This window comes from Diadema antillarum, unplaced genomic scaffold (assembly GCF_040938485.1).
Source record: "Diadema antillarum isolate AM-2024a unplaced genomic scaffold, OU_Dant_1.0 seq00000973_RagTag, whole genome shotgun sequence".
Taxonomy (NCBI): domain Eukaryota; kingdom Metazoa; phylum Echinodermata; class Echinoidea; order Diadematoida; family Diadematidae; genus Diadema; species Diadema antillarum.
In genome coordinates this window covers 1,086,893-1,231,071 of record NW_027271815.1, presented here as the reverse complement: position 1 = coordinate 1,231,071, position 144,179 = coordinate 1,086,893, and the positions used below count along the sequence as shown (strand labels likewise).

The following is a 144,179-nucleotide window of genomic DNA, read 5'->3' as shown; positions in this document are numbered from 1 at the left end:
AAAAGGGGAAAATCCCACCGCCAGGGTCTGATCATAGAGCTAGCTAACTCTTGTAGCTCTATGGTCTAATGAAGCCATGATAATCCGGGAGACAAGTGGGCCCCCTCCTCCCCCCCCCCCCCATCTCCCGTTTCCATTCTCCAATTTATTTGTCACCCAAATGTCTCACTTCTTTAATCCACACCAAAAGAATAATGTACTCCGCTTTTTCGATTACTCATGTTTATATTCATTAGCTTTCATTCACATTGTGCGTATATGTTATTGACTATGTTGAGAAAGAGAACAATTAAACTTAAAGTTGAACTTGAACTTCACGATGGAAAGAGCGGGGGAGGGGTGGGGGTGGGGGAACGTAAGGGGAAGCCTCTGCTTATGCCCAAAACTTCTTACATTCCAAATCAAGATTTTTTCTTCTCATGACTTTCTCCCCACCCCCCCCCCCCATCTAGTCTGCAACATCAGTGATCAGTACTGACTTGTAATCCGCATTCTATTCTTTATAGATATGGTGATGTAAAGCGGTTACAGCTAGTTATTCCGAAGGTTCGTTATTCCGAATTTCATTTTCGGATTAACGAATCTCCGGAATAACGACCTTCGGAATAAAGCCACAAATGTTCGGATTAACAAACACTTTTTCATTTTCGGATTAACGAACCTCTAGGTATAGGGAATTTGCGTGTTTCGGATTAACGAACCTTCGGAATAACGAACCTTCGCCATAGCGAACCTTCGGAATTACGAACAGCACCAATGTAGAGCATGTTACAAACAAAACGAGAGTAGAAATATACTGAAATTAGTTAGGTTACTTTTATATGATACTCTGCATTCGTTTATCACCTAGTTATTAAAAAGAAAAAAAATAAGTTTGACATAATCATGATTATCTTCGACTTATCATATGTTTTGTCGAAAAATGAATTAAACTTTGACTTGAATTGAATTGAATCAAGACACACAGTATGCAATAGTTGTAAATTTAGGCATTTTCCTGGTGTTATGACATGCCTTATGCATTTTGACAATGAAGGGAAAAGACTAGATAAGTATATCATTTACTGAAAAGGAAGTAGTTCTAGTCTGCGGAGATTGATTCATTTTCGTTCCTTGTAAAGGTCGATTAGTTGACATGTGGTAGACCCGTCTTTCAAGAAAATCCAAAGCTCGACGAAGAAAGGGGTATCCCCGTATTCTGTCGTGCCCTTTGACCTCAGATAATATCAACTTCTCGGGGGCGTGAACATCGAGTGTCGTCAAGTCTCACTAATGGTTCTTAGAAAAAGAATACCAACAGTGCTTGAAAATGAAAGCAGCGACATGGTGATAACCTGGAAAAGTCAATTTCTTCAATACCCAGCGAATATAGAGATTGATTATTTACGTGTATTTAATAGAATTTGCATGACAGTTAGTTTGATATGAAACGATTTATTAAGCTCGAAAGAAAAGTACAATTTTGCTTTGTTTATTTGTGTGTCTTATGTTATTTGGGTGTACTTTACGTGTGCGTTGTTATTGTTATTTTTGTGTGTGTTTGTTTGTTTGGGTGTACGTGTGTGTTGTTATTGTTTGTGTGTGTGTGTGTGTGTGTGTGTGTGTGTGTTTGTCTTTAATATGCAATGGCTTTATCACGTAAAGATTAATTGTTTGTTAAGGTGGTACCAATTCCCGTTGCACACACCAATCTGTCGAATCGTTAAGGGTACAGTTTACCATTGGGAACAGTGATTTAAAAAGTTTTCGAGATATCACATTTGATGCATATGTGTAGATCAGTTGTATCATAAAACATCCTACCATGTAAAAATTTTGCAAGCAAGCCTAAGATATAAGGAGATATCATTATTTTTTCAATAATCCGTAACTATATAGACGGTTTAGTCTAGAAACATTTTTATTATAATTATTGTTGACATTCTGCATATTTAACAATACTTAACATGATTATGCTAATTCAAATTTTTACATTGGTTGTTTCTATCCCTAACTCACATTTTAGAACTATTTTGAAGCGTGACTATAGCTGGATTTTTGTTTCATCTGTAAATGGTAAACTATGCCTTCAAATTATGACACGTATGATGTCAGAAAAGAAAAATTTATACCTGTCCCGAGCCGCTGTGTCACTACGGAGATTTATAAATATAAAACATGCAGAACATGCATGATCACATTATATCATTCACATCTCTAAAATTTGACCATTATATAACCCTCTGTCTGTCTATCTGTATACCTTTCTCTATTTATATAATAAAATTATCTTCATGCATGCCACATACATACCATACGTACATGTATATATACATACAATTGTATATGCAGCCTACATTTTCCCCAATTATTAATATCTATTAACTTCCATTCAGATAATACCGAGAACAACAATTCAATTTTGCATTATTGTATAACGTTACAAAATAGTTTCTTTAGTGTGCAACATGTCTGCGTTTGGAAATAAAATCAACAATGGTCATAACTGAGACACAAATTGATATTTTGGGGTTGTGTGTGTATGTGTGTATTAGCAAGGGGAATTAAAATAGTACAGCAAATTCGTCAAAAAAAAAAGGGGAGGAAATATACATGACTACGTACATGCATACACACACTCACACCCACACATACGTTCATACACATCAGGCTAACGTGATCTAAGGGTTTAAAAAAGAATACCTAATCAATATTTCACCGTTCCCCCTGGATAGGCGCGTGACAAATTCTGAGGCACATGACAATTCTATACAGCACAATATGGAGCACCATGCACCCACATAGTGACATTACGCCAAGCCTCAGAAATAGTGGTTGGAATCAAGCAATTTAATATCTTGCAGTTCGTTGCTGCTCATCAAATAGCAATATTAATCCTTGCTCTAGATAGAATTAAAACTGCTGCTTTAGTCGAATGGATGCGCCTTCATTTTCCTTCGACGGGCTGAGTTTTACTCCTTTACTTTCATGAGGAGTCCCATATACAAGTAGACATAAAACCAAAAGCAAAAACGCACGCAAGAATGACACATGAATAATAACTATAGCAATTGCATTGTACAAAAATCTCATTTTTCCTGTAAAAGGTGTTTGGCTATTTGATAATTACCAAAAATTGTGACCTCGGTTTCCTTTTATTTCATGCGCAATGACATTCGATGTTTAATGTAGCTTGAATAGATTTAACATACAGAGTGAATAAAATTCACAACCGCTCAGAATGGTATAGGTATTCTATAATTAAAGGTACTGTTTACCATTGGGAGCAGTGATTTGAAAAATGTTCGATTTATCACATTTGACGCATAATGTGTGTAGGTCAGTTGTATCACAAAACATCCTACCATATAAAAATTTTGCAATAAAGCCTAAAATATAAGGAGATATCACTGTTTTTCTTACTAAACCATAACTGTAGACGGTTTAGTCTAGAAACAGTTTCATTATAACTATCATTCACATTTTGTATATTCAACAATATTTAACTATCATTCACACTTTGTATATTCAACAATATTTAACATGGGTTATAATGATTACATTCTTTAGATTGGTTGTTTCTATCCCTAACTCACATTTTAGAACTATTCTGAAGGGCTAAATCTGGGTTTTTGTTTTATGTGCAAATGGTAAATAATGCCTTTAAGATCGGACATGAACAGAAAGTTATGAAAGTCATGGGATTCTAAAAGTCACATGTTTTCACAGACATGGCAGAGAGGAAGAGTCGACTGTGCCAACGTAATATTTTTAGCTGAAGCCGTACCGATTTCATCAAAATTCAAGTACCCTTTCCTGCTGTCTCGTGCAGTTGTCTTTCGTGGAAACAAGACGTCAGATAATAATGAGTTAGGAATTGCACCTTCGATGGGCATGGGAAGGGAGTGGGGTGGCAGTACTGTAGACAAGAGTTCTTGGAGAACGGGCTACTTTGAAATGTTCCTCACCATGTCTTGACCAGCAAGGTCACTGGGAGGTATCGTAACAGCGTAGCGGAGCAGAATATGTCACACGACCGTATATGTCAGAATATGTCACACGACGAATGCGACCCAACACCCCTAAAATGTCGGCATTGCTGGGTAACTGAAACACAACGCACATTTTGAGTAAAGGCATATTACTCTTTTCATTTTATTGACATCATGTTAAAAAGTAGATTTAGTGATGATTTGAATCTAGGTCAAAGGGAGACGTACATGTATTATAGTGTCTTGTGAGGTCATGCAATCATCAGCTCATTTCCGATGAACTAAGTTGTGCAATAATGATATAGATTTTCACACGTTGCGAAACTATACAAATAGCAAAATCAGTACAATCCAATAAGTTTGTCGTTTGCACTAATACAATGTATTGCTGTTTCGCGAAAACGTGCAGAAATCTTTATTTCGTAACTCAGTGTATATATGCTAATGTATATATATATATATATACATGCTCATGTACAATGATGATACAGGAACCAATAAATCAAATAATATGGCTAATTTCGATGGAACTTGTACCTCATTTTGTTGGTTAATTTCACTCTCCTATAACATCAACAATTATAGTGTGTATAGAATTGCACTTCTAGACAATCTATAGTCTGCAAATCAAAAGCTGCTGTGATTATCATCATATTATGCAGTCTTTGGATGTGAAAAGAAAAATTATCAGTGATTCTAAGAATTAATGAGGCCTGCAAGTTTCATAGAAAACATGTGGGTGTCATTTACAGGATGAAATAACCAAATGAAGGGAGTTCCCTCACAGTCAATAGTCACGCCACTGACAGGGTCGAATTTCGTATCTCCTTCCTGCGGTCGTTTAAAACAATTTTCCGCGTAATAAACTCAAGCATTTATCTCAGTTTTTGTTTTCTTTTCTTTTTCTTCTTCTTCTTCTTCTTCTTCTTCTTGATCGCCCGTCCAATGTGCTTTCGTATCCATCGCTTCCTATATATGATATTATTTGCGACCGTGCATCACAAAACAAACAAAAAGTCGCACCCCTTGATTTGACGTGAGGACTCAAGAAAGGTGAAATGGGTTAACCAAGTCAATTTTGAGTTTTCCAAATTTTCTGAAAGAGCTATTTTTCTTCTACATTATTCTCGAGAGTGGAATCATAAATTAAATGGGAAAGTGGGTTTTCAGCAGTTTGTCTACAACCCCCCACCCCCCTTTTTTTTTAGAGTAGTGTGATCAGGTTTACCTATAGAGGCCCCCTTTTCATTTCTTGAAAATCCTTTGCACACTCTTCACTTTCAACTCTAATAACTTTTGAAAGGATGCTGCTACTGCTTTGAAAGTTGACATTTATCATGGAAAGAATGTGTTAATAGAGCATGCTTAATTTCAGCTTAGTCTGATAATTCCTTCATTGTTGTTGCTACAGTGGTTTACATCATGTTTTTGTCCCATTCATGGCGCAGGTAGCACGGCTTATAGACCCTGTACTTCAGAGCCTCTTTTCTCAGTTCACACTTCCAAGAGTGAGTGCTGTTCTTCCATTTGAATTGAGTTATCATTTTAAAGCTTGAAGTCTGCTCTTTCAGAATCTGCTCATAACTAAAAATCCATGTCTGGCGACTTTTTGTGTGTTTTGTGATGCAGGGTCACATTTTGTCTGTCGTTTTTGTCTGCGGTGAAGAAAACTGAACTTGAAATCTATAGTTCATTTGTTTTTTCTTCTTTTTTTTTAGGATGCTATTGCTTCATGGATTTTGCACTCAGGTACGACTCCCAACATTAGAAAAAAAAAGTTTAATTGAAAAACGTCTAGAATTAGTTATTTTCCTCCAGAGTTTTTCTGACGGTTAAAAACAAAATAACAGCAGCGATAGCAGCAAAGACGAACTAATGTTGCGCGTAATGCGAAGAATGCGGTTCGCTGAATTGATGTCTGCTAGGCAGAAGCATGCATTATTGATAGGGCCGCGAGGTCGATTGTTACGTCAAAGAAATTTGGATTAGCGAGGATTATGACCTTTAGGAGGTTCAATGCCTCGTGTGGTGACTTAAACTAGGCTTTTGTGGCAGCTCGCCTTCCGACTTCCTGCAGCGCTCTTCTTGTGCAATCATCGCGTTTGGATACTTTCATTTTAATACATAGTCTGCGGGTAATTTCGTAATTCAGTTGTTGCCGTTGTTTTTTAATCGGTTTGTTTGTCCGTCTGTCTCTCTTTCTCTATTTTCTATATATCTATCTATCTATTTGTTTTTCTGCCTTTGTTTCTACTTCTTCCTTGGCTCTTAATATCTCTTTCCTCATTTTCCATATTTTCAAAATAAATAAGTCATCATTGGATTGATAAAAGAAAGTTGAAAAATAGAGCAACACAAGATATACCAGTCCAAAGGACAAAAAAAGAGAGAGACCGAAAACACCAAAATAAAAAGAAAAGTTGGATTTCCCTTTAACAGCAAATACTCAACCTATCTGTATAGGTGATAATGAGTTTATTGCAAAGTGCATTTAGGTGACGATTACCGACTTGCTTTTCTTTCCTCCTATTTCAGATTATCATTGCACTGCTCAAGGAACATTTTTTCCAAAGGGTTACAGCTCGTTATTCCGAAGGTTCGTTATTCCGAAGGCTCTTTAGTCTGAAGATTCGTTAGTCCGAAGGTTCATTGTTCCGAATTTCATTTTCGGATCAACGAATCTTCGGAATAAAGAACCTTCGGAATAACGCCACAAATGTTCGGATTAACGAACCCTTTTTCATTTCCGGATTTCATTAACGAACCTCTAGGTATATAGGGAATTTGTGCGTTTCGAATTAACGACCCTTCGAAATAACGAACCTTCGGAATAGCGAACCTTCGGAATAACGAACAGCACCCCTTCCAAAGAGGTTCAGTACAATAATAGTGGACAGAAAGTATAGGTTTCACTTCGTTATTCCTAAGGTTCGTTAATCTGAAAAGGAAATAAGGTCGTAATTACGAAACTTCGTTGGCAACCACCGTCTTTTTTTATTTTCGGATTAACGAACCTTTCATTTTCAGAATGACAAACCTTCAGAATAACGAACCTTGTTTCATTTTCGGATTGACTAACCCTCGGAATAACGAACCTTATTTCATTTTCGGATTAACGAACCATCGGAATAATTATATATATATATATATATATATATATATATATATATATATATACATATATATATATTATATACTCTCTAAAAAAATCGAGTGAAAATATTCACTCTTAAAAGAGTGAATACAAAAAAGAGTGAATTTCGAGTGAAATTGGAGTGAATTTTGAGTGAAAATGCTCATTTTCACTCATTTTGGAGTGACGTCAGGGATCACTCCAAAATCTTCGAGTGATCCCTGACGTCACTCCAAAATGAGATTAGGACATCGCTGAAAGGGTTGCGATTCTGTAAGCGCCAGTGACACGAGCCGATAGCTTGATACACAATCATTCGTTCGTCTCGCTGTCATCCGACCGCTATGTAGTTAATCAAGCAAACAGACCTCACTGGGAGTAATGCGATCATAGCTCCATGATCCCACTCAAGCACTAAAAAGACTTAATTTGCCACCTTTTTGAGAGCTTTGATTTGAAATTTGAATCTCGCATTAAAAACGCACCGTCATACATAGGTTAACAAAAAATAATACTACATGTAATAATAACGATCATGACATTGCAGTGGCTATGGGTCCTTTTGTAATCTGGCTGAACAAAAGCATGACATTGCATTTTCACTAAAAAGAAAACTAATAAACAAAAGTCAGGAATGATAAGGCAAATGAAAAAGCTACATATGCCCTTAACCAAAACGAGTCAGTGGGTGCATACAGGGTCATTCACGTGACTGAGAAACTGAGCCCATGGTTCGTAAACATACTTAGCACAGCCGAAGTGATAAAGTGTGGGCTTTGTCAAGGACATGCCTTTGTATTGTATTCAAATAAACGAATGATATTAGGTCGGTTTACTCTGATAAATCCACACTTACAAGGCGATTATTCCATAACTAGTGTCATTCCTGATAATATCAAAAATAGCTGGAGGGGAATTGCCCACAATTACCAACGACCAATGCGTGGACCAGCTTCCATTTTAATAGGAGGCCCGTACCGGAATAGATTTTATAAATGAGGAGGAAACACCCGCATGGTTGTGAGGTTCGTTACTGAGGATTTAGGGGAAAGTGCCAATGAATTTGACTACATTAGCATACCCTCCCTTTCAACTTTTTTTTTTTTTTTTACAAATGTGCGTATACAATTGAAAGTTTGTTACGCTTATACTTTGAAATTATGTAACGAATATTTCTCCCAAAATATCTAAGACAGTGTGTGGTAATCATAATGATATAAATTATCGCAATATTAGAATTCACATACTTTGGTTTGGTGTAGATAGCACACCTTTGAATCATGATTATGTGAAAACGAATCCTGAAAGGAGAGTTTTGTTTGTTCGGTCGTTTGTTTGTTTGTTTGTTTCTTTGTTTGTTTGTTTGTTTGCCTTTCAGGGAGAGGGATAATGACTATAAAGACACCTATCATAAAGCCTTCACATGGTATACGCCTTTCAAAATGCAGATAATCCTGAAGAGGTGGAAGGTATAACGATGTATCACAGAGTGCTATTACAGAAATACAGAGACTCGAAGGAACTGAATTTGAAAGAGCGATCCAGGCATGTGTAATCGTGTCACAATATCGATTAATGACACGAGATTTCATTGTTTCTCGGCTGGATTCCTCTATTCTATATACCATATCGAATATTACCCATCTTAAAATGCATTTCACCAATTGATAAAAAGCAATGATATTCACATTCGCTGTAGTAGGTATGAATGAAGACATGGGAGATATTGGAAAACCTGTCATCAACCAAGACACACACACGCACACACACAAATCTCATGAAGTGATAAATGCATGATAACATCAGCTGTTCTTGCGTGTCTGTTTGTTGCGTGCGTAGAGAGGGAGAGGGGGGAGGGGAGTGTGTGTGTGTGTGTGTGTGTGTGTGTGTGTGTGTGCGTGCGTTTCGTGAATGTCAGTGCGTTCGCCTCTTTTCTGGGGTCCTTACCTTCAAACGTTTTCTTTTTTGTATACAATGTAGTTTTCCCTCACAAATTATCTTCATTTTCCAATATAAATTTGACACGTCTATACTCTAGACCGTAGGCTATACTTGAAAGCTTTATCTGAAACTGAATTATCATTTATAAAGTTCAGTCTATATACACAGGATTTTTTTATTTTTTTTCTTTATTTCTATTCAGTGATCTGTAGGTGTATGTTTTGAATTTGTGCTGAAACCTTATTAAATGAAAATAAATCAAGTGAAATATGTGTTGATGCGCGCTCTGTTTCGTTCGTTTGTGTGCCTCTTTGCTCTTCTTTGGTTTCATTGCTAATCTCGACCAATGATCATTAACAAGTGCCACATCTATAGTGCTACATCTATGCCCACGAAACGTTGGAACCATGCATTGCTTGAGATGAAAAAAAAAAAGACAGTTCCAAAATAGAACCACTGATTTCCAGAGTGTTCATTCCCAGTTTATTAGCCAGCAGACTCTCAGCTTGCACGCGACGACCTCATTATTCGATTACCTAATTATTTACGTCACTTCCGTCGATCGATGGGTGTTGCTTATTCCCCGGTTTTTATCTTAGCTGTCGTTTGACCCAAGGCCTACTTTCACCGTCATTATTATACTGTGAAGCAGTAGGTCAAATGGGGCGCATAACAGACAAATTTGATTATGTATACCGTTAAATTTAATTTCTGATTTTTGTGAACTACACAGTATGTAATATTACAAATTATACAGATATTCTTCCAGCCACACAATCACAGTACACCCTATAAAATGACCTATGAAGGCCTACATCACTATTTCAGTAAGATAACTTTCATCTATCTATATATCTACGTTTATATAGACATATAAACTAGTGTGTATGGATATGTTTGTAGTTATTATGACCATGACATGTGCATTATATGCATGTATCTAGAATAGTAGGTATCTCTATGTACCTACAGTAGCGGTAGAACTTCTTTGAATATCGATGCAGGATTTCTCACTGCTGGCATTACATGATCCAATGCTTCTGTTCAATCTTTACCCCATCAAATAATTATTCCATTGGCATATAAAACAAAAATTTGTGGAATCAAATAACTGAGATTCCCATACGCATCTATTATCATCAATAGAATGTTGTAACACTGACCAATGGTGACCGCATGGCGGGAAAGGTTCTGTTTGTTGCAGAATATTTACCGATCATCAACAAGAGCTCTGTATAGTCTCATTATGATGATGATTTATTGCAGTAAAGTCAACGCGAACGCTGTGAGACAATGACATCAACACCCACTTCATATACATGTACTATGTCGTGGTACTTGATACGATTGTCAAAGAAAGATCAAACTTCATGTCCGATTTGTAGGAAACTTCTTCCGTTTCATTTGTTTAATTTCACAACCTTTAATAAAGTCAACTTTGAACATGAGGAGCTAGTGGCGTTTCAAGTTACATTTCTTTTTCTTTCTTTCTTTTTTCCTGGAATCATGCACTGTTTGCTTTATTTTCATGTGTAAATATCTCCAGGGAGATGGAAGTATCTCATATGCCAGCACTCGCCCAGCACACGTATCGTCCAGAATATTCTAATACCAGTTTCCAATTGCAAAGAACAGCAATGAGCTTTATAAACCAAAAAACAAAACAAAAACGTATTACTGACGAGACCTCCTCGGTTTTACTTGCCGTGACGCGACACGACGCTGGACAATCGAAGATTCGAGAGTCGGTTGCTTGGCAGCTCCTTCCTCCTTGATAAGCCATGGTTTCGTTTTGCCCATCAGTTGCCACAACCCACGCCCAGATTTTACTTGATTACCGTTGTCTGACGGGATTTATGAAATCATGTCACTACATATGGGGGTTGTTATGAGTGCCAGTGTAATTACGGCAAACGATGATTAGCATTGATATGTACTTCTGCGTATGATTTGTCCATCTGTCAATCTATCTACCCATTTTTATCTATCATCCTGATATAAGATGTATACATATGTGTCAGGTATGCATAGGGCCTACTCCTCCGCGTTAACAAGCCGTGGTTTCGTTTCGCCTAATTGTCAAACCCACGCCAAAATCTGACTTGATTACCCCTGCCTGTTGGGATCTATAATTCAGCCATGCCGCTAAATATGGCTGAAGATTGTATTTCTATATATAGATTGTATATATTGTAGATTGGCATTTAAAGTACAATTATGGCAAACTAGGATTACCATTGATATGTACCTCTGCGTATGATTTCTCCATCTATCAATCTATATACCTGCATGCATGTGTCTCTCACTTTATGTACACATGTAATTTATTTACCTGTTTTGTTATATTTCTATATACGTATATACATTGTAGCATGATTATGTATCTTATGCACTACGTTACAATCTGCATATGATTTCATTTGTAGTTGTTTTTTCTATCACTCCATCCTATATGGCTTCATGACAAAAACTTTTTAGAAAGTTCCATTGTTAACTATCATGGAAAGGTCCGTTGTTGTTGTAAAACAATCTGATCGTTTTGCTCTGTTTGCAGTGGATAAGGATGTCTATATACTTATTATCAGCCACATGTAGAACTAGTGCTCCGCTTTCCAGACAGATGATGAGATGAGGCGCTTAATCATCAACGCGATATTTTCGATGGATGCCTCTTAAAACCTCTCAGGACCTTTTCATGAAAGTGCTAAAGACCTGTCAACATTGTATGTGGGATTTAGGGAGTGAGGGAGGGAGAGGAAGAGAGTGGGGGGGGGGAGGGAAGAGAGAGAACGAGAGAAAGCGTTTCGTAGTCAATGGACAAGATGTAATCCGCGTAGCCCCATCGGTACAGACTGACAGAGAGAAAATGAACCGTCAAGACCGCGTCACTGTGCCAAGATTCCATGCATGCATGATGTTCAATAATGTATAGGTACACATGAACAACGTGGTGCTACGGTATAACCATTATGACTGGGGGCGAAAGGATTTGAGCATATTACAGAAGGGCAAGCCGGTGTATAAATGTGCTACGTATTTTATTCTTGGTTTATCTCTATACACAGTTATGCCAGCATCAAGAATGGCGTGAAGTGCAGAGTATGAATTAACATTTTTTTTTTTTACAGATTTTTGCGGATTGAACACATTCTTAACCGATGGGAATTGATGGTTGTTCTTTCTTGTTCTGTATGATAGCAATAGATAGTGAGCAAAATGGGTCTACTCATCGATTAGTTTCTCTCATTTGTTCTTTTATTTTTATTTATTCATGTTTTTGGGGATTTTTTTGGGGGGTGGGGGAGGTGGCGGGGGGGGGGGGGTCCGTTCTCGAGTCAGCCGTGCGATCTATAATGACACGCTCTTGTGTACACTGTCACTCTGCTGTCTGGTTGATCTTGATGACTAGTAATCAAACAAATGAAATGACCTGCGAAGGGTTTTTTTTTTTTTTTTTTTAGCTTGACAGTGGAATAAAAGAAGTCATAGATTTTGAGGTTTGCAAATTAGTTTCGGTCGCAAACAACGGACCAAGCAAATTGGACACAGTAATGACGGCATGGCCGAAATAAACGCACATTAGTCCCTATAGATGGACAAACGCATACACGCGCGCGCTCATGAAACCGCGGGGGGGGGGGGGGGGGGGCGGGATGATGGTCTTAATGTCATGTTCGTTCACGGCTTTCTTAATATTAATAGTTGAGGATTTATTAAGTCGGATTATCAATGAGGAATACCTGGCCGAATTTTCGCTTACGGTCATGATTATGATGCCACGTATACTGCATGCTGAAATTGTGTAACTGGAGTATGTTAATGTGTTTAGATCAAAGAGGTTCTATATCGTCGCTTGCCCGGAAGAAGGGAACGAGCGCGCGAATACGCGTAAAAATAGATTTCGAGAAAATCGCAATTTAAAATTTCAATTGACTACATCTTTGATATTTGAATATCAATACTGCTGAAAATTCACAAGTGAACAGATAATATTCCAATTTGGTACTAGCTAAAGTGGCTATAATGAATAATCTACAAATTTTATGATATTGCTTATGATCTTACCTCATGCAGGTCTTTTCTCGAAATCTATTTTTACGCGTATTCGCGCGCTCGTTCCCTTCTTCCGGGCAAGCGACGATATGTAATAGAGCGTGCGCTCGCATATAGAAGCGGGGCCAATTGAACGACCCACCGCCATTTTCAAAGATGTCGACTACCACAAGTACTAGAAGCCTGAACCCGGAAGTGCCTATAGTAATACACGTAAAGTACAGCTTCGAAGATGGGGTTGGGTTGGAAAAATCATTCTAATCTTAAGGAAAATCAATATTTGCTCATGCGTCCGGATTTTCTAAGAGGGATACATTCTCAACACAGTATACGTGTTTTGATGAAAAAAGGACTTGCTGTAATGTGTCAAATATGTGCCTTCACATGAAGCGAAAATTGCCAAACAGGCTTTCATGCATTCATTCTACATAATAATTATAAAGATTGCAGAAAGGTACAGTGTATGTGTATACTCTTTGGTATATGGGAGTGCTGATTTCACATAATTATGTCACTTAGAAACATCAGACACACATACAACACACACTCCCACACACTACCCACAACAAACACACACACTCACAACAAACACACACATACCCACACACATGTACACACCAAACCAACACACACACATACACACAACATACAGTGTTGGGTGTGTGTGCATATTATATTTGACACATTACAGCAAGTCCTTTTTTCATCAAAACACGTATACTGTGTTGAGAATGTATCTATCTTATAAGATCCGGAGGCATATGGACAAATATTGATTTTCCTTAAAATTAGAATGATTTTTCCAACCCAACCCCATCTTCGAAGCTGTACTTTACATGTATTACTATCAGAAAGAGAAAAAATTATGGTAGAACAATGGAAAGATTATCAAAATCGGATCAGAAATAAGGAAGTTAAGACATTCTGAATTAATTTTTTTTTTCCTGAAAACACCTCTTAACCAGTCGTTATGAATATTCAAATCTGCAAGTTGATGATGTCATGCTCTCATAATTTCTTATTCATTTCACATACAGATATGACAAAAATCTCATATTCCAGCGGTATAGATATAAAATAGCCTTAAAACCAACCAAAATAAAAATGAAAATAAATGTTAAGAACTCTGATACATTTTGGTATGTGAATATGCATTATCCTGCATTAGCTAAAACTGGAAATTTTCCAAAATTTCATATTGATATACATGATAAAATTGTGAGGACATAACATCTTCTACTCGCTCATTTGAATATTCTTAAGGATTTGAATAAGAAATGTTTTCCAAAAAAAAATGTTTGAATTCAAAATATCATATCTTCCTTATTTCTTTTCCGATTTTGTCATTTTTTGAATGTTCTGTAGCGATTTTTTTTTTCTCTTTCTTTTAGAGTTTATTTATATCTATGGTGGATTTCCTCTTTAAGACACATCGGTCATTCAACTCGCCCACTAAACGTCCTCCTACGGCGTATTAAATCCGTGAAAATGGAAGTGCCCAGGGAAATACATACAGTGTAGCCACATACACGCCTGGCGGATTAAGAACTTCTGGTCTCTGCGTAGGCCCAATTTCTGCATTAAAGCCCCATCCTCGTTAAGTCTTTCCTATAAAATATGTTTCCTTTTCCTTGCATAGTTCAGTGATACATAAGTAAAGCAGGGTCTGATGATAAGACGTGGTTATTTTTCTTACAATGAAACGACAAAACCGACTCTGGATTGTTCTCGTGTCATTACACTTTTGTAGCAAAGATTCAGCAGTTTATAACTTTATTGTATCAGCGATTAGCCGCAAGTCCTCGGCAAAATTTCGTAGAAGTTTTCATATTTCATAGATCGACTTAACGTTAGAAAATGGTTGTTGGATTACCTTTTTCCCTCACAACGGTGTAGTAACTTTATATTCTTGTTAGCTGTGACACTAAAGTTTAATGGCATAAGAAGCCAAACGTTGCAGTAACGTTATACCGTTTGGTTATAGCTCTTGCACAATGTTACTGGTTGAAAGACCCAACGTTGTAGTTTCGTTATAGATTAACTTTGAAGCGTCAATTTATACTTAAACTGCAAACGCTGCAATAACGTTACATTTAGGTTTACTTTGGTGCTTAGATGAAAAGAAAAATGACCAACTTCGGAGTAACGTTATTTTTTTTCCAGCTCTGATGCTGTCTGGTGTGTAAGTTAATTGCTAAAAGACGTTGTCAGACTGGTATTTGTAGTGTTAGATTGTGGACAACGTTGGAGATTATATGTTGAATGTTAAAATGCAATTACCTTGTACTAACGTCACGTTTTTCATATTAGGCCTACTTCTGGGCTGCTTCACTACACAGTCATGATTATTGAGTAATTCCAACAACATGTATTTGAAAAAAATAAATGGGGGAATATTACGTTGTGATTATGTACTGCAGAGTGTGATATTCCAGCTGTTAATTTGGCCCTGTCACGGACAACTCGAAGAATTGCTTAAAAACATCATTAAATTTCGATTTAACTTGTTCCACAGGTTAACTATGGCTCGGACAAGGTCTCACGAATTATTGATCTCTTTCTACAAAAATCTTTGTATTGCAGAATGGTAGACAGACGTGACAGTAATCATTTAAATGGTATTGATAACAAAGTCTATAGCAAGAAGAATCCTGACACGAAAAAGCTGGTGAGGGACCCTTATGAAAGTTTTGTTATCGTGGTTTCAGTTGTAATGACGAATGAAATTCCAGTAAACAACCGTTACAGCCCTGATATCAGCGGACATCCTCTCATCTCTGAAAGCTCGTGATCCCATTTTGCATGAAGAATTATTGCTTAAATCGGAATACACGTTAATATTCTGAACGTTTTCTATCTTAAATAGTCTAATTCTTTCTACCGACGATGATGGAACGTGAAAGGCATAGTTCGTTTTTCGATATTTCCCACGTTGCGATGATGAACATGTATAATCCTGGTAAAAAAGAAAAGGAGAAAGAGAGGCAGAAGGAGAGAGGTAGAGAAAGAGGAAGAAAACATGAATCATCTAGCAGACCTTTTCTGTTACTCGAGAATGTAATACATGTACAGTTCATTGATACAGGGATATCCTAGCGGTCCAGGGTGATTCGGGGATATTGAACCATCTAAACTGAAGATGTACATTGCAAAGCAACAACAACAAACGAACAAACAAGCAAACATTAACAACAGCAACAAATCAAATCGAAAAGTGAAAAATAATGTAATTAGACATGTTATGATATAAGGTGGGCGGGGGGGGGGGGGGGGCGGATAACCAGGATATTAATAGGCCGATTATTAACATCCTGTATATAAGTTTTGACAGCAATAATTGATCAAACTCTAAGATTGTCTTTTTCAAGTGAAACATTTCCGGAATAAACCGGAATGATTTTGGTTTTGCTTTGGTTTTTCTAGTCATATCCGCGAGTCTCAGTTAGATAATATGAGCCTCTGACCCCGCAAGGTTTGGATGTTACCTGTATATTCTTCACGACGTGAAAAGGTGTTGCAAATGCGCAATGAATAGTACTCTTATTTACTCGATATTTCCTCGGCAGCCGTTCCAACTTCCGGTGTTGTCATCACAATAATCATAAATGTGATTCTTTCGATGATATCAATGTTAACATTTTCATTGTCATGTAATTATTGCCACTTTCATTCTGAATCGCACCAACATCATCATTATTGAAATGACTGGTATAAAATAACGCTGTCATGACCACAACTGTGGCTAGTACTTTCAAAACGGTTACAGCTCTTTATTCCGAAGGTTTGTTTTTCCGAAGGCTCTTTAATCCGAAGATTCGTTATTTCGGAGGCTCATTTTTCCGAATTTCATTTTCGGATTAACGAATCTTCGGAATGATGAACCTTCGGAATAACGCCACAAATGTTCGGATTAACGAACCTCTAGGTATATCTAATTCGTGTGTTTTGGATTAACGACCCTTCGGAATAACGAACCTTCGGAATAGCGAACCTTCGGAATACGAACAGCACCCTTCACAATTATGGCTGCTACCGTCGCCATCCAACCACGGAGCCTCTATTATGAACTCCATGATCAGGCCCAGAAGTCTCGAAGACCTCAAGTCAACCGAGAAATAAAGTCAACAGTAACTGACCGAAAATTTCCCTGATGATATTTCTAGGTTCATTAGTTGCCCTTTTCATCGCCCCCTCTTCCCTTCTTTGCAAGAGAATAATAAATACTGATATAGATATTAAGGATGTTCCATACCCGAAGGTTCGATTGTATAATAGTATATTTCTCCTTCCGTGGGCGTTGGCGAGCAGGACGAAAGTCTCTTGTGGCCTGTTCGTTTCTGAGAAACACCCTCTGCCTATCGGTTAATAGCAGGACAGATTATAATAAAATGGCGGGTAAATCCGAAAGGTCGTCGTTGATGCATGCATTGTATTTCATGTCATATTATTATTATCATTAATGATATGTCATTGGTGCATTGCAAATCATCTTGAAAAATACAGGGTTTCAATGAGTATTATTGCGTCCGCGTATATACATCAGCTTATACAATGTAATAAGTCTTGATGTGTTATTGTCTTCACGATCACTGCGAGTTATTTTTCGCCTAGAGCAATTGTTTTAAATCAGTGAAATATGTAATAAGAATAGTCATTCTACTTTCTGGGAAAGGGAAAATTGTAGACTCTAAGTGTAAGAGATTGGTCAAACAGAACGGAAACGAAAATTTTAACAGTGGTTTTGGTAAACAGCCTCTTCAAGAGTCTGCAGGAATGACATTGAATAAATAGTGATGGTACCCACAATGATAATAAAAGAGGAAGATTTTTTTTTTTGTCAGCTGAGTTATTTTAACAGGGTTAATAACAAACACCATATCAAGGACAGGAGAATGTGTTTTCCCTTCCGCTGTAACCATGGATTTCTTGACTCTTGCTTCATTGCTGCATAGTTATGATATTTAATGTTTTCAATGCTTGGTATATATTAAAAAGAACAAGGATCGCCAAGTCGAAACAAAGGAAATTGTAGTGTGCAATGTAAGCTGGAATGAAACCAACCGTTCTGCCCGTGACATGACTGTTGGTAACTGATCTTAATGTGTGTATACAATTCTGCAAAATGACCCCCCCCCCCCCAAAAAAAAAGGAAGTTTGGGCATGCATATCAAAATAATACGGCGCAGGTTTTGGGTTTGGAGGAGAGCACTTTTACCCCTCCCCCCACCCTTCCCCCATCACACTCAGAGAGATGTCAGATGCAAGGAAAGTGAGTTGATCCTCCGTATAATCTTGAAGCTACATTGTAGCTCCATGGTATAATTAACTATATTCTGAAGGAAATGCTGCTTCTCTTTCCACGCTTCAAAAAAGCGGAAGAACAGTGACTCCCGCCGTGAGGCGATGTAAGGGGTGGAAGGTATTGAGACCGAGGGGGTTTAATTCCACTTTCTCGCTTGCCTAATTGCCTTAAGTGTCTTCCCACGATATTTTCCGATGGCCTTATAGGGGGATGGCTTATGCGTGGGCAGGCTTTTCTTTGAAGTAACGACAGCAACGACACGCCATAGGGTGACGTTACCATGGCGACCAGCAACACAAAGTGATTGCATCCAATTAATACATGACAAGTTTGCAAGAGTGTTCGGCTCATGCAAATTCTTGTGATCGCTGGTGCGTGTGGGAGGACACAATTATACTTAAGGAAGGGGAAGACTGAAGGTGTCTCACGGAGGGATATATAGATTGCTTAGCCACTTGAAAAAACCAAAACAAACAAGAACACATTTAGACATAATGCGTTATCATCTAATGCCCGGATGTTTCACACTTAACAATATTACAAGGTTTATGGATGCTTGCTGTTTCTAGCTACTTAAGTAAAGTCGCTTAGGTAAGACAGATGTTATTGGTAAACGTTAAAGATCATCTTGAGTAGCATTCATCAGAATGTGGTGGGGAGAAGGAAAGGACGGGGGGGGGGGGGCTTACATTGACTGCTGCCACAGTGTCTGTCTTATGGCATATCGATGCAAAGAGAAGAAATTGTGTGTTGAAACAGGCAATGTATTTTTCGTTGTGTAGTCCTACCAGTAAAAATCGAATACCTTTCCGTTTTCACGAATGAGCAGACAATAAATGCTCATATTATACCATATCATGATAATCATAGCATATCACATCATAATTATCATATCATATCATAATCATATCATAATCAAATCATAACATATCACATCATGTGCATTTTCCATTCATCTAATTCATGCTTTCCCACAGTGTGTTCAGGTCTGCTTTGCAAAAAGAGTGAATCAGATTAACAGGATGATTTGGTTTCATAAAAATAGGACAAAGAATACGAAATCAATGAAATCTATGGCGTCACATGCGTATCGTTATTTATGCAAATTAAATGAGTTGATAATGATATGTCATTACCTCCTTGGTTTGTAGATGATTATACTTCTAAATTCATATTACTTTTGGTAGAAAATTGCACCCGTCCCCAAGTCATCTCGGCTAAACTATTACAAGGCCGCAATTACACACATAAATTATACTCACGCAAGGAGCACACCTCATTCTTATAGATTTCGTGTAAAAATAATAAAGAACAAAATGACATTCAATATACATGTGAGTAAAGCTCAAAAGTAAACTTGTATACGATGATGACGTCATTACCTCCAACAATCTGAGTATGATGCTGCCACTAGTATGATGATGATGGTGATGATGATAATGATGATGATGATGATGATGATGGTCAGCATGTATAATGATATAGCGCCATTCATTAACATTCAAAGGCACCTGGCTCCCATAATACATGTATATCACAAATACTTATACACAAAGTTGCTGGAAAAAGAACAGTTCTTTAAATCAGATTTCAAGGTATCTGGGTTGTTACACTTTAGAAAGTTCCACAGACATGAAGCAACCGACAAGTCATTTTGTCCGTTAGATTTTGAGAAAACTTGTCCCATTCTTTCTGTTCAGTACGATCCTCTAAGCTGGTGTGGATTTACAAATAAAAGAAAGGCGCTTGCCAATGTTGAAAAAAAAAATGCAGAGTTGTTGGAATACTTAGCTTGGAGGTTCTTCATTACCATCGTTATTATGACGATGTGCTTTAATGTTTCTTTCATCATTAGTACATTGCCATTACCAGTATAACTGTTATACGTTCTCATCATTGTCGTTATTATCATTATCACAATAATTGGGAGGAGGATAGTAGTAGTAATAGTAACAACATAATAATCATTATGATGATAAATATCGCTATCATTTTGTTTGTTTGCAGATACTTTTCAGCAGTTATTATTTTCATAGTAAGTAGTTATAAGCAACAGCGAAATGATATAAATAACAAAGTAGGTCATGAACAAACAAATAACATAGTGTAAATAGATGGTTTCGATTCAAAACCCTGTTTGAAACACAATTTTAATGCAGAGGCCGAGCCTATCTTTAAAAAATCGCTAGCTGTGATTACATGTACATGCTAGGTTACATTGTATTTGTGACTGTTAGGCATAAGTTCTGGTGAGGTTCAAAGGTCAAAGACACGTGGATCTGGGCAGCCAATCAGATCGGTGTTCCTAATAAAGTATAACAATGACGTAAGGGCATTACTCGTTCATTGACCGAAGATCTGACGATAATTTCCTGATTGATCACAAACGCTCCAAGGTACAATCTTAATCAGAGTACTAATACTATGTGCGTGCCGTATGGCTGACTTGTTGCCGTGAGTGTTGGCGTTTCAGTGCCCATGAAATGATTATATGTAATTAGGAGTATCATACAATATCAGTTTTCATTCATTCATTTATTCATTTCAATTTTCAACAGAAACACATAAACATTTTACAGAACCTGAATACATAAATTACATCACAATGCATCATGAAAGATAAGTTTAATATTTCAAGTTTTCCCGAAATTCTGGAAAGTATATAGTCTTGATATTAGATTTAGAATCACTGTGTTTGCTTGTTTCCTTGTTTGTTTGCTTGTTTGTTTGTTTGTTTGTTTGTTTGTTTCTCATTTCCTCTTTAACCGTTTAGATGATACAATTGACTTACGGCAGCTATGTGTCGTGTGCTAAGCATAGGTTGATATCATACTCATAAAAAAACCGAAATGTCATTGACTTTCTTGATCAGTTGATGTGAATGAACTCTTGCTCGAAATCAGATACACCTCGTTTACAAAAAAAAAAAGAAGGTTAGTATATGGGGCTTCCAGGAAAAGGAGCCAGATGCATCTGCGAAAACGGACTTCCAACGTGTGTGATATCGGTTGGACGCTACGACACGATCTCTCTATAGCTGTTCCATCAGACAGTAGCCCTATATCCTACCCACTCTTTCCTCAATCTGAATAAAAAGAATTATCATGTTTTTGTTTTTATTTTTTCAAACAGAAATATCCAAGCGTAAAAACAGGCACATATAATGTACAAATTAGAAGTATACTAACGCACCCGAGGGGCGTCAGCACCTCTACTTTTTCCGGACTAGGGAAAGGAAATTAAGCAAATTTTCGTACCATCTGCACTGGTAGAGAGAACGATATATTTCAGTTTACAGTGACTTACGTAAAGACATATGTGTAGGCCGGTTATAGGTAACGTGTACGAAGGCAGGTGAAAGAATTATGAATATGCAAGAAGAGAGAAAAAGTAAAGACAAACTGATAATCATTAGAAGTAAAAACATTTACATAAATATGCAGAGTTTGGTCGCAAAATGGGTAAGGCGCCATTTTGAAACATTGTAAAGTAATTTTGTCATTTTGTGTGTAAAACAAAACCTTTGTAATGGTTCTTCTTTTGTTATATCATAAGGAATATTCTTGAAGTTATGATACAAATACCATTTTATCTTATCTTTTATTTGTTTGTTTGTTTTTTGGCAGCTTCAATATTGAATACCTTAAATTAACAAGAATTGAGTTAATTTGTGCTGGGAATAAACTCTGTATGATTTAGATAAGTGGGAAGATTACAGACAGACAGATAGACGGAACAAAGCGAAAATTTGATTTTATCTGTAATCTGTATTTCGTAGCAACTTCGGCTGGCTTACGTGTTTTTATATATCGCTGGGATAAAACTAACTCCGGCGCGGGGCGCTGTAACGTATTGAGGTCGCTGCTGCGTTTAGGATAAAACATCAACTACAGTGTAGGTTTTTTTCTCTCTCTCTCTCTCTTTCTTTCTCTCCCTCTTCCAAAAAGCCCAAGAAATACAACAATGCTTGGCAACTTGATGTGGCGAATGAATGATAAATATTTCGATTTTTCACTGTAACTTTTACACTTTAAAGGGATCGTATAGTTTTGGCTGAGACCCAATTTCAGGTTTCTAACATTTTTTGGTGAGATAATGAGAAACCTCCTATCAAATAATCTTATGAAAGAGCATGTAATTCCATGAGGAATTCAATGTTTATTTGATGAAAATTGGTTTTGAAATGGCTGAGATATCGAAAACAGAGCGATTCTAATAAAGTGTGGGACCCACACTTTATTACGATCGCTTTGATTTACTCTGTTTTTGGATGTTTCAGTTATTCCAAACCCGATTTTCATCAAATAAACTCTGAATTCCTCTTAAAATGGTATGCTCTGTACTATTTCATAAGTGCTTTCTTGGTATCTTGCAAAAACTTAAAAGCCCTATTCTCATCTCCACCAATACTGTACCATCCCTTTAAAAAATGCTTGATGTGTACGATTACCGAGCTCAATATCAAAATATGAGAGGTCTTCCGCGCCATGAAACGGAAAAATAATGAACGCAATACTAAAAGATTTACCACTTTGATATTGCATGCCTAACCTATATAAAGCAGGCATTGGCTGGAACTCAGCGGTTCATTGTCTGAAAAAAAAAGAGTGAAAGCGAAAATGAAAATTATTGTTAGTACGTTATTCAATTTCTGCTCAAGTACGCATTTCAATGATTCCTAATGTTTAAACAAACAAACAAACAAACTCGGTAGTCAAAACCGTTTCAAGGGGGGGGGGTTTGCGTGTAAGGGAATGCGTTATTCAACGTTATCAAGCTACACATATACTCATTTGCTGTAGTTCCTATTTATGCGTAAGTTTGTTTTTTTTTTTTTTAATAAACCTCGACTGGTTGACGTTGTTTTCTCTTTTGTCTGTCTTTCAAACTCCACACGATAACCTCTTAACCTAGATGATAGGTGTGACTCGTTTCCGTATAAATAAACTTGAGCTGACACCGTGAGGCGTTCCTATCTGCCGACAAACCGCAATATGCTGAGGAATGCGACGATCAAGACTTCACCATCTAATGACGATGGCCTTGAGAAGGAAAAACACAGCAACAACAGAAACGACAAAACAATTGGCAGCAATCCCCAGCACGGATTTATTTCCTCAAAGTCGGTAGTCTAAGTTCTAGACTATCTTGTAGCCTAAGTTCTAGACTATCTTGTGTTCGTAATGATCTTCTCCATTGTAACAGCAGTACATGATATTGTGAGCTGCGGTAGCACAATCTCTCGAGTCTGTTCAGCCGAATATATTCGGCAAATTCATATTTCATTGACGCTTGTAATGAGCGTCGGGTCATTACGACGGGGAACCGAAATGAATAATATAACAAACAGTCCAGAATCAAGACTAAGGAACTTGATCGTGCGACGGAGCTGCCTTGTACGTGACTAACGTCAAGTTCGCATCATTCCTAAACAGTTCTCGGTCGGTCTGACCCGATTGGGTATTTTCTCCTCCCGTTCTTTGGCTCCCGTCTCCCATTTCCACTTGACTAAACAGAAGCCTCAAATAGCCTTCGGGGCCCGATCTCTTCCTCGTGACGTCACTGCACTATTGTAACTGCTAGTACGTAAACTGCGTAGTCTACGTCAAGGACAACTTTAGATTAACCGCTTGCAATCCGTTAAACCTTCATTGCAACATGAAACCCCCCTTACAACATCCCTCTTCAAGAATTCGACTTGGATGGAATCACAGCAGGAAATACAGTGACAGCAGCTGCTGTGAACTGGGTGAACAATTTTGATTTATAGCTATTCATCTTGAAGAGTCGAGCGAAATTTTTCCACTTATATGTAGGTAGGCCTATTTGTTTGGTTCACCACCTCAGTACGTCTATAGACGTCGTTCCCGATCCCCTCCCCCCCCCTGTGTTTGTGTTCTTCTTATAACATGTTATTCACCATTATTATGTATGCATATATCATGTATAAATTATCGTAATTAAGTCTGCATGCCTTCTGCTACCAACCTTATATATATATATATATATATATATATATATATATATATATATATCTGATGTCTCTCGACCTCTTTCTACATGTATTGTGGTCGCTCTTTCTTTTGTTGCATGGTTCACACAGCACATTTACACGGCGCAAAACAGCTTGGTCAAGAACTACTAATTATAAGGAAAATAACGTCACAGTTCAGGTGAGGAAAAGCTTCCTTTTTTCCTCTTTTTTTTCACAGAAAGAAATGCGCAGATTGGAAATTCTGTGGTCTGAATGCTGTCTAGACTAAGCCGCGACCCCGAACTGGATGACCCGATGAGATCACGAGGCCGGGTGGAAAATGAAGTCAGAACATCGTCGGGACAAATTAACACCCCCCCCCCCCCCCCCCCAGCCCCGTTTACGTACTATTAGGCCAGTGAGAAACAGGCAATACTATGACGGCTTTCTGAAGGAACGGATCTGTTCATTCTTTTTGAAGTCACGATGGTCCAATTTCTCGTGTTTTTGTCGTGTTTTTTTATTATTATTCTACAAGCTAGGAAATCAAAAGAGGTGGCCATCATTTGCGGGACTTCTCAGTTTTTCACCGAATTTCGTTTTGATCTCGTTGTTCCCTGATGGGAGAATTGTCGTGGGTCAAATTTCGGCTCAAAGTGTCAATTCAAATGACCGCTGTATTCTTTTGCCTTGTCTTTGCCCTGACTGCTTTAAACAGCGGTTACTCGAGAAGAGGCAGTACGTATAGGGTTCCTAGTAGAAGTACCATTTCTTTGTCATTTTCTCAGGTAATGAGAAAATAAAGGTGGGTTAGGACGCGACGAACAAGTACCGTGTAGGTAGTACAGAATGAGTAATCGCGCCAGGGATAGATAAATAGATAGATACTCATAAGATAGATAGATAGATAGATAGATAGATAGATAGATAGATAGATAGAATGTGTATTAGAGAGAAATAGAAAGACACAGAGAGAGGGAGAGAGATGTGTGATTTGATCGAGTAACCGCATCACTCCTGTGTCATTTGATTTGTCTACTGTATCTTCTCATCGGTTATTTTAGTGCCTTGACTCACCCATTATCACTTTCAGTTTTGTTTGGTGCTACCGTTGTACATATCAGCGGGAATGATAAACCAACATTACTTCAGTTTCTCACGTTTTTTACTTTACCAAGTGGTGCATCAGAAACAAGTGAACTAACCACAACCTCCTTCACAGACAAGACAAATAAAGGAAACATGTTAAATCAAAACAAACGTGATTCTATCCAAACGTTAATAATATCTGTCCAGTCAAGTGGCAAGTTACAACCTGGCACAGCAAGACTCTTATGTTTCGATGGATTTATAAACTTACTTCGAGGACTCTTCCGTCAGAATAAACCGTAGACAAATCATCATTTCGGGTAGTTAGTATATAGGCCTATCCTGTCCTTCATTTTACAGGAAAATGCAGGAAACCTTTTGCGTGCTGTTTGAGCTTTGAACCTTTAACAGTTGTGTGACATTTCTTCACTCAAATTATTTTAGATATCCTCACAAAGCATTATGTTATTTGCCGCTAATAAGCTGCTAAAAATTAAAGATTTTTATTTATTCAATTTGGGGCAATGTATGTATACGTACAGCAACAACTCACTCCCCTCCATTTTCGATTCTATGTTTCAAAGAAATCAATCATTCCATGACTATCCCACTCGACGTTCCAATGAATTTCACTTACCTCTTTTAAGAACAATTCTTGCTAAGAACACACTTATTTATACCGGCCCAACTTATTGGAATTTTCTGAATAATGACATAAAAATGCACCCTCTATATTTTCATTTAAAAGGAGATTAAAGTCCTTTTATTGCAATGTTATGTTCCTACAGAATTGAATCAGCCTGTTGGCTCATTTTAATTTCTTTTCGAAGAATTTTGATTACCAATAATATACTGTCACATATTTTCTCGTCCCTGTTGTCCTGAGACACTTAAAGAGTAGATTCGATTCTACTTGTATTACTTCCGCATCTATTTCTCTCTATTTTTCCATATTTCCGTATCCTTTCCACGCATCCCATTATTTTTTCGATCGTTCTGTCGAGGATCGCTAGATCTGTTTTGCCTCTCTGCCCGTTGTGTTGTCTTCCTTTTATGTCAGTCTTGTCTCGTTCTGTCTTGTATTTAAGTCCCCTTATAAGTTTTGTCGTCCCAGTCTCTTTTAATGTTCATTCGCCTGTGTATGTGTGTCTGTCTGTTACTCTGTCTTCCGAGCTTCCAGACTCTTTTTTTATCTGACTTTATTCCCAATCTTTTTCCCCCTTTTTGCATCAGTTCATTTTCTATTGACATTCTGTACCTGAGGGGCCCACATTCTACAAGCATTGCCTTTTTAGTGGGTCCCTCCATTTTTCGATATTTTGTGTAATGTTATATCGTTTATATCACTTCAGTCAATTTTCATTACAACATATTTGTTACCTCAAGGTTCCACAATTATGTTTTCTCAATTTACTTTGTTTTGATTATATGTAACCTTATTCTCTGTTACCAAAAAAAAAGTGAAATGTTTATGTTCTTTTCGAAAAATGAAATAAAGTTTGAATTGAATTGAATTGAAAGCTAACTGTTTATTTTGTCAGTCGAAGCCATAGAGATACATACTAAAGCAGTAAAGGTTAGTATATATCTCTGCGGTCGAACCTGAGACCCACGTGTGTTGTGACGTCATATATCAAAATGGCCCCTGTTGTATTGGTTGTTGTTTTAAAAGTAGTCATTCTTATCATTCCGGTACGGCATTGGAGCGGAAAGATCCGGCTCGGCCCGGTTTTACCTGCCTGTTCAACGACCGCCGACCTCACCTACATAGCTATGCTTATCCGCTGACTGGATACATAGGTCGTGACGTGAATTCGTTCATTCCACAACTGCTCAAAGACATTTCGATGAAAACCGGCAGAGAAGAGCCCTTGCTCTTCGCAGTTGCTAGAAGTTGTGACCAGATTACAAATTCCTGTAATTAATTCGCAAGAGTTCCGTATCAGAATTATCCGCTTTAATACAATATGAATTAGCAGGGGAAGCGTAATCTCGACTACGGAGACAGGCGTCGTTGAAAAAAGCTATTGTTTCTGTGACATTTTCATAAGTAAACTGATTAGCAGTAACTGGACGGAATGATTAGGGAATGATAATGCTTTGACATTGTTTTGCTTCGATTTGCTTTTCTTACAATGAGATTTCTCTGCCACTAATTAGACATAGTGGTATCGAATCGAATCTACAGCACTTTGTCGCATCGTCCTACATTGTAGTTGTGCCACTTAAGAAACAAAAACAAACAAAAAAATTGTTTGATTAACGTAATTATTTACTTTAATTAACATACTAATTATTTATAGACAATGAAAGTGTAAACATTCAATTGTTCGGTTCATCCTTGTCTGTCTGGATATTGACTCATTATGGCTAATGAATTATCACGATATCGAGCTCGTGTACATTGTTTGAAATACTGATTGAACTCGGTAGAAAAACGGTCACCTTTAAATTTCCCTTCATGATTAAAGCAACACAATAGTCGTGATGTTAGCGATTAACTAGTCACACTCCCACCCCCCCCCCCCCCCCCCACCCCTTTCCTGCTTTCCATAATCATACTTGCGACGCATGAAACATCGAAAATTTTTCGTTTTGTTTTATTTATTTGTTTGTTTATTTTTCAAACAATTCTCGGAAGCCGTCACATTGTATCATTTACATCATAGAAAGAACTGCAGCTTCATCATTGATATGACATCCGATCACGAGCCATACGTCATGTACGTATGGACGATCACTCCGCCAGATTCCAGTTTGGCTATGTGAACAACAGCGTGGGTAGCTTGAAATTGAAACCTATTCAGCCATCACTCCCCCACCCCCTCCCCCTCCTCATCAATGACTTTCACAGTCAGTCGTTGAATGACGTCATTACAGGACTCGAGGCCCATTCATAAATTCCACGCCGCCAACTTCCGACTTATAGGGACAAGTGACCGGATGATAGTTATGGGTTAGCCTCGCGTCCTGTAGTGATCATTCATTTTCATATGGAAGTGACCATTGCAAGAGTCTAATAGAGTGTACAGAAATTAACATGATTTACAAGCAGTAATTGTAATCGCTAGCAAAGGGATTTACATAAACATTTACATACCTGTCAAAAGTCAGAAAATGCGAAAGTAAATTGATATGACAGGCAGGTAAGTGAATGGTCACGTAGGCCTACATCAGATAGACATGCAATTATTTCGATATTACATCGATGACCACAAAGAGAGAAAGATAGATAGATTAATGAAGAGTAGAGAGGAAGGGAGGGATTATATAAGGTGCTTGTCTGTGGGTGCAAATAGGCCTTCATGTAAAGACGTGCACATCTTTGTTTTATGACCAGGAAGATGGAGTGAAGTTCGTCTTTCCTCCTCACTGTCTGAGCAGTGATCCTTTTTGTTTCGGTCTTTCACCGAGGCTAAAGCAGGAGCCATGAAGAACGTGACTGACTGACCTACATAACTCGTACTGACCTACATACTTCCGACCCCGTGAGCGGTCAAGATGGACAACTGGGGAATCTCCCATCAGCGAACACACCTACTGTTCCCCCTGTGGAGAAAGTACCGTGGTCTTTGTCAAACCATGGAGCTTAGCTCCATGGTCAAACCATGGACCTTACAGAAAACCAAGGAGGTACTGAGCTCGCCTAGTACCTCCTTGGTCAAACTGGAAAACGACTCTGTCCACTGACTTCACAGGCGAGGTTTCCCATTCCGTCCCTGCGCGCCCAGGTGCTCGACAAGTTGGAGCTCCATCGGAGCGGTGAAATTTCACACGTTTTGTAACTGAATACTTCATACTTCAAAGGTATACCATAGCTTCAAAGGTATATACGACAGAATATTTGAAGGAAATCGTATGCCGAAGATCTCTCATGTATTTTAGGATCGAATACAATATATCCCACAGATACTCTGTCTGCTGTTTCTTCCATAAAGAAGAAGAGAACATCTATTGAATTGTGTGTATTAATCTTCTGTTTAACACCGTTTTAGCCGTGAAAACACAGTTTCACCGGACGAGACTGAAAAAAAAAATCCGAGATTGAATAAAAAAATCCGAGATTTTAAAAAAAAATATATTTTTAAGTCTCGACAAAAAAGCGTCGAAAGAGTTACGAGAAAACAAAGCAGACAGGAAAAGAGGACAGGGAAAGGGGCCAAAGGAAGAGGATACCAACTAGCACGAAGCTCACCGAGATTTTATTATGAAAGAGAGACTGTGCTATGGGTATGAATAAAAAATCACTAGTAAAAAAAGAAAATAAATAATCAAATCTACATTTACCATTCAAATGTGAAATTTTTGCTATATAGGAGTTTACCACAAAAAAAAAAAATCGAAAGTGGACATTTTAAAACTTAAAACTTCTTTTATGCTGTTCTCTAAAGAATTCCAAAATTTACGTAAAGATTTGAATTGACTAATTGCGAAATACTCAGTACTTGTATATTTATCATTGGTATCTTCACGGAAATTTACATTCTTTGCGTGAATAATTCATATCATGATTTCCATGGTACTTTTTCGTTGATCGGGTCGGTGATTGCATGTGTTTCTGCATCATGATTGAACATGCCACGGAATGATATATGTGAAGCATCCAAAGAAAATACAAGAACATTTATGGATTTTTGGATTGTAGTTTTTTTTTTTTCCCACATACTGAAAACCTAGTACGTGCTTCCCTGGTGTCATTCACCCTTGTAAAATTCCATCGAAAGTTTTGAAAGCTCTCAAAAAAAAAGGGCGCTGCTGCGTTGGAGGACGTTTTGTCTTCAGGAAATGAACTAATTTCAACTTAGATTCGTATGTCACGGATATTAGGGTATATGAGAAATACGTGTCAGATTTCCAGGTTATGTGCACATGATCATCTGCAAAATCCATCGAGATGAATCGAGAGTAGCTACTCTTTTTTTTCTGTTTCATTTGTCTCCGTACGAATAAATGTATGTATGCGTGTCTGCCTCTCTGTATTAGTATTTCATTATCGTTAATTTTGTTCCCCAGTCTATCATTATTTGAAATATGTCCACCCACACACACACACACACACATTAAGATATATTTATATATATTCATGGTGGTATGATTATGTAGTATATAATTCATATAATATATACATATGTATTATGTGAATTATATAACACGGTGACTTTCGGCTGATGTGAATGAATCTTCACATCACAAATAGTATAATTGTTTGATCAAAATGTGTTTTATTTTTCTAAATAATGTTTTATTCTTGTATTATTTATACTCATCTTCTTTTTCTTTTCTTTTCTTTTTTCTTTTTTTTTTTTTGATGCTCCCCACCTCTGTAGTACAGTGCCCTTTCATGACGTTAACTACAGTGGTGAGAGCTAAATAAAGTATTATCACTACCTAAAGCTCGGTATGCACCTTACCACATAGCCGAGTGCCAAAGTTCGCGTATATATCAAGACTGGATTTTCCCACACATTTTCCCGCCTTTCTTGCCATTTAGACTCAATCCTGGAACATTTCCTGCAGTGACGTTAACAGCTGAAAGGTCCTGAGTTGTGTCATTTAATCAGACCTGTCTTGCTTCGAAAACAGTTATTTTGTGCATTAGACAAGGTGAAGAGTGGGAAGAAGTCAACACAGAATTCGATTTCAGGCGACCTCGGAACATGATGAGCAGCTGTTTTACAAGAATGTAACCCCATTTGCTTCCGATAAAAAGGAGTGATCATTATGTACGGTTTCTTTGAATGTGAAGCGGGAAGTGGCGATGGAACAAACACACGGTCACCAGTGTGGTTTATGTGGAAATGTTCCAATTTTACATAGTTACTATGTGAAATTGGGACATTTCAACATAAACCACACCGTGTCATCGTGTGTTTGTTCCATAAGGGGTACGTTCCACCTTATTTCGTCTGTATACGTTCTTTGTTCCATTTAATACACTCTCTTGCACACATTCTCCATCCTTATACCAATGTATACTGAGTCTATATATGCTAAGGAAAGAATCGATGCGCTGGTTCATGAGGCCATTGTTATGTGAGAATTTCACTTGTTGTGTGTTTGTTTGTTTAGCAACATGTATTCAAGAGACAGAGAATCTTGGCTCAGGTTAAAACAACAACAACAACGACGACAACAACGATATCATCATCACCATCATCATCAACAACCACGACAATAGGGTCAACAAGGAGCGAGAGCTGTGTTTTGTCAGGGCTTTGGACAAATACTGTCTGTAATCATATATAATACCTCTTCCGTGTTGATTTAACATTTGCACCGAAGTCAACATGCCCGTAACAACCGGCAAGAGATTGGATGTTTACACAATTCGTCTTCATTTTACATGAAAGGGAATTCATGGTGAACACTCTATATTAGAGAAACCGCTCGTTACTGCACATAAGACACCTACACACTGTGTCTTTTACATCGATACTTCTTGCTTTTTTTTGTTTTATTGTGTTTTGTTTTTTGTGTTGTTTGTTTTTTTGTTTGTTTCTTCCTTTTTCTTCTTTCGTTTTCTTTTTTTTTCTTTTTTTTTTCGCTATTATTACCGACTGGGTCTGGTGATTCCCGAGAATGCGGACCGAACAAAGGAAAGAGGCAACGCAGGAGATCATAACACATGTATCGTGCTATACCTGGTACTCTATTAAATATTAATGAGTGCTATTTTTTTCCACGTCTGTCAGCTACGTAATCATTACCGTTTCATTTATTTTTGTACTTACTTCCATGTACATGTGCTTGTTATGATGTTCGTATTTCATAATTCAGTCTTTGAGCACATCAGTCGATCATGTGGAATTGGCGCGTTGTAAGTAGCCTGTGTTATTACACAAGGATGACATTTTCGTTGTCTCGACAGATGAAAGGACTTTTATTTTCGACAATCACATACACACACGAAAAAGGAGTGGGTGGGAGACCTGTATGTGGTGGCATGATGCAGATCATTCCACTACTCGAATGAGATTTACAGTGGGATCAAACGAAAGAAAAAAAAAATCAACGAAGGCAGAGTTAAGTCTTTACATATCTATCCCGATCAAGCCACACGAAAATCATTTGTACCATAAATATCTCCTTTGAAAGTGCACATCACACTTGCTAGAAGGGAAACGGCATGGCCGCACGTCTTTCTGGAGAGCCGATTGCTGAAGCTAGTATATTTTTTCCCTTTCTTTTTAATGTCTCAAGTGCAGGTCGGAAACACGGCGCTAAATCCTTCCACCATTGTGTTCATAAAGTAGGCATACCTCCTTCGTGCAGAGGCGAAGTATAATTTATATCCCAGTGATTAAGACAGATTAGAATGGATGAACAAATCAATGGAGTTGAATGAATAAAAGTAGTCACACAACATGCGTCGTGTCCATATTATGTACAGTAATCATGCTGGCAGAAACACGCACATTAACATTTTCACAAAATATATGTCTTTTGTACATTTATACGCCATTTTTTTACATTCGTTCATCGTTCATTCGTATTTATTTTGCTTCTCAAAATCAAATCAAATCAAAATGAATTACATGGGTGTGACAATTGCAAATAAAACATAACCAAATGACAAAGGAGCAATACAAAAGTGTAGTTCATACTACGTACATAACACAAATCTTTGTAAAAACATTTATAGCTGCATAATATGATACAGAAAAGATAGTACAATTTTTACATGACATACTTCCATCCACATTTACTAGATTAGGAGTTGTTTTGCATTAATGTGCGATACAGTCATAATCATCCTATGTCCCAATGTCCCATTTCACTGCCATATACAGGGAGTTATTAACAAATCATTTCTGCTTTTGTTTATAGATTATGCAAGCCTAATACACCATATACTGTAAAACATGATATATTCGCGGCATGAAATTTTCGCGGATTAGAACCAACTGCCTTTTGTTTTTTTTTTTTTTTTTTTTTTTTTTGCGGCATGAAATATTCACGAACTGCAACTGGCATTCAATGCATATAGTGTAGACAAGAACTTTCGCGTGCATTTTAATTCGCGAATCTTGGCGCTCGCGAAATTCGTGAAATTAAAATGCGCGCGAACATTCCTTGAGTACCACAGCGGACATTTGACAGATTAACGTCAAACACACGGTGATACAGTCTCACTGAGGGAGGTACAATCCGAATATTATACGAAATCGAATATAATGTGTAGTATATTTGATTTTTTTTAAATATATAGTATATATGAATTATATATAACTTGATCTCTCTTTTGCAAGGAGAAGCAGAATCAAAAACTGTAAATTCAAAATTTTGCTTACGTCCGTAATAAGATATGTAATACTACAATAATTATACATAAACATTGCGGTTTTTCTTTTTAATGCTGAACATGACGATTGTAACAACGATTCATTTCATTTACTTTCATTCATTCATTTCATTTCATTTCATTTCAGCAACTTGTGTAAAAGAGTAAAGAAGACCTCACGAAAAGCATATAGCACAAGACAGTATCATTTAAGTAATTAATAAAACAACATACGAATCATGACGACATTAAGAGATTACAAGTGTGGAGGAAGACGCAAAGGCCATTGACCTGTGGAGGCTGCTCCCAATGTTAGGGGGGAAATGTAACAGATGTTTGTCTTAAAGGCCAAAATGTCCGGTAGTGCATAGCGAAAAGTTGTGCTATATATAAGTAATATAAGTTGGGAGGCTTATAATTTTCCGCCTGACTTATACAGAATGTGTTTACTTAATTTTATCTTATTGTTTTTTTTTTAATCCAAATCAAGAGATCATGGTACACCTGTATGGTAAAACAACTACTTAAGCGGTATAAAATCTGTTAAGATTATATATTTTCAAAAAGGTCTGTATAGAAAGGAGTAGAAGTCAAAATAGTAGTCTTTAATTTTTTTATATGCTATTACATTTTAGGAATTAGAATTCCATTCAAAGGACGCGATACACATGTTATTACAGGATCTTTTCATGTTATAGACGCTCAAAAGACGACGTTCCCATCTTTCATATCCGTGTGTTCACCTGCCCCAATTTCCTATACCTAATTGCCTCTGTTACTTGCGTGAGTGAGTGTGTGTATATGTAAGGTGTCAGATTACGATTCAGGGATTTGATCTTCAAAGAAAACCCGAGGGACTGTGTCAAGTACGTCAGTATAGTCCTTAAAAGGTCACTCTCCCTATATGGAGGTCTCCCTATTCCATTATTGCGCGAGAGGTACAAACACAAATCTTCCATTACTGAAATCCCTCGCGCTTTCAGATCCGTGGAAAAGACATCAGTCAGTGTGAAGCAGGTGTTTATAAGCATCTTCATCGTGTCGTGAAAAGGCAAAAGATTTCATTTTTTATATCCAGATCTTATTTTATTGCGTATGCCATAAACTGTGCGCTGCACTTTCATGGAACTCTGCGTGCACATGTTACGTATACATAAATCCAAAAATCTATCCATATGCCTACTAGGAAACATGGGAAACACAGATGGGAAAACTGATCATGGGACGCGGGACCGGTATGATACAGTAGGCTGCCTCCCGAAAGGGGGAAAACTCCAGGAAAATAAGAATGTAGGCCTATAAGTCCTTCACGAATTGATGGTGATCTTCAGGAAAACACCACAGGAACAGTCGGATGAAAGAGCAGACGTGCGTGTCATAATGATTCTAACTGATTTTGTTAAGCACACTGATGTCGAACAATGTGGAGGCTCAAGTGAGGTGTCTTTTCAAGAGAGTGTACATAGGCTCCAAGATAGGTGATAGGTTAAGACGAAATAACCATCAATATTAAAGGCATAATTTACCATTTGCAGATGAAACAAAAACCCAGCGTTAGTGCTTTAAAATAGTTCTAAAATGTGAGTTAGGGATAGAAACAACCACTGTAAAAATGTGAATAGGTAAAATCGATGTTAAGAATTGTTAAACATACAAAATGTAAACAATAGTTATAATAAAGATGTTTCCAGACTAAACCGCCTACAGTTACGGTTTAATGAAAAAAATATAGATATCTTCTTTTACTTATAGGCTTTATCGCGACAATTTTATATGATAGGATGTTTTGTGGTACAACAGACCTACACATATGCATTTGTTAAATGTCGTATCTTGATTTTTTTTTTTATTACTGTTCCCCAATGGTACAACAGGACCTTTAAGCTTTGTGGTGTGTGGTGATATTCCAATGAATTATGAAAATCTCAAGTGTACATGAGTCTTGAAAATTATGCTGTCAAATTAAAAGCGTACGAAGAAAATGTTAACATACAAACCAATGACCCCCAAATAATTACCCAATGATATCATGTCTTTCTCACCCTTGCTCACATTAAATCACCATATGAATAAAGCATTAAGTTATCAGTTTTAACGACATTATTTTCACAGCTTCAGTTGCACTATATCAGATGTGCTGGTAACATCCACATCTGTGATCATGTGGTTTCATGTAGATCAAACTAGAAACATCATAAAATAATGCACATGATATGAATACTTTCAAGTGCGATATGCAGTATGATAATGTTTTAAAAGAAACACAGTGGATACAATCGTGTGACGAGGCATATAGCTATTAATGAACAGTAAATGGTGTCAGCAAAATGTGTGCTTTTAGTGGGTGCTATCCCATGAATATCATTACATGTCTTGTACGTGGGAAACATCGCGTGTAAAAATACATGTTTACGACATTTTTACAACGTTTTTAATCAGTGTTAGGTTTAGATACTACGCATCGGAGATTGGTTGTAGGTAGGTGGTTATTCTTATCTTGTGTAAAAGTCAGTGGTGCCTATAGTGACAAACTGAAGGAACTGTCTTGAATAATAAAATGTCTATTTAATACAAATACAATCCTCACTAGTACAATGTAAAGCATGTGGCGTTCATTCTACTGGTTAGTCGTTCGAGGAGCATTATCATTTCCATTCTTGAAAGAATTGGATGTGTACCATATAACCTTTGAAGGACAACACGTGAATGTTTGACTCATGCTCCATTTTTGTTTGCTTGCTTTTCACTTCCACTCAATACTATGGATAATACGAACATAATATTTGTTGACCGAGAGAGAGAGAGAGAGAGAGAGAGAGAACAAGAGATGGATATACAGAGAGGAGCAGATACACAATACATTTTGATAGCGATTGTCTTTAAAGTATGTAACAATTAATTTGTTTGATCAAAATAAAATAGTAAAAAAAAATGGTAATGTAAATAGATTGATTAAATTGAATAAATTGATTAAAATATCTATGTATTCAAGGACATAACCAAATGTGGGAACTTCCAAATAACGTGATTTATTGAATCTTGATCGCAGTACAGAAATACAGTGTCAGAGGTATTACTCAGTTCTTTCCTTGTGAACTTGTTTATGCCAGCAGATTTCATGATACAAGGAGACTGGTTGGAGAATGGGCGAAAAAGAGATAAGGCAAAAAGGGGTATGGGTGCCAAAAAAAAGAAAAGAAAAAAGGAATGGAATTCCCAACGAAGAAGAAAGACAGAATCTAGAATCTCTAATTCTACTTCCATGTGGTACAAATGAAATTCATACAATTTAAGCATTCACAAAAACACACACCCAAGCACACACGAAACCTTGCACATATTGAACTGCGAACTGTCTTCTCTATTAGACGTCTATACTCTACGTAATATGTTGCACCCCTCAAGCATGACGGAATAAACGCGATCATTGTACCGTCTCCTTCTTTCTTTCTCTCTTTCTTTTTTTTTCTTTCTGTATCTATTCATGTATTCATTTATTTTTATGTATTTATTTACTTATTTATTTATTTACTTATCCTTATTCATCTATCTATTCATTCATTCATTTCTCTCTACCACACAAAAGTGTATAAGTACATAATACACACACAACCCCCCCCCCCCCACACACACACACACATACACACACCTACGGTACACGCACATACAATATGATTGCATCTATCCCATTCGTATGTATAGTAGAATTGTATTCAGGAACATGAACGATCCGACGTATGTTAACCGTATACATCCCCAGTACCCCCACCCCCCAAAAACACACACACACACACACACACACACACACACAAACACACGCACACACGCACACACACACACACACACACACACACACACACTTGAGCTGATTAGGGCCTATACTGTCTGATGAATATCAAAGTGACGTACGTATATCACCTCAAACAAAGAACGGATTGATTTTGATGAAGCTGACGCGGGGAAGCATTTTTTGAATGCTCTTTGACTTTCCGAGAATGCTTGACAGAAAAACTTGGAAATTGAGAGGTCAACTACTTCCTTTTCACACAGGAAGAATCGCGTCAAGCCGATATTCCCACCTCCCTAATTCAAATACGAGTGTTTCTTGATACTGTGTGTTCTTCAGATTAGCATTCATTGTAGGTAATATAATTGCGCGCCTGGCATTTTATGGATGGTTTGGTGTTCCACAATGCCTCTTTGGTGTTCGACGAAAACAATAGACACGTGGGGTTTGCCAAGCATTGGCAACGTCTATCAAGAGCAATCTGTGTATGACGAAACACAGCGTGATCACCTATTGTCATACGATTCCCGCTCAGCCTCATGGTGAAAATGGTCGAGAGGGAGATAATAATAAAACGCTGATATTTGAGCATATCCATGGTTGCCTCATCATGTAATGCGGCAAGGAAGCACAGTGAAGAACAGAAAGAAAGAATAGAAAATGGAGAAGGAAAGAGAGAGAAAATGAAGGAGGAGGAGAGGAAGAAATATATGACTTTAGAGTAAATAATTTATTCTTGTTTATCTTTAGTTAGGATATTGCTCACTTCGTGCACAGCAATCCCTTTGGAACTTACAGTGGGTTTTGCTCATAATAGTCTTTTGTTGAATAGCTCAATAGGTGTATCATTATAGCGCAGCTGGATTGATTCCCTAACAATGATAATATTGTGCCATCTCTCAGCTCGTGATTTCACACGTGGCTCATATACCACCCACACATAGTCGATATAAATATAACAGCACCATTATCGATTTGAAGTGAGAGATCTTTAAACGTGGAAGCTATGACAAGGATAAGAAGAAAGGGAATACAAAGTCAACAACAACAACAAAAATGGCCAAATGCAGAGGAAGATTTTTTTTTTCATTTCTGTTTTGTTGGTATCTCAAAATTATGCTTTTAGTTGATTGATCTACTGCACCCTGTACATGATAACAGAATATCTCACTGTTTTTAAATTGGCAACCATAACTGATGATCGGTATTGTTTTCATTGGGGTTCTTTCTCTTGTTTCCTGAACTTCGCATTTTCTCTCTTGCACTTATTTCATCGTATCTTTTCTTTCTTTTCTTTTATTGAAACCTCTCGCTGCTTTGAAAATGAATGCAAACACAATGTTATGATTAGAGGTAGGCCTTCATGGCATATAAACCGGACTTTTATGAATACAAAATTATTTAATAATATAGATATAAACATGTATACGTGTGCGTATAGGTTTCACTACGTATCACTCATTGCAAGATCACGAGTATGTGTGCGCGTTTGCTTGTGTGTGTCCAGTGTGTATAGGTAGAATGCGGATACTTTATGTAGATAGTCAATCGCTGCGCCCCATCTCGCACCCTTCATAACGTCCATGCTCTAATTGAATCACGGAAGACTGGCTGTGTAATAATTATCGAGCAGGACCCTTTTCCGCGAAAGAAGCTCCGATTCGACGAATCGAAAATTAATCGCCAAGACTTCATTATTGGGTTTGCTATTTCTCTATCAGAAATAAGAGTCTTCCCCTCCCATCTGTGGGAAAAGGAGGAACCTACTTCATACCGACGAGATTGATCGGGATAAACCAATTTTGTCCAAGGGGAAATCCTGTCGTCAGTGATCCCATTTGGCAGCGAGTCACTTTTTGTTTTTCCTAATGGCATAGTGAATGGTATCGGCGCTCTCCTCACGAAAAAGCTTAGCCAACCATGTTCTTTTTTATGAGGCGCATGTATAGGGTGCCAGATTAGAGCACTTACACACTGACCGATTTCTCTCCTTATTGACTGTTCATTGGTTTGACCCATTTTCCCACAATCCTATTAATGCTTATTGATTACTGGGAACAAAACAAAAGAGAGAGCATTAACATCAACAGCAAGAACAAAAAATAGAAATGTTCTGTTCATTATCTGCCTACTTAAAGGCATTATTCAACATTTGCAGGTGAATAAAAAATAGTACTTCAAAATACATGTAGTTCTAAAACGTGAGTTAGGGATAGAAACAGTCAATGTGAAATGTTAAGCAGTACAATCAATGTAAAGTATTGCTAAATGTGCAAAATGTGAACAATTGTTATAATCAAATTGTTTCCAGAATAAACCGTCGACAGTTAGGGTTTATTGTGAAAAAAAAAATGGTGATATTTCAGGCTTTACGGCGAAATATTTATATGTTACTGTTAGAATGTTTTGTGATACAACTGACGTATACACATAATATTATGTGATAACTCGAACATCTTTTTTTTCTTTAAATTAATGTTCCAAATGGTAAACAGTAAGGTCTACCTTTAATTATAACATGATATAGTACACTTACTTCAATCCGGATGATTCATAACTGAACACTTTCATTTGAATTAAGAAACGGAAAATTTCAACCACAAACAACAATACCGTCACCACCATCATCATCATTATTCATACACCTTTCTAAAATTCATTACGCTAGTTCTGTTTCGATTTTCGTTATTGTTCGCTGATAATAAATACACACACCATATGCTGGCCTCGGATTTCTAGGTAACACTAGATCCTATCCAGTCAGCTGACCGCCGTACACACAATGTACAACAAGAATAAAATTGCAGACAGTCGAGTCGAACGTTGCACTCTTGTCTTTATTGAATTCTCCTTCTTGCTGTGCATGCGCAAGCCCAAGTGCGTATGCGCATGTATGTGATGAACGAACGGTAAAACTGCAAATGAAACAATGAATGATACACTGTATGAATATATCAAACATACATTTCTTTGGATCACAATAAATTGAATGTATATGGATATAATGCTCCATTAACACACAAAAAGGTTTGCTTCTTCTGAACAAACAATAGTACACTGTCTTGTACTGCATCATTATACATACACATTTTGTATCTATGTATGTATTCACTACACATCAAGAAATGGCAGCTTTATAATATATATATAACATACTTTATTTCAATTGCAAATTAAAGCATGTGATGAATATTCCTAGGATACTACCTGCCCACAGGCAGGTAAGTACAAGGAAAGAAATACAGTGGACCCGGTCCATCACACCACAATTGACAGTTACACAAATATATACATGTATACAAGTACATTTACACACAAACATGATACATGAACAGCTGTTTCAGGACGAAAAGAAAAAAAAACCCGCTAAAATGAACTTATATCAGCATAAATTTAACCTAAGAAACACACACACACACACACACACACACACACACACACAAATAACTCTAATCATTCGTTCAATTATACGAATCTACCGGAATTCACTACCAATGAATTGCATTAAATCCACCCAACATAATCGTAATTATTTCACATCCAATATTATAGAAAAAACGGGAAAATATACATAATGATAAATACATAATGCAAAAATATAGATCCTATGAATATACATAATTAACAATACAAAGGGGGAAGATCAAAATGGACATAACCGGCCCACAAATAATTGCTTTATATAAACATATGATATACATATAGTATTCCTCTCACCTCTGTGGTATAATTCATAGTGATGACGATGATGATAACGATGGTAATGATGATGGTGATTATGATGATGATGACAATATTGATGAAAATGATGATGATGACAATGTTGATGATGTTGATGATGATTATGATAGTGGCGATGAGGAAGAGGATGAGTCTAAGATGCCAGCATTCCGTCAAGGATAGATAACTGGGTGTTTGTCATATCATGTACAGTAAGGACATAACGCAAAGAAGGCAAAGAGTATCTGGTCAGCACGGCTACTTTGTATTCATTTCGGACATGACTTTCATCAACATTGTTCAAGATATGTGACAGTTTCTCTTTGATAAACATGAAAGCGTCGCTAGTCTTCATCCAAAATGTTAACAATGAGCCCAAGAACTTTTCAGATTTTTCTTTCACGTTATGAATTGGAGTGCCATTAATCGAAAACTCAACATCGCTTGGCGATCCACAACAGATCGAAAAACAACAGCATTTGGATTGCTTCAGATGTAAAGGAGCACATTCGCAAGGTGTGCCGGGCTGCTTCTTCTGGCATCTACAGGATCAGGACAATCCGGAAATACCTCAACCAGAGCTCCACAGAACGACTTGTTAATGCTCTTGTAACATCGCATCTGGATTATTGCAACAGTTTGCTCATCAACTTACCTGCATGTCATCTCGCTCCACTTCAGCATATACAGAACACTGCTGCCCGTCTCATCACCTGTACTAGAAAGTATGATCGCATCACCCCTGTCATCCGCAATCTCCACTGGCTGTTAATCCCACAACGAATCAAGTTCAAGATTCTTCTCATCACCTACAACATCATCCATAACCGTTCACCTATATATCTAACTGACCTGATCTCATCGAAACCCAGACCGGATACACACATTAACCTAAGATCATCATCTGCAACCCAACTTAAACTTGGCCCTCGCACCCACAATCGTTATGGTGACCGTGCTTTTTCCGTTTGTGCCCCCCTTCTTTGGAACACTCTCCCTACTCACATTCAGACCTCCACCTCCGTTGACATCTTCAAAAAGAAACTTAAGACTCATTTATTTTTAGAGCAGAATTAATGATTATGTAGGCCCTGTATGCATTTGTAGTAAATTATTTGTTATTCTAAGCTGATTTGTATGTTTGGTTGTTTAGCATTGTAAAGCGCTTACAAACATGTTGTATTAAGCGCTAAATAAATATTTCATATTATTATTATTATTATTATTAAATTCATACTACCAGTTAAAGAAGCAATTTCATTCATCACACGTTGATGCGTACGTTTATGACCTGTGATTAGATTGAAATCATCTGCGAATGGCACACTGATATACCGTGTTCCGTTCATGTTGTAACCAAACTTATCTTCTACTGACTGAAGATAATTTAGAATAGGATTGACTGGTCGAGCTCCATTGTGTCCCTTATTCACAAGTCCGGTTCGACTGACGACCCCAAGAACTTTAGGATGATAGCTCTTACGTCGTGCGTTGGCAAGCTACACCACCAAATACTTGCGGAGAGGGTTGAAAACTTTGCTGTCCAAAACGGTCTTATCAACCCTAATATGCAGAAGGCTTTCTTGAGGGGTGTCAGCGGTTGTATTGAGAATAACCAAGTCCTCCATGAACTTCTCAGTCATGCAAAGGCTAAGAACAAAACTCTTCATGTAACATTCTTCGATCTCCAGGATGCGTTCGGGTCAATAGAGCATGATCTCATTCATTATGTTCTTGAATACTACTCCTTCCCTATCGAACTCAGAACCTATGTCAAAAACCTGTACTCTAGACTTGACGGGGAGGTACGAGGACCCCAGTGGTCGACCTCTAAGTTTGAGTTTCACAGAGGTGTGTTCCAAGGTGATCCCCTGTCCCCCATTATATTCCTGCTGGTATTCAAGAGGGGAGGATCCGCGGTCTGCAGAAGTTTCGTGAACAGCGTTGCCAGATAGTGGTGCGAGCTAGGTAGCTTTCGCAGCATCCCATACATTATCCCGCCATTACCTGGGGCAGACGTAGGTTTTTTCCTTTTCAAAATACACTTGATATCTTTGGGTTTAATTGGACTGAGGTCAAAAGATCTAGTGTCCACATCAATGTATGGGAACCATGATAATTTTGCTTTGTCGATGGGATTGCCTGTAGAGTATGCGTTTACAAAATAACGGTCAGCAGTTTCTCTTGTGAATGACGGTTTAGTGGAGGGTTTCTCTAGGCATCCTGATGAACATTTCTTGGCAAAATTCCAAAAATCTCTCAAATACAATTTTTCCTGACGTCTGGCTTTAGACTCGTTTCTCTTATCTCTCTCAATTCTCTTCAGATGACTATGGGCCTTGACTGCTTGTCTGAAGAGTTTCCTATCTTCTTCAGTCGCATTTTTTCCGTATGCCTTTTTTCTAAGTTTGTTTTTTAGCTTGGTAACATCTTGCAGTGTTTTTGATGAAAATCTGGAGTAAAATTTGCTGCACGCACTCGTCTCGTCAAGAGTACAGTCGGGATGGCTTAGTAAAATCTCTGTCAAAATGTCAACAAAGTGTTTACAAGCTTCTTTTGGACTGATAGCGTCAATGGCTAACTCATGATGAATAGGGGCTATTCGCGCTTTTAAATCGGAGTCTAATCGCTTCCATTCATCAGCATCTAAGTTCGGAATGTTGAACTTTGAGCGACAGTGACCCGATTTGACGCCAAGTGTGAGAAGGGCACTTACAATCAGGATTAAGGGAATCTGGGCCATGATGAATAGCACACTTCTTTAGATAGAAGGATGAGACTTTCCCATACACAGGATTCCGTCGGCAGTGTTCCGCAGTATGTGAATATACAGCAATAGGAAATGTAAGTCTTACGAGTGGGACTAGGCAAATGGACCCAATACAGTACAAGAATTGGAACAAAATTTGTCACTTGATATTCCTTAGATGCAATCCCCACAAAACATAAAGGCACTCACGATCAGCGATAAAAGACTCTGGATCATGGTGATGGATGGATCATTTCCTTTGAAATAATAGACAAACACAGGCACCTGATTCCGTTAAAGCATGGTTCAGCATCATACGAATATAGCATGCAGTTGGTGGGACTGAGCACATGAATCCATGACAGAGCAAGCAGTGATCAGGAAAAATGACACTGGATATCCCTTATATATGCAGTCCCTCCGGGCATGAAACAGACTCATACGTGGTGATAGATACATACACAATATATCAAACAGGTAATGATGGTGCGATGGATTGGGCGACTGCGAAGGCACAGGCAAAATTTGCAGCGGGTGTAAACCCTACAGCCTAGCAGTATCCGCCATCTTATATATGTCCATTATCCATCCACTGTCACACTGTATCAATGTTATTACACTTTGTAGGTGACACTGTAACAATATTCATGTTCTATTGCAATGTCCACAAAAAAAAATATTTAGAGGCCGTGATATGCATATAAAGACCCTATACCAGACTTACAGACTTGTGATCTTCCAAGCCTAGAAGCTTAACCCTTCTGGATGCATTCCGATTGCGATCCTGTCCCAAGCTGTGAAATAATACAGTAAGTTGCAAAGGATTGTATGGAAAATGCAAAATAACTAATATATCACACATTATATGCCTACATGTGTGGCACTACGCTCGCCTTCGTACATTTAAGCAAGGTAAATAATAATTTCCCTAAGCCAGAGCTGCTTAAGATGCCATAATAACGTACACTTCATATCACATATAAATGTGACAATATTTCAGCCCGTACATTACCATTATAAAGCCACATATGAGTGTAACACGTAAAGCACGTACACTGTATCTCAAAACACAAAAGAAAGTCTTTTCATACTGACGTCTCAAGGCATTATTTAGACTGGAACTGTCCACACAGCGAAATTATCACTAATCTTCACCATTACTATAATATCAAGTCCAACCTCATATGTGACCCTGCACCTCAAAACAAATAAAAAGTCGCCAGATATGAATTTTTAGTTGAGACCATATTCTGAAAGAGCAGACTTTAAGCTTTAAAATGATGTATAACTCAAATCAAACGGACTCTCCTAACCTATCTACATATTGGAAAGAAAGCACAAACTCAGGAAAAGCGTGAACTGAGAAAAGAGGCTCTGAAGTACACTGTCTATTCAAGCACTTAATCTTTACCAAACCGTGCTGGCTGTGCGATGAATGGGACAACAACCAGGAAGTAAACCACCAGAGTAACAACAATGAAGGGATTATCAAATTAAACTGAAATTAAGCATGCCTCATTAACACATTCTGTCCATAATTAATGCCAACTTTCAAAGCAGTACTAGCACTATCCTTTCAAAAGTTATTAGCGTTGAAAGTGAAGAGTGTGGACAGGACTTTTCAGAAATGAAAAAGGGATTCTAAAGACACACCTAATCACACTATTCTACCAAAATGTTCGAGATAAATTGCTGAAAAACACACTTTCCTGCCCGTTTTACGATACCAAATTTAGCATAATGTGAAAGAAGACCCGCTCTTTCAGAAAATATGAAAAAGTCAAGTTCGGCTAGGTTGACCCATTTCACTTATTTTCAGTCCTCACGCAAAATCAGTGTGTGCGACTTTATGTTCGTTTTGAGGTGCACGGTCACATATCTACTTTTACATCTTCACCTGGAAATCTTACTCAACAAACTGAGTTACTTAACTGTATGAATCAAACTTCTCATCTTTACAGGAGTTGTGAATTAATTCTGAATGTATTACCACCATATAAATCAAATTCTTAATACTGCTCTACACATCATATCAGCTCACGGCCAAATTATAACACAAAGAGCCAATGCGAATCTACAACGCTACAACTACAGTAACTCTACACGCAACGTACAATGCACAATGCGAAGCTATCAATCCTACGCTTTATCAATATGCACCGTACATAACCTACACTAGCGTCACTTTACGCTAGACCGTTCATGATATCCGGACACACAAAAGGCATTTAAATTCTCTTTTATCAAGAACTATGAACAACATAATAATCGTAAACTTACGCAGAACCATCAGATGCAAGACTTCCATCCGGAATTCTGTGATTATCGTGTGATAATCTTACACGTTTTCTGCATTTTTGCTAGACTCACGAACCAGCAAACCGTCGGTTCGTGCGCCATCTTTCTAGCCCATTATGGAAGGCCGAAAATTACACTACTATATATATTGCGCGCGCATACACTTTACACACAATCACTGCTACATTTGATGCGCTAACACTAGCCTAAGTATGGGAAGCCGAAATTGCAAAAACAATTCAGCGCGAACAGCACACTCCCCCAACGTCCGACGGACGTTAAAATCTTCAAAACTTAAAATGTTACCTAGGATGTCCACAACACATCCACTATTGATTAAATACAAATACACATAACTTATGGTACACGTTACATGCGAAATGTAAACTCTAAAACTAAACAATTGTCAACAAGTCACAAAGTGGCCTTCAAACTGACCATGAACAGGCGTTTACTCCGCCTCAACCAACAAAATTAACTCCTGGATTGGCCTACAATAGGTTTTTCCAGTTGCAGGCAGACGGACTTGAACTTGACGGACTAAACCATCATCTCCAGAACCAACACTCTCAACGATCCCAAGAGGCCACTGGTTTCGTTTGACCTCCCTGTCTCTCAACAGGACTATGTCACCCTTCATGACATTCCTCTCCGTACCTGTCCATTTGCGCCTCTGCTGAAGGCTTTGCAAGTAGCGGAGTCTCCATTGTTTCCAAAACCTGTCGGCCAGGATTTGGACGCGTTTCCACTGAGCAGTGTACATGTTACGCTTCCAATCCTCGACAAGCACCTCTTCAATGCTCCCATGTTTCTGAGTCAAGAGCACCGAAGGTGAGAGGAAAGATGTGTCCTCTGGATCAGAACTCAGTGGAACAAGAGGTCTAGCATTCACGATGGCCATAGCTTCCATCATGAATGTGACCAAAGTCTCATGGGTGAAACTTTTCTCTCTAGTCTCGAGCAGAATGCCCTTGAGAATTCTCTTGAATAGTCCTACCATTCTTTCCCAGGCTCCTCCAATGTGTGGGGCATGGGGTGGATTTAGCTTCCACTCTGTGTTGTTCCTCTCCAGAAAGGTGCGAAACACCTTGTCATTCAAGACTCCCACAAAATTTGATCCTCTATCGGACCAAAAGGTTTCCACTTTGCCTCGCACAGCCATGAATCGCCGCAGTGCATTGATACATGACGAAGTGCTCAGTTCCTCAAGAACTTCGATATGAAGAGCTCTGGAGGTCAAGCAGGAGAATATCATTCCCCATCTCTTGCTTTTCGCAGCACCTCCTCTGGTCTTCCTGGTGACTACTTCCCATGGCCCGAAGCAATCTACACCGACCTGGGAAAAAGGAGGTCCGATCTTCAGACGCTCTTGAGGGAGGTCAGCCATGCGTTGGAGCACAGTCTTCCCTCAGCGCGAACAGCACACATCATAATATTAAAAGTAACAACATCAACATACCAACCACAAAGTCTCTCGAAATGAACTGAACTGGTGTAAAACGTCGTCATACAGACCAAAATATTGAAAACCAACACCTACATTCATCTTATACACGTATAGCTACATCCGTATCACCTCCTTGTCGGTACCAAGAAAGTCATCTTCTGTTGATGACAGAGAACTGTTAGTGGCCTACGTGACCAACTTGCTCAAATTTACTGATAAGAAATATTATATATTTTTTTAACAAGTATCTTGAAAAGGAGACAAAAAACAAAGAGGGAATGCAAAAGGAATTGCACCTCGAACTGAGGGCGTGTAATTACAAGTGATTGGAAGGTCAATTCTGGCAAAGAATTGTTTTTTTTTTCCTCGTCATCACGTTCCTCTTCGGTAACTCCTGCTCCAAGAAGAAATAATAATAGCACCAAATACAGGCTTGAAGAGATTCACAGGGGATTGCGACTTGATTTGGTGCCAAGTCACTCGACTTCAGGTCTTATTGCTGAAGGAGACTGTGCACAAGGAAGGCTGACAAAAAGAAAAAAAACCAGCAACAAACAACAACGTCACAAGAGCGTGTGTTATGTAAATGAACGACGAATGGAAAAATATAAATCATCTGTACCAAACAAAAAACAATGTGGGAGTAAAGATATAAAAGGACTATGTTATATGATATTCAAGCTAACATTTATCCAAGACGAGAAAGTGGGGGAAAAAAGTTATGGAATTTTGATGTTTCATAATCATTATGTTTTAGCTCATGGAAATTGCAATTTTGTGAGAAGAAAAGCATGACAGAACAAAACATAAAATAAAAGAGCGGGAGTTCATACACCGGCAAAACAAACTATTATTTTATTCGAATTCCTCAGTTTTCAGACGCCAGTCTACCGATGACTTTCCCTTTCCATGAGTCTCACTTACGCAATTTAAAGGTCGGTGTGTAAGATTTGTTTTTTCTTTAAAGTACAAAAATGATGATAATAATAATGATAATAATAACAATAAAAACTCACGCACACAAACAACCTGAACAAACAATCTTTTTCATCATCGACTTGATATGTCACATTGGTGTAAGAGAATGATAAAACACACGATGATAATTATACCGTCCTTGATAGTATTCATATACATTATGCCTTGTTGAATTGAAAGGGTGTTTATCATACCAATTTTGCCAAGATTATTGAGATAATGATTCTGCGCGCGAGTTTCACAAGAAATCGATAAAGAAACTTTAACGATGTTTGAGCTAATGCTTTTAAAAAAAGTATCTTCAAAGCGGTTCTTGCTTATTAAAAGTATTAATTTTATTAGCGTATTACATAATACATATGACATGGATAGACGTTGATTTGAAAACGCAAGACTACCAATTTTAACAATTTTAGTTCACCTTTACTGATATAATTGTATATCAAACTCTGTTAGAAATAACACCATTTATGAGTTACACAAAATCTGCCGATATCAACCCAATATCCAAGACCGGTCTAGATGAGTTGATAATATACATAATTGTATGTAAGATTGATATGATATAAAGTTATATGATATCATAGATGGATGTTGATCTTTCACCATTCATGTCGGCCTTGCCTGATTTCTTCTAGACTCCGGTGATGTTTCATCACTTTTTTCTTTTGGTTTGGTTTGGTTTGGTTTGGTTTGGTTTGGTTTTATTTCTGTTGGTTTTTTTTTTAGTGTAGTGACAAATCAACACAAACTGATACAAAGTAGTAAATACAAATCACTATAGGAATTGTCAAATTCGTACGGTAACAACACCGCCCTTGATAATATAATGAAAATAGCAACTAATGCTTGACTGCAATCGTATGTGAACAAGGGAGTAGTCAATATAGGGGACCGTCACCATGATAAGCAGAGCTTGACTTGGATGAGACCCTATCATATGTAATCATTTGCATTACTGTATCATTAAGCCTACACAGGTTTATTTCAACAGTTTTACCGTACGTGTATTCCTAAAGGAAATCGACGGAGTTGTGGGATGATAATTTCTTGCTAACGTGAGTGTGTATGTGGGCTGTATCATCGACTTCTACGTGTAAGAGACTGTATATTAGTGTGCGAATGACAGCATGTTGTGTGTGCAAGCGACAGTGTTTGATTTACCAATTTCAGCCAAAATAACTTTCTCCTTGAAATACATTTCACTTTCAGGCATGGACTCTTTACTAAACTGTAGGACAGAATAACACAATGACTCATGGAATCAAAGTTGCAACAACAGAGTAGGCACCAAAGCGGAAGGATGTCTCCTCACACACGACATTATGGAGTGGTCAAGCGAAAAAATCCAGAAGTTTGTGGATTTTATAGATAGGCCTACATCTACTTTAATCGTATTAAAGGTTTTCTGAAATACAAATGCATGTTATAATTTGTGTTGAGTTATGATACCCTCAACATCACTTTTGCGGTGAAACGAATATCTAGAAACAATCCATACATTTTTAACTTTTTTTTTTCAGATTACTTGGATATGCCCACAAAAAATCCTTCCAAACCAATATTCCTGTTGTGACCTCATCTGTCAATCATTGCTGAAGTACTGATATGTTTAACAAAAGACATTGGAATGCACCTTCCCCTCAACTCAGCATAACTTTCATGTTTCTGTTGTTATAATCATGTCTTTATTGATAAACAAAGGACATATATACCAGGTCCATGGTCCTATTCTGGACACATGGCAGGTAATGACACACTTACAAATACTTACACTGTGAATAAATAACAATATAGCTGTATTCGCAACAGATTTGTGAGGTTGACAACAATTACACAACATCAATTACACAAAATTAAATACATTTCCCTACGCAGTACACATATACTGTAATACCAATGACCAATGTAATAATTCAACATAAGTACTACATTATTACTAAGTGCCTTTATTCTTACATGTTACTTTCTAAGTGATTAACATCCCCCAGTTTTGTTCTTTTCTTGCATTGAATATGGTGAATGATGAAACTACAAATATTGCATATCTGTTATGTCTTGATAGAATGCAGTGGGACTTTGTTTGGATTTATATGTTTTGAGTAGGCCTTTCAGTCGTTGTTTGTTTTCTAGTGTTATCTGCCCCCTTGCTCCGATCTCGATGGCAAGAAAGGAAGGATTATAGCCCTTGCGTTTTAGTTCATTCAACAATACTTTGTATTTCTCTACTTTTCTTTCATGAGGATTATAGCCCTTGCGTTTTAGTTCATTCAATAATACTTTGTATTTCTCTACTTTTCTTTCATGAGCGGCCTCAGTGTTAGGTTCGAAAGGTACAGTCAATTCAACAATTAGGATTCGTTTTACTCTTTCTGCGTTTCAGAGAATGGGTTATAAGATCGTGACTTACACTGCCAAAAGCATCGGCTAAATCAAAGAACGTTATATGCACAGTGCGTTTGCTTGATCTGCTATCAGCTATGATTTCTTGGACAACTTGGTTATGCTCAATTGCGAAATACATCCATTAATTCCAGTAACAAAGGCTTTCTGAATTGATCTATCAATGAACTCATTATCCATTATTAATTATTATTATCATTATTAATGTGACTAACAAAAGACATGGCGAGGGAAGCAAACAAAGGCAATGCTAAGAGAAGCGCTTTACTTTTTTTCATCTTATATCAAAATTTGTCTAATTAGTATGATTATTTGAAATGTAAAAATGATACAACCATAGTGCTTCTGATAAATACATTATAATGTAAAGCATGCTTATGTTATGATGTAATAATGATACAATATAATGAAAATAATAACGGTATATGTGGCCGTGCACCACAAAACAAACAAAAAGTCGCACCCCTTGATTTTAAGTGAGGACTCAAAAAAAGGTGGAATGGTTCAACCGAGTCAATCTTGAGTTTTTCATATTTTCTGAAAGAACTATCCTTCTTGTACAATATTCTTCAGTTTGATCTCATAACATGAATGGGAAAGTGTGTTTTTAGCAGTTTTTCTACAACCCTTTTTTTGGGAAGAGTATAGAATGATCAGGTTTGTCTTAGAGACCGCTTTTCATGTCTTGAAATCCTTTGTACACTCTTCACTTTCAAGTCAAATAACTTTTGAAAGGATGACTCTACTGCTTTTAAAGCTAGCATTAATCATGGGCAGAATGTGTTCATAGAACATGCTCAATTACAGCTCAATTTGATAATCCCTTCATTGTTGTTGCTCCAGTGGTTTACATTTTGTGTTTTGCACTTTCATGGCACAGCTAGCACGGCTTGGTAAAGTTAAGCGCTTGAATAGACCGTGTATTTCAGAGTCTCATTTCTCAGTTCACACTTTTCCAGAGTGTGTGCTTTCTTTCCAACGTTTAGATAGGCTAGGAGAGTCCATATGAATTGAGTTATACATCATTTTAAAGCTTAGAGTCTGCTATTTCAGAATCTGTATTTAACTGAAAATCCATGTCTGGCAACTTTTTGTTAGTTTTGTGGAGCAGGGTCACATATAATAGAGTTACTGTTGTTGTTCTATACGAGTGAGTTTGTGTGTGTGTGGGTGTGTGGGTGTGTGTGTGTGTGTGCAACTATGTGTGTGCAACTACATGTGTTTTGAGAAACCTGGCAGTCACTAAAGGCATAATTTACCTTTTGCAGAAGAAATAAAAACCCAGCGTTAGTGCTCTAAAATAGTTCTTAAATGTGAGTTAGGGATAGAAACAACTAATGTAATCATTGAAGTATTGTTAAAGTATACAAAATGTGAACAATAGTTATAATAAGAATGTTTTCAGACTAAGACGTCTACAGTTACGGTTTAATGAGAAAAATACTGATATCTCCTTATATCTTTGGCTTTATTGCAAAAATTGTATATGGTATAGGATGTTATGTGTTACATTACAGACCTACACAATCATGTGCATCAAATGTGATATCATGAACATTTTTAAATCACTGTTCTCAAAGGTAAATAGGACCTTTAACGAGTAAGGCACGACAATGATACAGTGCAATATGCTTTTGACCGAAAAAGTTAATCGATAGAAACAAAAACAAACTAAGAATTGGGAAAAAACATGAAAATGTAGACATACTATTATTGTAGACACTATATGCAAAATAATCATTTGACATGCCCTTCCACAAGGCTTTTAAACCGAGATATGTTGATAGTTTCCGTGAAAATTCATGCATGATATCCCTTGTTCGAGTCACCTGCGCGAGCACTGATCTCACGTTTCCTGACGCAACAGGTTTTTTTTTTTTTTTTTTTTTTTTTCGTTTCGTGTTTTCTCATAATTCTGCTGACATTCAACTCGAATTCAGGAATTCGAAACAACATGATTTGGGTTCTTCTTTTCCTACAATGACATCGCAAAAAAAAAGTTTCAAAGTTACAAATATCGACATGGGCAATGGTTTGTATGTTGGCTAATCATTCCTGACGACACAATCTGATGATAAGTTTCTGTTGCAAGAACAATAGATGGTGCTTAACAAAGTCTTCTCATGCAGGATGCTACATTATTTGTCTCCATGCAATTAAACCCGGGCAATCATTTCCTTCTTGGAATATGTTCCGACATGTCGCACATCTTCTTTGATTTTGCCGATTTCATTCAATGCATTGCTCTCTTTACCGTGAATTTCCTTTTGATTGTAGGTCCTTAGACTTACGGGAAAATTTAACTTCTATGCATGCGAGTTACTAGCCATTCCAAAAAGGGTATCAAATATTACAAATAAATCTTGTTGAAGAGTGGTACTTGATTACTGGGGGCAATAAACAAAAAACCTCGAACTCTAATAACGAACATACAAGGAACTCTATATAACACAGAGTTACGTCGCGCAGACAAAACAAACAAAGGTAATTTTTTTTTTTGTTCGGCCTTGAACATTTTTGCTGTCTATAATCAAGAAGAAACAAAAAAGAAGGAAGTCCTATTCATTGTTAAATCCATAATCGTACCTGCGCTTTTATGTACCTGCATGAGCTTTTTCAAGAATTCTTTGCCATTATAGACTGCTACCTACTAGGATCTCCGTGTATTAGGGACTTCCCCTCTCTTTCTCTTTTCTGTTAATATTTAATCTGACAGACAGGCCGGGTCACGGAAAGGGAGAAAGATGGGCTTTTGCAGATGTCTCGAGGAATATCTTGGTCGTTTGTAGTTTATGATATACTGCGACATGAGAGTGTAGTATTATTAGATTACAGAGTAACCCAATCAACTTTGTATAGGCCTATATGGCGGACTTCTTGGAAAGGACTGTCTCAATAAACAGATGGTCCGTTCTATCATCTTTGCTGTTCTACTTTTTCTTTAAAAACAAAACAATTGTATTGAACAATTATTGTAGCATGAATTCAGCCAGACAGATGTCGGAAGTCGGGTAGGGGGGGGGGAATTATCTAAACTAAAATTATTACATTCTACTGAAACAAAATATCAACTTGGAAAAAGTAACAAAAACAAATGCAACACGCGTGCAAACGGGTATATATGCGGGTATGAGCGTCGAACACAGCCATAATTTAACCGAATGCATCCCCGCAGCGGGCACATTCCGTCTAAAATCGATGACGTTTATCAACATCTGGGAGACAACGGGTTAACACTCTGCCTTTTGGCATTGAAAACTTTCAATAGCGCCTTCCCGTAGCATTCCCTGAAAGGCTCTCTAGAAACCAATGCAATGAGTCAGTTTCCGTTCGCTGAAACAAGAGTTACAAAAATTCCCGCATGTGCAATATATTGTGACGTCATAAGGTACTTGGTAGTCTAATTTCTTACTTTCCCCCAGACATTTTAGGAAGTTTTATGGTACTTCATTGCAGGGTTGAATTTATCCCATTAAAGGAATGGCTTCATACCCGTATAACTTCTAGTTATTATGTAGTAAAACGTGAACAAACAATATCAGAGTTCAAATTTAAAGAGAAGTTGTTGGCATAAAATCTATTCAGAACACACACACACACACACACACACACACACACACACACTTTTTCTTTATTCATTTTTAGTATTTAAGTATTTTTTTTGTTGTTTTTCTAAACATAGGTATAGGAGTGAAAACGCAGTAAATAGGCCTATTTCACGGCAAGAATGCAAAAAGGAATTCGAAGATTATAGATTCACTGTAGAAGAATTATTACCGATGAGATTGTAGGGTCCTATTAAAAAAGCCTCAATGTAGTTGTTTTTAGTCTGCTGAACACTGAAAAGACTATGAGTGTTAGCAATACTTCTGTCACTATACCAGTATTATTCTTATTCTGATTGTCATCACGGGTGTAGGCCTACATGTTTATTAAAGTAAGTTAGAATGGCTCTGTCGGCATTAATGCGCAGTTATTATCGGAAGTATTATTGTATCTATATACGGATCGATGATCATTTCAATGTTTATCGTCATTGTACCCTAAATCTATTTACCCTTATATCCATTGCTGTAACCCAACGATACGCAGCTGCAAGAGCATGATTTTGTTGTTTGTTGTTTTGTAGTAATTGGTTTTGGTTTCTACGCTTGTGTTTGTGTAGAATGCCTTTTGTTTCAGATAATGAGTGAATACCCGTTAACATTCAGGAAGGATGCTTGTAACATGACCTACGAATCAACATGACAAGGCAATCTTCAGCAATTTTACGTTAATCAATTCAATTAAAATCCAATGTGTTTAGGTTTTGTTTTCCAACACAACATGTAATAAAAAGAATTTCAAGTTCAGCTGAGTTTGAATTAAAGTTACGCGCATCACATTGTGAAGAGTTTGCTTATGTCTGTAACTTGATTTCCTTTATATCAGAAAAGTGGCATTAATAACCAACTCAGAGTCACACCCACGTACTACATGATTCTATGTGTGTGAGCGAGTTATATAACAATGAATAATTCATGATGTCACATTGTCACAAAGGCTCTCACGTACAGATCTGTCTCACTCTTTATTCATTTTATTTTGTTTACATATAAGAATCAAATTATGTATTTAAAGGACAAGTCCACCTTCATATACATAAGGATTGAGAGAATGCAGCAATATCAGTAGAACACATCAGTGAAAGTTTGAGGAAAATCGGACAATCCGTTCAAAAGTTATGAATTTCTTAAGTGTCTGTACAGACACTGCTGGATGAGAAGACTACTACAGTGTATGATGTCACATGCGTACAACGATATAAGGAAAATATAAAGAGAATTTCACAAAACTTTACTTTTTCAATAAAGTGCACATTTCTTTGACTTATTATTGACGTATGTTAAGGATAATATTATTCCCCCTGCCTTCTGAAAGAGAGAAGTCGAGTGTTCTTTTGTTAAGCGAGAAAAATGGAAATATGTTGATTTTTCTTTATTCTTTCTTTATGTCGTTGGTTTATTAGTCTTTTCATGCAGCCGTGACTAAGCAGAAACTTCAAAAATTCATAACTTCAAAAATTCATAACTTCAAAAATTCATAACTTTTGAAAGGATTGTCCGATTTTCCTCAAACTCTCACTGATGTCTTCTACCATTATTGCTGCATTCACTCAACCCACATGTCTATGAAGCTGAACTTATCCTTTAACTCGGAACGAAAACTGACAGTTTTTACATAAACTCCCACAACGTCCGCTATTTCCCTTCTCTACTTCAATTTCACTACTTCCCTTTTTTTTTTTTTTGTCGAAGGTAAATTCAGATCACACACGCACACACACACACGTTTTAATATACACAAAGTGAAAACAAAAATGACAAAATGGAAAAAGGGAATTTTCAAAAGAAATACATTGTAACATGCTATGAATTGATTTGTGTGTGTGTGTGTGTGTGTTTGTGTGTCATTTTCTCCTTGAATGTACTCTCCACGTTTTGTGCTACAAGTATGACCCATGTACTAGCTAGGTAAAAACTGATGTGGGGCCCCAAGGAAGGCAGTAGTGACGAGTTTAGTGGCGATCAATAAATTGTTGATGCACACACGATTGAGGAAGCTATGAAGATAACAATGTATAATTATGCCCGTCACACGATCATCGCTGTTCGGGCCTTGCCGTTATAAACATGATTCATATGGTCACCAGCTGTAAGAAGGGACGATTATTGACAACAGACGTATTTCCTTTGGGTGCTTCACTGTTGGATGACTGTGATGTATTCGTTCTCGAGCATGAAACACATTCACACACACTCGCACACATGCACACTTTTTGATAATGTTTATTTCTGATTTCATATAATGTACAAAAACATTTACCCGATCACTTCCAGCATTGTGGAATGTTATCAAACTGAACCAAATACAAACACACACAAACACAAACACCATTTACACACGTACACACACGAACATTGACAAAATACTCACACCACTTACACATACACACACATACACACAATAACATGTACCTTTGATTAGTAAGTACATGTACATGTGCCCATATGCAATATCCACAATAAAGGTATCACCATCAATGGAGGTACAACTTGTACCTCCATGGTATCACACACCAATCCAAACGAAAACTCAGCATTTATACTGATTCCACGAGCTGGCTATGTAGCTTACCAAACTAGCGGGTCACGATCTGGTATGTACACGATCATTGTACTCGACACTCATCTTTCGAACAGCTGAAAGTTATGTGCTTCCTATAAACTAAAATAAGACGTCCTTACTCGCCATAATCATACTATGTTTGACAGACACGGCGCACTAACAGATAACATGAATATTGTTATTGTTATTATTGTTATCATTATTATTATTATTATTATTATTATTATTATTATTATTATTATTATTATTATCATTATTATCATTGTTATCATCATCATCATCATCATCATCATTTTTAGTGACGACTGCTTGACGCGGTTAACCTATCCTCGACGGTGTCTGAATGACCCATATAATGACATCAATGACATTTACCAAGATCCCGAAGGCAATGAATCACGCAGTGATATATATATCTTTTTTTCTAAAGGCTGATTTATCATTCCCGAACGTAAGCTTAACATTCGCTATAACTTTCCTGATCTTTAAACATGATATCCTCCACGTCTTTTACAACTCTGAATCAATAAAACTCCTGTATCTTCTAATATTCTATATAATATTATAATAGTATCTTCTATCCTACGCGACGATCCGACGAATTCCATCTTCCATTAATGAGAACCGCACATGCCCAAAATACATTTCTGTATACCGGACCCAGACTTTGGAATAATCTAGATGATAGCTTAAAAGATTCACCCTCATTCCTCACATTTAGATACAAATTCAGAAAACATTTATTATCTACTTATAATTCTAGATAATCTGAATTAATTGTTTTAATTTATGCTTGAGGTTATCACCTGTCCTGATGTCGCAGCACTTGGCGTGTTCTGTATGCAGACCTCTCTTCTCTCTTTTTTCTTCTTTCCTCTTCCTTCCTGTCTTTTGTTCCTCTTAGACTTGTATTGTCGTCGTCTTCTCTCTTCTCGGTACTGTCTCGCGTCGTATATGTGTGTTGGTAACTGAATGTCTGTACGGAGTGTGTCGTCCTTCTCATATTTTCCCGGTACACCAGTTCAATGAATGCCGTCTGGGCATTAGCATTGATACTCTATTTTATTTCCTATTATTGTCGAAGCCAGTGTATCTCAAAATAGCTATATTTTCACAAATGATTTAAGTAATCTACATTCAATGCAAATGATGTTAGAAAATAATAAAACAAACTTGAATGATACATTGCTTACTCATTAATTATCTAGCGATCCACGTCCTACAAGCTTAGCTTTTTAGTGGATCGCTATTTTCCATAATTGAAGTTATTTTCTGAAAGCTCGCGAAGTATACATGTATACGCATTGTTCCTTCTCATTATTGTACATATGTTGATGTATTTAATTTATTTCGTATATTACATGAACCTTTTGTACAAGTTTAGACAATATCATTTTACGATATGTATACTTTGTATTACGTTTTGATTTTCGTTGATTGGAAATAAACTATGATTGAACTATTGAAAAAAAAAATATTAACGGTTGGTCGAACGGGCTTTAGATTTATCGCATATTTAGACTCTAATGCCAGTTGGCTCATTTTCAAGCATACTAAGTATACAGACAGGCAAACACACACACACATACCAAGAATGAACAGGACACAGAGAGACAGCAAACATCAATCCGTTCATGTGGTAGCAAATTCATCGTCATGACATTTTTCTTTAAAAAATACGCAAAACAAAACAGAAACAACAGTAAAAACAAGACATTTGAGAGTATCAACATTGAAAATTTTTTTCCCTGACGACTAACCGTCCTCACCCCTCCACCCCCCCCCCCCCAAAAAAAAAAGAAAAAAAAAAAGATGGAGTCATACAGTGACAATAGCTGCTGGTGTTTGTTTTTCCATCACGAGACAATTCTGTTTATCAACGTGAGATTCCACGATAAAAACACAGCAGCCATCGAAGCACGAGCTAAAGACTGCCTAAGCCAGTCAGTGAGTCAGTGTGTGTGTGTTTTATAATTTATTATTCCTGCGCGGGTCACTGTCTGTGTATACGTAATGATGACTGAGTCAATCCTTTACGTGTGCATGGAACGTTATGTTATAAAATTTAAAGAGCCCAAAGGAATCCAACAGATTTGTCGGTATTGCGCAACAGTGATGAAACGCACAGATTTGATTATTTCTGAAAGATTTCGACATAGGGAAAGGCTGTTTCACAACGTCATGAAAGGCAATGACGGAAATAGCATGAAAGATGAACTACAAATAGCTGGAATGATATCAATGTCTTTCTGTGTCATGTCGATTTGCATGTAGGCCTATTTCATACGACAAAATAAAAGTGACCGCGCTTTTGATGATCGTGAAAGTCACGCGAAAAATCACCATTTCAACACATCTGTAGAATTGGCATGGCAATGTTAATCTCCTGACTCTGCTGCAATTTGATAACGCCTTGAAAACTATCAAGAATAATGCAATCATTGTGTTTCTCGTCATCGCATTTGTACATCAGTTATATGCAAATTAAATCGATGGTTTCATTTCATTTGATTGCATTTCATTTATTTCCACTTTCATAATTGGTTTACAAACTTTGCATTAAAAACAAACAGACAGACAAACAAACAAACAAAAATACATGGTGTCAAATAATATAGTGCCGGAATCATGAAAAGCACAAAGTAGGCTTATTGAAACTGATCCCTTAAGAAATATCGGTATGTAAATATGTGTAATCATTTATAATCATTTCGTAACTGAATTGAAACAAACATGAATGCAAAATACGATAAGATTCACAACTGCAAAACTTGATGACGAATCACTTTGTTTGTTCGCTTGCTTTTTGTATCTTATCTGTTTCTATTTCTGCCGTCTTATCAGGTAAAATAATTCTCGTTACTTCCTCCATTCCTTGAACCATTATTTCACTCAAGCATCCAAATTTCTTTTTTTTTTATTGCGTCATTGATCATTGCATCTACTTGCAAAATGAATATTACAAGTCAACAAGAACGGTATCCTCTGTCTATTACACCGTATTCTAGTAATCAATGTTATTTTGTTTACTTTTTCTTGTTTTCCTGCTTTCCTTACCCTTTTACTGAATGATATGTGATGTCAGGTTTTGTTTGTCTTTATTATGAATAACATGCATTTACAGTTTTGGAAGGTTTCTTTTCGACAAAACTTGCTGAAGCAACGGCCTGTCTAAAATAAGAACAATTTTCCTGCCCTTGAAGTTTTAGTTCTTCTGTCTGCTTTGGGTTGCCAAGTCTTTATAAACATGTCGCGCTCTTCCACAACTCTCCCACGAAAACAAACAAACAAACCCACCGCTTTGCAGCTAAATAACAGCAAATTAGTTAATTGAATCATATAATATAGCACCTCTGCCCAATCCTTTACTTGCCCGTCATGCTTTGCGACCTGTAGCCTGTGATTAGTGTCCGCCAGTGTTGTTTTCTTTCTGTGCTAGTGAGTCAAATGTACACAAATATTACACACAAACCTATTACAGCTGTAATGTAATGTGGCACGTAAAGGGACGGAAGATTCCATTTCACCACGCCATTAATTCCGCTGTCTGTTTTTTCCCCTTTCTTTCCCTTCAAAATTCCCGTGTGGAAATTTCGATAACGGTATGACGAAATGATCAGTATTGCTGTTTTCCCCCACACTGGTTTATGACTTTACTCGTAAGCCGGGGTAATCACGTGATATTTGATATTCCATTTCCTTTTTGTTTTTCCAATATCTCACAAGCAAAAGATTTCCACAAAGTTTAATGTCTTTGCGAAAGCAGTATAGCTCCATGCCGTGCATTTGATACCATTATAGCATTTCAACATCCTTAGCATCCTGAAGCGTAGACGGGCTTTTATTATCCAAACACAACACATCCTGGTTTGACGCTTGAAAAGAGAAAGAGATTTTTTCTACCTTTAAAAACATGAGTGCCGGTCAAGTTCAGTTCATTTCAGCTCAGTTTTCAATTGTCAATACACTGATACAAGATCTAGCAAAGTTGATTATACTTTCGAGCGAAGAAATTGCAAAGAAAAATCTAAATCAATTATACATTAATGATTACATATTCATTTTACTTTTGTTTGTTTGCATAATAACTGGACGGTAATCTGTTTCTTTACAAGTGCTCAATCTGAAATATGAAAACGGCGATGTTGATAACATCGTCAGCAAAGCGGTCTGGTCGCTTTCCGGCAAAATCCATCGCTTACTATGGAGTAGCAATGACGGTCAGGAAAGAGGCACATGTACGATCATAATGATGTAATTTGTTTTTCTCCCAACTTTCCTTACACTCAGGAAATGACCACTCCTTCCCTGTGCTTTTGGCAATAATTAATGTTATCAAAATATCGATCCTCCAGTTTATATTCAGCATCAATATGTAATTTTACGAATATTCCTAATGATATCAAGGAGGTACTAGGAGGCTCGCCTAGTACCTCCTTGATGATATCGAATGGGGATGGTACAATGGCAATCTATGAAGATGATGATGATGATGATGTCAGAGACAATAGTGGTAAGCATAATAAACATAATGATGAAAATGTAATGGTATTACAATGACAAAAATGTTGCAGTAATACAATCATTCCTATACTATTATTGTTATTGTTATCATTATTATTATTATCATCATCATTATTACTATCATTATCATCATCATTATTATCATTATTATTATTATTATCATCATCATCATCATCATTATTACTATCATTATAATTATTATCATTATTATTATCATCATGATCATTACTATCATTATTATTATTATTATTATTATTATCATTATTATTATCATCATGATCATTACTATCATTATCATTATTATTATTATTATCATTATTATTATCATTTTTATTATTATCACCACCATCATCATCATTATCATCATCATCATCATCATCATCATCATTTTTATAACAATGATAGTAATATTCATAGAGAGAGTAAAAATTAATTATGATAAAAACAATACTCAAATGATGTTTCTACAGCAATGTCAGTTGTTACTATTCATTTTGGTATCATTATGTTCGCAATTATGAAAGTTTATGAAGATTTATGTTGTGTTCTGGAGTAAGCATAGCTTGGATTCCGTGAGAGCGTCCATGCACTCGTGTGGAGAATCAAGTAAGACATTCCAACACGAAGAACACGAGGGCATAATTATCGTCCACAATGTGACGTCAAACACAATGATTAACTTTGTCTGCGATGTTTCCCACAAGGCACAATGTGGATTAAAGAGGAATGGGTCATCGTCCGCTCACACTAGTTTGGTAACCAATCATATTGAAACGATCTCCATCTTAAGTTAGCTCACTGTAAGGGCAACTCTTTTTGGTTTTTATTCGGGATGAGTCACAAAGACATGTACAAAAAAGAAGGTTTTTTCAAGTTATTATTCTAGAGTGAAAATAAACACCAAGACAGACTTTTCTTGTCAAAGGCGAACAAGGAGAGCTGTTGTAGATCGCAGCAAGATGGAAGTTGTGGAAGATCTCGAAGCAGCTTCAATGTTTGTAACTGTCATGTGACAAAAAAGAAACCCTTCTGCGTTAATAAAGCATTGCCTTGAGACATTCACAGTCTTAACGACAAACTGAAAATAGATTACTAGTAATGTGTTTATGTACAAAAATTTCATAACAATATGAAAAGCAGGGAGTGGCACAAGTGTGACATGAATTGAAGAGAAAGATATTGAAATTGACCCATCTTGACAGACACTTTGAGAGGACTTGTAATAGCTACAGAAATGAAAAAACAAACAGCAACAACGTAATATGTTGCTCAACAATTCAGGGATAGCACCATGAACTACTTTAACCTGCAAATAAAAAGAATGAGTTACAGATACAATATCATAACGGTCATGAGAAGAAGAATGTAACACCTATATTATACAGCTAGTGATACATGATAGCCTCGGGAAAATGATACGCCGCGCAGCTTAAGTTTTAAGTTTACTATAAAGATGGAAAAATACAAACTTGCATAATATCATATAACCGTGCTATAGTGTATGAGTACTCACGGCCTTTCTTTGGCAGTCGTCGCTTTCACAACGTTTTAGTTTCTGTGTACAAGAACAAAGCTGAACAAGTATAGATCTAGTCCTGTCTGTTATTCGTATCATTACCTATATGTAATGAGTTTGATTATTAATCAATACTATGATTCTAACTCCGATAGAATCTATGATTATAGGATTCATTATTAGCATTACGATAGATTATACATCATGCAGGAATAAGATATAAAGGAATCCATTGAACAAATTGATTTTCCCGACTTAGAATCAATGATAAAGGTCATGTTTTGGAATGATACAAATTGGTGGAGGATAATGATATATGATAACTGTAATAAAACATGATATATATATATATATATATATATATATATATATATATATATATACCAAATGCCAAAAATTAAAACGAATTCGATAGAATAGCGTAAATAAAACTTTTTCGTTTGAAACCTTTAAAAGCACTTTCCGTAATTCTGAGTTCGGCTTGGATGAAACTTCGATTTTTCTGTTCACATGATTTTTATCGTTAACTGGAGCGGAGTGGAATTGTACTCTCAGACCATGGAGAACAGCTCCATTCCTTTTTATTGATGAAACACTGAATCAAATGAAATCAAATGCAATTTGATATATTTCACATCATTTTCGCAATATCCGTACGGCTTGCACCATTCCTAGAGCTGTTTTCACTGTTATTTTTTCCCTTGTCGCAAAGGGTTATTAGTAGATCGAGAATATAGAGTAATTTACCGCCTTATAATATATAGGGTTACAACAACTTGCACTGTGATTGTTTACAATCAGGATGTTAAGTACTACTACTAAGGTGGGAAAATTGGCCTAGAGATATTTTGGATGTTCCCGGATCATTTCCCATTTATCACCTTTCGGCTTTAAGAAAGGGAATTGTTCCGGCTATAAGGGACAAGCAGCGTGTAGATTGTATAATAAGCCAAGAAACGCGTATGCACAAAATCGTTGCGTCATGAGAAAGCCTTGCAGCTGACATCTTGATTACACCATGGAGCTCCATGATTACACCACCCTCCCCCACCACCGCCCTCGTTGTCTTCACAAAGTTGGAGGATTTTGCGTTATTAATCTGGGAGTGTAGCGCAGTTAGTCATTTTCTTGAGTTGCACCATGCCTATTTTGAGGCAAGCGCGTCATGACGAGAAATAGCAACGCAACGTCTGTACCTCTTGCCTCTGACTCACCCCTGCCGATGTTTACATTCAGGAGTGGGTATTAACGAAAACACAGGGGTGCACTGTATCAGAGGTTCGCTGATTGGGTGCGACAGCACAGTGCAGCAATCCCGAATTGATCTGTTATCTGTTACCCCCCCCCCCCCCCCAGTAGCCCCAACAGCACCCCCCCCCCCCCACCCCACCCCGTTGGGTGACGTCACCACTGAATAGTAAACACTCCTTGTCCGTGACGTCATAAGCACCCCGACGCAAGCCTGGGGAAACGAAGGAGGAGAGACTCGGCATAAAGCGACGAGCGCTCGACCGACCTTGCTCGCTGCACATGTTTACTTCATTATTTTAGGGACAGCTGAGTCTCAGCATCAGGCAGAAGGCATTTGAAAGCGAACAAGGCGGGATCATATTTCCTGGGGCCAGCTACAGCCAGGCAGCAGAGCGTTGACACTGGATGCGCGGGGAGGTGCGACTCGAGCGTGCGTATGATTGTGTGTGTCATCGATTGCGCAGAGATTGTGTGTGTGTATCATTGAATGATGTCCACACATGTGGGATCCTCAAGTATTCGCCACTTCGTCTTACCTATAGCGGCTGTTGATGTGCGTACGTAGTGCACTCCGCTCCGTCGTTTGCAGAGAGGGGAAAAAATAAGTAGGCGTGCCTAAACGTGCGGACGCTATTTAGTCGAACACCGCGCCGTTATTATCAACACTCAGTCGGCCGTTACACTTCAAACACGGTGAAGCCGTCTCGCCGATCAGTTGGCTGTCTCCCGCGTGGAGTGTATATTATTGTCTGTGTGTGTGTGTCTGTGTGTGTCAATCGACGGCATCGTGTAATGAGGACCAAGGTGGCGGTATTGCACAGCTGAGGAGAGAGACCTGCGCAACTTGCGGCGAGACTTTCACCCGAACGTTTTGTAAAAGCAGCGTGAAGCTCACGTCTCGTCTCAAGCAGGCGCTCCTTCCTGCACGGTGTGGAATCGGCTTACCTGGATTCATAACAGTCGGAAATATCACGCATCTATGATTTGCCTGTTCGCTCCACGGAGTAAATAAAAGAAGAAGAAGAAAAAAAGGCGTACCTGACTGCCGCTTTCTCTGGATTTCGTACTTGGAATATATCGCATTATTTACGCATCAATTTTGGAATTAGATTGGATTTCGTGTGTCACGTTTCAGCTATGGATGCGGATCAGATATTCATCGCTGACTGTATCAAGAAGCGGAGAATAAGACGGGTAAGTGTGATAATTGATAAATCAACCTGCAAGGGACGCTCGTTTGCCAAATCGGCGGCGGAGGTTGCAAATTTACAAACTGGTAACGCGTTGTTGTAGCGTGTGTGCTGGCCAATGAGTGAGCGTGAGTAGATTTAAGATATCCATTGGATGTACAGGGAAATCAGCATGTGTGTGTGGGTGTGTGCGTGTGATTGAGAGAGATAGGGAGAGAAAGACAGACAGACAGAGAGAGAGAGAGAGAGAGAGAGAGACTAATGGGATGGAGACGGAGAGAAAAGTTGGTGCGTTTAATTGAATAATGTAGAGGCGTATGTGTCTTTTTTTCTTAGTTAAGTGCTCTGTTTTTCTTCGTCTTGTGCATAATAATCTGCCTTTCTTTTCAGTGATAATATATCTTTCTCCATTCATATTCCCAAAATACCCCGGCTCAGATTAATGTAAGACATTTGTGTGTGTGTGTGTGTGTGTGTGTGTGTGTGTTTGTGTGCGTGTATGTTCAGGATCTTTTGTTTCTCAGATGTATTCTTGTTGCCTTGAATGCTTATTTGTTATTGGATTTTTTTTTTCTTGAAAGCCATGCTTTCATTTTATTTTTGTATTTCTCGTTTTTCTTCCCTGGGCAAAGCTAACACTTCCTGTTACACACTATCTCGAAGCAAATGAGGAAAGGTTAATTTCCACATACACACACACCACATTGCTCTTATGTGTATGTGCGAGTGTGTGTATGTGTATGTGATACACATACACACACTCGCACATAGGGCCCTATACATTAACCTGCCCTCATGCAGTGCGTGGGTAGTAGACTGTATGTCTTTGTATACTATGCCAATATAATTTTAAGGACGATGGGCCTGAGAGGGTTAACTCAGTCAACGCCTACAGATGCGATGGGGTTAGTTACTATTAAAGCGCTGGCAGCACGGATCAAAATGTGTTCCGATATCATAGAGCAGCAAGGAGGTATAGTGATGATGGTGGTGGTGGTGGTGGTGATGATGATGATGCGCTGTAGACCGGCATCGATTGCTCCCTTGGCAGATCAGATCTGAACAAATGAAAATAGCAGCGTACATTGTGACCGCTTTTTGATTTAGGAACTGGCCTGGCTACTGGGTTCGCGGTCAGCGACCGCATCCTTGCAAAACGTAGGGAGGCATTGCGTTGTCCATGACGACGCATCCCCTTCCTCCCTCAGACAACAAACACAAACAAACAAACATTCTAACGAACGAACGAATAATCCTATCCAACCTGCTATGTTCTTTTGAAATTGCTTCCATGAAAGCTATGCCATATACATGTAGAGCTCACTTATAATGGTGATGAAAAGCTGAATAAAAATACATCACGTATATAATGTACGACTTTTACCCTACACGTCACTTATTAACTTTCTCTGTTTTTTAGAGTAACTACTTTTGGTTGGCTTCTTGTCATGAATACATAATATTCGCCGACCACTTGTATAGGCCCTACCCCCACCCACCCCCCAATAAGAAAGAAAAAACAAACAAGAAAACCTGAGCAAGCGAGCAATCAAAAGGCAGGCATATATTCTGTTACCCGTTTTCAGGATAGCCAATGTCTATGCGGGTCTAGGGCAATTACCCCCTGGGCAATTACCCCGCACCCTTCCCCTGGCCCTAATCCTAATCCTAATCCTGAACCTAATCCTATCCCTAACTCAAACTCCTAACCCTAACCCTAACCCTAACCCTAATCGTTACTCTAAGCTTACCACTAACCAGTATTTAGCCGGGGGGTAATTGCCCTCTCGGGGTAATTGCCCGGATACGGTCTATGCAATTAATAATTCAAGCCATTTTCACCTTATTTTTATTATCATAGATGTCTACATTACAACGAAAGATTCGTCTGTCGGATGATACAGTATAGGGCTATTATTAGGTGAACTGAGGAGAAGAAAACGTTCAAGACAGTTTATATAATTATGTATGTATTTTCTGCTCGTTCACATTGTCAACGATCATCAAATGCCAGTCTTAAATCATTATTTTTGTGGTTTTATTTCCTATGCAGGGAAAGGTGCAATACTTGGTTAAATGGCGTGGCTGTCCTAGCAGGTGAGTGCAGTCCTCGTAGTACAGTATAGTAGAGGCTTGTCGTGTTTCGTGACGATCCTTCTCTAAACTGCATAGAAGTTCGCAGCACGCTTTGGCATGCAGATTCTACTCCAGAATGTTATCAATTTCATTACGAGGAGGGGAAAAAAACCCCTGCAGAACAGTGCAAAAAAAAAAAAAAAAAAAAAGATCGAAATCGGATAAGTAGGCCTAATGATGAAGTTGTGACATTTTTTTCGAAAAAGAAAGAATCTTGACCAGTCGTTGTTAATTTTCAAATCTGCAAGTTAATGATGTCATGCCCTCACAATTTTTTTTTAATAAGTCATTTCATGTACAGATTGGACAAAAATCTCATGTTTCAGCCGTATAAAAATAAATCTTGCCTTAAAACCACCCTAAATAAAGAGGAGTAAGTGTTAACTCTGATATATTTTGGTATGGGAATGTGCTTTTACCTGTATTAGGTAAAAACAACAATTGTTTTTCCGAATTTCGCATATACAGCGTACATAAAAAATTGTGAAGGCACAACCAAGTCCGCATTACTGAACTTGAGTCCAAAGAAAATACGATAAATCGCTGGAAGGGATCGAGATGGACGATCACCTGGGTTGATTGGGTAATTGTAACGAAAAGTCACATGACACGTGTGTACACGTGTGTAGGTCACGTGACATCGTGAGCGTGCTATACAGTCTGTTCATGAAAGAGGCTATAAATAAAAAGTGGGGTACTATCGATAGACGTGTGGTTGTGATGCATTTGAATTAAAAAAAAAAGTGTAACGACTATTGATACACAGCTGAAACCGAACGCCAGTTATATCAACACAATTACAAGCCGCGAGAGATATTGACACTCATTACGAAATACACTCTTCCAGTGAATGAGCGAAAGATGATGCTGAAGTGTCTGCGTGCTGTTAATCTCTCATGCAGAGATAATCCCTACACAAGGTCTCAAAGAGACTTTATGTACACGTTTGGCATCATCGGCTGTATCATAGTGTATGTTCACTCTATAGCTGCGCAATCCTTCGATAAGTCATCTAACAATAATTATATTATCATGGTTTAACTTGCGTTGGGACATGGGATTACTTGTGGGTTAATTATGCCTGGTGTATACAGTTGAAACTTGATACAAAGAGGGAAAAGGGAGGGGTAGATTTGAACTATTGTTCGGTATTCTGTTGCACCTATGGTCAAAGCAAAACAATTGATTTTTACGTATATTCCAGAATTAAAGAGTTTATTATTTCAAGCATTCAGTTGTATGACTACTGTATCAGATGTCTTCAAAACTGTGTATTTCCCAAATGTTACTATAACGTTACTTTTTTAGACTCTGTGCCGTGCTGCCGTGATTCTGACATTATGTAAACCATTACCTCTAGCTACTTTGCAGTGTCCAATACTCATTACTTCCTATGAGCTGTAATGTTAGAATTACGGAATCGTTTAATAGTAAAACAGTTTATTAGCATTATTATCAACATCTGCATATTCAAATGAGTCTACATGCTGATGGTGACAGCATAAAATCTTTGAAAGGTGGAGTGTTTTCAGCAAAAACAAATCAAAAGAAGGGTCGCGGAATGAATGAGTATCACTAGACTGTTATCATTAGTAATAATCACTGTGTGTCGATAAACAGAGGTAGAAGCAACGGAGCTCTAGACGGCTGACATAATACGTTGAGATGTTTACCCTTTAGGGGCTGGCTTCTACGACTGACTTATTAGATAAATGCCTTGATGTAACTACCTATTACGCAAATCCAGGGAGTCGCTGGCATCCGTGGAAATTACATAATTCTGTAGGGCCTATAGATGGGACTTGGGTAGCTTCAGTAAGCGGATTTGTATATCGCATAAAATCTAATGCTGGCGTAAGTCCAGTGCGATTGAAAAACAGATTTTACGCCTCTCTAGGATTATGTCTCCTCTTTTCGGTTTGTGTAATGATGTATTATGATGTAATTATATATATAAAAAAATAAAGTGCGATATTACTTGCCGCAGATCCAACTTCTTATCGATTAAAAGGTTGTAATTCCTTGATTTTATTTCTGAACAGGAACATTTTTTTTTAGAGCAGTGTAAACGGAGTTGACATAATTATGCCAAGTGTGAAACGAAAAACACGAAATAAAAAAAAATGCACTCATCTGTCGGAATAATCATCAACTTCTTCAAGTTTCCTAGCCACTTGTTTTAATGCCTTGAGTTTCAAGAAAAAAAAAACTGTACATACAATTTGAACCAGGGGAATGTACTCACACAAAAAAGAAAGAAAATAGAGCCGTATACCTTGCGTCGACTTGCTGAGGATATGTTGATGCTGACAGTTGATACAAAGTGATTTTGTCGTCATTGCTCAGGATGTAGGCCTAGATGCGTCCTTCATTTACGTCCTCCTTTATGACGGACCAATGTATAGTTCAGCATATAGCGACGATTTAGTATGGTCATCATCCGTCCTTTCGTTTCCTCGTACATACTTGTTTACGGAATCCGGATGTGACAACAATTTACCTCATGTACGTATATCTCGGAGGCTACGAGATGAATGAAAAAAAACAACAACAACAACACAAAACAACGGCAGCATTACTAGTATAATCATTAGTAGTAGTAATAACAGTAGTATGATAGTAATGATAGTAGTTGTTTACAGTAGTATTGTGTATCAGTGTACAATGTGGTAGTAGTAGTAGTAGTAGTAGCAGCAGTTTTTATGGTAGTCTGTGTTGTTGACGCTAGAAATTATGATTATTCTGATCTGTTCTTTATTATGATAATCGATTGTTTTTGTGCATATCATACCAGTTACCTGCAAATTCTCTTGTTCAGGTGAGATTGTTTATCTTTCATGTTTGGAGGGACGTTCAGGGTAAATGCAGTCCGTATTCTGTCTTCTTTTTTTTCAAATAGAAAAACAATCGTGCAGTTATGCAACTACTGTCATAATATTGTTGCTCACAGTACGATTCGATAGAGTTCCAAATCTTGATAATACATGTACATGTAGTTAACAATCTTTATGTCAGATTCTGGGAATCACGTCGGTTTGAAGCGATCCCTTGCCTCTCCTCTCGTTTCCATAGCAACCTTCTGATGACTGTTTTTGTCTTGTGTATTTGTGCAATCTTTGAGTCTTTACGCCACGACTTATCAGCACCATTACAGGAGCCTAAATGAACAGTGTGACGCTAACGAGAACAGCCTTGTTTATTCGTAAGTAGCTTTCGAGAGGGTGCATAATTAGTCCGTCGCATGCCACACGGCAGGCCATTCCAGTTGCGCAATAGCCACACGTGCGCACCGATGGACGAAGCTCGTGTCCACACGTCCTACTCAAGTCCGGGACTAAACGCTCAGGCAGACCCACTGTGTGGGTGTCCTCACATAGGTCATTACATTGGCCTAAAGGGGAGGGGGAGGGGGTGACAGTTGACCATGTTCCGATGCACCACCCCCTGTACTATCTTACATGATGTTAAGGTTTTGATGATACAGAGTGATATTAAACCAGACTTGAACTCATCACTGGTAACGTCAACTTAAAACTTGGGAATCACGACTTAAAGCAGCTATACACGGTGTTATCATGAATTACGTAATGATAACTGTATACGAGGTACTATACATTGTATTTAGCGAGACACAAAATAATTCATGGCACAAGATGTTTAAGGGCTATTGCGCCTTCAAATGAAGGTTTTAAAATATCTTCTTTCTTAAAGCGAATTTGCACATTCAAGATGACTGTGTATGAGTTTACTGTTTTTGTATGTTCAATATAATCAGTTATAGTTATGCTCTAAGTGCCTACAAAATTTGGATACAGTCAGAGTAATGCCTCTTCGTATAAATATAAAACATAGGGATAATGCATATGTACTCATGTGGATGTATATTGAGTAGCATGATGCTTAATTATCAAGAACATTAAAGAAACGGGGTGAAATGCAGTAATTTCGACTAAATAAAATGGTGGTAGTGGTTCTGGTGCCTGGGATGGTGGTGGTGGTGGTGATAGGAGGAGAGTAAGGGGGAGGGGGTGAGATTCGTTTCCCGCAGATATGTTATTCGATATGAAAAAAAAAAAATATTCATCCTTGCCCCCGTTAAAGGGTCTCGTATAGTCGCTCTTGAACGCCCTCTTAATTATTTGCAATAAATCATGATATGAACAAGGTAATAACCACTTCGTGTTATCCACAGAGAAATGTGTTAATCTTCTGACGTCCTTTGGTCAGTTGATCGATCATGCATGACCTCGCGAGAAAGAGAGAAAATGAAGAGCAACGGAAAACAGGAGAGAAAGTTAGTGTGTCTAGGGATATACCTCGACGTCTCGGTTGCTATGGTTACCAGCGAACCAGGGAAGGTGGGCGGAAATTCCCTTCTGTCAGCTTCAGATTCCTAAAATCGTCATAACTAGACCTTTGGGAGTCGCCTTTCAGAGGAGGTTTCGGCACCTTAATACAATTTTTGTTTTCACTTCGTGTATGGTTTTCATCCCGTGTTCCACGAGAGTTCACGGTGTTGCTGATTCGATGGAAAGTGTTTCCGTTCAGCCGTGACAGCCCAATTAAAACGTGTCACAATGTCCTTCATTGTGCATAGAATTAAAAAAAAACCCACAACAACAACAACAACAACAGATGAATTCAGTACACATTGATTGAAAATTTGCCATAAAAGATTGGACTGTCATTTCGCACAACGTGTCACAGGGATAGCATAGTTTTGGTTGAAATGGTGGATTCAGATTTTTAACTTTTTGCGAGATAAATTGGAAGCCAGTTATGAAATATTAGTAAAGAGCATATTATATTCTATAAGAGGTATTTCAAGTTATTTCAAGAGATCCAAAACCAAGTAAAAATGAAGTTGTCCTAATAAAAGATGTGTTCCACCTTTTATCAGGACCACTTTGTTTCTGGATGTCTCAGCCATTTCAAAACCGATTTCCTTCTAATAAACTTTGAATTCCTATTAGAATTGTATATGCTCTTTTATATTTCATAGAGGTTTCTCATTATCTCACAACAAAGCTGGAAACCTGAAGCCCCAAAACGAGACAGTACCCATCCCTTTAAAGGGAAGGTACAGTTTTGGTGGAGATGAGAATTCGGCTTTTAACTTTTTGCGAGATACCAAGAAAACACTTATGTTATAGTACAGAACACACCATTTTAAGAGGAATTCAAAGTTTATTTAACGAAAATCGGGTTTGGAATGACTGAAACATCCGAAAACAAAGTAAAACAAAGCGATCGTAATAAAGTGTGGTTCCCACACTTTATTAGAATCGCTGTTTTTTGATATCTCAGCCTTTTCAAGACCAATTTTCATCAAATAAACGTTGAATTCCTCATAGAACTACATGCTCTTTCACATTTTATAAGAGGTTTCTCATTATCTCACCAAAAAATTTTAGAAACCTGAAATTAGGTCTCAACCATAACTGTACGATCCCTTTAAAAGCTGCGAATGATTTTGACGGCAGTCGCTATACTGCGGAAACTCTCGGAATCCGCAGAAGATGCAATGCGTGGATTGATATAATGATAGAGGTATCTAGCCTGGAATCTGTGACCCGGTTTGTAAACAAGTGCTTGTTGTGGATTTCTCGGACTCTAACGCGTTTCCGAGCGCAACATACAAATGTAGGCAGGAGAATAAAATCGATTTATTGATCTGATACCCATACCCTGCTGTTTATATCGCATATGGCTTTTTCATGCATGTTTTCGATTTAATCATGCACTACGCGGGACGGGATGAGCATATTGGATCCGATGTATTAGTGTGAAATACTGCTACATGTCTAATATGTTTGGTTAGTCAATGCGGCTATGACGAATTATATGCCAAACGAGACATCACAACTGGATTTCCTTATACTGATAAGAACGTGGGGGTTGTTGTTCTGTTTGCGATGTGGATGACAGAAAGTTGAGCGGAAAAACATACATTGTATTGCTGTTCTTCTTCCCTATTCCATGCATAAAAACTCCATATAGAATTCAATCCTTCTTACCTTGGTACTGATTCCCAACAAAGATAATGATCATAATGTCCCTATAGCTAGGGACATTAAACTAATAATCATGAGAAACGGGTTGTAGTTTTGTACTAAAAAATCACCCAATGTATTCAGTCATTGAAACCAATATAACTGTGATTGATGAAATTGATATAATTATTTGAGAGGATTTTACTGCTGACAGTAAAAAAAAAAGTTTGTAATTACAGTTTTACTTTAAACAGAGTTTCAGAGTTGTTCGTGCGTAAACATCCAAAGCTGTTAGTAATGCACTGATTTGTTTTTGTTTTTTATACCCCTCTGTATATCCAATGGGATATCGCAACGTTCGACAATATTGCCCTAGTTATCTTCTTCTTTTTTGTCATGTCGCTATTTTGAAACGATAATCGCAAACATGTTTTGACATCCTACAATCGGATAGTCTATCTATCAATCGTAGACATTTGTTTTTTTCAATCATTTCCCGCGTTAGATGTGGTCATTTTGTTGATTACCATCGAAATTGCATCTTGTATTTAAATCAGTCTGGTTTAATTACGGTCGTTCAATGATTTAAAAGAAAAAAGGAATAATCAAGAAAACAGCATTATTGAATGCCTTGTCCGGCATCTGTCAAATCAAATAAATAGTAAACGCCTACTTCTCTAGTGTAATCAGGTCATGAGTGTTTGCATTTAAGGTAGAACATGTTTGTGCTTCTGCATATTATACGCACTATATCAGATACAGATGCCGAGTTATAGTTTGTTTTTTATCAAGCCGAAGTAATGCTGGCATATACATTTTGCAACGTATTACTTGTTGATTATCTGCAGGCCTGCAATTGTAATTTGTGTCGTGCAATAAATCCAAAGTAAGAAATGGGTTTACGATAGAGGATTGTGTCGAGGGATGATTCTTTACTCAGCCCTTCTGTTTTCTAGCGCCTTCCGAAGTTTGTTTGGTCTTCTCTCTCTCTCTCTCTCTCTCTCTCTCTTTGCCACTTATATGGCTTTATTTGTTGTAGTCTCAGTGGATTAGTGTGAACAGTTAACTGGCTACAAACAATATCGACTTCTCACATGGGTTATTATAGCCGTCCGCTAACCCCTGCACACATAAACTGCAACTCTTAGTCGAATGGAGAGAAACGCGAGGAGCGAAGTATTTCCTGCTACTTAGAACTGGTAGTATATCAAACTTTTGAAGACTTCCTTTTCCGTTGCTTCTTGTTGTATCTGGACTGTAACACCTTTGGAATACCATTCGTTCAGGACGACTCTGTCTTCCTCGTGTAACATGAACAAAGGTTCATCGAGAGTTCTTCTTACAATCTTAGCCGTAGCTTTTCCGTAAACAACTCATGACCCACTATACTTTTAACCTGCCATGGATGTCTCGTGCAGTGTAGGTGAAAATATCAGAGGTACATTTTTTGTGTGTGTGTGTGTAAGAAAACTTAACATTGTGTCTCATAAACTAGATAAACCCGAAGAGCCTACTTTGTTATTATCTCTTTATTCCAGTAGAAGACGGTTGTACGTAACAATATGCCAGGGGTGGAAAATACAACAGGAATAGATAAGTTTGAATCTCTTTTCTTTCGTTCATTCGTCATGTTTTCTTGTCATTGACCTATCGTTAGTCATTTGATATGCACAGTTCTATACTCCTTCATGCAAGACAACATTCGTGTGCATGGATTTTGTTTCCGGCTTCTTGGAGGATATTGCATTATTTTCATTGATCAATGCATTTACCAATTTCCTGTACAGTATCGATGCATTTACCACTTACATATACAGTGTAAATGCAAATGGATGATGTGCAAGAAAAGTCCGACACATTATGATAATTATTGTCTGACAATGCCACGATCTTGTAGGTCACGAATGCTGGAGAGAAACTATCCCATTTTCTGTTTTAGGTTGTATCTATAGGTGAGGCTGGTGTAGCATCTCTCTCCCATTATATACTGTATCTCTTATCTTCCTGGTTCCACGACAGAATTTGGAGGGGGAGAAGTGTTAAGGGTTGCCAAAGTCCTGCGAAATATCAGGGACGGGAAATATCCAGGATACTGGGTGAAGTATTGGGCTGAGTGGGTGTGGTTTTCGTAGAACCATGTAGGGTCCATGGTAGAACCAGAGGATTGTAGAGGTGTGGGCGTGAGTGGTGGTAGCTCAATAAACGTCAGGATGAACCCAGGAATGACAAGATAATGACAGTGATGGGCGTATTGGCCCAAATTGACGCCTCTTCTGAGTCAAGAGAGGGCACCAAGGGCACACCCCTCGAACAAAATACGAAATAAGAAAGACCGAGGTGAAACGGCTTAATTCTTACCCAATTCAGCCCACGCGTCAAGGACCAGTTCCCCGCCTGATTGCCTCTCTTATGTAACGGTGACACATGAAGTGAGAGCAACCAAGGTACCGCCCTACTTCAGAGGGTACAATGTACATCGTGTCACAAATGTACACACTAGTAGTTATGTACACATACATGTATGATGTACTGTATGCCTGGCTGTTTTAATGTGTATGTACACAGGTTGACCAGATTAATGGAGAACATTCTATGTGGTATAGATATAGTACATACAGGCTGACCAGATCAGTGGAGAATTTTCTAGGTGCTATACAATGTAGCTATACAGTACATGCATGTAACAGGAAATACATTATAGCTCACTCAATTTAGAATGATTTCACCCATTCCAGAAGGTTCTGGGAAGTGCTAACATATTTGGCTGAGTGAGGCACGGTCCCTGTAGCCCAATGTGATTGGTAGTTATTCTTGGTAATTATGTTTTGTACATAGTTAGGCAGTGAGTCATCCAGGTTTCCTGGAACTTGGACTGGCTAGTAGGTTGGAGAGAGTTATAGAATGTGCTAGAAGGGGGTGAATGGATAGTATATAAGCCAGAGAAATTCTGCAGTAGGCAGAGTACCCAACACCTCTGCTCTGAGAGTAACGTCACTTCTGGCTCTGAAGCGACTAGTTATAGTCAGTCCTGTGTTACCTGCTGACCTGTTATGTTTGTGGAGATGAGGCCTGGGAGACATTTTGCCTGCAGAGAATTAATGTGCCTTCATTGGACTCCATATTCTTATGTCAATGGACATTGCTACGGCAAAGCTGTGACGGGCTGGATTCCTAGCTGGACAATATACATTATTAAGTGAATCATCATTCAACGCATCAACTGGACGTGGTCGTCACAACGTTTGGACTCTGCACGTTTCGCCGTGGACATATTTCGTGGATTTTACCCCGGATCTATAACGCGGACTATTGTAACCTGTGCCTCTGGATTTACGTCGCAGGAATCATTCATCGGTGCATCGCGGATCATTCATTTGTGCATCGAACATCGTATCTGGACACTATCAGGGAACTGTAGCAACTTTGTGATAGTTTGGATGCATGTAAGTGATTCCATTACCGATTTGTAATTGTTTCTATTGATCATTGTTGTACTGATATAACGCTGATTACCAGTCTGTACCCACAATATTACTGTTAATAAACCACCTGAACATCAGTTGATTGTTTCTTTTGTGCGATCATTCTCGGAGTGATTTTGGTCGTAACAAAATTGGGGGCTTGTGTCCGAGAAGTGAATTTAAGCCAAAACTTAGAATTTGGAACGTTCCGGAACTTAGAATATTGGTACAGACATAATACCAGTTGAATTGATTGTTCAATTGTATATTGTGTGTATTACAGTGTGACAATGTCAATCAGTACAATGGATGTTCAGGCATTTGTTCAGAGGACAGATTTGTCCCTCAAAGATTTGCAAAGGTTACGCAAATGTGATTTGACTGCTATTGCACAGCATTTGAATGTAGATGTTCCACAAGGTGCAAGAAAGGCAGAGATTCTTGACTTAGTAGCTGGTCACATGGAGCTCAAAGAAGAAATTGACACTCAAGATCGAGCTCAAATTTCAGATCAAACGAGGCTTGAGCTTGCTAAATTGGAAATGGAGAAAGAGAAGATGAGATTAGAAATTGAAAGAGAAATTGAAATGAAGAAACTTGAGCAACAATTGAAATTGCGTGAGATGGAATTGGCTCATGCACAGACTGTAAGAACTCAGGAAAGGGCTCCCTCTGAATTTGATTTGGCCAAGAACATTCGATTGGTGCCAAAGTTTGAAGAAAACAGAGTTGATGCATATTTTGTGTCATTTGAGAAGGTGGCTAACAGTTTGAACTGGCCACAGGAATTTTGGCCCTTGCTCCTTCAAAGTGTGTTTGTCGGCAAAGCAGCCGATGTGTACTCATCTCTCTCTGAAGAGCAATCACGTGACTATGCTACAGTCAAGAAAGCAGTGTTGAATGCTTATGAGTTGGTGCCAGAGGCATATAGACACAAGTTCAGAAATTCGTACCGCAGACCAGGCCAGACACATGTTGAGTTTGCTCGTGAAAAAGAAATGATGTTTGATAGGTGGTACAGGTCCCTGAAAGTGGATCAGGATTTTGATAACCTACGTGAGGTTGTTCTCTTGGAAGAATTCAAAAAGAGTGTTGCTTTCAGTGTGAGGTCACATTTGGATGATCACAAAGTGACAAGTTTGCATAAAGCAGCCTTGATGGCTGATGAGTATGAGCTGACCCACAGAAATGACAACAGACCACCTTTCAGGAATTTCTCTGGAAATAAGAGAGACAAAATTCAGTCGAGCAGTCCAAAGAATGCTGGTTCTGAAAAAGGCACGAGTTCTGAAACTTCATCGGCACCAAAGCCTCAATCTGACAAAGGGTCCAGTACAAGTGCAAATGTCATCAAATGTTTTCACTGTAACAAGACAGGGCATGTAAAGTCACAGTGTTGGAAGTTGCAAAACAAAACAAAGAAGGACTTGGGATTTGTTATGTCAAAAAGTTTCCTACCCGAAAACAGTGTCCCGTTCAGTGAAACACAGGCCATTGAAAGTCAATCTCCCAAATTCAAAGATAGGATGAAGCGGGTGGATGAGAGCTATCGTAGCTTTTTGTTTGATGGTGAGGTGACCCCATGTACTTCTGGTGAGGCAGGTAAGCCAGTAGTCATCCTGCGGGATACGGGGGCCTCTCAGTCATTGATGGTGGATGGTGGTATGACTTTTCCACCAGATAGGGCAGTGAATGCAAAAGTCTTGATTCAGACTGTTGATGGCAGTTATATGTCAGTGCCACTGTATAGAGTGGATTTGAAGTGTGACCTAGTTTCTGGTCCTGTTACTGTTGGAGTTGTTCCTGAGTTGCCCATGGCAGGCATTGACTTCTTGTTGGGGAATGACTTGGCTGGGGACAAGGTGGTTGCGTCTCCAGTTGTTTCAGATAAGCCAGTGGTGGTTGCTGAAACTGAGCAGTTGCAGGAGGAGTTTCCTGGGATTTTCCCAGATTGTGTTGTGACTAGGTCTCAGGCTCGTAGAGCTGTTCAAGATGATGCGGATTCTGTTGATGTGGAGGAGAATTCCGGTGTTTGGTTGGCAGAAACCTTTTTCAAGGATTTGAATGATGGGGTTGCTGTATTAGGCTCCGAGGCTAACAGTGATGGGCTGTTTAGCAAGTCTTCCTTGGTTGAAGCACAGCAGGCAGACTCTGAGTTGAAAGGCTTGTCTCAGACGGCGTGTTCTGAGGCTGAGGCTGAAAAGGTCCCTGAGTGCTATTATGTCAAAGATGGCATTTTGATGAGGAAGTGGAGACCTCCCCATAGGCCAGCTGATGAGGATTGGACGGTGGTCCGTCAAGTTGTTGTCCCTCCTAGTTACCGCGGTGAGATCTTGAGGATTGCTCACGAGTTACCTGTTGGCGGCCATTTAGGCGTCAGAAAGACAAAGGATCGGATCATGAGGCATTTTTATTGGCCAGGGTTGAATGTGGATGTGGCTGAGTTTTGCAAGACTTGTCACACATGTCAGGTGGCTGGTAAACCACAGCATTCGGTGAAGCCGGCGCCATTGATTCCGATACCTGCGTTTGAAGAACCATTCAGTCGGGTTCTAGTTGACTGTGTTGGACCTTTGCCTAGGACTAGGTCGGGTCATAAGTACCTCTTGACAATCATGGATATGTCTACACGGTTTCCAGAGGCTATCCCATTGCGAAATATCACTGCTAAGACTGTGGTAGATGCTCTAGTGCAGTTTTTCACTAGGTATGGGTTGCCCAAGGAAGTGCAGTCTGACCAAGGGTCAAATTTCATGTCAGGCATATTTCAAGAGGTGATGTATCGTTTGGGTGTGAAGCAGCTGAAGTCGTCAGCTTATCATCCCCAGTCCCAAGGTGCGTTGGAGCGCTACCACCAGACCCTAAAGACAATGATTAGGGCATTTTGTGAGGAGTATCCCGAGGATTGGGATAAGGGCATCCCTTTCCTGCTGTTTGCAACGAGGGACTCCCCAAATGAGTCGACGGGTTTCAGCCCATTTGAGTTGGTGTACGGTCATGAAGTTAGGGGCCCACTGAAGCTCATCAAAGAGAAATTCATGACTGAGGATGATGAGGTCCACCTACTTGACTATGTGTCAAAGTTCCGTGAAAGGCTTTCAAAGGCTTGTGAGGTAGCTAGGGAACACTTGAAAGTGTCACAAGACTCTATGAAGAGAAAGGCAGACAAACATGCCAAAGCCCGAACTTTCAACCCAGGTGACAAAGTTCTTGTACTGCTGCCCATACAAGGTGAACCACTGAAAGCCAAGTTCAGTGGCCCGTACAGTGTCAAAAAGAAACTCAATGATGTGAACTATGTGATCAGTACGCCAGATAGACGAAAAGATCAGAGGGTGTGTCACATAAACATGCTGAAAGAGTACTACGAGAGAAAAGCTAGTCAGCCGGTAGGCGTAGCTCAGGTGGTAGTAGAAGAAGTAGATGAAGAGGGAGAAGCTCAAGATGAGAAAGGAAGTGAGCCCTCTAGTGCCAGGTTGTCTAACTCAGAGATGTTAGGGAAAGTAGATGAGGCACTGAACTACCTACCTGAAAATCAGAGGAAAGATGTGACTAGTCTGTTACATGAGTACAAAGAACTGTGTAAAGACAAACCAGGCTGCACCCCTCTGGCTGTACATGATGTTGATGTAGGAGATGCTGACCCTATCAAGCAAAACCCTTACAGACTAAACCCAAGCAAATTGCAAAAAGTAAGGGAAGAGGTTCAATACATGCTAGACAATGACATAATAGAACCTAGTAAAAGCAGTTGGAGCTCCCCAATCGTCATGGTGCCCAAACGGGATGGGTCTCAAAGATTCTGTATTGATTACCGCAAGGTAAACGCCGTGACGAAAACAGATTCTTTCCCCATTTCCAGACTAGAAGACTGCATTGACAGGGTCGGAAATTCTGCATATGTCAGTAAAATAGACCTTCTAAAGGGATACTGGCAGGTGCCCTTGACCGACAAAGCCAGAGAGATTTCTGCCTTTGCTACACCAGATGGCTTGTTCCAATGCAAAGTAATGCCATTCGGCATGAAAAATGCTCCAGCCACCTTCCAACGGCTGACAAACCAAATCATTGCCGGACTTGACAATTGTGTAGTATACATTGATGACATCCTAGTGTACAGTGACACATGGGAGGAGCACATTACACACTTGCGGCAACTTTTTGATCGACTCAGGGAGGCCGGATTGGTGATTAATCTGGCAAAGAGTGAATTTGCAAAGGCCAAAGTGGTGTATCTCGGGCATGTAGTCGGTCAGGGACAAGTATTGCCAAGAGAAGCCAAGGTAGAGGCTATACTAGGCTTTCCCATCCCCCAATCCAAGAAGGAGTTGCTCAGATTTCTGGGCATGGCTGGTTTCTACAGGAAATTTGTACCAAATTTCAGCACAGTAGTCACCCCCCTAACAAACCTGCTGAAGGGCAAGGCAAAGTACACCTGGACTGATGAGTGTCAAAGAGCCTTCGAGAAACTAAAGGCAGTCCTTGCTAATGAGCCTGTTTTGGCAGCTCCTGACTTCGCAAAGCCATTCAAGGTGGCAATAGATGCTAGCGATGTGGGAGTGGGAGCGGTTTTGCTCCAAGAAGATGAAGAAGGCACTGAACGACCAGTTAGCTACTTCTCCAAAAAATTGAACACATACCAGAAGAAGTACTCCACAATTGAGAAGGAGGCTCTCAGTCTCATCCTTGCCCTCCAACAATACGAAGTGTACTTGACAAATAGCAAAGGGGAGATCACGGTCTATACTGACCACAACCCCTTGGTCTTTTTAGACCGGTTCAAAATGAAGAACAACAGGTTGTTCAGATGGAGCATGATGACGCAGCCATATGCACTCAAAATCAAACATGTGGCAGGCAAAAACAATGTAATTGCAGACGCTCTGTCAAGAGTGTAACATGAAGAGAGTATCAAAGGTGAAAAGTTTTCACCGCATATCATTTCCAGTGTATGTGTTTAGCATATTCATTAATGTGTGCAAAACAGTTTGATATGATTGTATAAGCTCTGAGAATCCAAGCAATATCACTGTAAATGGTATCCATGAAAAGAGAACATGGAATTAATACAGCTGTCCAAAAGGCATGTGATAGTATGTGATTATTGTTGCTTGACTTGGATTTTACCTCACATTCATTGTAAATAATAATGAGAAATTGTGAAGGTAAAAGAAACCCTTGCTACGGCAAGGCTTTCTTTTTCCCATGGGGGATGGTGTCACAAATGTACACACTAGTAGTTATGTACACATACATGTATGATGTACTGTATGCCTGGCTGTTTTAATGTGTATGTACACAGGTTGACCAGATTAATGGAGAACATTCTATGTGGTATAGATATAGTACATACAGGCTGACCAGATCAGTGGAGAATTTTCTAGGTGCTATACAATGTAGCTATACAGTACATGCATGTAACAGGAAATACATTATAGCTCACTCAATTTAGAATGATTTCACCCATTCCAGAAGGTTCTGGGAAGTGCTAACATATTTGGCTGAGTGAGGCACTGTCCCTGTAGCCCAATGTGATTGGTAGTTATTCTTGGTAATTATGTTTTGTACATAGTTAGGCAGTGAGTCATCCAGGTTTCCTGGAACTTGGACTGGCTAGTAGGTTGGAGAGAGTTATAGAATGTGCTAGAAGGGGGTGAATGGATAGTATATAAGCCAGAGAAATTCTGCAGTAGGCAGAGTACCCAACACCTCTGCTCTGAGAGTAACGTCACTTCTGGCTCTGAAGCGACTAGTTATAGTCAGTCCTGTGTTACCTGCTGACCTGTTATGTTTGTGGAGATGAGGCCTGGGAGACATTTTGCCTGCAGAGAATTAATGTGCCTTCATTGGACTCCATATTCTTATGTCAATGGACATTGCTACGGCAAAGCTGTGACGGGCTGGATTCCTAGCTGGACAATATACATTATTAAGTGAATCATCATTCAACGCATCAACTGGACGTGGTCGTCACAACGTTTGGACTCTGCACGTTTCGCCGTGGACATATTTCGTGGATTTTACCCCGGATCTATAACGCGGACTATTGTAACCTGTGCCTCTGGATTTACGTCGCAGGAATCATTCATCGGTGCATCGCGGATCATTCATTTGTGCATCGAACATCGTATCTGGACACTATCAGGGAACTGTAGCAACTTTGTGATAGTTTGGATGCATGTAAGTGATTCCATTACCGATTTGTAATTGTTTCTATTGATCATTGTTGTACTGATATAACGCTGATTACCAGTCTGTACCCACAATATTACTGTTAATAAACCACCTGAACATCAGTTGATTGTTTCTTTTGTGCGATCATTCTCGGAGTGATTTTGGTCGTAACAATCGTGTAACATCATATAGCGCATTCAGGATCAGAAGTTATCGATTTATATGACATAGGACATCACTGTCATAGGACATCACTCTTTCGTGATACATTGTATCTGTTACATTGTGCGTTGTTTTAATGTTACAAATATCGCAAAGCCACATTAGTATTTCAATCTCTTCCTCTCACTCTTTCTCTCATTCTTTCTCATTGATGTGTAGGCCTATAAACATTATATATAGGCCCCCATTATTTATCTTCTATGTTCCTATAATCTTCATGTGCATTATTATGTGAAATCGATATACATGCACGCTGCAATTATTTGAAGGAGTACTGGTACTGGTGTATAGGGCTACACAGGTATACGTTTCTGTGCATTTGTGTAATTGAATCGAAGTTAGATATCTTTTAAAACTTACATCGATGGCTGATCAAGCCAGCAATGGCTAAAGTGGAGGAACAATGTGCTAAGGGGGTTCAAGAAATCCCCGGGGCAATACGACTTTGCATAATAGGGTGTGCATGCTTTGAGGTCGTTCTCCGACGTAATTATGTAGGCCTACTCGCGGGCACGGTGTAGTGCTTCATGTAATCAATTCCGTTGCGACACAACCGCTATGATCGATAAATCACCGGTTTTAAAATGGTCAGTGGTATTATGACATTGCTGAGTGTGTCACAGAACGTACGACCTTGATCTCTCTAAAATATTGGCGTTGATGTAAGCCCATAGTCATCGAGGTTTTAGATCGATCGACCGTTGTTATGGTTTTGACGTTATTTTCCTTCGTACTGCAACACAACGATTTACAGCGACAAGAGTGATAGAGCGTGCAATTGCTAGAAAAGAAAAATAGGGGATACTGGGGACCCACTTTGATCGTCCGGTTTCCATTGTGTGGTTTGCCATCACACGTAGAAAATGCATGTACCATTATACTGTTTTAGGGAAAAGCGGAACGGTAGCCTGGAGCGATGACATAATGTATTTTGTAATTTCTGGATACCTTCGTGATTTTCCTAGTGAACCTTTGTTACCCTTCTCTCTTCCTGTCTCCCTCCCTCCCTCACTCCTCCCCCCCCCCCCCTTCTCCCCACCACCTCCCCCGTTCCCGCGTGGGTAATTAACCGATTTGAAAGTACCATGGAGCTATCGATAGAGATTCTCCGTTTCTTGTAGTGACGTCATTGTGCCTCATCACGTTTGAGACCCGTGGTACGATGCCCAAGGCTTCAGACTTTGAAACAAGGGTTCGAATCCTGCTTTCCTCGTACATCATTATGTGGACAAAACGTCTTACCCATAATGTCCCTCCTACAATATTGTTCAATTCAATTCAATTCAGTTCAATTCAATTCAATTCAATTCAATTCAATTCAATTCAGTTCAGTTCAATTCAGTTGAATTGAATTAGATTGAATTCATTTATTTTCATTCTCATTTTTCTTCCAACAAAACATAACACAGAATAAATCCGAGTACGGCAGTCCAGTCATTGCAGGGAGGTGAGAGGAAATATGTCTCACCTCCCTGGTCATTGCCAGTGGATACCATGACATTGTTAGGGTATTTGTACTGGCACTGAGGGAAATCAACAACACTTTCATCAGTCATAGGATACACTTACCTGCAGAATAATCATTATGCAATTTGTTATGTATGTCCTACTGTTACTCACAAAATTGTGGCCAATGCATGATCATATGAAAATACTGAGTCAATACCATTAGAAATCGCATATACTTTTCTTCAACGAGATCTGTGAACTTCAAAAAACTCAGTTGAAACCGCCTAAATCGATCTTGTGAGAAGTTTGATAGATGATGCACGAACACTGCTAACGAGTTAATCCTATACTTTTCATAGGCGATTTATTAGTCGCCGCAGTTGCTGGGATTCCGAGGTCTTGACCTCACCCGAGTACCAATAGAGAGAAATCAACAAGGTCACCTTACCACAGGTGCTCTGGGGTTGGCCTGATATCGTATTCACTGATTGATATCGTCTTCTGTCTAGTTACCAGCGACACTGACAAAACTAATAGGCAGTATAATGGGGATAGTGGTGTACTGTATAATGTTTAGACACAGTTACGAGTCCTGAGAGAATAATTGTACGAGCCCAAGAGTGGTAATTACAGGGAGTTACATCCAACTTCGTTTTGAGATCTTGTCAGAGTACATTTTCCGCCTGTCTCAAAAACAAAACGACAAGACAGTAAAAGGACCTTAGGCTTGATCACATGAGTGAAGAGACGAGGCACAGAAGTTCAACCGTTTTACAGTCAGACAGATACCACTTAGGCCATACAACTTAAGTCTTTGAGTAAAATCTGGCTCACAATATTTTGCTTTCGTTGAGTTCAAATGAAGTTGAATTAGAATGAAGTTTTCGCTGACTTAAAATGAATTAAGCTTTAATAACCTACTTATTTTCCTGTGTATTTCCGATTCAAAAAGACCTTTCAAGTACCTTTCGGAGGGGAAAAATATTGCCATCGTCATAATAATTACGATTCTAATGCTGCAATCGAAGCTATAGTATTATCAAAAACGGAAAAATCCAGGCTATACCGTGACAGCCCCGCGATGTGCGTAAAAAAGAAAAAAAAAGAGAGATGAAGGAAACTGTCACAAAAGACTGCGATTCAATTTGGATTCAACTGTCTATTCTTTGCAAATGGACGATCGGTCAATGCACGACGGTCGCCAAATAAGTCGTGTTATACTGTCGTGACGCTGTCATTCTGGCCACGGCGTGAAAAGCTGCGGAACTGGAGTGCGTTTGTGGCCCATATCTCAATCGAGCTTCGCGTCCTACAACCCATTTCTTTAACCGGGTAATGGCCACGATTAACACTCGTCACAGAGCTAGCTTTGAGGAAGAGCGAATTTAACGGACGCCTGCGAATTTATTCCCGATGACCCTGAGATGCATCGAGTTAACGACAACGTGCAAAGGTCTCGGCTGCGAACCAGCTTGTCAGACTGCATTGATTCAAAGTGTGTAAAATGCTGGATGAAGAAGGGAATACAAGTACACAAGCCTACATTGTATACATTAAATGCGTACATTTTATACTGTTCGCTACATTGCACTGCCCTGCCATTGTATATTCAAGTGCACGTCAAACCAGGGAGGTGAGAGAGTTTCACCACCCTCGTCAAACCAAATCAGATTACAGAAATTGAAACACACGAGTCTGTTTTTTTAAGTGAATGTGCGTTTGCAAATGTATGTAGCAGCTATTGTGACGACAAGAGAATCACCAACAGTTTTAGTCTAAACTCTAATGACTGCGCCTAAAGAGGCAGAGAGAGAAAGAGAGAGAGAGAAATACAATTAATGTAAGGGGGCGAGGAGTAAGTCATGCGGTGTCAAGAAAGCCAGACAAGCGTGAATAAAAACATATAGCGTTTAGTTTAAAGGGAACACTGTTCGCCGGTAGAATTTCACTCGATATCCCTTCAACGACACCGCAGAATGTAGGCCCTACGCCTCTTGGCCAGCCTTCCATGATAGCGTCGTATAGTACAAGGGACACGGCGACAAAGTGATCCCTGACACTTCCCTGGTAAGTCTTTCGTTACCGTCAGCTATCTGGTCTATCAGGGCCTGTGATTTGAGGTATTGTAGACTGATGGTCCTCAAAGGGTTAACTTGAAAGCTACGATCTGAACACTTCTTCTGCTCAGTTTTCCTTCCCATCTCTTTTTCAAATGGTACCATAACCATCCCCTTCCACGCTCGTGATTTCCCTCAGGTGAATGAACGGCGGGGGATTTTACAAGGGTATTCTCGTTTTTCATAACAAAATTATATCATACAGAGGCTTAATTAGGCCATGGTGCCATTGAACTGCAATGTACAATCACGGGGTTACGTTTTATAGCTCCATGGTACATTGTATGTAGCTTAATTATCTAAATGGTGGTCTGATGTCGAGTCATTCCATTGCACTCTTTTGTGTGCTTGTACTTGTATAACACCAGCAATAATGCAAACGTGTTGGGTGTAACATAAAGTAGTTTGCTCTAGTTCCACGCATCAGAAACGGGCGGTGATAGATTGGTAAACTTTGCTTAATCATCCGCTCCGGTACTCTTCGCAGAACCATAGCAGCACGTATTGTCTGATGACCTCGCATATTACGAACCAGAAAAAGGCGAACGCATGAGATAATGTAGATAAAATGCAATGACAAATAGAAAGCAACAGAAAGGAACATAAATCATTCACTGCCTAAATAGTTTGCTTCACATTTAGATAACACTAAATAAACTAACATTTTTTTTTTTGGGGGGGGGAGGGGTTGTTTTTTTCAAAGGGCTCTATACGGTTAATGCAGTAAAGAGAGCACAATTCCTTGTCTTTGGTTTTAGACGGTTGGTTATATAGCTAGAAGAGTAATGAATATCGTAATGCTTTATGGGGTGAGGAGAAGGGAAAAAAGGGGGTTGGGCCTCGTTGCTAGACTCTTCGCGATTAATCCTGCCAAAAAAAGCTAACAAAAAATGTCGATGAAAAGTTAAAACGGAAAGCAAAACAAAACAAAGCAAAACTTTAACGGAACTTGACGCTCAGCCAATCATCATTCCCATGTGGGGACTTAGCCTGGGGGACATGATTTGTATAGAGTTCATGTACATACATTTAGATGTAGCGTTTCTCGCAACATGTCCCCCATGGTGCAGGGGATTTAAAGGGTAACTCCGGACCAATTAAAAGGGAATGAAACCCGAATATACGTGTATTGAATGAATGCAGCAAAATAAGTAGAACACATCAGCAAAAGTTTGAGGAAAAATAGGACAATCGTTAAAAAAAGTTTAAAAAGTTGAAAATTCTTAACTTTTGAACTGATTGCCCGATGTTCCACAAACTTTCAGTGATGTGGTGTGCTATATTGCTGCGCCACACTCAATTCACTTGGGTTTCATCCTCGTTTGAATGTTAGTCCGAAAAGAAATGAGAGTAAAAATGTAATAAGCACAACAGTGAAAATTTGATCAAAACCAGCTCAAAATTCAGCACAATTATGCCCCGGTCTCAAATCGAAATATATCTGACTGACCATTATGTGGAAGCTGCGAATTCGCCTGAAATACTAGTAGTATTTTGTTTTACACTTTCATGGCGGGGAAATTGAATTTCGTCTTTTATTTCCTTTTTTTACACGATCAGTGGAAAGTTTTGAGGTGATGACATCATCAGCTCATTCATTTTCATATTCATATCACCTGTTGGAGAGCTGTTCATGAATTACTGTAGCAAAACTTCATAATGTCATAAATACCTTAATTTCTAGCCTATTTTGATGAAATTTTCACTGTTGTGCTGTCAAAACTTACCTCTTTCTCTCAAGACTTATTTTCAACTGATAGTGAATTTCCATGCTCCGTGTATACTCCAGTACTCGTAACGGGGAAATACATCACGCGATCTTGTAATTCGCTCTGTATCCATAGCGAATACGGTCTGTCATCACCTAGCAGTGCATGATATAGTTAAAGGTAAAACGTTAGAGTAATTTTCCCGTGGAACACAGCTGAGCTACCGTGTACAGGAACAAAATACACTGTACATGTATACTACGCACATTTTTGTTATCACAGCGACACGTAATATGTTCATTCAAGCCTAATTGAGGCGGTATTATTTCGTAGCAAAAGAAAAAAAGTTCACCTTTTGTAGCTCCTCAACAGCTCAACTCCTTTTCAAAGGAGGGTAAGGGGTGACACTGTGACAGAAAGAGAGGAACAATGATTCTTACTTTCATCTTGCTACACTCTGGAGTCGAGTTTGTGACATCGTCATTATACTAGAACTTGCTAGAAGAGAACGCATCAGTCTTTCACTTCGCATTTCCTGTCATAGAATGAGAAGGGAAGTCGTCGCCAAGTATTTCTTGGCTGAGGGGCAACTTTTACCTACTTGTATCCCCCCTTTCTCTCGCTCTATCTCTCCTTCCCTCTCTATCGATCTACATCTCCTTCTCTCTCTTCAAAATATTGCTCAATCCCCGTGTCCCAAAAGTTTGAGGAGCTGTCGATACCCCCTTTGGCTTTCATTATTGACATCATTGGGACAGTCAATGTCGGTTTTCGTAGAAATATTATGCTGGATTTTTGGCGGCGGACTAATGTAGCTATAAAACGCCTGCTTCAGAATTCAATGCCGTCAGCTCCCCCCCCCCCCCCCCAAACGACTGTGGAAACAATTTTCCCGCCCCAGGGTTGGCGATTAATTGACTTCCGCATCCGTCATTTAACTGCACAGGACCTCTGGTAATGTTTTTTTTTATATGTTTGTGTTGTGCTCATCTCAACTTTATTGAGTGCGAAAATGATCTATATTTCCCGTTATAAACAGGATCGGCAGTAATGTGTTTTTCCTCCCAAATCAATCGCCCTGCCGTATAGGAGAGAACAACAGGTCGGTCTTTCGTTGAAAAGGCAATAAGTTGTCTACCGTCCTGTACAGTAGTTCTATGCTGCTTGAGTATTTCTCAATGTCAAAGTGCTATCATTGATAGTCTCTCTGCCAGGCCGTTTCCATTTGGCAGAATACTTTTTAAAACTTTTTTATTGTTTTTTTTTTTAAATTCATTTATTAGCATACATAATAAAAAATAATATATATATTTTTTTTTTTTCTGCTGAGAACAAATCTTCTGGTCCTCGTAATGTCGAGGGGGAATTTTATAAGGTCATAATTGATATAAATTAAACTTATTTCCAAGAATTCACCAAAGAGATACTGTAGATGGGGGCGGGGGTTTTGAGACAAACAGGAAAATACAAATTGCTGTGTTTATAACCCAGAGTATCATCGGAAGTAGCCCGGAGTAAGAGAATGCATCAGTGCACACAAACATGCGATATTCCTATAGATGATTTAAACTGTGACGAGGGCATATTCATTAGCCAAGATAAAGGGCTTACCCATTAGCCTGTTTAGAAATGATTTATAAGTTAAGGTTTCATTTTCATTAAGTGAATCCAAAATCGAGAAGTCATAGTAATCCTTGACTTCATTCATTCAGTAGAGATGCAAGGGATAGCGATGGTTGTTATCAAGAGATCCGAGCGTCACATTGGCTGAATCGCCGATCCCAAAGCTTATTTTCATAATCACTTTTTTTTTAATGTATAAAGAAAGCATGGCGTATTCAATATTTGAAACTACATTGGGTCTTACATAGACAATCAATTCTGAAGCCACACAGATGTCAAGTAATAATTAATAGAGAATACCAGACAAAACTATGTTCTGCGAAATATCAATGCGCTTCTCAAATCGGCAGCGGGAAGACAATAAATTCACATATCACACCCTTATTGATTTAGAGATTCGTGATGAAAGTGAAACTGTTCAGTGGTTTGGAGTTTGTCCAGATTACACCTCATTGGAAACAGTCAGCAAGGACAGACTGTTTAAATATATTATTATGATATGTCAGTGGATATATGATGCTGGTTGAGTCTGGTTGTGTTCGTGGATACAACAACGTTGTGTATAATCTCTTTCGGCCTGGGTAGTGCAAATACTTGCTTTGATTCTGTAGCATCGAGGAATGTCTCTCTCAGATTCTGATAACCGTCAGTTTTCGTTACGGAGTCGATCAAGGTTTGCTCTACTGTACCGGAATTCCACAATCCATAAATCGTTGTCAATAATGTGAAGTTCTATCATTCGTTCAGCTGGACCAGGGATGTGGAAAGAGATGGAGAATGCACTCCGTTTAGACTACGTGAATTGAGTGAATGCAGCAACAATACTATGTAGAAGACATCAGTGAGAGTTTGAGAAAAATCGGACAATCCGTTCAAAAGTTATGAATTTTTGAAGTTTCTGCTCAGTCACTTCTGGATGAAAAGACTACTACAGCTTGTGATGTCACATGTGTAAAACGGTAATGAGAAAATATATTTAAGAAAATTCAACATATTTTCACTTTTCTCACATAGTGAAAGAACGCTTGACTTGCCACTTTCAGAAGGCATGGGGATATACCCTTAAAGGGATTGTATAGTTTTGGTTGAGAACTAATTTCAGGATTCTAACATTTTTTGGTGAGATAATGAGAAACCTGTTATAAAATATGAAAGAGCATGTAATTCTATGAGGAAGTCAACATTTATTTGATGAAAATTGGTTTTGAAATGGCTGAGATATTAAAAAAGAGCGATTCTAACAAAGTGTGGGACCCACACTTTATTACGATCGCTTTGTTTTACTTTGTTTTTGGATGTTTCAGTCATTCCAAAACCGATTTTCATCAAATAAACTTTAAATTCCTCTTAAAATAGTATGCTCTGTAAGTGTCATTTTTTCTTGGTATCTCGCAAAAAGTTAAAAGCCCGATTCTCATCTCCACCAATACTGTACCATCCCTTTAACATAACATACGTCAGTGACAAGGAAATGTGCACTTCAAAAAAAAAATCCTTATATCGTTCTACGCATGTGACATCATACACTGCAGTAGTCTTCTCATCCAGCTGTAACTGCGCAGATACTTTAAAAATTCATAAGTAACTTTTGAACGGATTGTCCGATTTTCCCCAAACTTTCACTGATGTGTTCTACTAATATTGCTGCATTCACTCAATCCACATTATGTATATAAATGAGGGCTTGTCCTTCAAGGACGTCAACTTCTTCTCTTACCATCTCCCTGGCTGGATACTCACCAATTCGATCGATGTCGTACATACTGATGCGAACGCTAGCAGAAGGACCGAACGACATGTTTCTGGGAAATGTTAGGTCAGGAACCGTGATTCGAAGTGGCATTGTTAATACAAATTGCAGGCGGCGAAATAGGGTACTAAAGCATAAGATGGTCACTCACTGCTGCCAGCTAAAAGTCATTCGATGTCAATCTGAATATGATTTACACGCTTGATAGATCTTTTAGCTGCCAAACTCGCATGAAAAGACTCGAAATCGAGGAACATGCACATGTTCCTTATTTTGACTGTATACCCGTTCCTATAATTATGCGACCTGTGCTAGTACGAGTAGGCCTATATGCCATCGTCTTTGCGTGTAGCAACTCTATTATAATATGGTAGATGTACAGCAAATACTAATTTCCGAGAGAGGACGGCTGATTCGTTATTACGTCATATAGAAATCACAGAAGCATGTGCTCGATGAATAACCCAAGAATAGGAGGCTTGTGGCGCACTCAAATTATCCTATAGAGTCCACCCTTCCAGAATCCTTTGAGTGGTCCACAATTTACAAGCATGCTTTTCAGTGGACCTCTCAATTCTTTCTTCTTTTTTTCTCCGGACATATCTTTGTATTTTGCCGGTATGCATGTATAATTTTGTATTTGTTAATTACAGTATTATCTACCATGTAAAGTCGAATGCATGCCTATGTTATATCTTCTGATTCATTTCGTGTTATGTTTGCCGAAAAGAAAGAAAGAATGAAATAAATGAAATGAAATGAAATGAAAACAGATCTACATTTGACAATAAAACGTGACCAGACCGTACTTGTAGCTACCATTTCTATTCATAGCCTAGACCCACAACCCCAGTTTGACATTTAAATATTGATTTGGGTAATAACTATAATTAGGCGTCGTTTATTCGCATTGATCGGAAGACCTTCGTAAATAGACATTTATCTTCGGTCACGAGTAAACCTCAGTGTCACGTGTTTCCCGTCATACCTTGAGTATGTGGTTTGTTACGGGTTTATTATGTGCAGAACTCGACGACACCACCGCGCCCGCGTTTTCGTGCCAAAAAAGCTAAGCCATCATCACCCCGAGAGACTTTGCGGGGAAACCGAAAGGAATAAGCGCCTGTTATTGTCCAATTTTGACACTTGGCGTTAAAAGAGGTTAGTCGGAGGCAAGGTCATCTTGTTGGCGTTGAATGCCCTTGGGGAAAATCCGGGTTCACAGGCTCGTTGCCACGGAATTTCATCCTTGATAATGATCTTTCCCTCTTTCGGTGCACGGCATTCACAACTAGGGATGAGTGATGCTCTGTCAATGATGGCGGTATAGCACTCTCACATTTCTGGTGTGGAATCGTTGACATACGAGTAGGACTCAGAATGTTGGTCCATCAACATCACACTGTCACACGAGCATTGTTCCGCCTCTTTCTCTCTATGGCTCTCCCTCTTCCCCTCTCTGCATCCGATTGTCTGATTCAGGTTTGTTCCTCTGTCTGTCTGTCCGTCTGTCTGTCTGTCTGTCTGTCTATCTGTCTGTTTCCATCTTTCTCCTTAATGCTACAGATGCGGTCAAACCCGTATGAAGTGTGGAACTATTGTCCCGAAAACGGTCAGGATAAAAATGTCCCTCCTGTTTTCTTTGTTTGTTTTTGTTTTTGTTTTTGTTTTTGTAAACAGCGTAGTCAAATTTGTCCAGCGTAAGCCGAGCAAAACTAATGCTTGTTTCTTGTCTCCATTATCTGTCTGCTTGATTGCTTCACTGTCTGTTTCATTTTATCTGCCAGCAATCAGCAAACTGAACTGTACAAAATGAGTATAAGCCCTGAACAATTCGCAATAACTAATACTCAATTCTGTAATATCATCGAGATAATTACTCATCTCTAAGTATTATAGCCGTAGGTAGGCCTACGTCTCTTTATTTTGCAGTCTCGCTGTCTCGCTGGTTACCGGTACAGCTGTAGATCCCTCAAATATAATGGTTTCTGCATGATCAGCCATTCAGAACGCATTCTCTTAAAGGTCCTGTTTACCTTTGGGAGCAGAGATTAAAACAATGTTCGAGATATCACATTTGATGCATATGTGTAGGTCTGTTGTAACACAAAACATTTTTCGCAATAAAGTCTAAAGTATAAGGAAATATCAGTATTTTTTTTCACAATAAACCATCCTATAGACGGTTTAGTCTGTCTGAAAGCATTTTTATTATAATTATAGTTCACATTTTGTGTTCTTAACAATACTTAACATCGATCATGCGGATTCAAATTTTTACAGCGGTTGTTTCTATCCCTAACTCACATTTTAGAACTATTTTAAAGAGCTAATGCTGGGTTTTTGTTTCATCTGTTAAATTATGTTAAATTATGCCTTTAACACATCGACACTCCCGCATAGTGCATAGGTTTCGCTCCGACGCCGTTCGTTGCACGCGCCTTTTTAAAGTTACGATTGTAGATGCACTTATTTTGTCATTGCAAACATACTGCGGATGAATCAATCATTCATGAGTAGTTCAATAGCTCAGTAACGAGCAAAGAAAGAAAGTAAAAAAACACCTTCCCGTTCAATTCAACATGGGCTGAAATGTTTATGGGTATGAAAACTCACGGTCTGTGTTTACTCATAGTATTCCTAATCGGCAAAAACGAGATCGCTTTACAACTGCATTTCACCAAAAAAAATAAACAAATACACCAAAAATAAAAACAAACAAACAACAAAAAGGAGATTTTAATTGGCCATCAAACCCTGCTTACAAGCTATCAACTGTTTAATTTAAGAAGAAACTGATCTTACAGTTTTAGCGATAGATCGTCAAATTACGTAAAGGGCAGCGACTACACCACACATAATCAAGGAACTTGAAGATCCCTGCCAGGTTATTGAATAGCTATTAAAAGGGGGTCTTATAAAAAATCAGTTGCCTCCCTGCTAAAACTGACCACTGCATGGCATTGGATGATAGCAAAGCCCTTCTATTAAAATCTTTGTCAGTTTATATTAGAGGTAACTGTCGTGAGTAGACCTACAGAGATATCTCTTTTGAGTAACTGCATGCCTTTTAGAAGAGCATCAGAGGAACGAAAATCCGAGAAAAATTGAACAAACAGACGAACAGGCTTGACCTTTTCACCGTCTCCATTAAAGCCGCGCTATGGCCCTTGGGCCCTGTGCAATACAATAGCCATGCATGTTCACGTGACTATGACGTCATAATTGTGTTGTGCTCGTTCATTTTGCTTTCCACCCGCCATGAGGGCATTGGGAAAAACAGAAGCAATGCCAACTCTCATTTTCATTTCATTTCATTTCATTCATTTCATTTCATTTATTTCATTCTTTCTTTCCGGCAAACATAACACGAAATGAATCAGAAAATATAACAAACATAGGTCTGTATTCGACTTTACATGGTAGATAATGGTTAACAAATACAAAATTATACATGCATACCTTTTTCAAGGGTTTTTCAAAGGTTACATGAAAGTGGCGTACGTTTTGCATATCTTTTACTAATTCAAATATATTTATGAGAAAGTAAGTTTCCCCATAAACACTTCTCTAAAAATATTTCTTTCGAGTCAAGACAAACTAAAAGCGAAATTTAGAGTACTTTTCTGTGCAAAAAAAAAAAAATGAATGGAGTGAGAAGAGCCGTACTAGGAAGGTGGCAATCTTGCGTTACAATCACATTTACTGCTCAGCTGGAGCTATTTTTGAGCTTTCCGTTTTGACATTTCCTTCCAATGTAGCTATAGCCTGCTTGAATCAGCTGACATCCCATTGCTTGTGTGGCTTCTGATTATATATTTGATTCCGATCAAGTTCGCATGTTCTCCGACCTGTCACTTTCGAGGAAGATTTCTCCGGCGATAAGTTCTACATTTCAGAAGCACATTTCAAGGGGTGACCATATACATAGAGGTACTGTACGTACAGTAGCTCCATGAATGGGGAGACCATACGAAGTCCCGTACATTAGCACATCAGTACACAGTGAACATTATACATGTACGATGTCCCATTTGTGGAAGATGTTTAAAAAAATCAATACTGGTTCTGAATCAATGATTTTATCTGTTCGTCACTTTGATTTTAAAGAAACCCACTTTTATGATAACTTCCAAATAACAAAAAAAAAAAAAATTATTTTTTTTTTTCCCAAATGAGAGAAATGAGAGAAATTGTACTTGTAACTCTCTGTTGTGTTTACGGGGGTGAGGAGGGTAGGGGACAGACACATCATGAAACGTTGTAGCTGTTCATGATCCTTCCAAATGGACTCGACCTCCTGTTCTGAAATCGTAGTCAGGGGCAAAAATCAAGTAACGGCCAATGAACATACGCCTCATCTTCCAACATGAAAGGGCAGTTTCACACCTGTTCTTCTGATGCAATTACCGAATGACGTGCTTCGCTGAGGACTGGCAAGAACGGAGAGGGGACATCACACCCCGTCAATCGGTAGGCCTACCCATAGATGAACTGCTTCGCTATGATTTTTAGCGGGCTGCGAGCAGAGGAGGAATAGACCACCTTTCGCAGCGACAAGTCCTCTGGTTAAATTGGGAATAATCGTGGCAGGCATTATTACCCTCCACACTTGGTACGCACACAGTATACACACAATACTCAGAAAAATGGCGGAACTTCCAAAGTCTTTCTTCCTCCTGCTTCGGTTTCGGTATACCGAGAATAAACAGGGTTTTCTATTTCGATGTTAAGTTTAAGGGAGTTTTGTCGCATGATACTCAAGTCAAAGATGTAATCGATACTGAACAAAGACCACTAGTGAAAGCAGCAGCTCAGATCATTTGAAATCAGTTCTGTTTGTATAAAATTTTCCCCCAAGTAGATTTTAACTTTCCATTGTTATTCAATAGTATAGGGTACAAAATGAATAATTATTGATACAGTGAGTGATGCTTGGGATCCCATGCATGCTATACATTTGACAGTTTGAATTACCGTCATCGCCATCCCCTCTGAACGCAAAAACAACAGTCATAACAACTACATCAACTGAAGAGCATTGGCAGTATATTATCCTGAAATGCTTGACACTGTTTTGTACATGGTGCTCTTAGATTGATAGTTTATACTCTCACAACTTCAATTCAGTAATGTTCAAGGTGAGTACTGAATGATTATGAGAGAGAAAACCTGACGAGAAACTTCACTTTTCCGTGAAGCGCTACGCCAAAATAACAAGACGATTACACGTGCCTGCACCGATCGCTCTTCCAGATACAACTTCTCCCTTATATTTTCTGATTGCTTGTTAATACCTCATTACCAATCACCTTGTGAGAATCAGTGTTTGCGAGGCGTGCCACATGAAGGGCTTATAAGTATACTATAAATCATTATAATAATTTCTTTTTCATTTAAGTTTATTTAATTGGGCGGGGAATCATGACTGTGCATTCATAGGGGGAAAAAATCAAGTAAATAAACAATAACCTAAGAGATGTGCGCATGACTCATCAATGCTCATCTTAGGCGGGTAACTGAAAACGTCGACTGCAAAAGGTCAGAGAATGAGAAACGCATACCGAAACGCCTCAATTGATATCTGCTTGTGAAAGCATTATGTGCGTTATACTACAATGTTATTTTCTCAACAACACACTAATTGCACCTTGCTGTTGTCTTTTTCCCTTTTTTTTTGTACTGTCGGTTGTTTTGTTTTGTTTTGTACTGTTTTATTTTTTTTTTTTTTTTGGGAGGGGTCGATTTCAACAAATAGCATGTGTAGGCTTGACAAGTGCCAAATTAAAGGCTGTATCCCAGTTATCGTTGTATAATACAGGCCAACAAACAAAATGTTAAATTGTGCATTCATATTTTTTTCTTTATCTGAGAAAAAAAAAAAATCTGATGCCACTTTTAAAAGGGACAAACATGTAAGCGTGGTTGGGAAGACAAACGATCATGTGGCAGTCGGCACAAGTCTTCAAAGTACACTGTATGTAGACATCAGACCCTGTCCCGTGCGAGCGCATTCCAATAATCATCACAGTTCAACGTTTCGTTTCCACGCTCGATTTGACAGCTAATGTGTCATTCAATACGCGGGTGTATTTTGCTTTTTGTTGTCTTCGTGCTTCTCTATTTTATTTGTGTGTGTGTCTTCCTCTTTTTGAGCCCTCTGAAGCTTTGTGCATGCTTCATGTGGAGCGAGATGCTGTTGGAAAAGGTCATGGCTGTTGAACTGAACTTGCCCCAGCCCACACGAACCGTCAATTAAATGCTCGAAATGATCCGTACTCCAAGTGTGTGAGATCAATGAAGAGTGTGAGAGCTCTCCCCCTCCCCCCTTTCCAATCCCAGCCCCCTATCACCCCCCCCCCCTCCTTCCCACCCAGGCCTCCTATCCACCACCCCCCCCCCCCCCATTTTTGACGTTTCAACATTGTAAGGCATCAGATACTTGTAATGTCATACTAAGTCGGCAAGCGTACATTATATTATGAAAATGCATATATATGGCAGTGTTGTCCTTGAAAAACGTATGGATAATGATTTTATTCCCCTTTGGTTGGTTTGGACTCCAGACTCATTTGTTTTGTTTGTCACAATGGATGGGAATGTCAAGGTTTATATGGACTCTCAGGTAATAGATCCTAGGTTCAAAACCCGTGCAGATTACATCCTCGGACGTGATGTCTATCCCAGTTTGTCCCCTTGATTTAGGGTACCTAACGATGCTATCTTAATAACGATAATTTATATAAAGGAGAACAGCATTTACACTCAATGTTAAATATATTTTATAGGCTGCCTTTTGTACAATATTACATTTACAATTGGCCATAGTATGTACATGTAATTGTTATGTTCTCACGGCGTAGGAAGATTTTCAAAACTCTTGCCTATATGCAATATATAGGACTTACTCGGCTGATTCGCACCACGGGAGAGAAAGGTCCTTGCCTGAAACGAAGACTAACCTTTTTTGACCAAGCTTTACTTGTTTCTCTGTCTCTACGTGCATTTTATACATTGTATAGCAACCGACATTACGATACCATACCTTGTGTAGACCTTTGGACCTCCACTGCGTTGTCTTTCATTTTCATTTTATACGCGTAGACATGCGATATTACTTTGGCTTGAAGCCCTATATTGTAGTGTATTTTCAGAAGCACTGAAAAGTTGTTTCGATGTTATTACATAGGTGTACCTGTATTTAAATTGACTAACTACAGAAAATCATACCGAATCTATCAGTGACATGCCTGATCATTATGAGAGACAGAAGAGGAAAGGAGAAAGAATTATTAACATGTACAATGTATATGTGTGTGGGGGGGGGGGGGGGGAGGGGAGGGGCATATATGTATTTGTCTCAAACTCTGGCTTGCCACGAATTTTTAATAGGTCCTGATGACCTGCCTATTTCGGGCACGTCGAACATTTTTTTTCAATATCTTCGATCACGAAAATAAATCTATGTTTTGTACGCTTACATTGTAGCTACTTTCAACGTTTCCCCATAGATTATTTGCTGTTTGTATTGTTATTGCTTTTATTTCAAGATTTGCAAAGGCAGTCACTAATAAGTACTAATTATGTGCTGGATTTTGAACATGAGTTGAAGACGTACACCCCCTGTGTCCGCGGCTGTGGATGAGTCATTAATCATCACTTTTAGTGAGCGGTATGAAACGATATGACATTTTCTTCGCAAGTTTGGTGTCTGCCTCCTTTGGAATACACGTGAAGTGCAAGTAGGAAGTTTTGTTGCACGCCCTTTATTCGCAGCATCTATGCATGCTTCTCCGGCAAGATGAAACACACCAAACTGCAATGCTGAGTTGCTATGCAGCAGTATTAATATGCAACACAATGGAGCGAATCTCATACAGACCAGAAATGACCAAATAATAGAGCGGATGTTCCATTTGGGTATTGAATGTACGTCTGTCGATGTGCTTGTCTTTGTGTATATTTATGTATGTCGTGTTTGTGTTCGTGTGAGCGAGATGGGTTTTCTATTTCTCCTCCATTTGACTCCGCATTACAGTTCAACCGGCATCATTGATTTTCTTTCCAACAGTCTTGCAATTATACTTGTTCGATACTCAAGCGAAGCGCATTTGAGCGAACATCTTTTCATGCAGTTCCCCCTGGATGTTGAGTAGTGGGATATACATATATTTTGTCTCCCTTTCAGCCTTTTTTTATGTTGTATAATGCGTTGAAATTGTGGCCGGGAAGCCCAAAGATAGCTTGAAATAATGTAGGTGCGTGCATGATGGAAAGGAAGTCGAGGTGAATCGATTTTATGCCGTCGCTAAAGTGTTCCGTTGTCGAATGCTCATTATTCCCGCCCGATTTGTCTCTTTCAATCCGAATTTCATTGCGCTGACAGATCTTTACTCGCAACATTCACTAATATCTCTCCATATCCGTGGAATTCAGAGAAATTGTGTGCCTCTGTGTCTCTCTGTGTGCGCGCGTGTATGTTGTCTTTTTTGTCTGTCCACCTGGGTGAATGTCTACCCTTTATCCTGTTTATGTGCCTCAACTTCTTTTTTTTCCAAGCTAGATGATAAAGTGTTCGTCGGTAAGTGGTATTGCTCTAAAGATAGCACATTGCACAGTGTGATGCCATAACACTAACAGCTAAAAGGGGGACATCGATTCTATGTAACAAGAATCCTCAAAATGTTATTGACTAGTCCCATGGATGATGGTCGTTTGTCGTTGGTTTACAACGGTGGTATACGAACAGAAGAGAATCCAAAATCTCGTCCCGAATTAAGCTAGAAGTATATGTACGACACTGTCTCATATCATAGCATTGCATTACCCAAAATAGTGGACTCTACATCCTTTTCAGGCCACCGTGTGGACGGCACATCAACGGTAATGGAATTTTGATGCTTCCCTTTGTATAAGTTATTGTGGGTGCTGAGCATGCTGAGTATGCATTCTAAACTTACATTCCATCCCTTCTTTATCGGCGATTCTGAGATTGGCATTTAGTGTCATTTACCCCATCATACCAGCATACATAATCCTTCCATGGAAAACAGAAGAAAAGATAAACATAATTGTTACATGTTTGTGTTTCCATGATGTCTTATTTTTTGTGATGTTTTGTTATTGTTGTTAAAATATTATGATAGTAATAGTAATGATGATAATAATGATAATGATAGTAATAGTAATAATAATAGTAACAATAACAATATTAACAATAATAATAGTAATGATAATGATAATAATAATAATGATAATAATAACAATAATAACAATAACAAGGGGTGTTTATAATGCCCTCTACAACTCCGTCTGAGTGCTCAAAGGGCACGAAAAATTCTTCTTACAGCCTATGGTATGATACCATTTCTTTTAATTGTTTTGAAAAAAAAGCGAGACCTTGTGTAATATCGTTTCGTTGATATTTGGACCGAAGTAACCCGCTCTGATTAAGATCGACCCGTACCAAACATAATCAGTACCTGTCGATAGTTCCGACTCCGTTTTCAGTTCAGCCTGTCTCCACGCTGTTCCTCCCACCTCAAAGATTAAAAAAAGAAGAGAAGAAGATTTACAAGTCCAACACCAAATTTACCAATGAAGCTCGAAATCAATTGCATTCGCTCTGTGTCATTAAGCCTATGTACATGTTGTTGAGTTCTTCAACTCTCCTCAGACGCAAGATCACTCATGTAGTCAGTCATAGCAGAACGATACGCCTTTCTACCCCCATCCTGAAAGCAGAGGAGGGAGAGGCAAGAGGGGGAGGGGAGGAGGGGGGAGGAGGGGGGAGGAGGGGGGAGGAGGGGCGAACAAACGGGGCTCATCGACTCTCTCACACGCCAGTCTTGAATCACTGACATTTTCCCGATTTCCGCTCGCAGGAAGCATTCTCGAGTCAATGAGCCCCGGAGAAGTCCTCGAAATGTGAGAGAAAGAGAGTGTGTGTGAGAGAGAGAAAAGAAAAAATAATAATACGTTTCTTATGAAAGCCTCCTTTTCGTCGAGAAATTCCGTCTTCTCGACGGTAGAGAGACCTTGTGAAGAGCTGATCTTGGAAGATTAACATTAGTCGGGAAATGGACAGGAAAAAAAAAAGTATGTCAGGGCAGATTTCCTTATGATTATTATCAGAAAAACAATATTGTGTCCTGTAAATTACCACCGACAACCATGCAAACTGCGTAAGATATCATCGGCAATATCGATGTACTGTAGTTGATGCTAGAGGGTTTACCAGGAGCCGCGATATGCTGTAGTCATTTTAAGATCCTTTAGCTCATTGTTAGATTGAACTTGGCACTTTGCCAAGCATTCGAATCTGTTGTACGAGTCATACTAGAGAGCTATGGTCATACTGACTTGCTTTCTCCCTAATGATAACCTTGAAGTGGGTAGATGCGGGCTTTTAGACCGTCTCAGAACCATACGAAACAGGTCGCCAGTGCAGTGATGACTACAAGGATGAAAACACTCCCTTCAACCATTATCATGAGTGATTTCTGAAGCACATCAGTATAGTGCGGGAGACCTTCAAGGTGCAATTCCATTTCATGTTCATGCTGGTTTTGATAAATCAAACCAAATAACAGGAGTTTCATCAAAGTTGGAGGATAAAATGAATGGAAACAGTTGGGACAACTCGTAGGGGTTTCTTCACGTTTTCAAAGAAAAGTGATGGACGTCGCATCCACTAAATGAAAAATTGAAGGAGATGATGATGTTGTATTGTGAAGTTTCAATATTTATAGCAGTTGATATCTGTATGCTTCTCCCTTTTCTAAGGGTTGATCTTGTTCCTATAACCTGTCGACCTGTGGAATGATTTTTATCTTTTATTTGTGTAAAGACCGTGGTAAAGTATACATTAGTGAGGTGATGGCACCATCAACTGATTGAATTATGAATATCACTGTTCGTTGGAAATATGTAAATCTAAAGCTTCATAACTACATTTTTTATGTCCATTTCTGGTCCATTGTTATGGATGTAATTATAAGCATTGTACTTGGACTGGGATCATCTTACTGGAATGAGAGTTTTGATAGTGCGTCTTTATTAGTTTGTTTGTTTGTTTGTGTCTTCATTTGCCACTATCATCTTCTGAAAAGGTGTCTCTGTGACCTCCAGCGAATGAAACAGGGAGGTTCACAGGGAATCCGCTAGGTTGATTGGTTGTTTGTTCGTTTAATTTTGTTTTTATTTGTTTCGTATGTAGTTTCGCGCATCGGTATGGTGCTTTCGGGTCCGCAGGGTTTGTAGACTTGTGTATTCCGTTCATAATGTGTATCCCCTGAATAAATCTGAATTCCACGCACGTGGCGAGTGTGGTCTCTTGTGTGATGTGTGACATTATTCGGGTTAAAAAAAAATGTGGAGCCAGGCCAGAATGTAAATCTTTTAGCTTGGATAATTTTTGTCAAATAAGTAAATAAATAAATGAAAATCCCCTTCTCATGCACTCAGACAGTAAAGTGTCAATGTCACTTTCGGTGACTTTTCATTTGACGTTGAAATGTGCAATGCGTATAATGCTGATGAGAATCATAGAGTGATAGACATCTTCTTACAAAAAACTTGTTCTCTTTCCCTCTCTCTTTGGGACAGGTACAACACGTGGGAACCAGAGGACAACATCCTGGATCCTAGTCTTGTGCTCGAATTCGAAGGAAGGTGAGATAACTTTCACTTTCTTTCTTTCTTTTTCATCTTTTTTTCTTTTGCTTCAAACTTCCTCCCTTGTGAAATCTAATCGACCGATGATGCCAATGCCATTGTATCCCGATATTCATGGCATCGTTCGCAGCACGATATATCGATTTGTTTGCTCGAACACTCTCCCTCTCTCTCTCTCCGTCTGCATAATATATATGTATATATATATATATATATATATATATATATATATGCATACATATGAATATATGAAAATATGAAATTATATTTTTGATACATAGGCATCCCTATACATGTAATAACAAAAGTAATAGAAACGTATATTTACAAAGAGCGCCCTCGGCGTCCGGATGCTCATTCCGGAAGAAAATTGTTTAGTACGGCAATGAATTGAATTTGGACGGGCGCATCTTGTGACAAAAGGCTGTAATTGCACTCTGGACGGAGAAGACGAAGTAGAATGAGAAAGAGAAACCTGTAATAATTATATTTTAATTTATACCATGTGTGATCTTATAGAAACAGATAGGGAGCTTGTAAGATTAGTCAGAAAAGGAAAAGAAATAGATTAAACGAAGCAGTCAGTCAACCAAAATAATGATGGTTAACCGAGAATGATGAGTTGTTATGTTTTGGACAATGCCGCTTCAAGCAAGACGAGTAGAAACAGTCTGTATACATGCCAGTGCAGCACTAAAAAAAGTGATATTCACACTTCAGCCAGCTGACAATGCTTTTAATGCTGAAGTTTTCTGCACCCAAATCGAGTTAAGCGCCTTTCTGGCAAGAGCCACAACGTGCTCGGTTTTCTGCGCCGATCACGCGGATGCGTGGGTTGCTAGGAGATGGAGGATATCCCCTGACAAAATCGCGCGAGAGCAAAGTAGATTACAGTTGTCAAGGCATGGGAGGAATGAGGAGAAAGAGGAGAAAAAAAAGTGGGTGGGCGAGAAAAAGAAAACGAACTCGAAAATACGCGCTTGGTGCGCGGTGAGCATGACAAAGTCGGGCGCTTGTGTCACGCTCGCAAAGAATTTAGCAGATCACACGGCAGTTCGTTGGGTCAGGCTAAACAGTCCTCGCAAACCCATGCCCTCCTCACTCGGCAAGGGTGCTTAGTTTCGTACGACGTAATGACGAACGACGCTGCCGACAACAAACGTGGACGTGATTGAATGATCTACAGTCAGTTCGTTGCATTCAGCACTTAACCAAAGAGGTATGATACCTCCTTGACTTAGCTAAATGCTATCACTGAAACTCACGCCCGCCGCCCACGCAGGTAAACATACGGAAGCTTCAAAGTGCCCAGAGAAGGCGCCTTGTTTTGGCCAAACTTTCGAGGAGGCGAGTCTCCAAGACTCCTTGTTGAAGACGAGAAGGTGAGAAGGCGGCTTGTAGAAACTCGTTAAGTCGCCTTAGATGAAAATGCTAGGCGGCAGCTTGTAGGCCTATATACAAACTCGCCAAGTCGCCTTGAGAGGGAGAACACTAGGCCCTGGAGAAGGCGAATTTGGCATGCAATATCGCCAAATCGCCCTGTTCTCTCAGACGAAAATGCAGGACGGCGTCTTGTTGCGTATCGTCAAGGCACCTTGTTTACGGCATGAAGGCGACTGGTTTGGGTTGTATGCGCCCATATTTTGTGCAAGTTGCCTTCTCGTTTCAAACAAAGCGCCTTGGCGAGTTTATACAAGTTACCTTCTCGCCTTTTTGGCTAAAACTTGGCGAATTGCACATGTCTCCTTCTCGGAGCACTTTTACGCTACCGTGTAAAACACACTTGCACGTGAATGATTTCGTCATGGAGCTACAGCGGAGTATTGTAGTCCCATGATTTCGTGCAGGTAATAAGGCGACTGCACACTGTGCTATTAAGTGGAGTTCATTCACATTAAAAAACAAAATACATGTACACACTATGCAGGATGGCAATTATAGAGCTACGCCATGAAGATATACATGTAGGCTAGCTGTAGGCCGTGCACAGATGTCCTCATACCAATCCACGTGCCAAAACAAAATAACGGAATTGAAAGGGCTCGGTTGCTGTTATTGTTGTTGTTGTTGTTGTTGTTGTTGTTGTTGTTGTTGTTGTTGTTGTTGTTGTTTGTCTGTTTGTCTTATTTCCGAACCGTACTACGATTGTATGTAGATTTTCATTTAAAAAAAATCACTAATATTTTCATGTTCCCGGGGTAATATTCTCTGTTTAACGGTAAAAGTACATAATTTTGCTCGTTGACACGCTGAAGTCCGAGATGTCATGGTGTCTTTTGTCACTTTCATGATGTTCAGGGAAAAAAATGTTATTCATGAATGGAATATTCTCCCAGCTTTATGCCTCGTTTGGCGTTGTTTGTTCGAAGGCATTCGTGACACCCATGGGATAAAGTGCTTGCGAAGTTTCGAGTCGCTCTACCGTCTCTCTCCCCTTCTTGGCATTGTTTTCTCCCCTTGGATTCTAACACACTCTGACACAATGATACGGGACTTTTGATGCCTTGTCATATCCTCCGCAGCTGGCTTGAATTCACCCTCTAAAACAAAAGGGGAAATTGGATCAGCTCTGTGGGAAGGCAGCAATAATTCTTTCCTTCATGTTCGCATGAAAATGATGCCACTCTCGTTCGTATTTGAACATCCAAGTAGCTGTTCCTCGAACAAGGAACTGATGTCTATCGTTCAACTTCAAAGCGATGCTTAGCATGTAGTCAGGCGGCGCGGTATACTCATGCTTGAGAGGAGGGGAGATTATTTAAAGGGAAGGTAAACCCAAAGAACAATGTGGATTGAGTGAAAGCAGCAACATTAGTAGAACACATCAGTGAAAGTTTGAGGAAAATCGGACAATCGATGCAAAAGTTATGAATTTTTAAAGTTTTGGTGTTGGAACCGCTGGATGAGGAGACTACTAGAGGATATGAAGTATGAGTGGACAACAATACAAAGAAAATATAAAAGAAATTCAACAAAAATTCATTTTTCTAGAATTATGAAAGAGCAATGGACCAACCGCTTTCAGAAAGCAGGGGGAATAATTGCTACCCTTAACATATGTCAATATGAAGTTGATGGAATTTGTAATTTTCATGAAAAATTGATTTTTGCAGAATTTTCTTTATATTTTCTTGGTATTGTTGTCCACTCATACGTCATAACCTCTAGTAGTCTCCTCATCCAGCGGTTCCAACATCAAAACTTAAAAAATTAATAACTTTTGCATCGATTGTCCGATTTTCCTCAAACTTTCACTGATGTGTTCTACTAATGCTGCTGCTTTCACTCAATCCACATTGCTCTTGGGGTTTATCTTCCCTTTAAGAATCAAAGCTGGGAGAACAGTCGTCGAAAGTGAATTTGAAGTGGATGGGGTGTTTTATGAGAAGTTCGCCGTGCTTTCTATGATTCCAATTCAATTCAATTCAATTCAATTCAATGATATATTTCCATCAATAAAAGGAACAATGCAAGGTGATATCAATTCGAACTGTTTAACAATTTGAGAGGACTAGTTTTTGAGTATAATACAAAATATATGTTCTAATGCTGTACGCCCTGCATCATGAGGAAGATAAAATCAGAATTCAATGCAGTGACTATATAATTCAAGCCTAAAATGTACAAATTTCGGATTTTAGATTAAGACATTTTACATCGTTTGAACATTTAAGATAAACATGCAAAGAATCGCAATGATTGTCATTGTGATGACGTTGATGATTTTAAAGGGGCATTCGAGACGATTCTCATAAGTTCACATCATGTATTACATAAATCGACCGCTCCATGTATAGATTTGTGGAATTTATTGTGGTCCTTGAGCAGAGAAACAATACTCTGAAAAATCGTATACAAATTACACTGAACAGTGTCGATGACATAGAAGCCTCACATAATAATTTCAGAAATGTAGCAGTGTAATTCCATACAATACCACTTGCTTAACAAGTTCACCTGTGTAGAATGTATGCATGCCATCTTTTGTTCTGCTTCCTTGAGCCCCAACTCATGCATTCTTACGGTGAGGCTGCCATGTCATCATCCTTGTTCATTGCAATTTGTTGTAAATTTTGAAAACATTCGTTGTAAATTTTGAAAACATTCTTATTCCTCAACCCAATCACTGTAAATTCTGTATTCGGTATAACTAATTTATACATGCAGTTGTTCTAAGGTAAAAGTCTGAAAATCATCCGGACATCTCCTTTAAGGTTTAAATGTATACTCAATCCAGGATAATAGTTCTGTATCTGTTAGGCAGTGTACCAAGACCTCACCCCTCCTTAAAGGGATAGTATAGTTTCGGTTGAGATACGGCTTGAGGTTTCCAACCCTTTTTGATGATTTTTTTTTTGGGGGGGGGAAATGAGAAACCTCTTATGATACATGAAAGAAAATATAATTCTAAGAGGAATTCAAAGACTATTTGATGAAAATTGGTTTTCAAATGGAAATGGCTGAGGTATCCAAAATAACGCAATCCTAGTAAAAGATGGGACCCACCTTTTATTAAGGTCGCTTTGTTTTACTTTGTGTTGGGATATCTCAGCCATTTCGAAACGGATTTTCATCATGAAAACATTGAATTCCTCTCAGAATTGTATGCATTTTATTTTTTGAACATTTCAGAAAGGATTTTCTAAGTATCTCCCCCCCCCCAAAAAAAAAAATGATAATAAACGCAGAATTCTCATCTCAACCAATACTAGCAAGAAGGTCCTTGGTCTGTGACTCTAAATGTGACTGACGGTCCCGAGAGCTGTCAGATGCAATTACGTCACAATAGAGACATTGCTCGAATAAGAGTGGTAATGACCCTCGTTGGAGCAGCCGAACAGTGCATAGCCGTCTTTTGACCGTCAACACGGAATATATACCCTGCACGTTCATGAGAGAACGACACAGCAGGGCATGGTAAGCCAAGGCGGACATATTTTTTTCTCTCCCTTCCTTTCTTGGAAAATCACCAGCCGGGCCTTCCGTCAGTTAACTCGCTGGGGTAATTGTCTTGGGTTTGGTTTCATTGAAAAAAAAAATCAAAATCAAATCTGCCTAGAAATAATTTTTGACGTCTGTGGGCCATATGTGTTGACGGTTCTCAAAGTGTGTGCAAATTTGCCCTATAGGCTACCAGAGTTCGAGCGTCTGGAGTTAAGGACTTTCGCCTCTTCCATAGGTATACGATGTTTTACATTAGTATTCCTTGTTCGTAAATTTTCTCATTTCTCCGATTACTTGCTGAGTGGGACGTGAGACTACATGTGAGCCTCTGCGCCGATCGAACCCTGCAATCCCTACAGAAGTTAGGACGCACGATGATTGCGCGCTATTCACCTTCATAGACATGTGAGTTGAGTGAAAGCAGCAATATTAGTAGAACACATCAGTGACAGTTTGAGGGAAATCGGACAATCCGTTCAAACGTTATATGAAATGAAGTTTCTGCTCAGTCACGGCTGGATGAGAAGACTACTATAGTTTGTGATGTCACATGTGTACAACGGTATAAAGAAAGTATAAAGAAATTCAACATATTTTCACTTTTCTCGCTTACCAAAAGAACGCTCGACTTCTCTCTTTCAGAACAGAAGGCAGGGGGAATAATAATGCCTTCAACATACGTCAGTAACAAGTCGAAGAAATGTGCACTTTTTTTTCAAAAAGTAAAGTTGTGTGAAATTTTCTGTTTATTTTCCTTATATCGGTGTACGCATGTGACATCATACACTGTAGTAGTCTTCTCATTCAGCAGTGACTGCGCAGATACTTTAAAAATTCGTGACTTTGAAACGGATTGTCGCATTTTCCTCAAACTTTTACTGATGTATTCTACCTACTAATATTGTTGCATTCATTCAATCCACGTGTATATGAAGGTGGACTTGTCCTTTAAGTATAATTTTCCACATGATTTTGAAATTAACAACTGAGTAGAAGGGATCTAAAGTGGGAATGATGATACTTGATAGTGACTTGCGCGGCGTTCGTATTTTATTACATATTTATCCTACTATGTTGCTGTTAATGTGATGTAATTACGCAGATCACGAGGAAAAAAACAGCTGAAAAAGTGTATTGTTTAATTCAGAAGTGATGCAGTAATTAAATGTCTTATTTTATAATATTGTTTTTCGTCCTTATAAGAACTTAACGGGGTGTGTTGCAAAATACTTATTCTCGTGGACATTGAAACACACTAGAGTTTCTATGTTAGGTAAATTCGTTAAAACAGAGAAAATAATTTGAGTAGATAATGATCAGTATCCAAACTCCAGTATCCACACTCGCTGAAAACCATAACTGTAGATGGTTTAGTCTAGAAACAATTTTATTATAACTGTTGTTCACATTTTATGTTTTTAACAATACTCAACATTGATTGAAATGATTAAATTTGTTACATCGGTTGTTTCTATCCCTAACTCACATTTTCGAACTATTTTGAAGTACCAGAGCTGAGTTTTTGTTTCATTTGCAAATGGTAAAGATTGCCTCTGATACTCTTTGTGATATTATACTTCAACCGATTTCGCCGACATTACCGTCCGCGTCAGTCCTCTATTAAAATGTAATGTCAATGCCCATAGATTACAAAATTCCACATCATTTTCTGCGCGTTGGTGAGTGAGTGTGCGCTGTGTGTGTGTGTGTGTGTGTGTGTGTGTGTGTGTGTGTGTGTGTGTTGGGGGGGGGGGTGAGGGCTGATAGCAGTCCCTTGACATTTCCAAATCGATATTCACCCCACCCGGTCACAGCGGCTGAAAGTGTTTACGACGTCATACGAGAACACATCGCAGACGACAAATATCGATTATCCATCGTACTGTGATTAGACGGACACATTTTTTGATGCGCGCGTGCAGTTACACGACGAAAGAGCTATTCCTGCCTATCATTGCCCGCAGATCAAATGGGGGGGGGGGGGGGGAATCCGACAGAATATTTGGCAGGAAGTGCAGGCGACATTAGAATGTCTCTATGATGGCACATTCATTCGTCGATAAAGGCAATGACTGCCGTTTGCAAATCATAACAAAGTGGTAAAAAGCAACAAGCAAATTGCAACGTCTAGGGAAAACTCACCTGGCCTATGTAGCTCAAGATTATTATTTTGCTTGAATCACATATGTATGTATATATATATATATACAATGCTAAAAGACAATGATGCTTCCATTTTTTCCGTTGCTGTGAAGACAGTATATATAGACAGAGTGTGATCATCCAATGTTACAATTTCCAGTTTAAATGACGCCCTCAAACATTAATCCCTCCTTTCATCTCATCTGCGTTATAAACGCGTCTCATCAGTGATGCCACATTTTTCAAAGCTCACACCAAAGCTCACATACTCACACACGCGCGCACACACACACACACACACACACACACACACACACACACTGTCTCCACTCTCCATCTCGTCTGCTTGGATAAACGCATCTCATCAATGCAACTAAATCTTTTTTTCATAGCTCCCCACCCCCTAAACAAATGTCTTCTTATCACATTCATGACGCTCAGTTATCCTTGCGGGCAAAATGTTCCATTTGGACATATCAGTTTCCTCCCGCCTGGCAATATTGATCGGTACAACTTACAATGTATGTATTGCAGAGTTATCGTAAATAACCTATTATCCATAGGGCTTTAAAGCAAGACTATAATTAGCTCGTTTTTATTCGTCCTTAGACAATTACCAAGGCAGCAAATCAATATGTACATCATTATTAATTTAAGACGTGGTAGTTTGAAATGCTGGCCTTCCCCTTGCTATAGGCTTTGCAGTTGTGCAGATATAGATGGCTGATATACATGAATACATGAATGTAAATTTATTAGCAAAAAAAAAGTGAAAAAAAAAGCGACACCCAAGGACCAGACAAACAGCATAAAGAACCAGCAACAAAACATGGGCGTCAGCCAACTCTTGTTTGGTTTCACTTTTTTTGCTGTTTGTCTGTATGTCTGTCCTCTCTCTTCCTCTCTTTCCCTCTCTGTATTTGTGTCTGTCTGTCTGTCTGCATGTCTTTGTCTCTCCCTCTCTCTCTCTCTCTCACACACACACACACACACACAAACACACACTCTCTCTCTCTAATCTCTTGCTACACTGATTTGAGTAGGTTTCAGGAAAAACGCGAGTGAAATAGTATTTAATGGCTCGGTCTGTCCTCTTGCGAAATTCACTACAGGCAAATCATTCATGTCATTTCTAATGGCAACTTGCGTATGAACACAAACTCCAGGAACCGAATCACATACCTGTCAACATCTGGCAAGAAAAGAGTTCCACATGTTGCTTTATAGAGAACGTGAGTTCCTGGGCAATATTTTCTTGTCCTTGCTCTTGGTCCTCGCTAATCATTTTGTAAAGAGTGATTCTAATTAGTGGCAATGGTAAGGCCGGGGGACTAGGAAAACGCGTGACGTGAGTCAGTCATGTGACATCCTTGTCATACATAGTCATGCCTCAAGCAGAGCTTAATGTTTCGTATTTGCCATTGTGCATTGAAGAAAAGGGAAAAGGAAGAAAGAATGAAACACGCAGAGAGAGAAGAGAAAAGAAAGAAAAGAGAAAAAAATTTGAACGTGCGCGGTTTTATTTTTAAGATGATTTAAGCCTATTTGTTTTCCCCTCTTTGATTCTTCTCAAAGCAACATATACATGTACGTTGTGTGATTCAAACGAGGACGTCCTAGTGATTCGGAAACGTGTATATAAAGAGGTGCAGAGTTTTGCCCCAATATGTTTTTCATTATTTCAGCAAATTGACTGCTGCACATTGTATATTTAGTGTTCATCGTTCTGAACTACATGTATGAATTATTCTTTTTTTGTGCGCAGCAATCAAAATATATTCAATATTTATGGGTGAAATAAGATTGTCCTAGAAATTGTAGCCTAACTTGAGACAGCAAGGCAGACAGGCCGACAACCACAACATGAATATCATTGTCCCTTAACCCTTTGAGCATATGCTACTAAATATATGACATGTCGCACTGGAATTGCATATACATAGTACTTCTTAGAATGTCATGGTGCTTTGTTTGTCTATTGTGCCAAACTGTGCAGGCTTGATAAGATACGTTCAGTCTGTGCGATTTGTGTGGAATTGTAAGCACGGGCGTAGGCTACCTACATTGTGAGAAGAGAGCGTACATTATGTTCACCAAAGCCTCAAATGAGACTACTAGTAGTTCAAGATCTGGTGAAGACGAATCGCCCTCACGTGTCGCCGCATTTGCGGCCCTATCAATTCACGGAGCAGCGCACTTACCGATAGGTCTGCCCGGATTGTGTCCGCCTCTGGTTTGGATAACGGAGAGTTTTCTCAAGCTCAACGCTGAGCGAAAACTCGGTAATGTGCCATGATGCATCACCCGAAACCAGCAGCCACAGATTTGATGTCCCGCGAGATTTGGGTACCCCCTTTTTTCTTGAACCATGAAAAAAGGAAAAGAAAAAAGAACCACGAATCTAAGGAAGAAAGATCGCTTGCGTCCGCCAAGGTGCCTCAAACTAAACCACGATGTATTCTAAAATTTTGACGAAGGGATGAGGGCATTAGTTTTGTAAATGCTATTAAAGCAAGGCTAGGCTGTTGACTGAGAGCTTAATGTGACGTAATATATTTCTAGACAAGAAGTGATGTAGATGATAGAGGGCATCGTAATTGACCATGATATTTAAAAAGGGTTGACGAGGAGCAATGAGTGATGTATAGCATCGACTTTGAGAAGACAGCTCGCATCCCTCCTCTATGTTACCACACAACCTTCCCTCCGTGTTAAGAACACGTTCACTGGAGTGGGCCTTCAAGAGATGGATGCTATATAGACGTCTTCTTTTCGGGTTTTTTTTTGTATATGAATTATGTATACTTTAATCAAGAAGTTATTTTTCAATCGTGTGTGTAGTGTTTAGTAGTTGTGCATAATATAATATCGCAGAAAGGACACAACCTTGTAAATATAGTATTATATCGTGCATTATACGTCTTGTGTATGGTTTACAAAAGACTTTATAGGCCTATATAGCCATATTATTTGATTTATAACGCCCTTCTGATTTTTCAAATATGTATTATATAATGTCGATATATAGAATATAATAAATAAATATCATACATTATTATACATATCAAAGTTGTAAGTATACATAGATATAGGGACCTACCTGAAATAGCTCTAGGTATTAAATTATGAGCAATAGTTTGTGATTTCTTTAAAAGCAACTAATAAAACTTTCTTTTTTTGGGGGGCGGGGGATGATTGTAAACGAGGCACCTACATCAAACACAAAGATTTGCAATTTGAATAGAGACGAGTGACTCGGTAAGTACGGATAAGTGTCACAACAAAATCACGGTATAGTTCAACTGTTGTGTCTTTTGTACTTTAACTGCAGCCTTTCCCCATATTCTGTTGAGCTATATCTATTAAGTTGACATCCCTCGTTCAGAGAACAATTCACATTCTCGGCATATGCTTCAAGTAAAAAATAGTAATATGTCATAAAGTTACGTATTCGCGAACGTTTTATGGAATATGAATTATTTCTTTATAATCACATTATGATGACAAAGAATTGAAGTTGGAGGGTAGGTTTCCGACTCACAAAGCATGCCTTTCTCTGTCATTGACATCGCATAGAGCTGTCATATTATACTGGTACTCAATAGCAGTAGGATCGATGTGCGGGAATGGCCTTCTAATACGCGCTAGCTAGTCGACGTTTGATATTGCGAGCTGTTGAAAAGCCATTAATCCCGTACTTATGTCTCGCAGATGATACAATTAGTTATTAGATCTACTCGCATGTTATCGACCTTTTGGATAAAGACTTTGCCAGAAGAAGTGGCAACCCATTGGGTGTTACTAACGGCTGATAAATCAGCGACTGCGGCCGAGAGGGTTGGATATAGGGTGTATCTGCAAGCTTTATACCCTGCGACATCCGATTCCAGCTGGGGTGTGCTGAAATAGATCTGTATATTTGCGGCCGTTTGTAGTTCACTGTAGGCAGCGCTGTGCTTTTAGTACGTGGTCCGAGTATACATAGCATGCCATGAATGCCTCGTTATGGAACTGGATTAACATTCGACAGTTCTCTCTGATGAACCTAACTATGCAGTCAGATTCTCGTGTGAAAATGTCGTAGCGTTAAAGGGTACCTAAATTTCGAGCGTTGCTTCAGACGCACTCCTACTGAAGTCGTGTTGGATGTGTACTGATTATAAATAGACAGCAAAAATATAGCATGCAGATTCATCCAACACTCTTCAACGAATTATGGCAGTAAAGGAAAAAAAAAAACATATAATTGCATCAGACAGAGAAACGAGAAGTGTGTGGGCAAAAGTCAGATAGACAAACAGATAGCTAGACAAATGAAAAAGATCGAATATTTATGGTCATTATGTGGATTCCAGAAGGATAGACTCTTAACGGATAACAGATGGATGCACCGATGAGTACGGCAATATTGATTATAATAAATTTTGATTATTATTTTAATTCTCAAAGGACACAGAGAGAGCGAGAAATGGGGACAAAATGGAATCAGAGTTTGATTTTGTCTATTTCACCCTCTTTCTGTCTTTTTTTTTTTGGAACACCCTACTTGGCCAGAGGTCATTAACATCAGCCGCGGTGTAGCAGGCTTTACGCTGGAAATGAGTTAATTCCATGCTAAGTAGATGGTGACATTGACTGGGATTTAGATCAAATTATGCTGACATTCATGTCTAATTGTTTGTCATCGTGTAATGGATTAGCCTGAAGCGGGAACTCAGAGGGGAAAAAAATTGTGCATCGCCAAATTGATAACACGTATTTAAAAAGCCGACACGTATATGTTTAATAACATCTAGGTTTTATTTCACTCTCCCTAGTACTATACACCTAGACTATGACTTACGTAGGTTTAGAACAGCAAGTTGATTTGAAACCGGCTGGTACAGTAATATTAGGGCATCTTTCTGAATCCCATACTGTACGTAAACACAGCATACTGCACACCGGTGCTGAATTATTATCTTTAATTGCTTGTTTTATATTTCAATAGCATAGATGGACTAATTCAGTTCCATTGAATGGCCTGTGAAATTGACAAGATTACGTACCATGACGTGGACACACGTGATGGCCGTGTGGTGTTTATCGATTTTTCCATTTTTGTTCAATATCCATGGAGGAGACAAAAATAAAATCTTCTGGGGAGATAACTGAACAGCATTATACTATGGAAATGATTGACGGAATTCATAATGGGTTTTTACCCTGCGATTAATGCAAATATGTTTCACTGTTTAGAAACCTATGTTCAGTTCTCCAGTACAGTGGTTAGGCCCACATTAACTGTGTACTTCTGTATTGTATATAAAAGAATCAGAGCAGTCCTGGTACATTTTTTTTCTATGTAGCAAGTGCTTATTTCATTACTTTTTGCTTTCAATTATGTTCAAACATGATTCTCGACATGAAATATGGCAGCACATATGGGGCTTTCAATGGTTTCGCAACGCCACGAAATTTTGCCTAACCGATGCCAGCTGTTTAAACTTCACCGTATACTGATTTGCGAATGATCAGCTGTAATTATTCATACTGAACGAACAGTTCCTGCTTGTTGCGTGTACGGTACAACGCTAATTTGCTACTACAGCCGATAAGCACATTGTCGAAAAGGTGTGGGTGGCGAGTATCATGTATTCATCTGTCACAACAACTGTACGTGGTTATTATCTATTGATTGTGGCACGCCGATGTGTGTGTATATGAACAGTCTGGCAGATGAACGCGCTAATTGGCTTGGATTGCCCACGCAGTCTTCCATTGTAAGACAGGTGTTGGCTATCAACACCTTGATATCAATACCTTTGTATAGTGTGTGTTTGTGTGTGTGAGTGTGTAATTTACATTACAAGCGCTGCGAATGATTTATCGTTACATGCTTGCTTCATTTTATTATGTATTTTTTTTTATTCTATGTAGTAATTCACCTGACGTAGACTTCTTAAGTTACCTTTGTTTTGATTCCTTTTCCAGTTCTGCCGACAGACTTGCCAAGGGTTTATCTGTATTTGACACTGATCATAACAATATCATAGAATGATATTATGTAAATGTAATAGTGATAAGATAATAATGAAGATAAAATATCATGGCAAATAATGATTATGTTGATTCTGATACTAATCAGTGGCGGATCCAGAGGGGGCGCACCAGGAGCGCGCCCTCTCTTTATTTTTGGTTAAAACAAAATAAATAAAAAGAAAAAATGGGGGGGGGGGGTGCGTGCGCCCCCTTTACGGAATTCCTGGATCCGCCCCTGCTAATGATGGTGATATTGATAATGAACGTAACAACAACAACTTGTAATCATTCGATCACTTATGTATTAATCACCATGCCTACGTTGTCAATAAAAGCCTGTCATCCTTTTCTTTCGTTCTCTCCCTCTCCCTCTCCATATCTGTTTAATGCAGATTGCTAGAGGAGTACAAGAAAGGTCGACCCGGTCGGAAACCTACACTTCTAAAAATAAAGGTTCGTATGACATCCCCAACCCATCAATGTATCATCTTTCCCTTTCTTTCTTTCCCATCCTTTCCTTCTCCCTCCCTCTCCCTCCTTCACTCCGTCTCACGTCCCAAAACTCTTGTATCGTGACCGGGAGAACTCTGTTTTCATACCGTGTAAGAACCCCTTTTTTATCTCTTTAAAGTCCACCCTCAAAATAAGTTTGTTTGAATATAGAACAGGCAAAAGAAGAGCAATATACAGGGAAAGCTTTATTAAGTTTTGATTAGACGTGAAAAAGTTATAAAACTTTGAAGGTATATGACAGAAATTGACGTCTACATGGTGTAGCATGTGAGCTCACCTACTGTGCATAAAATTCTTTTTTATTATTTCGTTATTGATGACGGAATAATTATCATTTTCTCCATGCAGGGGTTGCATACGATTATTCACAATGATAGCATTAAGGGCGCATATACGATTGGAAATTCTACTTGATGGACAAATGGAAACTTCTCATTTTATAGTACAGACTGAGCAAAGGGGGTGTATTTTATTGATCACAGCTTCCAATTGATACAACAGTCTTGATCACAATTTGCTCAAACTTTCACGTCCTGTTCGTGCGATGTTTCTGCTTTTATGCACACAAACACATTTCCATGGTCATCGCCATTGCATTTTAAAACAACGTTTACAAGCAGCTCGTCCCCCCCCCCCTCCCATTCACTCGCGCACTTACACATTCATTTTTGTTGCTTGATATTTGTTCTACAAGAGTAACTGCACAACTGCACGCCTTCTTTCTTTTTGAAGTTACGTCTTCAAAATTTCTTTGGCGGAATTTGTTCGTCATGAGCGTCATGTGTGTGGCTTCGCATTGTGACTCTGTTGATCAAAAATTAAGTGGAAAACTCCCCAAATAGTATACGGTGCAGATTTTAGTGTTGAGACATAAATGAGATAGCTTGAAATGAAATTATAGTTCACAAGCCTTTACATGGTCATGCGTCATCGGCCTCGCAGCTTTAGCCTCTCAACGGGTTCAGTTGTGCCGCGATGGGAAATTAAATCTTTCCTCCAAGGTTTCTGGTTCATCTCACGATTTGCTCCTACCCATGTCTTGTTATACCACGCCGGGGTGCCGGTGGCTATCCATGTACTCGCGCAGTGATAATTAAGAGGGAATTATTCGCGGTTTAATCACTCCACCGAAAGCTTTCTAAGTCGGTAAATTGAAGTAAATTGATCCTGTGAGGTGAGGATTCTGATGGTAATTTCCACGCATAATCTAGTAGCGCTCCACATTTCGAACCGCAGTAACCCTATATGCTTACACCCTAACCAACATTCGATTGACATTCCTCGATCGCCCTTGGGTTGTTTGTACATGGTCTGGGTCTAGTGTATCGTATGAGCTTGATTCGTCGCTTGTCGAGCGCCATTTCGCCCCATGACTCATAGTAACGGCAGGAGAAGTTTCCCAACGAAAGCACTTTATACGAATTCTTGATTCACCACCCAAATCTATTGTAAAGGCATAGATATGTATCGAGAATTGCTCAGAGCTGCATAAAACGTGTTGAAAGTGTGCTGTATGAAAGACATAGATATTATAATTTTTTCGTTATCAATCAATACTGTTATTATTGATATTGTCTTTAATATATTTATTTTGTTATTTTTGTTTTCATTGTGAATTATATGAGTAGTGTTATAATCAGTATCAAAATAAGTTTTAAAGTAGTATCATAGTTGTCACAATAAACATTATTAGTGATAAAATTTTCAGAGTATCATCGTTCGCAATTATCATCATCCTCCACCACTTGTCCACACCGCCATTAATCACAGTAGCGTTAAAGCGCTTGAGGGAAAAGTGTGTAATTATGGGAAAAAATCCCTTTGAAGATAGTCTATTTGTTTATTTGTTTGATAATTTGGTTAGTTGATAAGTTGAGATTGGGTTTCTTCTTTTACCGAATTGAATGCAAATTTGTTAGCCTTCATTTTCAGCTTGGGGAGACGGGAAGAGAGAGATTGAGATTGGGTGGAGATAGGGGGAGTGAAAAAAAGAAACACCGCGTGTATCCGTATGAGTGGACGCGTAAAAATCCAAATATTGTCAACATACCATACGACAATGTATAATCGTAGTTACGGGCTGATTTTCAAAGGGACGCTATACGTTTGTTCTAATTTATTATAATGGCCGTATTTAGTCAAATTGATACCAAGTACTAGTAGTCACATTACCGACAACAACAAAAAATAAATATATAAAACTTCTGCTTAACAAACCTAACACTCTCCTCTTTGTCCACTCTGTGTGCGGATACGACAGTGGAATAAACAAAGATAAATTTCATTTTACGTTGGATGGCTCTTTCGTCATATTTGCAAGCGAAAACAGTAGCTGTTTTTTTCCCTTTCTTCTCCTTTTCTTATCTGAGGAGAAGAGATAATACGAGGGCAAGTGAATACAAATTGCGTTATGAGGGATAATTGAGAGGTTTCGACGGCACTTTGGGTGGTTGGGTAATGTATCATCCTCGATACGATTCTGGAAGAGCGCCTTGACATTTCTCGCGCCGCAAGCCACTGACGAGAGATAGCGGCATTGTGGGCTTCTCTCGCAGGGGGCTCCTTAATCATTTATTCCACATTTTGATCCAATAAAGATCGGCCGAATTCGCGCCATTTTCCATTACGCCTTCGTACCACGTGACTCAACATGAATCACGTCGGTGCGGTGGCAGAGACATATATGGAAGTCTCGCGATGGGTATAGGGACGATTTTATTATGATAATGGCGGGAAGTCGTTGCGAAGAATGAACTACAATATCGCAGCAAGCTTTGGTGGTGGTGACTCATTGATTTTATCGTAATGAAGAATATCCAGATCGCTCGTCGAAGGAGCTCCGCCGATTATTATTAAACAGAGAAAAAGGTTGTTTGCTTGTCTCGATCGGGATGGAAAGGCTGATCTCGACGCGTCAATATTATGCAGAGAATACCCAGCGAAGTCCCCCTCCTCGATTCATCTCGATTGATGCAGCGTAATAATATTTCTCCCGGGAAAACAAGGGATATTGATACTTTCCAGACGCAAACATGTTATTGTGCTCTCGCTTCAGAAAATAGATACGGATGCATTTCTCTCCATCTCCCGTTGCCATAAATTATAATGGCTTCATAAGACCTTTGAATATGTGAAGTTATAGTAACTCCGTCTTCTTTTTAATACATTGGATTTGACAATATCCCCACTGATTGTCATCACTTTGGAGTGACAATAATTTGTCCGCACTATATCTTATCTCTGTTGATTTGCTGATGTTTGTCGTTTGGACCGCAAAATGGTGAACGGAAATCATAAAGAAAGAGGAGGAGGAGGAGAGAGAAAAGGGGGAAGAGAGGAAAGAATGAAGTATTTCTAATGTCGCTTACCCCTCAATTTGTATTCAACTAGTATCATTTACATCTACATTTGATTCCGGCATATGGTGACGTATTATGTTTTGAGTGCATGAGTGTGCCTTGGTAAATTTTTTTTTCCCACTCATAATATGAAAAACATAAAGTGTAAGGCATTTGCTTTTAACTCATTCATTTTTTCCAGATTAGCGCACCAACCATAAAATTCTCTAGCCCTTAAAATGTCACGTTCATGTATTAGCAGAATTTTGTGGTTCGCTGAAAAAAAAAGATGTCTTTCTCATCCACCCCCCCCCCCCGTCAAACACATTTTTTCGCCCCGTCCTACTCTATTTTGTTTTCGTTTTGACTCTCCCAATCATCATTATTATCACTTTACTTCTCATGCTTATTATCATCATTATCATCATTATAATCATCATCATTATAATTACTATACTCTGATGGCAATTATCAAAACTATTCGGCTTGGATGAATGAATAATAATAGTCTGTTCAAACGAATAACAACATAATGAGTATTGCCAGATTTTGTTTTGGGGGCATTTTAGCAGGTTTATTGTTATTATCGTGCTTGATGCCAATTTGTCCCTAGAGCTTACTGAAGCTCGAGATTACGATGATGATATTGTGTGATTAATATGCCAACTTCTATAGGTGTGCATAAAAGGGTCTGGGAAAAATACAACCACGTCTGTATTATAACAATATTTACATTTGCTACTTTTTTTTCTTGTTACTCCGTCGCTTCAAATTCCGCAAAGCAATGGACTTACTCCTTGTCAATATGTGTGTCTTATTCTCCTCTTGAAGATATAGGCCGTCCTTGTTTAATTAACGGCATGGTCTTTGTCAAAACAATGTGAACTCATTGCAGCCTATAAAAGCTCTACCCAGCGTGATAGAGGTATATTTATCATAAAAATAAACCAATGGTGCCTATCATTGCAGAATACATATGTTTATACTTACAAGTCTAAATGTCATAGCTCGTTTAGATTGTCTGGAATTAAGAGGTATATTAATGTATGTGTCTTTCAAGTTTGTCTGTCCCGCTTCATGATGACAATTTTTGTGTATAGACGACAAGTGGCCAAAAAAAAAAAATCTGAATGCCTGCGTGAAAAATACAAACAGGTAGAAGGACAGATAGACACAAAAATAATAATATCAGATTAGATTGTCTGCTTGGTTCGACATCATTTTCCTTATCCCCCTCCTCCCCCCCCCCCCCTCCCCCTTTCGCCTTCCGCCTCTGATGGAAGACGATGCAGATGAATAACTTCGTGTGATTTGGTCATTATTCAAACATGAAGCATCTGGGGGCCTCCGGAATACGTGCGCGCTCCGGATCACGTCTGCACTGGCCTCGGCGAGCCTTGTGTTGGTTATTTGCGTGTCTGAGCAGGTTACGTACATTCACTCACTGTATTCACCCACCCCATGGATTCGTTTGTTTCCGACCTTAACCCTCAGCATGCCAAATTAAGTTCCTCTCTATGTATGTATGTAGGTGGAATTTGTGCACATTATTTTGACTTACTGGCATAAAAAGGGTTAAAAACAAACTTCAAACTGTAGCAGTTCATGTTTAGGGTGATTCCAATAATTTGAGTAAAAAGCAAACATATAGAACCCGGGAATGTACCTTTAAAAAAAGGATCAAAATCTAGGAATGTGTAAGGAATTTGATAGTTGTTTTCCCGATGTGTTCTCGCTGAATGATGTCATTGGTGACAGTCATGTTAGCAATATTAGTGAGATGAGCTGATGGTGTCATCGCCGTGCTGAACAATCTTCACTGATACTCTCATTAACTGACCTTGGGCATACTGTATTCCTTTACACTAGAATTTCCCCAGACAATTACAGCAATTAGGACTTACACGTACCCAAAGGTTATGTTTTAGTCGTCAAATTTGTGTTTTTTATATAAAAGCTTACTGTATACTAATGATTGTGGTGCCATGACGTCATTGTCCATTAATTAGAGTATGCGATTGCGTCCGTCCTTCCTGTTTCGTGAAAACGGATGAAACGAAGAATTCCATTAAAACATTCTTTCCTATCACATTCTGATAATTTAACAGTCGTTCCGTTTGCTAGCGTTTACTATGATAATGAACGTTAACGGCTGCCCTTTAAAATGCTTGTGTGTCGACATCCCTGCTGGTCTTACATGTAGGGAATGTCAACTATAGGCACCATCTCACGGAGGTGCCAGAGACGCAAAAGGCAGCGTGTATTCCGTTTATCAGGGCAATTATTTCAAGGGTCCTTGGAGCACTCGGAAATGCATTCGAATGTGAATTCAGCAACTCCAATTTAATAAGATGTTTGAAATTCATTTTCTGGTTTGCTGGTGTTTTCAGAATATATTACATTACCTGCATAACAGAGTAAATTTTGTTGCTGCTGTTGTTGTTTCCTGATCGCCAAGCATTGGTTGAATACTGTAAACGTTCGAAGGAAGAATCGCTATGTACAAGATATCTGTGATCAATACCAGATGTATTTTCCTCTATTCTTTAATCGCAATCTTTGCGTTTCCTTTTCTTCCTTTTTCTCTTCTTTTCTCACTTCAGAAAAAAAAAATGAATTGTACGTTTGCTCCATTTACAATCTCATTTCCTCCATCATTATTCAAAGAATAATTAAAAACACAAATTCTCCTTCGTCTTCTTCTTATTCTCCTTGTCCTTCCTCTATTTTTTCCTCTTGCATCTTCTTCTTCCTCTTGTTTTTTTTTTCTTGTCCCCCCTCCTCCTCCTACTTGTTTATTTTTCCCTTCCCTCTTCTATTCCTGTCGCCGCACTATACCATATAATAGTTACGTTCAGACGACAAGCCCTATCCTCGAGGTTAGGGCTTGTCGTCTGAACGTTACTAATATTGCTACACTTTTTCTTTCCTTTTTCCTTGTACACTTTATAACTATAGGCCTTCCCGTGTGTGTAATGATAAGACGAGTAATAGCTATTATAGGGCCTGAACAATGTAAATGTGGCGAAATGATTCGTAGAAACCTACCTAGCTATGCCCTCTGTCTCATCAAAATATTGACTTCTACTCGTACTACGTTATGACGTCACTGTCGCGTTTCCTCGGCATGGAGATGTAGCCTCGGATTCGATACAGAGACGTTAAATTTTCATCAAGTTAGTAATCTAAACATGCTAAAAGAAAACTCTTGTATTATCTGTGATCACCAGGATCGTGCTGAACAAACAAGAAATGCGAACGAAAATTTTAGGATCGCAATTGGTCACAGAGTGAGACCGGCCGATGGCGATTATGGAGAAGTGAGCCATGACAAACCTCATTGTGTTTGTTTGCAGGGTGGTGCATAGGATGAGCGTAGATCAAGCACCGATTAGTTAAAGGGAAAGGCTAGTAACTGATCAGTGGGAATCGGTGGAAATGCTGGGAGATGATTGTTCCAATCCTTATGGGATTCATTCAAGAGTTCATTGTATATCTATTGTTGTGTGAAAATGATTTGCTTCAGAATGGTCTCATATTCAAGTAATGTGCAGTTTAATGCTTCCAGGTTAGCGTCCCTGGTCAGTGACGGAGCATTAATCTGCACGTTACTTGAATATGAGACCGTTCTGAAGCAAATCATTTTCACACAACAACAGATATACAATGAACTCTTGAATGAATCTCATAAGGATTGGAACAATCATCTCCCAGCATTTCCACTGATTCCCACTGATCAGTTACTAGCCTTCCCCTTTAAATGCCAATTGAAGTAAAGGAAATTATCGGGGATAGTGAAAACGATCGTCGTCAAACATCTATGTTTGACGTGTACAGACACAGACACACAGACACAGACACACATACTTTTTTTTTGTTTTTCAACGATGTTTATTCTGTTCCATTCAAAGTAATAGAAAAAAAAAATAACAATTTTCATTTGCTACAACTGAAATGACGAAAATATACATTTGTGATCATAATAGCAAATTTGCTATTGCTGTACATAATGACATAACAAAAATTACATTTTCATGAACAATTATCACACACACACACACACACACACACACACACACACATTGGAGGAATAGACGCGTAAGTTTTACGCTGTAGACTTGTATTACTGTGTGTGTGCGTGCTCATAATTATTACGTGTATATTTGCATCGTATCAGTGACGTGTGTATGTGCTATAATATCGTATTGATACGGTAAATTTGCATCCAGCTGTAGGGCCTACTCATAAATTTAAATGCGGATTGAAATACTGCTTTTTATTACTACTATGTCTTCCGTCCCAACAGTTTAGTCTGACGGTACTGCCTTCCAGCGTGGATAAGCAATTAACGTACTGTCAGGCGTTAATTGCAGAAGGCTTCATTGACTTGATCCATTTCTCTCGTTCGTCTCCTAACCTACTTTAACAAACAATAAAATGTGCTAAGCGCGCAGTTCAACGTCGTCGATGGAATAAAATCCTTTCTCACCGCCCGCGAAGAGAGCTCCGATATCAATACGGCATTGATTAATTCTAACCTAGGCCGCCAAGTTCGAGATTAAAAAACAGCATAGTCTGCATCCCTCGACTTCATCTGCGGAGCCCGCTCAAATCCGACCCATCTCCCTACGCATCAATCCCTCGAAAGAAACCCTTGCAGTGGGTAACGTAAGTCAGCTGGTACATTAATGACTATGTCCCGATATTTGATATCTCTTATCGTCATACTCATCCGATTTGAGGAAGTCTTCACGGGTCGACATAACGACATGATTATTTATAAGTGGCTGCAACCAAAGACTAAGAGTAGGCGCTGAGTACACGTAGGGGCATACGGTAGACTCATTACGTGTAGAACGAAGATGAGTCGTTCTCAGCCTTAAAGGTAGCAATCTAGGAGAAGGTTGCTATGTATACCTTCAGATTATGTCTTGTCTTTACCCCTTAAAGTCACTGGGGAGCGTATACTTGCGTCCAAGGAGAAAGTCGTCTCAAATTCTATTTCAGATTTTATATCCAATTAAGGCAAGGCGCTAAGAAGTCGATGCGAAAATGTATGTGAACGAGAAAATAATATGGCAATGAGAAAATATTTGTCATGGACGCGGAAAGAGAAAAAAACCAAGGTTCACACAATGATGATAAACATTGTAGTCAAATGGTTGAAATGCGTTTGAGAACTTGATACAGGTATGATGTCACTTGGAGCGAAACAGATATGCATATGAAGTATTCGAAAGGCCTGCTAAGGCGTACATGTATGCTTGTCGTGCATTTTCATCAGAGGGTTTCGTGGTATTGATTTGTTTTGCATTTTGTAATGAATCAGTTTTAGATTCATTTCTGCAAAACGCTTCTCCTTTTTTATTTTCCTCTCTTCCTTTACTTCTTCCTATTATGTTACTCTATCGCCAAAAACTTTCATCTCAGATGCATATTGTTATTATCCAGATGCATATTGTTATTATCCAGATGCTATAGTGAATATCAATTGATGGTGCGATACATGAGAAGTGATGTTAATGTGTATTTTTGAATGAATACCTTATGTGTATCTCAGCAAAATATCTAATGAATAAATCATTTGGCATTCCGTCGAGTAGTCGGACATTTATATATCCGCAATAACCAGGGAGGTGGAAAAAGAACGGGAAATCTCATTTTATGATGATATCTCTTTGCAAATTCTCCAAGCCTTCGAAAGAAGTATGGAAAGCGTCGGGAGCCCGTGGTCATGTATAGCACATGTCATTCCCGCCTCAATACTGTACACGTAGCCAAGATAACAAAGATAATGAAACGTCCGTCCAACATAATATCCTCCTCTACCTCTTCAAATGTTTATCGGAACGAGTTAGTTGGCACGTTCCTCATATTGTTTTTGTTTTGCTTTTTTTAATTTCTTTTGCGTTTGAGAGGAAGGTACGTTCGTTGCTGAGGCCCCCCAATTTCCACATAAAATGTCATCGACAATATGCTGAGTGACATCAGGGTGCTCTACATCCGATATAAGAGACACGCTTTACCCCTTATTAAGTATAAATAGCATTTTACCTCTTACGAAAACTGGGTTTTTTTTTCGGGACTGGATAACAACAATTAGCAAGTGAAAGTGATTTTACATATTTTAAACTTAAATTCTCTCTCTGATGTGGCGATGTGGTTTTTGTTTCATGTTTGTAATGTTTATGATATATATCCTATATTCTTTACCTGGTCGAATAAATAATAATAATAACAATAATCATCATCATCATCATCATCATCACCATCATCATCATCATCATCATCATCATCATCATCATCATCTTTGGCTCTCTACTGAATGATTTATTAGAGCCGGAGTCACGCATTTCTATATAGTATCAATGGAGATAATAAGGTATACATAGGCCTGTTCTGAAGTGACTGAACGAAAGACATGATACACACGAACGTCCTGGGAAGATTTCATTAGAATTTAACTATACATAAGTGTCTTCTTGATGCGCTGGCATTGGAGGATGCTTCTAGCATTCCTATAGTCAATCTGACTACGAATTGTATAATTTAATATCTGCATATTTTCGTCTAATCACCACTGTTATGATTATGCAAGAACACTGGATTTTTTTTTTTGTGTGTATGTGTGTGTGTGTTGTGTGTGTGTGTGTGTGTATGTTGTTGATGGTATCATTTGGCCGAAATTCTTGTCAGAAATGATGCGACTATGGAGACAAGGCCCGAATCTTAAGATTTATTGATTAGAATGAAATCAACAATGTAACAGCCTGTCGTTTGTATCTCGCCCTTGAGCTTGATTCAACGATATTTCACCTCATGAAATAATGCCGCATCCCATTCACAATAGTTTTTTTTTTTTTTTTTTTTTGATGGCTTTGGATATGCGCTGTGTGGAAGGAATTATCAGTTCCAAGGGGAAATGGCCGGATTATGTCTGAAAAGTTACAAGATATATGATTATCATAATGGTTGAATATGCACATAAAAGATGTTGTGAAGATGTGCATGATACGATTTATGCCCCTACACGAGTAGTATAGTCATTAAAGGTCGTAAGGATTTTTCAGTTCTAATAAACCAACTCCATCTCGTCCCGTTTACATGAACATACTGTACAATACACACTGCTTTTGGCTTGGAGAAAAGGACGACGACGTCTCGAAACGTCTCGATCCGTGACTGCAGGATATTGTGAGTGATGTCGACCTTTAACGATATTAGAACTCACCCGAGGTGGACGCTAATGTGTCGGGTATTTATCTCGCGAGCTCCTATACCAGCGATCGTTCGTGACATTTCCAGACGGGCTCTTTCTAATACGCGCCACACACCTTAGCCTTCAATAGCATTCTCTTCTTCGTCTTTCCTTCCCTTCTCGTCCGCTCTCTCCCTCTCCTTCTCCATCCTCTTCCTCTGTCGCTCTCAAGCAATTCAGACTCAATTGAGTCTGGACGAGATGACGATGGTATGGGTGATGTTCTGCCGGCGATGTCGACAAGGCCAATGGCATGATTATATACACTCACCCTTTGGCATCGCGAAAAATACCTTGTCACCAAGGCGATGGGATTAGATCGTGACGAAGTCACTTGGTGACACTACATGTAATTACAAATTATATGGTATACATTGTGTGTGTATATGTGTATATATACGATAGATAGATAGATAGATAGATAGATAGATAGATAGATAGATAGATAGATAGATAGATAGATAGATAGATAATAATGTCACATACTAGATGGAGACTTTTGGAACGGCCTGTGCAAGCTTTGTTTGTGTGTGTGTGGGATAATCTTATTCAGTAATTCGTGATCATTCACATTATTCATACATATTAAATCGCGAATTGTGCCATGCATCATTAAAAACGAATTCCTCATTTTTATCATTTTTTCTTTCTCTCTCTCTCTTTTGGTTTCCAATGATCTCTTCATACACTGTTATTCCGATCCCCATGCCGGTCCCCATCCACGAAAAACATCCTCTTAGATTGATTCAGACATTCTGTATATTATCATGATTATATGCAAGGATGTTATATGGTCATACTTGGTTATGGTGATACCTCTTTGGTGGTCATGGTGATACCTCTTTGGTGGTCATGGTGATACCTCTTTGGTATATGCAATCAAAAAACGCGCATACTAAAGCACTTTATATGGCTTGATCTCTCTCTCTCTCCTCCAATGTCGTCAGCTATTACATGATAGCACATCCTGAATAAGCGCTACATCACTCACATGGTTCCGTTGGGATTTTCTTCCGTTCTGTGGCTGTGTCATAAAGTTAAAGTATCTGAAGAAAAAGAAAATGTCATCAAAATGTGAAACTGAATTTTTAACCCTGCTACATGGAAATCCATGTGTGATAGTTTGAAGGAAAAATGCAAGGTTGTTGGTTTTTTTTTCCTATCGACTAGCTTGAGAACAATTAGGGGTTCAAATATTAAACCAGGGAAGTAGAAAGAGATCTCTTCCCACCTCCCTGAATAAACTGAAAGAAATAGATAATAGCGATATAGATCCCTGCATGTATAACAGGATGTAAAGTGATTCAAGCACTTTCCATTACAACATTACCAATAATGCCTCCAACTGCAATAACGCGACCACATACTCATGGATCTATAGGAAAAAGACTTTGACCTAAAGCTATGATAAACGTTGGACGGAAACCCTTGGAGATTTAGCTTCCTGTATGCGGCCATAAACACCCTGGATCCGTGGTAATTCATACCATCATTTCATGCGTTTTTGCCAAACTTTTTTTTTTTTTGCTGTGTGTGTGGGGGGGGGGGGGGTTTTGTGTGTTTGTTTGTTTGTTTGTTTGTTTGTTTGTTTGTTTGTTTGTTTGTTTGTTTAGAGGATATCATATGCATATAATTATATTCCATATGTAGTACTAGTAGTTATAACTGCGATAGTAATTGTTTATCAGAGATGTTTGGGAGGCAGCTTTCACCCCAGATGATTATTGTACGGAGAAGATCTATTGAATTCTAAATGAACCAAAAGGAAACACCCTCGACAGGGTCCCAATACCGTACACCATGCATAGAGAGCAATAGAGAGTAAACATTATCCTTTATAGGGCAGAGATTGTGACATTTTAAATGTCCTTCTCACCCCCACTTTAAAGGGATGGTGTAGTTTTGGTTGATGTAGGGGATTCAGAGTTTGACTTCTTGTGAGATTATTGGAAACCTCTTCTGAAATATAAAAGAGCATACAATATTCTAAGCCTGAAAGAGGAGTCGAAAGTTTAGTTGATGAAAATCGGTTTTGAAATGGCTTAGATATCCTAAAACAAAGTAAAACAAAGTGGTCCTATCAAAATAGGGGTCCCATGCACATTTTACTAGAACCTCTTTCTTTTTGAATATCTCGACCATTTCAAAACCAATTTTCATCATAAAACACTTTGAATTCCTCTTAAAATTGTATGCTGTGTAATATTTCATATACATGCACTGTTTCTATTGTCTCACAAAAAGTTCAAACCTGAATCCCAATCCCAACCATAGCTATACCATCCCTTTAACTATAATCACTGTTAACATCATTATTTTCTGTCATTACTGTTGTTATTTCAACCAGTAGTAGTAGCAGCAGCAGTAGTAGTAGTAGTTGAAATAGTTGAAGTATAGCTGGAAGATGAGACCGGCCCACCACCCTGAGTAGTATGCTGTAGGTGTTGGTTGTTGACGATAGGCAAGAGATGACAGTGTGAATCAAGCGGCCGTCTGAACCCGCGGGAAACGGTCATTTCGCCGGATGAGCAGCGTGTGCCATCGACAGAAGCAATTACAAAGTCTCATTTTATCCCGCTCGCAAGATATTGAGTGTCGTCAGCCATGTTAGCTGGAGTGACACTTCATTCGGTCGGGAAGGGGCGGGTTTGCGAGGGAATGGACTTGAATGAATCTGTTCCTTGTCTTTTTAAGAGCAACACGGAATTGCATTTTTTTTTCTCAGTTAGTCTATTCTTCTTGCGCTGGCTATGTAACAGAGAATGATATGACATTGAGGATGTCTCGATTTAAGTTACAAAACACTTCAAATTGTCAAGTGTCTCTTTATACAGTTCTGCGCGATCAGAATTACGAGGTTGCAGTTTTGAAGACTCTTATTGCTCATTAAGGGGATATTTCCCTTGCTCGTTTAACGAGACTCTTTGAGAGATTCTGTTCTTGTTTTGTCTTTTAGTGAATTCTAGTTCGATATGAAAAGGATTCATGTGGGGTTTCATTCTTACAAAGAAAATGCTGCCACAGTTAACACATACACTGTATAACTTCCTGTCGTATACTGATCTCGTCAGAGCATTTTTGTGACTGGAAGACAAATTGAATAATTTTAGAGATTATAAAGAATGTCAGGAGCGACAATATACTTGCCACGTTGACCTTCTCCGGACCAAATAGCAGTCATAGCACTGACATCTCATACAGTATACTGTAGTTGTCAATGGTACTGTCAGAGGTAATGAGCGCGTGAAGTGAGGCGCAGTGATTTGGTTCGACAACAGCTTTAACAAAATATGGGAATTTTTCTCCTGCGAGTCCTGGCAGAAAACGTTTGAACACAGGTTGGATGCGATTATATTGTTATGTTCCGTGATGATTACAAGTAACCCACTCTTTACTAGTGGTATATAGTGGTGATTTCATTGGAGCTGCCGCATGCGGAAATGGGGGTGAATTTGACCGAGATAATCTTGTCGAGATTTTCTCATGAATCACATATTTCATTGTTGCTGTCTTGTTTGATTGTGTGAAATTCAATGACGGCACATTCAGCAATGAATTGCTGAATATTGTGATGTTATCTCTCAGATGTGTACAAAGGTGTTCTCTCCGCTTTCGGGCGTGACACAATTCGGTATCGCATCAATTACCCCTTTAAAAAAGAAAAAGAAAAATGAAAAAAGAAAAAGAAAATGAAAAATGTTTACTCGACACCCACTTCAACCACGCTCAATGGCTTCAATGTTGCAATTGTCACATCACGTGTGTCAACCCATTTCTCAAACAAGCACAGAGAGAGGGGAAAAAGCCGAGTTTGCCGCATTTTAGCCTGATGCTTGCGAGGTACTCGTGTTGACTTTGCATCAGGTGTGTGAATCAAGAGAAAATATTGACATTATTCGGGCGGGTCGAAACAGAACTGTGCAAGCGAGCCGTGAAAACAAGAGAAAAAACAACAGCAACGACATTCCCAATCGTACACCTCGCCACTGCCACTACGCCCGACAAAACATAAACAACCTTACATCATGCCTATTGATGACACTCGACCGATCAAGAAAAAGCTGTGTAGAGTAGAAAATGTTAACTCTGCTGCTTGAATGCTATTCCAATTTTAGCCTTTCAGAGGAAGAAGAAAGACCTGGTTTCAGCAACTGTAGTGGTCGTGTTTCTGCAAGAGACTTGTCAGTCCACTATTGCTGAGATTTTTAATCTGTGTTTTCCTCCCTATCTCTCTAAACTCATCAAAATCAGGCATTGCTTGCGATTATAACTCCATTTAATGCCAATATTTTGTTTGTTTATTGATTTGTTTGTTTGTTTGCTTGCTTGTTTGTTTGTTTTTTGCTGGGATTGGGGGAGCAGAGATGCTGGGGCTGAGTAAGGAAAGTTCTCCACGAGGCTGACTAACCTTCAAGCCTTATCATTGTGTACATCTGAATGTGTCAATAGTTCTTGTCGAGATGTTTGTGAATGCCAGTCTATTCCACTTCGGGTTGTTGAATTGTAAAGAAAAAAAAAACTAATAGAGGGAAGGGGGGGGGAGATCAAAAAAGAAGGGGAGGGAAAAATAAACTTCAAGTGTGCAGAGAGAGGGGGGACCAAAAAAAAAAGAGATTTCCAGTGTACAAAGAGATAGAGATACGTGAGGACAACGACATTGACAAAAACCGCTGCGAAATGGATGGATTGGGACAAATTGGCAATATTCGTCCACTAGATGGCGCCGTTTGGTAATTGGTTGGCTCCGTGTCCTTTATTAACGTAACAATCCACGTGACAGAGTTGCATCCTTCTCTCTCACTCACATGTCGGGACATGATAACGACTTGATAATGATCCCACAAATTGTAAACGAGGACTCTGTCCTCTACGCTTGCTCTCAACTCGCACAGCGCCCTGAATGATCCACTATGCCGCCTCACCTCTATCGCACCCGACAGAGTATGTAGAAGGTTCAATGACTTCAAAATACCAGTGCGGCTGCGCCCGAAATGAGAAAGAAACTCCCACAGGTTGCATGACTGACAGTCTGTTATTTAACCCTTTATGTGCCAGGGACTTTGGACAGTGGGTACAACGTGATGGGGTTTTATGTGCCAATCAGCACTCTGAGCACACAAGAGGGTAAAGGACGGTGTTCAGCCGCGTGTTCACGCTCTGTTTAACACTTCACACGTCTCAAAGAATATCGGCTGTTCTATTTCAGTCCGACCTATTGAAATTATTTCTGTTTTCTAATCGGTGTTTATTACAATTCATATCATTTTTGTACATCTTAAAAGCGGTAACGGCCCATGTTGTGCAAACTTAGACTTGCAGGCAGTACGTATAGGGCACGTGGTGTGAATATCGTTTAAACAAAATTGTTGTCGTTTCCAATTCATACTACTTGGACTCTCTTTCTGGTAAAGCTGTAAAATGGCAGTAATCCTAAAGGTCACGTTTTATATCTATTGCCGTATTTTTTTTTCTCACTATTTTGATGGTAACGCATGTAGCCTACATACCATCAGATATAGGTTCATTTACTAGCCTTTATTTTTTTTATACTATTTTGTATGGTGATAGTGCTTCCAGTCCAATGTCACTTCTGAACTGCATGAGAGTATATCCAGCAGTGTGTCCAAATTTCTCATCCGACGCTTGGAAAATTGTGCTTTAAAATGCGTCGATATTTCGTGTGCCAATTTCTACTGAATGTAGAGAGGTCTACGACTGTTTCAAATTATTAGGACTTGTGCCTAAACATTCACGACAGAATACGTCTTTGATTGAGTACAAACATGTACATCTCTGGATGGTTACATTCTTGAACAAGACTGGCAAGTTGATGAACATTAAAATACCATAACACGCTGCATCGTAACTTCCGTGGTTCTAAGTTCTGTTTTGTCGTTCGAGCTTTACGTATTGTATGAGGTTCCATAGGATTCTGTCTTCAATAGCTGACAATGCTTGCTTGGCTCTCCTCCGTGGCTATTTTCCAAATTCATTAACGAGTTATGAATACTCCGGGACCACGCATGGTCTTAACTTTGATTAGCCATATTGTCTACCGATATGTGATGACGTCTCCGTTGTCCGTTGTCCAGTTTATCAAACACTTCAACCTTTACGTCAGAGAAAGTGAAAAAAACCTAACATCACATGGAAACCATGGCGTCCTTGTGAATGCGTAGTCATATTACTTTGATATCATCTTTATGATCCTCTGTTGTATAATCACCGCCATTGTACTATGTGAATATTATGTGAATAGCACGGACCTCTCCCTCCCCCCCCCCCCCAATTGTGTTTACCTCAGAGCGCAGGTTTGTGCTTCGTACGCGTATACAATCAATTCTTTTCTGTTACCCTACCGAAGAAAATCACGAGGCTTGCATAATAAATCAAACCCACATAAAATGCATGATCTGCACCCTCTGAATGTTCCTTTGATCCGACACATTTGCTTTCATTCACAGAGTCAAGTAGGCCTACTGTTCCTAACTCGTGTGTTGACTCTTGAGTTTATTCGTTTGTTCCTTCTTCTTCTTTCTTCCTGTGCAGGAGCTGAAGTCGTGGAGAAAAACGAGTAGCAACGACCTGGTGGCCAAGGCACACAAGGATCGTCTCTTGACGGAACTCACGCAGATCCAGAACCAGGAACAAGCTGTGACCAAAGCGAAAACTATAGAGGAGCAGGACTTTACCAAGGCGCTGCCGGACAATGGACCGAACCCAACACGCATGTCCAGCGCTCCCGCAGTAGTAGAGAAGACTCAAGTGAAGGACAGCAATGGGAACTACCCGCTGATGTCCAACCGCGAGCACGATTTGAGGATCCTGAAGAAACCAAAGTCGCTGTTCCTCAGAGATCACCAGAACGAGAGTATTCAGAGCGAGCCAAAGTTTGGCAACTGTCGCGACGCCAATTCACCACTCGCCGGCAGCCTGCCGTCGCCCTGTGCCGCCACTCCGACGTCGGCGTCACTCCCTACCACACCCAGCGACGAGGGCGCTCGCAATATGATGGCGTCCCCCACGCCACCAGTAGGCAGCCTGAAGCAGGGCAAGTTTGCTCTGCTGCGAAAGTACCGCAGTTCGGTAGAGGAAAACCTGCACGTGACCGTGACTGACGTCACAGTCGGGAATGTGACAGTTGCTATCAGGGAAGGCAACACACCGGCGGGATTCTTTCGGGAATGCGAGTCGCCTTCGTCCGTATCGGGGCACAGTAGCGGTTGGTGCAGTTCGTAGTCCCGCTGAGACAATGGCGTAAAGCGTCTGATGATCTACCTAAAACCTGATGAGGTTCGTGATCTGATTGTTCACGGAAATACGTGCGCGACTGCATTGTGGATAACAGGCAGAAAACTGCAACAGTTTTACTTTTAAAGAGCTAGTTCGTCGAGAAATGTACTGCATCCTCATCTTGAACCCTTTCTCGGCACACTTTCTTCTAGAACTTGTCAAAAAAAGACAGAGAAAAGTAAAAATGGCTCTGAAAAGCGAAGACCGAACATTTTGGGGATGATCGGTTGAAAGATGAAGAACGTAATGCAGAAAGAGGGAGCTAGAATGAAGCATTATCGACTGTAAAGAAGGCTAGCTTGAGTCGTTCCCCCTGACGTATGCATTCTTGCATGGAGCGAGCTCTGGCATATTAGGGATGTGGGAATGGGTTCCCTCGAGTTGTTAAAATGTTACAAAGAAGGGTCCGAACTTTTTCTCGAGACTGTCTGGTTTGCTATGTCTTTTGGTTCAGTCTCGCGGTTCCAATGCCCGTACTGTGGAGGCATGGAAAGATAGACACGTGAACGGCAGAGGTAGTTTTTATGCAAGCGTATTCATGGATGGGACGTGTGTATTGTTGAGTGGATTTGGCAAAACGATTTGTCGTACACCAGGCACGTCGGTCTACTATCGAAATGATCTCATATTTTCGTAGTGCGCACTATTCGTACACGTGTCTTGTCTGATATTCATTTTTTGATCGGGATGATAAATGACTGTTAATTCGTATAACCCAACGCACAACTATACGGTTATAGGTCTGTCTAAAATGTCAGTTGTTTTACTGTGCCATCGAGATTTTACCATCGAGACTTTACTTAGCCTCCCGTGCCTCGTAGGGTAGAAGGATAGATAGAAAGCCTTCCATTTTTTGGAGTTAACTTTAACAGTAAGTTGTCTTTCCATTTAAGTAATGTTTGTTGTGTGAAAGATTGATTAAAGCTGTAATCATTTGTCATGTGTGTTCGTTCACTGATGTTAAACGTATTTTTGAACTTATGTTTTCCTTGTAGTAGTGTGTTTTCATTCGCCTTTTTAATTTGTCGACGGTGTTGGAATGACCTGCAATGGTTTGTGAGGAAACTATTCTTGTACGATTCACACGACTGAGATGATAAAGAAAATAATCATTTGATGAATCTGGACATGATTCATTTAAGAAGTGGCATTGCTCCTTGTTATTGCATTGTTTTATGTTTTTGTACTGAAATAGAATACTATCATACCATCCGATGTACTCCGAAATGGATGGCAACAACCCAAAAGTAAGCATGAGAGTCTTGTGCTCGTTACATTTTACTGTTTCTCAAGAAGACAGCAACCCGTAACATTCTTACTTCATCTGTGTTCGAGGTGTACATACGGTATTTTTAATACGATCCATGCATTCCAAATGTTGGAAGAAACAAGCTTGTTATTGATGTTGGTAATGTTGTCAGTGTCCATCTCTTTTAAACAAGGCGGTTAGCTGTAGACTGACCTTACTAAATTCCCCTCGCCTCTACCTTGACAGTACTTTGAGCGACTTTACAGGCGAGTAGATGAACGCACTCATTTTGTGCTAGTTTGATGTTAATGGCAGCTGTTTCAGCATGACTCTCTATGAAATGTTTACAAGAAGAAAGGGGCAAAACTTGAAGGATACGTTTGACGAAAAAAAAAAAACACACGACTGAACGTAGAAGTGCCTTTGCAATGACAGACGGAAGAGAAAATTAAGCGATGGACGGAATAACTGTTGTGATAAAGTGATAATGTTGTGATGAAGCAGATACCCTGTTTATTTTCTGTTCTTTTTGTTTGCTGGAATGATACATTTTTATATCTATTCCTTTTGTTTCCTTTATTGTTTGTTACCATGAATCACGAATTAAAGAAGTGGGCGGTTTCTCATCTGGCATGATAAAAGTGAGCCTCGGAACAGCAATATTTGATTGTACAGAATTGAGAATGTTTTGGTATAGAGCCGTTGGGAAATGACTTACCGTGTGATCATCTGCGCAGAAAGAAAGCTTCCTTGTTGATCGTTCAGCAGTCGAACCCGTATGTACATAGAAAGGAGAAAGCTGAAAGGTACACATTTTTTTACGTACGAGATATATTTTTAAGAGACTGTACATACGTGGAGGCAATTTTGTAAGTGCAAAATATTGTAAGCGGCAGATGTAAAATGAAATGCAAAAATGTGATGATGTGTTTCGCGGAAGGCTAATTCGTTTGCGGCAAGAAATAGTGAAAGTTAGCGGTGTGAGGGTGGCAGTATATTTACATATGATGTGTAAATAAAACATGTTGTATGAATTGGCATGACCTGTCCGGAGGCCATGGAAGTAATGCCATACTTGTTGTTTTTTTTTTTTTGTCGAGAAACAATTACCATTGTCTGAAGAGAGAGATTTTAGTGTATAAACTGTATAAGAACAACTTGCGTCTCTCTCGTTTTGTTGATTCAACCATGTACAGTTCTCACAACTCTTGCGTACAAAAAAAGGAAAAAGATGAATAAATTTTGTTCTATTATGAAAAAAAGCAAAGTCTGTCTAGACTGTCATGATCTGCCCTTTTGCACTTGTTGAATCGTTGGCACCCTGATTGCTTATCCTGTATGTTACAAGAGATGTAAGCATTTGTTTTTTAATTGCCGATCTAGATATGATTTACAAAATTCAACATGGAATTAAAGCTACGTCCTAAATTGCCCTCATATGTGGACCAGGTGAAGCGTGAACACACTTAGATTGTGGCAATTATAGATGTCTTCGACAAATGAATGCTTGAAAGCTCAGCAAATGCTTTTGAAAGTTGTTAGCCGTTTGCACAGGCTGAGGTGCGGTGATCCACCAGTAATCAGGAGGCACATAATTCAGGCTTGCAATAGCTCAACAGAATGTTTCAATTGTTCTCCCGCCTTTTGTCTACCCCGACTTGTATCAGGCGGCGAGCAAGGCGTCTATGAAAATAATTCTAGTAATGGTTGGTTAACTTGGAAAGCATTACCCAAGAAACATGGCATGCTAGCCTCTCTGAGAATGTGCATGCTGGTGTGCGCGCACACACGGAAACACACACACACATACACACATAATTACATGCTCGCGTGCATTATATATATATATATATATATATATATATATATATATATATATATATATAGAGAGAGAGAGAGAGAGGTGGAAGTGTTCACATCACAAATGCTACCTGCGACAGAGGTTGACATCTATTGAGCTATGAACATACGATCCCTCTCTACTGGGTATCATGCTTTGTGACAGAAATTTCATTTCAGATGTTTTTAGCATAATAATTATAGTTGACACAGAATTATACACATTTTTTAATCTGTTTTACAAAGGAAATAACGATTCTTTGGTCGTATCTAAATAGCATAATATGGCTCTATAGTGAAAATTTGATCATATATATATGTGATCGGATCCTACCAGGCAAGAACATAGATGCCGCTCCAGAGGCAGGCAAAAGCATAACTTGGGTAAACAATATGGCAGTGTGGACAAAATATGCATGATAAACAGATTAAAGCTCAAGAGCTCTCATAACACATTGATCTTTGTGGATGATAGACTAGATTATTCTTCCTTGAGATATATCGCACTAATATTTTTCTCCCTGCCATGGCACTGCACCTGTGTGCGTAAGTGTGTCTGTGTGTTTGGGTGTGTGTGTGTGTGTGTGTGTGTGTGTGTGTGTGTGTGGCCGTGTGTGTGTGACCGTGTGTTCTGCTATTAGGCCCTAATGGGAAACTGGAAAAGCAGCACCAAAGCGAACGACTTTTTTTTTTACGGAAGACACGGAGAAAAAAAAATGGAATTTTGAAGTTTGAAGGGGAATTCCGGACCTTTAGGAAGGTAGTTTGAGAAGAAAGAGTAAAGCTCTATAAGCACGACGGTAAAGATTTAAATCAAAATCGAGTAAAATTCAGGGAATTACGTCGTGAACTTGTAAATTAACTTTCACTAATGTCTCCAAAAGCGTTCTGGGACAGTTGATACGAATACTCACATGAGTAAGTTTATGACAATATTATCTCATAATTTGATGTTAATCGTGTACGAAAAAAAAATGAAACATTGAATATAGAACATAATGTTATTCCTGGCTGAATTTGAAACACTGACCTGTCAGGTATATTCGGTTTGGAGCAAAGTTGTCTTGGAAAAAAAAAATCACGATTCTGTGTACAAACTATATGGCAAGTTGGGAGGCGATGGCATAATCAGCTCACTTATTTACACTCATAATATTGTCACGACTGTTCAAAAACTGCTTTGGGAAAATAAGCGAAATTCACAATATTATTTTACAACTTCCTTATTGATCAAAATTTCAGTGTTTTACTAGTGTTAATGTAATGAAATTTCCCTCTTTATTATCAGACTGACTTCATAAGTGGTCCAGAATTTTTTTTTTACATTTTCCACAAAACAATCATATCAATCGCAATACATACGCAAATTCAATAATAATGAAAATGCTATCTCTTCACTAACCTCACTCTGACCTGCACAAAGATTTTCACACGTTTTATATTTACTGAAATGAATAAGAAATGCGCGTCATTTGCATCAAATTGTTATTTTGTTGTTAAGTAAGCTTTACCTGGCAATGATAACTTTTGAGAGAATCGACGTCATAGTTTGCGTATTATCGTCCAAAATTATGATTTTTCATAATTTTTTTTCTGTGTATATATGATTCATTTGTGAAAAAAATACACACTACTCAAACTTTAAATCCATAATTAGTTTCGCATTGTATGCCCGATTGTAGTGACATTTCTAGCATTCCGTTTGTTTTTGTCTTTATTCTGTTTATTTACGATAGAATGCGGAGTGGTATTGCAGTTAAAACTCTGACATAACTTCAAAGTTCGCTGTTAAAGGACAAGTTCACCTTCATAAACATAAGGATTGAGAGAATGTAGCAATATTAGTAGAACACATCATTGAAAGTTTGAGGAAAATCAGACAATCCGTTCAAAAGTTATGAATTTTTGAAGTTTTTGTGCAGTACCCGCTGGATGAGAAGACTACTGCAGTGTATGAATAACTTAGATGTCACATGCGTACAACAATATAAGGAAAATATAAGGAGAATTTCACAAAATTCCATCTTTTGAAAAAAGTACACATTCCCCTGACTCGTTACCGACAAATGTTATGGGTAATATTATTCCCCCTGCCTTTAGAAAGAGGCAAGTCAAGTGCTCTTTTATTATGCGAAAAAAGTGAAAATATGTTGAATTTTCTTTTACATTTTCTTTATACTGTTGTACGCATATGACTCACAAGCTGTAGTAGTCTCCTCATCCAGCTGTTCTAATACAAAAATTAAAAAAAATTCATAACTTTTGCATCGATTGTCCAATTTTCATCAAACTTTCACTGATGTGTTCTACTAATATGGTTGCATTTTCTCAATCCTTATGTTTATGAAGGTGAACTTGTCCTTTAATGAGGGTGGGCTTTTCCAGTGGTAAACATAATAACATTCAAACGTAGCTTGATAATCGTTTCCATTGAATTTAATTCATTCATTTCCACACACATACACACACGCGCGCACACACACACACACACACACACACACTCACACACTCACATATATATATATATATATATATATATATATATATAATCATTTGACATTTGTACAGGGCAAAAGTGCGGGGGGCCAAATGAATCAGAAAAGGGTTGTTTGCAAAGGGCCCCATTTAGCATTATATAATTATCATGGTCACACGCGCATGAACTACGCAATTTAAGGGTACTGTTTACTATAGTGCATGTGCAGTGTTTTTACAAATGTTCGAGACATCACATTTGATGCATATGTGTAGGTCAGTTGTATCACAAAGCATCCTACCATGTAAACATAATTATTGCAATAAAGCCTACAATATAAGGAGATATCACTATTTTTCTCCATAAACCATAACTGAAGACGGTTTAGTCTAGAAACATTTTTGTTATAACTATTGCTCATATTTTGTATATTCAACAATACTTACATTAATTATACCGATTCGAATTTTTACATCGGTTGTTTCTATCCCTAACTCACATTTTAGATCTATTTTGAAGCATTAAAACTGGGTTTTTGTTTCATCTGGTAATGTCTTTTTCATTTAAATGCATTGCCGTACAAAGAGACAGGAGGGCAGACAAAGAGAGGGAAAGAATGCCTTGAGGTGTGGAAGTATATGATGAAGGTTCAATCTTGTGAATATTATTCATTTTTGTACATTTGACGAGATCGTTTTGGCATTTTCATTTTTCTTTTCTTCAAATCATTAATCAAAGAAAGGTTATTCAAAACAAAAGTTCCTTGATAAAATGGTGCAGCTTTAAATATTTCGGTTCGTACATGGTAAACGTGGGTGCAATGATACTCAATCCTGATTCTTAATTGTGTTCGTGTGCACAGAAGAATTCAGTTAAAGTAATTTCGAAGTGATATTTTGAATATTACCATCAAAATAACTATACATTTAAATACCTGTTCGTAAACTTACAATGTTTGAATGGATAGTATCTCCATTCGGGAAAACATGAAACAAGATGTGTTAGTTATCATTATTATTTTCTCTTTTTGGGGGGTGGGGGTTGTTGTTGTTGTTGTTGTTGTTGTTTTGTTTTGTTTTGTTTATGTGCTTACCATGTACTCTTAGATTTTACATATGTGTATCGAATTGTGAATCATGTGCTATAATATTGCCAACCATTACATAAAATCAGAAATATGTTAATTAGACGATGACGTCATTGCCTCTCAGGATTTCCCTTTGGCTTGTAGATATAGAAATCATGGAAGCCACGCTTTAGGTCAACATCCCTCAAACTTGGCATAATTACTGAGTTATTCAACTCTACCTTTTTTCTTTTTTCTTTTTGTATGTGGAGCTTGACTCTGATTTCGTTTTATTCGATTTTTACTTCATACAGAGAAAATACATTTTGAAATGGTCCATGTGTTATTCTTATCCGAAGATGCCATTATCTTTTTTGATTAATTTTCTGATTACGTTTAAGAGTTATGATCTAGCTGTACATAAATAGATTTTGGCTGATACGGTACTCACATATTACGTATTAAGTGATCATGTTTTATACGCTCTGCGTTTCAAGAGACCACCATTTTCGATAGATATGGTAATTTTTCAGTCAAAATTGCAAAGCATACATTACTATTCTTACTATTCTAGTTATTCGCACATATCCATATACTCTATGATCCACACTGTATTGTGTATCTTTTACAAATTGATAAAACAATACGATTTGTGTAATGTATGCTTTGTATTCAGTTTTACCCTATTGTTGGATAGAAATAGATTACAATCAAATTGCATTGAATTCGATTCAATTTAATTCAATTTGATTGGTTTTCTTAATTTGATTTCAGTGACAACACGACGATTCAAGTTTCCCTTTTAACTGTTCATTTTGTACTTCATTGTTTGTGACATTTGTTGTTGGTTTGATTTAACTACATTTATCGAAATGCAGCTTGATGACTCAAAGTGCATTATTCCCTGTGATGGGGAAAAAATGAGAGGAACTGTACAGAGAAGAAGCACCTCTACCTTTTAACATCGTCGAGTCGTTCTCTGAGAGACCTATCGGAGAAGTGAGGCGGACCTACTGATTAAACACAATGAGGCGTGACTAACACCCCTCGTCAGCAAGGGTTTTCTACATCTCAACGTTCAGGGAATTCGACCGGTCTGAGACGATTTCACAGTTTTACCATCAGACATTATACGGACTACCCCCAGAGACGGTCGCCTGCTCTTTCGGGGAGCTGTCATTGGTTTCTGCTGTTCCTTCCAAGCAAATAAAGATAAGACATTTGTGCATTGGTTTTCGACTGGCAGTTACACGTTTTACTTTAGATCTACAGCGAAGACCGAATTTATATTCTAGTGCATTATGATGACGTCTAAAGTACCCATTACATTGTATAATTTATTATTTGACCTCAATCTTCTACAGCTCCCTCGATATCCATTAAATGTTATTTCGGAGCACTGTCAGTTCGCTTTCACAAGAGAAATATTACGTGGGCACATGTAAGCACATTCAAGCTGCAAATAAGTGTAGCTGCCAAAGACTTCGTGTCCTCTCTTCTTCTTCTTCTTCTTCTTCTTCTCCTCCTCCTTCTTCTTCTTCTTCCTGTTCTTGTTCTTCTTCTTGTTCTTCTTCTCTTGTTCTACCTCCCTTCATCCTAGCATTATCTTCGCATTGTCTACATTACGCTAAAAACTCAGTCGCAGCAATTCAAACTGATCGAGTCAAGAAGGTAAATGTTGCATGACGACATGGCATTTAAAACTATGTCCCACGTGAGTTCGTACATATATTATTTACAAATGGCATTACAGCCTATATACGATCTTTCTAGTAGAGAGCAGATAACATATAAGCGGCGATTCACAAGTGAGCTGCTTTCACACATTCAGAATGTAATGTTTCACTCTACTTAAAGGTTCAGTGTACCTTTGGGAGCAGTGATTTAAAATATATTCAGGATTTCACATTTAATGATTATGAGTATAGGTCTGTTGTACCATAAAACATCCTACC

General features: G+C 38.7%; 2 protein-coding genes across 2 annotated transcripts; one reads left to right on the top strand and one right to left on the bottom strand.

The window, feature by feature from the left end:
* Positions 1-46,749: 46,749 nt before the first annotated feature.
* Positions 46,750-47,685, bottom strand: LOC139742001 (uncharacterized). The gene has a single exon (XM_071652565.1). The coding sequence runs from the start codon at positions 47,683-47,685 to the stop codon at positions 46,750-46,752; it is 936 nt and encodes a 311-aa protein (XP_071508666.1).
* A 17,251-nt stretch (positions 47,686-64,936) lies between these two features.
* Positions 64,937-138,052, top strand: LOC139742010 (chromobox protein homolog 7-like). Its single transcript, XM_071652573.1, has 5 exons — positions 64,937-65,779; positions 67,829-67,872; positions 104,017-104,082; positions 117,585-117,645; positions 134,851-138,052. Exons 1-5 carry the CDS (start codon positions 65,723-65,725, stop codon positions 135,538-135,540), a joined length of 918 nt encoding a protein of 305 aa, XP_071508674.1. The 5' UTR covers positions 64,937-65,722; the 3' UTR covers positions 135,541-138,052.
* The last annotated feature ends 6,127 nt before the right edge of the window (positions 138,053-144,179 follow it).

Excerpts from the sequence above, each read along its gene's own strand:
- LOC139742001 (XM_071652565.1), bottom strand. The coding sequence starts at position 47,685 with ATGGCTGACCTCCCTCAAGAGCGTCTGAAGATCGGACCTCCTTTTTCC.
- LOC139742010 (XM_071652573.1), top strand. The coding sequence starts at position 65,723 with ATGGATGCGGATCAGATATTCATCGCTGACTGTATCAAGAAGCGGAGA. Across the intron at positions 67,873-104,016 it reads TGGCGTGGCTGTCCTAGCAG|GTACAACACGTGGGAACCAG; the intron begins GTGAGTGCAGTC and ends TCTTTGGGACAG. Across the intron at positions 104,083-117,584 it reads GTGCTCGAATTCGAAGGAAG|ATTGCTAGAGGAGTACAAGA; the intron begins GTGAGATAACTT and ends TGTTTAATGCAG.